At 41.1% G+C, this 102411-nt stretch overlaps 2 protein-coding genes and 2 pseudogenes across 2 annotated transcripts; 3 read left to right on the forward strand and 1 right to left on the reverse strand.

The window, feature by feature from the left end:
- Nucleotides 1–2657: 2657 nt before the first annotated feature.
- Nucleotides 2658–46619, forward strand: Slc22a16 (solute carrier family 22 member 16). Its single transcript, XM_071613796.1, has 8 exons — nucleotides 2658–2710; nucleotides 10697–11176; nucleotides 21522–21639; nucleotides 27723–28251; nucleotides 32699–32826; nucleotides 35670–35779; nucleotides 40180–40308; nucleotides 46448–46619. Exons 1-8 carry the CDS (start codon nucleotides 2658–2660, stop codon nucleotides 46617–46619), a joined length of 1719 nt encoding a protein of 572 aa, XP_071469897.1.
- Nucleotides 41044–41605, forward strand: LOC114086859 (large ribosomal subunit protein eL30 pseudogene; annotated as a pseudogene).
- A 1838-nt stretch (nucleotides 46620–48457) lies between the features above and the next one.
- LOC117794647 (LIM domain-binding protein 1 pseudogene) lies at nucleotides 48458–50277 on the reverse strand (annotated as a pseudogene).
- Nucleotides 50278–58611: 8334 nt separating this feature from the next.
- Nucleotides 58612–78063, forward strand: Ddo (D-aspartate oxidase). Its single transcript, XM_071613133.1, has 5 exons — nucleotides 58612–58698; nucleotides 60552–60727; nucleotides 64308–64416; nucleotides 67858–68034; nucleotides 76169–78063. The coding sequence occupies exons 2-5, from the start codon at nucleotides 60556–60558 to the stop codon at nucleotides 76734–76736; spliced, it is 1026 nt and encodes a 341-aa protein (XP_071469234.1). The 5' UTR covers nucleotides 58612–58698; nucleotides 60552–60555; the 3' UTR covers nucleotides 76737–78063.
- Nucleotides 78064–102411: the final 24348 nt, after the last annotated feature.

Below are 102411 nucleotides of genomic sequence, written 5' to 3' on the forward strand. Positions count from 1 at the left end.
ACAAACTAGACAAGAACAACTTTGAGGAGGAAAAGCTTATGTGGGGTCCATGGTTTCAGAGGTTCATGGTTGGTTGATTCTATTGTTCTGGGCTCAAGTGAGGGAGAACATCAGGTGGAAGGGTGTGGTGGAGAAGCACTACTTATCTCATGGAGGCCAAGAAGCACAGAAAGAGGGGACAAAGGGCAGCAGGGAAGGCACACCCCCAATGCACCTCCTTCAGCCATGTCCCACCTGCCTGCAATTACCATCTGGTTATTCTATTCAAACTAGGATGGACCATTATAGTTCTCATAATCTAATCATTTCACCTCTGAATATTCCTGCATTAATACAAAAAATTGGGGGGACATCTCATATCTAAACCATAACCTATAGAGGTATGATAATTATCACAAAGGTGTCACTAAAAGCTGGATGATGAAACTTGGGAGACATGGTCTCCTTCAATACTCACATCAAGGAGGCACTATCATTACCTTCAAGAGAACACTTGGAGAGTTAAATGACTCATATAAGATCACATACCCCATAGGTGGTAAGTGGAGGTTCTGACTCCAGAGCCCACTTTTTACACTGGGGAAAACAGTTGGAATTTCAATTAGTTGGCATCAGGGATCAAACATCAAATGAAAACTGACCAGGATCCTGTAGGATTAGTAGGACTTAACCAGAAGTACCATAGGGAGGGATTTCCAGGCTGAGATCATGATGTGGGCAAAGGTGTGGTGGTATGAGTGAGTGCCATCCTTCATGGAGACTGATGGGTCCTGCAATCTGGGGCAAAGGGGCTGCGTGGGAGCATGACCCAAGCTGAGACCTGAGAGTAAACAGTAATCCAGCCCCAGGAGGCCTTGGAGGACATGGTGAGGAGATGAAACTTCACTCTGAAAGCCAAGGATTTTAGAGAAAGCACTCTAGTAACCAGAGGCATGAACAAATGATGTCCAGTAAAGTTGGGAATAAAGGTCTAAGACAATGAGAGACGGGCAGGCTGGAGAGACCTATAGGTGTGTGTGGCAAGAACAGAAATCATCTACCTTCACTTGGTTGACTGTCTACCTTGACATCATTTTCCTATTCCAAGGTCTTCATTAATATGACTTTATTATTTCAGGGAATTCTTGCCCATGAAGAAGGAGGTTATAAATTCCTTGCTGTTCATTTCAGGAACATCCCCAAGTAATTTCAATGAACATCAAACGGCTCAACTTTTCAATGGAAAATGTGAAACCAGTTTACTCCCTGGGACCCTTGTAAACCCCTTCCTCAAAATCCACCCTTTGCTATGTCCTAAACAGTCCTAAGAGTCCTAAACTCTTAGATCATGATCCTTATTGAATCCCAATCAAGTCTCTCCATTGAATGACTTCTGAAACCAGGCTCATCTGTCTTTGCCCTCCCCTCTCTGAGCAGGGAACAGCTCTCTCTTCCTACACAGGGCTTAGCTTTATCAAGTATTTTTGCTGATATTTTCTGGTTTCTAGTCCAGGAGAATGAACATGTTCAGTTAAGACAGTGCATATAGGGGAAGAAGAGAAGAAGGCCCTGGATACAAAATGCTGGGGACATTATCATTTGAAGTCAGTGGAGAGGTATCTAGGTATTTTTCTATGGGTAATTAATACTAGCATAAATTCTATCCAGATTCTCTGGTCTTGGGAAGTAGGGCTTTGAGAGAGAAAAAGAAGGTTATTTGGAGCTGGAAGCGTTCAAGTGGGTAGGACACAGTGCTAGGTGTGTGTGTGTGTGTGTGTGTGTGTGTGTGTGTGGCAATTGCTTCAGCATGGAGGCAGGGGCATGATAGAGGGGATGGGACAGGAGGATCCTAGGGGGAGTAGAGTATACTAAAACACTTTACTCTAGAATTTCCCCAGGCAGGCTCTGATTGGGCTCTCCCGAGGAAGGTCTTAGACTTGATAACTGTAGCAGACACTCTGGCCCCAGGAAGAACAGAGTCCACGACAATCTCTATAGGACTCTTTCAGAAGGAACTTTGTCAGTGGCCATCCCTCTTCTACCACATCAGATCTCAACACCGGGTCTTTATGGTAACTTTGAAACAAATATTTATATTTTTAGATTTCTATTCTTTTGAAAAAATAGGTTAAGGATTAGTGATTAATATTAATGAAATTAATATTATTGATTATAAATTACACAATTAATATAATAAATTCTAGATTATTATTTTCAACCTATTTTAATGCACCTTTGTTAATTTCGCTGAAAAACTCACCGAATTGAAAACTTTGGATTTACTGGATTAAGCACGAAAGTTTGAGAGCCAAAGTTGTAAGGTGTGTCCTGCTGAGAACAGTTATGTTCTTGCAGTTCTAAGACCCACCCAGGGTCTCTGCATTCCCAGCCTGGGCGACAGGTCGGGTGACCTTTTGCTAGGCTCCCGAGCCTCCCTGGAGCGTAGAGGCCACGTGGATACTGAGTACCAAGGATCGCACGCGGCAGTGGGGAGGGCGTGGGAAGAGGAGGAGCTGGGTCGAGGGCAAGAGGGTGACCACAGGCTCGGTGGACCCAGGGCGCTGCTCAGGAGGCGGGGGTGGAGGGGAGAAGCCAGAGGTGCTCAGAGGGACCTGGCGTTTGAGCAACGCAGTGAGGACCAGAATCTGGCCCCACGCGAGTCCGGGAAAGGTTGCAACATGGGGGTCCTCAACTTGGAGCTGATTTTTGACCATATGGGGCACTTCGGCAGGTAGGGAGGAGGGGCTGGGGGAGCTGGAGCCACGTGGGTGGAGGCGCCGGTGGGGTCGGTTTCTTTCCGTTGCAGCTGCGTTCTCTGCTCACGTACCTAAAACTTCTCCACTCCCCTTTACCGCGGGGAAGTCCCAAGACCAGTGACCCTAAGCCTGGCCCAGAGCAGGGCTTGTCCCCTGGGTCTCTGGCGGCCTTACCTTCCTGTAGAGAACAAAGAAGCTTTGGGGCTCCCCTGGGCCTGGTGGGTGAGGGGCCCGCCAGGTGTGCCTGCTTGCCTGCTGTGGAACAGGTGGGACAGGTCTCAGCAGGCGAGGGGGGGGGGTCACAGAAGTAGTGCTTGTTCCAGGACGCACACGTCTCTAACTGGCCCAACCGGCTCCTCCATTTTCTCCTGTGACTGCCTTCCCCATTCTACTGGGTAGATTAGGGTCCCCTCTGTGCCTGGCAGGTAGATATTTCCCAGGAACATCCGTTATTCGTTGCCATTTGTAGAAACCTAACCTGTGCCAGGTGCAACGTGCAGGATACTTTTACAGACACTTCTTCATTTGATGCCTATAGGGACTCTGCACAAGAAATGTTGGGATCCTTATTTTACTGATTGTCAGACAGGCTGGTGGTGATCACATACTGCAGATATCGTGTGTTGGAACTTCAGTTTTAACTCTCACCTGTTCTCTTTTCATTTGTTAAGTTGATTTTTAAAAATTAAATATTTGTATGAATGTATGTATGCATTCACTTAAAGGAAAATGCTCCTCTTTGACCCAGAATGTTTTGAGAGGAGAGGCAGCTGGTGAAGGGCCCCATAACTTGATGGCTAAAGGTTTGGGGTTGACTCCAAAGCCTGGCCTGACACTTCGAATGTGATTTTGGGAACACTTTGTTTCTCCATTTCCTGTCTGTAAAGCTGGAATCATCTAATTCCTGATTTCCTTTCCTCTCAGGCTTTGTGAAAAGATGTGTGGGCTGTTCTTCAGGGTAGAAGGTTGCTGGGAGCCATTAGCCAAGTAGGTATGACAAACCTCACCCCCCCACTGGTGCATAGACCTATCCACAAGTATGGCTGTATGCTGGACCGGTAGTCAGTGACGGGTATGATTCAATTGCAGTGGTATCAACCTAAGACAGGAGGCTGACGCCTAAAGGTCAGTTTTCCGATGACGGGTAAGAACCATATGTTGAATTGGACAACCTACCAGGCACGGTCCATAAGCCACATTAACCTCACTCCCCCACTGGCACCAAGGCCAAATTTGGGGGCCAACAGAGGTGAGGCAAAGAACCTCACCCCCCCACTGGTGCATAGACCTATCCACAAGTATGGCTGTATGCTGGACCGGTAGTCAGTGACGGGTATGATTCAATTGCAGTGGTATCAACCTAAGACAGGAGGCTGACGCCTAAAGGTCAGTTTTCCGATGACGGGTAAGAACCATATGTTGAATTGGACAACCTACCAGGCACGGTCCTTAAGCCACATTGCTTGTTGTTTAATTAATCAGAAGGGGGGAGATGCTGGGAGCCATTAGCCAAGTAGGTATGACAATTTCCTTGCCAGCGTACCCCATGTTGCTGACATGTTGCAGCGACATTGAATGTAGGTGACCTTGCTCAAGGACCAAGGCAGATTAGGGTGTTCCCGGTTTTAAGATAATCGTGTTTAGGGCGTTCCCAGTTTAGGTTCCAGGTTTAAGGTTTAAGATTATTCCTCCTGGGAATAGGGCATATCCTGCTGCCTGAGTTCCCCTTGAGTTCTCACGGGATTCAGACAGTATATTTTGGAGATAGAAGCAAAGTGGAGGTGGATTTGGGCAGAGAACGTGGATTTCCCCAGAACGTGATTGTAGACGGCTGGTGTGAGTTCGGGAATAAAGAGTTGCTGTTTGAATCTACAAGCTGTGTGGTGGCTCGTGATTGTGTGCCCAGCCAGACTGCGGCATTTGTGCCCAGCCAGACTGTGGCAGAAGGTAGCCTAGAATTCTGCACAAAGGAAGCATGGGGGCAGAAGGAGGAGGCCCCAGTTCTTCCCTGCTCCCTCTTGATAGTTACCTTATTGAAGGCTTCTTCTTTAATCCTCACTACAGCCCTATGAGTTTGGCACACCCTAGTTTTAGAGATGGGAAAACTAGGGCTTCTGCCTCAGTCATCTAATAATTGCAGAGCAGAGTTGGAGGCTAGTCCATTGTCCTTCACAGCCCATAGTCTCAACCACAGTGCTATCCTGGGAATAGTATGGAGATGAAGACATTAGCTCTGAGGTTGAATGTCTGAGTTCCTATCCTGCCTGTAATCTACCATACATTAACTATATGGTCTTGAGCATTTTGTTGACCCCTTCCTCATCCATAAAATGAGGATAACAATAGTACCTGAAATGATTCCAAATAATAGTAGAAATGTTCATTGTGAGGATTCCACATGCAGCCTGTCATTCTCATGGTAACTCTATGAGGTAGGTGGTACTGATAATACCTTACTTTCCCTATGTATTCCAGGGATTTACTAAGTTGATCATATTAGTTTGTGTTTGGCTAAGGTTGCTGTATCAAAGAGATCCTTCAATTGAAAATTTGTTTCTCCTCAGTTACTGTCCAGGGTTGGATCTGTTCCACTGGATCACTCAGGGATTCACGCAGGGGGCAGCTCTGCTATCCACATCTTGGGGCTCCCTCTATGGACAGTGCTCCCATTGTCCTCACCCACAAAGTCAGGCATGGCTCAGTGGTGGTAGAAGAAGGGGTAAAATGGATTTGAGGAGACAGTTCTTAGTTGGCTGCAATAATGTATGGAAAAGTCTTATTCCCTTAGTTCCCAATAGGTTATGTCTGTTATTGTTCCCTGTGTCCCCATAATGGCGGGCAGAATTGACCTCGGAAAAGTGGCTTATAGGAGGGAAAGGATAACAAGCCAATGCTTACAGCAGACTGTGAAATTAGCGGTATCCAATTTTTCTCTATTTGCTCTAATTGGTCTTTCTATTGTTTTTAATTTAAATTTATTTTAATGGATACATAAATGCATAAAATTGTACAAATTTGTAGAGTACCATGTCTTTATTGTTGATAAGTAGGGAGGTTATTGTGTGTGAGCATTTAGTCTTCTCTTAGGGAAACCTAGGTGAAAGTGCCAAATGGAGAGCCCTACTACTTGCCTCTCATGTCTTAGTAGGTGTTTCTAAGAGCAGGAGGCACTGTCTTAATCCCCTTTAGGAGAGGAAAGCAGACTGTGAGCTTCTCAGCGTGGAGCCTCTCCAGGGGATGAGACTAGTTAAGTACAAAGCCAAATGCTTCGGGTCAAGCAATACATGCCTGCCATTTGCAGGTACTGAGTTGTATTATTTGCTGAATTGAAATTTGGAGAGGGGGCATTAAGGAATTATATGCATCATACATGATTTATGCTGCAGTTTCAGGTATATCCAAGTGAGAGTGATTATAGAATATCTCTTAGGCCTAAATAGGATTTTGTTTTAAGTGGGTCTGATGCCCGAGGCCTTTCTTGCCATGATGAGTAGCAGATAGATGCTGGTCTACCACCTTCAGTGATGATTGGCATCAGGGCTCTCAATATGTTTTAGATCCTAGCAATGAAGACTCCATGCCACTCTGGCATCTTCCAGGCTGTATACATGCTTTTACCACAATTTCTTTAACCAGTTTCCTGTGAATGGGCACTTAAGTTCCCAAAGTTTTGCAGTCACAACAGCATTAAAAATTAACTTACAAATTACATTTGGGAACATTGGTACTGACTACTGGTAACTTTTAGGGAATTCAAGTTTCACTAACTTCAAGGGCAGATGGTTCTGATATCTTGTAGCAAAGTAGTGACACTCAGGTGCTCTATTTACAAAAAGAAAAAAAAAACTATTGAAGTTCTGTTAAGTTAGATTAGCTTTCCATTTTACTTATAAGACTGATTAAGCAAAGATTGGTGAGTATATTTTGGCTGGCCTACAAACATTAAAATATGTTTATGATTAAATGAGATAACAACTGTGAAAATGCTTAAACTTTAAAACAACAACGTAAAGCATTAGTAGAATGTGTGAACTGGTGAGGAGTGGGAGATGACAGGCCCATCTAGAATCTTCCTGGTGGAAGCAGAGCTGTGTGGATGACTGCTTTGTGACTGACTGCAGTTTCTACCCTGATGGAATTTCACGTCAACCTTTTATGGGATTCTTTTGCTTTTTGGTTTGGTAGAGAAATAGGAAGCATTCACATGATATTTTTTAAAAAGTCAACTCCAGTTACACATTGTGGTTCTAGAAGAGAAGGAAACACAGGGAGAGGAAATGAGCAAATGAGAAAGGAAAAGTGAGGAGCGTAAAGGAAAGATAGGACTGAGAGAAGCAGGTGGTGAAAGATAAAGAGGTGCTGAAAGTAGGTGATGTGTGTGAAGGGAAAAAAGTGGAGAGAAAGGAGCACAGAACAGGCTAGAGGGCTGGGCATGTGGCTCAAGTGGTAACGTGCTCGCCTGGCATGCGCCGGGCGCTGGGTTCGATCCTCAGCACCACATAAAATAAAATAAATATGTTGTGTCCACCAAAAACTGAAAAATAAATATTAAAAAATTCTCTCTCTCTCCCTTAAAAAAAAAAAAAAAAAAGAACAGGCTAGATCAGCAGGTCTCTGAGGTCCATAGTCTTTTCCCAGTGATACCAAGACATGAGCTCCCTTCTTTGTTCTCATTCTTCTGTGAATGTACAGTAGTTTTCCATAAGTCAGTTGACATTCAGTAACACATCATATTGAATGTAGGTGCAGATAGAGAAACCAATTTCTTCTATTTTAATCTAGGGAGTTTCATTTTGTTTTGACAACTATAGCTATATGTTAGTTAATGTTACATGCAAAGAGTTTATTATTATTACATTTAAATGGATTAATAAATATTTTAAAATTTCTCGTGTTTTGTTTCTAATACACACCCGTCTTTTTGTGGTGCTGGGAATGGAACCTAGGGTCTCACACAGGCTAAGCAAGTGCTGTACCCACTGAGCCACATCCCCAGCCCTCTAATACGTAAATATTGGTAGATATGACCTGTGTTAAGATATGCCCCTTAGTGTCCTCAAAATTTCTAAAAATATAAAGCTTCCTCAGATAAAAAAAAAAAATAAATAGATTGGCAACTGTTGGGCTGAAGGATGCTCAAAAGAACCTTCCATTGAGAGGGAGCATTGAGATCTGGTGGAGTGGGCAGGTTTGCCGCATAGGAAGGGTGATACAGACCACATGTGTTAACTGTGCAGTTTTGCTTCAGTCTGATCTGACAGGAAGTATTTTCTACTTCCTGTTACAGTGGTTTTAAGATAATAGTGATCATTATCTGAAATGGTTCTGTTGTCTAGGAAATGAACCAAAGGCCTCTTCATGCAAGGCAAGCTGTTTACCACTGAGCTACATACCCAGCACGGTTTTCAATCTAATAATTCAGTTGTCTGCTCATAGGACTTGTCTGACTCAATTCCAGGGATTTGAGTTTTGTAGGACAATTCCAATTTTATATATTCTACCCTTCTGTCCTGTGGTCACAGTTGTCCTTGTGAGATAATTTTTATTTCAGAAAATATGTCATTATTGGATGGAGTCTGTAAATTTGGAGACTTTACATTGATTTAAAAAATTTTTAAAATCAACCTTTTATTTAAGATAATTTTAGACGTACAGAAATGTTGCAGAGATACTATGGAGAGTTCTTGTATGCCCCTCACCAAGTTTCTCTCATTATTAGCATCTTTACATAGTTGGCAATTTGTCAAACATATTTAACAGTTTACTATTAATGGCATACAAATTTTATCTGAATTTCACTAGTTTTTTCATGAATGTTCTCTTCCTGTTCCAGAATCTAGTCCAGAGTACCACTGCATGTGTGTTGCATTTAGTTGTCATTTTATCTTCATCTCTTGGGTCTTTGGAAGTTTCTTTGTATTTTTTTTTTAAATGATCTTGACAGTCTTTAGGCATATTGGCCAGGGAACCAATAGAATGACCTTCAATATGGGGTTGTTTTCTCATGATTAAACTAGGTTTACAGTTTTTGGAAAGAAAAGCACATAGTCTTTGGGGAGCCAGGGACCGTTCTATCCCCATAATGTCACTGGGATGTTAACTATAATCACTTAGTGAAGATCATGTTTTCCATGTAAAGCCACCGTTTCCTTCTTTTTCCTACTCTATTCTTTGGAAATGAATCACTATGTCTAGCACACCCTCAGGGAATACTTCCCAGAGAGGAGAAATATCTACAGATAATAATTGGAATTCTACTATAAGAAAGATTGGTCTCTTTTCCCATTTTATTTATCTCTTTAATCATTTCTTTATGCTACTGTGGTATATTTGTCAGGGTTATCCAGAGAAACAAAGCCAATGGGATATCTATATACAGATAATAGATATAGATAGATGGATAGATAGATAGGTAGCTCTATTTATGTATATTGTTGCTCAGTTTTCATGGGGGTTGGTTCCAGGAATTGCTGAGGATACAAAATCTGTGGATACTTAAGTCCCTTAAATAAAATAGTGTAGACTTTACATATAATCTACGTATAGCCTCCTATACTCTTTAAATCTTCTATACTTATTATACTTAATACTAAGCAAATAGTTGTTATTTAGGAATGATGCATTGTTTAGGAATAATGACAAAAAATATGTATATGTTGGATACAGATGCAGGTTTTTTCCCCTGAATATTATCAACCCACAGTTGAATGAATTCATGTGTAGCATCTATGGATATGGAGATAGTCTATCTATTGTCTGTCTATCATCTATCTGTCTATCCATCTGTCCATCCATCCATCTATCCATCCATCCATCTGCCTGTCTGCCTGCTGGCTTGCCTACCTGTTTATCTATCTACCTACCTACTTACCTACCAACCTACCAACATACCTACCTATCTATTTATATAACTATCTCTGGGGTTTATTATAGAAATTGGTTCACATGGTTATGGAGGCCAAAACTCCTAGGCTGTGGGCAAACTGGGGAACAATGGCAAGCTTGGAAAACCAATGCTGTAAATCAATTCCAGATCAAAGTTCTGAAAACATGTGGGCTGATGATATAAATCTGGGTTTGGGTTAAAAAACCCAAGAACTAGGAGTGCTGCTATCTCCGGGCAGGAGTAGATGAATGACCCAGGGAGAGTGAATTTGCCCTTTTTTTGTCTTGCTTGTTTGGTCTATTCAGGTCCTCAAGTGATGGGATTAAGTCCACCTTCATATTCACTCCACTGACTGAAATACTAATTCTTCTGGTAACGCCCTTATAGAGAGAGACATCTATCAGTAATGTTAAGGGCCTCCCTTAACCTTGATGACAAATAAAATTAGCTATCACAATATGGATTCATACATACTTATTTTTTACTTTGGTATATACTACCCTGTTTCTTTTGTTGCTCAGATTGTTTCAGCTTTGGTTGGCCCTTGAGAGTTTTCTTCAGGTTGGTTCCTTTGTCTCTTCCACATGTCCTCATCCTTTTGTTTTTTGAGTATTTATTTCATTATTTTCTGATAGTGTAAGATACTCTGGGCTTGTCCCCTGTCTTGGTCTTAGATCATCCTTTTTTTTATGGCTCCTTTCTTTGAAGAATGATATTTTGTTTCTGTTGGCTTGTCATTGCTTCTCTGCTTTCTCTGTAGACAGATCTAGGAAATATATTTACTGACCCATACATACAAACATACCTACAATTATTTCTATATTTGCCCATCTGTATATCTTAAGGTCAACCTGTTGGAGATCCTTCGTATTTTCTTGTATTCTTTTTTTAAAAAAATATATTTATTTTTTAGTTTTCTTTAGGTGGACACAACATCTTTATTTTTACGTGGTGCTGAGGATCGAAACCAGTGCCTCATGCATGCTAGGCGAGCGCTCTACCACTGAGCCACCACCCCAGCCCTGGCTTTCAGCCCTTAGGCAGACAGAATAACTAGCTTTTCTTCCCTTTACAGATTACAGATATTCCTGTATTTTATATGTGCCTACCAGAATGTCTCTTGTGGTATCCACTACGTGTCTACTATATTCATGTTGATTACCCCAGAGTATACCTGCAAGCCGCCAGGAGAAGTGAAACGGGCTGTATTTCAGAATGTCTCTCATTGGAGGTTGGAAGAAATCTTGACCCTGTTGTCCCCAGGGCAGAAAGATCACATTTCAGTGGAGCTGCAGGATGGTGAGATCTGGGAGCTCACAAGATGTAGCAGGATCTGGAGGGAGAACATGTCGCATTTGGACTATGAATACGATGGCTATGAGCATAACATTTCTTGCTCTGATGGCTACGTTTATGACCGGAGCAAGTGGGAAAACACTGCGGTGACCATGTGGGATCTGGTCTGTGACCAGAAATGGTATGCGGATATGATCCAGCCCTTCATTATGCTTGGAGTCCTGCTGGGAGCAATCATTTTTGCCTACCTTTCTGACAGGTAAATGGAAATACTTAAGATTTTTGCATCAGTGTGGGGTTTATTTTTTCTATGATTTTTTTAGGGGACTGGGAATTATTATGTTCAACACTTCAGTCATTTTCATACTTTCTCTCTAAATACTTTACTGATCCATTATTTACTGATTATTATGTATTTAGGGATACAGAATAATATAGTATTAAGGGTTCTGTAGATAGTATATATCATGGTTCTACTGCTTATTAACTGTGGCCCTAGAAAAATTGCCTTACTCATCAGTGTTTCAGAATTTTAGTGTATGTATAAGCTTGTGATGAAAAGAAAATCACTCACCTTAAAGGGTTATTGCAAAATTGATATAGAAGAAAGTTTCCTGGAACATATAATTACTTAATAGACACCAGTTGTTATTTTGAATTAATTTCTTTAAATAGACTTGTTTTTAAAGAAGAGTAGCCTGGTCCAAATAATATCTACAAAACTGAAGATATGATATATTATCTTATCTTAGTCTCTTTATGCTGCTATAACAAAATACTATAGACTAGGTAATTTATAAAAAATAGAAATTTATTGGGCTGGGGTTTTGGCTCAGTGGTAGAGCGCTTGCCTAGCATGTGTGGGGCCCTGAGTTTGATCCTCAGCACCACATGAAAATAAATAAATAAAATAAAGGTATTGTGTTCAACTACAACTAAAAAATAAATATTTTTTAAAAATATTTAAAAAAAATAGAAATTGATCTCTCGAAGTTCTAGATGCTAAGGAGTCCCAGATTAAGGTATCAGGAAGAGTGGTATCTGGTGAGTGCTGTTCTCTTCTTCCAAGATATCTTGTTGCTGTGCTTTCCAGAGGAGACAAATGCAGTGTCCTTATATGGCAGAAGCGATGGAAAGACAAGAGAGAGCTCCATTCAATTTTGAGCCCTTTAATAAGGATGCTAATTCTATCAATGAGAGGAGATCCCTCATGACTTACTCACCTCCCAAAGGCCATACCTCTGATTACTGTTACATTGGGGATTCTCCTCCATGAATTTTGGAGGAGACATCATCAGGCAAACCATATGACCATATTTTAAAAACATTCTCATTAAAATAAACATATAAATCTTAAAGCAAAGTTCATCTCTGTATACACATGGACCATACTTCAAGTATCTAAATTACTGAGATTAATCTATGTGGTCTCTACAGTTGTGAATTTTATAGACATGTGCTAGGCACTGGGGACCAAAAGACAATAGCTTAGGTCAGAAATTCTTGCCTTTGGGGTATACCAGTTTAATAAACATGTCCAGAGAAAAATTGTAGGCTTTGTTGTGATCAGAGCCGTGCATCTTATAGAATGCTCGTAGGTGTTATGCATTACTGTTTTCATTTTGTAGGCTACTGTACAAATAATTTCTTGGGGTTTTTCTGTTGAAATATGTTCAATGCCTAACACGTGAGACTAAAAAATATTTCAGACACATGTATTAAGTGTACTAAATAAATGTACATTTACTATATGACAAAAGTGGGACATATAGTCCTTAATTTTATTTAGAAGAAAAAGAGACCTAGAATAACCAATGCAATTCTGAGCAAAAAGAGTGATTTTGAAGACATCACATATCTGAACCTGAAGAATACTACAGTATTCTACTGTAGAAAAAACAGCATGGTATTGACATCAAAATAGACAAGAAGATCAATGGAGCAGAGTTGAACCCACACACTTAGAGCCATCTGATACTTGACAAAGGTGACAAAAATACATGTTGGAGAAAAGATAGCCTTTTTAACAAATGGTGCTGGGAAAACTGGATATCCCTATGATGTGTATAAGAATGAAATTAGATCCTGCACAAAATTCAAATCAAAATGAATCAAAGACTTAGGGGGGCTGGGGATGTGGCTCAAGCGGTAGCGCACTCTCCCGGCATGTGTGGGGCGCTGGGTTCGATCCTAAGCATCACATAAAAATAAAGATGTTGTGTCCCCCAAAAACTAAAAAATAGATATTAAAAAAAAGACTTAGGAATTAGACCAGAAACCTTGCAACTGCTAGAAGAAAACATAGGGTCAATACTCCATTATAGAGACACACAAATCAACTTTCCTAACAAGATCCCTAAAGTTCAAGAAATGAAACCAAAAATAAGTGGTATGCCATGAAATTAAAAGCTTCTGCTTAGAAAAGGAAACAATTAAGAATGTGAAGAGTGGGCTGGGATTGTGGCTTAGTGGTAGAGTGCTTGCCGAGCATGTGTGAGTCACTGGATTCGATTCTCAGCACCACATACCAAATAAATCAAATTTAAAAAATTATCAACAAGTAATAAAAATATTAAAATAAAAAAAAATGTAAAGAGAGCCTCCAGAATGGGTAAAAACTTTTTACCAGCTACTCCTCTGATAGAGGATTAATATCCAGAATATATAAAGAACTCAAAAAACTCAATGCCAAAAACCCAAATAACCCAGTCAATAAATGGATGAAAGAAACAAATGAATTTCTCAAAAGAAGAAACACAAATGGCCAACAAATATATGAAAAAATGCTCAGCGTCTTTTAGCAATCAGGGAAATGCAAATCAAAAGTACACTAATATTTCATCTTACTCCAGTCAGAATGGCAGTTATCAAGAACACTAATAATAATAAATTCTGAAGAGGATGTGGAGAAAAAGGTACATAGATACATTGTTGGTAGGACTGCAAATTAGTACAACCACTCTGGAAAGCAGTGTGGAGATTCCTCATAAAACTAGGAATTAAACCACCATAAGACCCAGCTCTCCCACCCCTTGATGTATGTCCAAAAGATCAAAAATCAGCACCTTCAGTGATGCAGCCATGTCAATATTTATAGCAGCACAATTCACAATAGCCAAATTATAGAATCAACTCAGGTGCCCATCAGTAGATGAATGGACCAAGAAAATGTGGCACATAAACATATTGGAGTTTTACTCAGTCATAAAAGAAGAATGAAATAATGGCATTTGTCAGCTAATGGATGGAAACGGAGAATACCACGCTAAGTGAAATAAGGCAGGCTCAGAAAATTAAGGGTCAAATGTTTTCTCTCTGTGTGGAAGCTAAAGCAAAATAAGGAAAAGAAGGCAGTGGGGGAGGATTGTATACACAAATACATTTGGAAGTAGAAGAAGTGATAGAAAAAGGAGAATGGGAGGGAGAGAGGAAGGAACGGAAATGGGAAGATGCCAATCTGACCCGCTGAACTAAGATCGCTCGCGTGAAATTGTGGTGACACAAATAAAACAGACACAATTTACCTTTACACAAGCTTCAGGACAGCTTCCCCCCACTCTCAGCCTCAGGCTCCCCCAAAGGGAGGGCAAGAGAAAGTCATGAGAGGCTGATGAGAGAGAGAGTATGTTTGGAAGTGAGCCTTTTTTCGGGGGTGCTGGGGGTTGCTGGGGGCGTGTGACACACTGTTCTTACTTAGAAAGTTCTATCCATAAAAGGGCAGAAGGGGTAAGATTACAAGGGACCAGGTGAGTGTAACTCAACCCCAGCAGGTACACCTATACGTGAAGACCCACCTTGCTATCTGAGCTGGGACAATGCCCAAGTCACCATGAATGTCGTGGTTGTTCAGAGCCTCGGGCTTCAGGACTGGAAGGCATGGTCATTCAGAGTGGCTCTCCACAGGAAGAAACATGGAATGAGATTAACAAAATCATGTTATATGCATATACAAATGTACCAAAGGGAATTTCACCTTTACATATATGTAGAAAGTATCAATCAAAAAATAAATAAAGGAGCAAAAGGAAGATCAGTAAAGGAGGGGAGGAAAAGTGGGTGGTGGGGGAAATGAGGGTTCTTTGCATGTTTGATTCTGTCAAAATGAACCCAACTACTATGTATAAACATAATTCTTTAATAAAAAGTGAGATATAACAAACTGTTTAAAAAAGAACTCAGGGCTGGGGTTGTGGCTCAGTGTTAGAGCACTTGCCTAGCACAGGTAAAGTCCTGATTCAATCCTCAGCACCACATAAAAATAAATAAATAAAATAAAGGTATTGTGTCCATCTACAACTAAATAAAAAAAAAAAAGAAATATGTTAACTGAAAGAAAATTGAGTTCCTTCATATTTAAACTTAGGATAGTTATAGAAACATGTTGAGTGCCTACTGTGCACCCGTTAACTTTGCTAGATGCAGGGCTTTATATTTTAAAAGTCCTTGAGAAGTTGTAACCACAAGTCAGTTCCCATTTGTTTGTGTAGCTCAAATTAACATCACTTGGGAACTCCAAAAAAACCTTCAAACTAAAAAAATCATTTAATGTGGTCCCAGATTGGCAGTGTCTTAAGACCTATGGAAGAAGGAAATTAATGTACTCCCAGGAAAACTTCTTGAGAGGGACATGCCGCAGTCTGGCTGGGCACAAAATCACGAGCCACCACACAGCTTGTAGATTCAAACAGCAACTCTTTATTCCCGAACTCACACCAGCCGTCTACAATCACGTTCTGGGGAAATCCACGTTCTCTGCCCAAATCCACCCCCACTGGGCTTCTGTCTCCCAAAAAATACTGTCTGAATCCGGTGAGAACTCAAGGGGAACTCAGGCAGCAGGATACGCCCTATTCCCAGCAGGAATAACCTTAAACCTTAAACCTGGAACCTAAACCGGGAAACCCGGATTATAAACCGGGAACACCCTAAACCCGATCCACCCTGGTCCTTGAGCAAGGTCACCTACATGCAATGTCACTGCAAAATGTCCTATTTCCACCAGTCCTTCCACTAAGCAACATGGGGTACGCTGGCAAGGAAATTGTCATACCTACTTGGCTAATGGTTCCCAGCAGGGACAGCCCCCCTCTGGCTTCTCCACTTCTATATCTTGCTGGGTATACCAAGACTGCAAGTCTATGACCACTCTTTTGCACAATCAATTCTTAGAGTTGTTCATGCAGTCGATAACCTTAAAATATGAGATTATGTTATCTCTGTCATAAAGACTAGGCTGCTAACTGCTTGCTGTAAAAGCAGTGAATTCCTCAAATCCAGTGTTCCTCTTTATTGCAACCTAATACATGTGTGAGAGGTGTGGGTGTCACCTCTGCATGGCTTATAGGTCAGGGGAACTGTTAGGAACATGCAAATGCTTGATTGCTTTCTGTGATGTTGTAAGCAATAAAGTCCTTTTTTTCTCTGACCCAGAGGTTTTCTGTCAGCTCCATTAAATAGCAAAAGGTTAACGTATTAACTTAGTAGAGCAAAATCAAATTTGAGACTCTTTGCTTATAAGTCCTCAGCCTGAGAGGATTCTTAGGAACTATTTTTCGTGGTATATAAATAGTTTAGTGTAAACCAGAACACGTAATTAAAGGTACTATGAGTAAGAATCAGCAGAAGCAATAGCTATCAGAAATGAACTTCTATACAAAGACTTTACTGGAATTATCATGCACAAATAATAAAACATATATTGAGCATCTTTAAAGAAATAAAAGATAAACTTGAAAATATCAATTAAAAACTGGAAGTTGTATTAAAAATGACATAAAATTGAAGAATACCCAGGATATCTAGAAATACAAAACAAGTGAATAACAAATCCTCTGTATAATTTTAACTATCTACTATACACAGCTAAAGAAAGTATTCATGAAATGGAAGATAGCTTACAGAAAAAATATCAATAATAAAACTCAGACAAAGAGATAGAAAATAAGAGAAATTAAAGTTCATACACGCAGAGAGAAAAAGCCTGAAACATTTAATATTAGAAATTAATCAATGGAATGTACCGCATTAACAGATTAGAGAACAAAATTTATGTGATTAATTCAATAAATGCAGAAAAACATTTGATAAATTTCAAAATCCTCTCATGATAAAAACTAAAAAGAATACTGTTAACCTCATAAAAGTTACCATAATAAGATTTAGCATGAATATATGTGTCAGTCAGCATTCTGTTACTGTAGAAGAAGAAACCTGAGATAATAGAGGCTCATTTTGGCTTACCGTGTCAAAGGTTTCAGTCCATTCACTTGGCCGCATTGCTTTGGGCCTGCGGCAGCATAGTACACTACAGTGGAATTGCTTACCTGGTAGTGGTCAAGAATCAGAAAGAGAGGAAGGGGCTGGGGTACCAGTATCCTTTTTAAGGGCATCCCCCCAGTGATCTAACTTCCTTCCTTCAGGCTACACCTCCTAAGGGTTCTACCACCTTCCAATAGTGCCACAGGTTGGGGACTTCTTCACACATGGGCTTTTGGGGGATACTTCCAAAGTATAGCAACATTTTTTTCTTTTTCTTCTTTTCCCAGTCTTTCCATTCCCTTCCCCCTTTCCTGTCGCTTATCCCCCCTTTCCTTACCTTCCCTCCCTCCCTCCCTCCCTTCCTTCCTTCCTTCCTTCCTTCCTCCTTCCTTCTCTCTTCTTCCTCCTTCTCCCCCTCTCCTATTCCTTCTCCTCTTCTTCCTCCTTTCTTTTTGAGACAGGCTCTTGCTATGTTGCCCAGGCTGACCTCAAACTCCTGCATCAGCATCTCAAGTACCTGAGACTACAGCTATGCTCCACCGTGCCTAGCAACATCTTAATTGTGAAATGTTAAAAACTTTTCCAGAAAAAAACCAGGATGTGTAAAATGCTACCTCTACTTAGCATTGTGCTGGAGGTTCTAGTCAGTGGTTTAAGAATGAGGGGTGGAGGGGAGAAACGGAAGAGAAAGGAGGATAGAAGAGTATAATGATTGGAAAGGAAGAATAAGTCATTATTTACATCTGTACAATTATATATGAAAATTCACAGGTGAACTCTTAGAATTAATGAGCATTTAATAAGGTTGGACATATTATCAACATGTCAAGATTTGTTGTGTTTTTATATACTGAAAACAAAAAATCTTTGAATTGCAAAAGTCTAAAAATATGAAATATATGGATAAAGCTAACAAAAAGTAATTCCTCTATGGAGAAAATTACAGGATTTAAGAATCAAATTGTTGAGGTATATAGATACATTATCAAACAAACAGGTGGGTGATCTCTTGCATTATAAGCATTGAGTATGGTACAAATAAGACATTGTATATTTGTGGGAAAAGTATCAGTCAGCGGTGCTGGGACAGCTCTCTAGCTACAAAGAAGAAAAACACAGTTGAATTGCCTTCTTCACCCTTGGAAAAATGACTTACAGAGGGATTAAAGATTCATATGTGAAAGGCAAAACTATTGGACTTCAGGAAGATAATATAGAGAATATTTTCAGAAACTAAGGGAATGGAAGGGCAATCATTAAAACAAACAGGCCTAACTATGAAGAAAAAGGTGGATAGATTTGACTTCCTTAGAAGAATTTATACCCATCAAAAGACACCAATGAAGGGCATGTGTGTACACACACATGCACACACACACATATAGTTTTAAACTTTCTATAACAGAATAATACCATATGTAATATATATATATTTATAGAGAGAGAGAGAGAGAGAGAGAGAGAGAGAGAGAGAGAGAGGAATATTTGCTTTACAAAAGAATTATTGTCTAGAATAGTCAAAGGACTCTACCAATAGAAAAACTACAACCCACTAGAAAAATGGAGAAAAGATTTGAATTTGCTCTATAGAAGAGAAAATCCAAATGACTAATGAAAAGATAAAAAAAAGAGTATCAATGATATATAACCACACCATTTATTTTCAACCAGTTGCTTAAAGTAAAGAGTTCTTGTAATATTAAGAGTTGGTGAGGACATGGAGTACTAGAATCTCCTGTCCTGATGGTTTGAATGCAAATCAAGAATGCAAATTGGCAAAATTTTGAAGAACGATTTGGCATTATGTGGAGAAGTTAGTAATGTGCATAGTTCACTTACTTTAGTATGAGTACCTTGGACATGCTCTTGTGTATGTCCACATGGGTACATGCATAAGAATGCTCCCATGGTATTGTTCCTAACAGTCCTGCACTGTGAAGAACTCAAATAAATGTCTTCTAACTGTGTCATGATGCCTGCATTGTAGTGTATTCTTAGAGTAGGAAGAATATGTGCCCTGAAAATGAATGAACCACAGCTACATTAAACAACATAGATGAATTACTCAAACATAATTTGAGCGAAAGAAGCAAATCATAAATTAATACACAAGGTATTATTTTGCTATAGAAAGTTTAGAACCATACAGCAAAACTAACCTATATTGTTATAAACAATCATTTAGTGTTGCATATAAAAGTGGTTCGATGGAATGAAAATCAAGGAATTGATTATCATTGAAGTTAAGTTAATGGATCCTGCTGGAATTGGGCAGGAGGTTTGTGATCACAGAGGATGGTGCAGGAAGTTATTGAGTGACTGGCAATGATCTCCTACTTGTCTTGGGTAGTGATTTCCTGGTGTTCGGTTCTTTGCTATTTCCTATACTGTATATATATTATGCATGCATTATATATTATTATGCATAAAGGAAAGAAATAAGATCTTATATCATTCTTATGGAGCTAACAATAGAAAAGACAAGACTTTTAAATGGGTAATTTTAATGAAATATGTTAAATACTTTAAAAATAATAACAACAATTTACATTTATGGATAATTAAGTACTATCTACTATTCTAAATATCTTGTGTAATATTATTAAATATTATTAATATTATTAGTAATATTATTAATATTATTAAAGAAGTCTGTGAGGTATAGGCAGTATTTTTTTTTTTTGCTTATGAGGAAAAGAAAGCATAGAAAATTCATTTCGCTTGGGAAGGGGTGGGGGGTGGAGCTGGGATTTGAGCCCAGGCCAGTGTGCATAACTACTGCACAATCTGCGTCTTAATTTCTGCCAAGAACCCCCAGGGGATGAAGAGGAAAGACTTCCTATTTGATTTGAGTTTGCAAAGCTCCATGAAAGTTGTCAGATGGAGATGACTTTTTAAAGGTGAAGGGGCAACTCTCTTGAGAGAGCTTGGCACCCTTCAGGCAAAGAAAAACAAACAAACAAACAAACAACTCAGCCCAACCAACAGGTTTTCTTGGTGCAGCAGAGGAAATGCAAGTACATAGAAGCCTGGCGGGGCAGGGCAGGGTAGGGTGGCAGAAGTGTAGGATGGATAAAGGAAATGACAAGAGACAAAGCCATGACAAGGATACTTCATTTCTAGGAAGTGTGGGGAGGTTCATTGGTGGGAGGTTGGAAAAACTGGTATAAGACCATGGAAGAAATGGTGAAGGCTAGAGCCAAAGCCGGAAAAGTAGGGAGAGAAAGACAAAGACCTATATGGGAAGTATTTCTGATGTGACCAATATGCAAGGGAGTGAGTGGCCGTCAGGAGAGGTATATAATAAGGCTAAGGATGGCAGGGAGAGAGAAGCTCCAGAAGAGAGTGGAGCATGTCTGGATATTTTTCAGTAAGTTTGTACTCTCTATGGATCATGGGGGGAAAAGAAGAGATATATTCAAATTAATACCAACCACAACATCAAGGAAAGATGGCGGCTCTGCAGGACATTAGAGAGTTAATAATAGCACATGCTCAGGAATCCAAGCAGGGGAAGTAGGTGAAACCACAAGAGCAGTGTGGCCAGTAGAGGACCTTAGGAGAGGTTGGCCTTGAGACAGGGGCCATCAGAGAGAGATAAGCACAATTGGGAGTGATGTTCTGTAAGCCATGGGACAGCAGAGCCCTGATGAGTAGGCAGGGTCGGTGCCACCCGAAATGACAGGCAGAAGAGGACCAAGGTGGGCAATTTGGAGTCTCTGGTAACAGCAAAGTAGGCGCAGGAAAGTGGGTTGCCCTTGGCCACCATCAGCTGAGGAAGAATAGAAATTGAGGAAGTAGGTATTTCCTTCTGATGAGTCTACCAGGAGGAAATGTGAGGTGGCTAAAGGAGCCATGGGGTGATCTTTTGGGTGAAAGAGACTTAAACTGAAAAGAAGGAGTTTTAGAGGAAAGGGAAAGATAGAGGGAAAAGAAATAATGCGTCAATTAAGGTCTCAGAGGAGGCGGGAAGAGGCATGATCTGAGAGCCTGACAGAGCCAAGAAAACCAGGCTGCCTCCATTTTGCAAAATGGTGTTTTGGAAGGAAAGGAGTTTGTACCTCCAGAGAGGCGTGAAGCAGAGAGGCTGAATGCAGACGAGATTGTGTGAGATGACCCAGAGGTGACTGTGTGTGCACTAGCAGCTTAGCTTGAGGCTTCCTCACTGAAATGCTGGTCTCTTGAATCAATCATGTGTTAATTCATGATTTGCCCAAAATAAACGTAGGAATAACTGCACTAAGCTATTAAAAACATTGGTAACTCGTCTCTCATGAACTGGAATGGATGCTTAAACTGTTACAAGCCGACTTTCCTTCTTCCACTGTTTGATTCTTATTTTGCAGACTAGGAAGGCGAATGGTCCTGTGGTGCACAAGCACTGGCATATTTTTGTTTGGAATAATGTCAGTATTTACGTTTGATTATTATAGCTTCGTGATTGCATGCTTTCTTCTTGCTGTGGTGAGTTGTTTTCTCTTACCACTTTAGTTCTGCTACGATATTTTCATTTTTACCTTAATTCTTTTTAGTTTTGCTCATTTAGAATCTGGTGAGAGACATCAAGGACTGGCTATAACTTAAAGCCTGTTGACCAACCCTTTCCCATCTCCACTTCCCCCTTACCCTCTTTAGCTTCTGTGGCATATTAATGACTTATGTTTAGAATGGAACTCATTTACATGAAAAATTGCCTCTTACTGGGCAGAAATTTTTTTTTGCTCGACTATGCTCCCACCCTAAAATGACAAAGGCATTGTTTTATTTCTGAGCAATTATTCTGGTCTAGTCAGGACCTGTATACCCAAACCAAACCGACAAAAGGTATTGTCAAAGTGGTTTGTATAATGTAAAGAAGAATATAAATGACTCTTTTGAATCTTTTTTAAAAAATATTTTTGAAGTTGTCGATGGGCCTTAATTTTATTATTTTTATTTATTTATTTATAGTGCTGAGAATCCAACCCAGTGCCTCACACTCAATGCGAGGCAAGGGCTCTGCCACTGAGCCACAACCGCAGCCTGAGGCATTGAATCTTTATGTTATGAGGATTGGGGGAGTCCAGTGGACAGATCAGGAATTTGAAAACCATTTTTGTCATATATTGACAGCCATATGACCTTACACAAATATGCTATTCTCTTAGAGCTGTGATTTCTATTCTATAAACTATAGAAAGTAATACCTGTTTCCTGGGTTGTTATCAGGATTCAGTGAGACTCAATGTAAACACCCATGTTGCAACCCCTGGCACAGAGCAGGCACATCTGACAATGGCAACTGTTACAGGAAGTGGGCAGCAGGCAAGAAGCTGTTTCCAGGATCAATGAAGCTTTCCAGACAAGCTTCTAAACTATTAAACAATAGTGATTTTTTTTTTTTTTGATTAGAGGTTGTTGATCAAGACTAATGGAGTAAAGTTTGTATCTGGGGGGAAGAATTTGTGATCTTAATAAAATCAGAGCAGGGTATGCATAAAAACCCCACCTGGGGGGCAGGGTGGATGATGAGGGTCCAGAGTCAAGACAGGGACTTCAAGCTCAGAAGAGATCCCCAGGACCCTTCGGGAACAAGGTGGTATGTTTGGTTTTGGTGGATGCAAAGGGATGGTCAAAGTTGAAGAGATATTTTTTTTAAAACAATCTTTGTAGTTGTAGATGGACAGAATGCCTTTATTTTATTTATTTATTTTTATGTGGTGTTGAGGATCAAACCCAGTGCTTCACAAATGCTAGGCGAGCACTCTGCCACTGAGCTACAGCCCCAGCCCTGAAGAGAGATGTTTTAAAGTATAGAAAATTAAAGGTGTTGGGCTGGAGTTGTGGCTCAGCAGGAGAGGGCTTGCCTAGTGTGAGCGAGGTCCTGGGTTCGATCCTCAGCACCACATAAAAATAAATGTATTGTGTCCAACTACAACTAACTAAATAAAATATTTTAAAGAAAGAAAATTAAAGGTGTTGCACCCGAAATAAAAGTAAACACACATATTTAGAAATGTAAAGAGTCTGTTCATATGAAAGATAGAAACCAGTAGTTCTGTTTCAACTGAAGACATGGCTCCATAATTCTAGGGTCAGATTTGTTGAGAGAGACCTTTTGGAGGGCTCCATAGAGGCATATGTACCGAGAAAGTCTGAAGGTCCCTTTTGGAAGACTTATAAGGATAATACTAAAGTTATCTGTTTCAGTCTTGCAAAATACCCTGAATTTGTTCACAGAGCCAAGAACATGAGGCTGTACCTGTTGAACACATCTGAGAAATGTGGTCTTTAATTTTTGGAACTCTTTTCTTTGATTTTTCAAGGGAAATAAATTTGTGGTAGAATTCCAAGTATGGGAGATGCAGACAGATTCATTTACTCAGATATTTATTGATCTGTCTGTAGAGTGCAGTGCTAAATAAACCAGACCCGACTGTTTCAATCATTCTACAGTCTAGAGGAAAACAAGGATGTTGATCATCCATCTTTAAAATACAGAAATCCTATCATACGTGACAACATGGATGGAACATCATTATGTTAAGTGAAATAAACCAGGCACAGAAAGACAAGAACCACACAACCTCATTCATGTGTGGAATCTAAAACAGTAGATCCCATAGAAGTTGAGAATAGAATGGTGGTTACCAGAAGCTAAAGAGGGTAACGGGGAAGTGGAGATGGGAAAGGGTTGGTCAACAGGCTTTAAGTTATAGTTAAAAATGAGAGGTTCTGGTGTGCTGTTGCACAGTCAGTTGACAATAGATGGTCATAATGTCTAGATAGCAATAATGTCTTGAATACTTCAAAAAAGCTGGAAGGGATTTTGAATGTTTTCACCACAAAGAGATGATAAAAGTTAGTCGGGAGCAATGGCACATGTCTATAATCCTAGCAGCTTGGGAGGCTGAGACAAGAGGATCCTGAGTTCAAAGCCAGCCTCAGCAAAAGTGAGACTTTAGACCTGGCACTTGAGCTTAGCATGCAGAGTGAATGTCTGTCACGAGCCTGTCATGATTAAGAGTGTTTACAGTGTTTAGAATTAATCTGCATGCTAAGCTCAAGTGCCATGTCTAAAATCTCAAGCCTTAGGCTCTAAGTCTGGCAGATGCACAGTCACACAGACCTCAGTGGTCAGATCAGGGACCGAGGTAGGCTTCTCCTGGGGTGGAGCTGACGGCCGGTTGAAGAGAGGGTCATAGGGAGAAGTTGCAGTTCTCATCAGGGCCAAGAGTTTGTAGCTGTAGAGTTTGAGAGCTGTGAGGAAGATGCAGAGGATCAGGCAAACGATGAGAAGAGTTGGGATGTTAGTCCAGGTCCTCATCAGGCTCTCCTGCATGAGGGCATCAGTGTCGGATGGCTGAATGTCTGTTCATTTGCTCCATCATTTATACTAAATTTTGGGGCTTCTGACCACTCTTTGAATCCCTATCAGCTGCCACTGGATTTCTCAGTGACATCATTTGCCCTGGGGTTAAAGCATCTGGTCTGGTGGTCCCCACCCTGATTTTCTGGCCTTTTTCCCTTATCTGAGGACGGCAACTTGACAGAGACTTCACTCTGAGCTTGTCAGGGTGGGGATAAGTGATCTGATTATGTCAGGGCTATGCCTGATGATCATATTGGAGGGCTCCGTATGCCATGCCTGGTGAGACTGCAGGTTTCAAGTGGAGTTTTAAAAATGGAGTTGCTTAGGCTAAGGCCTAAGGCCATCCTTACACAATGGCAAACTGCCTGAACCTATGCCCAAACCTTGCCCAAATTCTGGATCTGGCAGAGAGAGACCAGTTAACATGGTTTCTCTTCAAAAGTAAACACCTGTGAAGATAATGACATAATGAGTCTTAAAAAAGTGTGATTTAAGTATCAGAGGATTAAAGGAGGTCTTTGGGCATATCAATGGTACTCTAGGATAATTTTGCAAAAAAACAGAAGACAAAAACAAAATAAAAAACCCTGTGATTTGTGCAGTGAAAGTCAAATGTGAAATGATTTTGTAGGAAAAATTTCAATCCCTTTAACCTTGCCTCCCCCCAAATACCTATTTTTGATTTGTTCTTTGTTTATCCCAAGAGGGATCAGATATGGTTATTACAATTGAAATTTTACTAAAGATCTTTCTATCTATCTATCTATCTCTCTCTCAGGGATTGAACTTCATTAACCACTGAACCACATCCCCAGCTCCCCCTCCTTTAAAAGAAAAAGATAACAACATTTTTTTATATCTTTATTTTATTTATTCATTTTTATGTGGTGCTGAGGATCAAACCCAGTGCCTTGCACATGCTAGATAAGCACTCTACCACTGAGCCACAACCACAGCAACCCCCCACCTTTTTTAAATATTTTATTTTGAGACAAGATCTTGCTAAATTGCTGAGGCTGGCTTTGAACCTGTGATCCTCCTGTCTCAGACTCCCAAGGTGCTGGGATTATAGGCATGCATCTGGCATGATAGGCATTTTTAAAAAAATAATTTTAGTTGTAAATGGACACAATGCCTTTATTTTATTCATTTATTTTTAATGTGGTGCCAAGGATCGAACCCAGTGCCTCTCACGTGCTAGGCAAGCACTCTACCACCCAGCTATAGCCCCAACCCGATAAGCATATTTTTAAACTACAAGTTTCCCCTTGATTTTTTTTTGTTGTTGAGGTAAAATACACATAACATAAAATTTACCGTCTTAACCATTTAAAATGTACTGTTTAGTGATATTAAATATGTTCCTTTTGCTTTACAGCCATTACTGTTGTGCATCTTCAGAACTCTTTGTTTTGCAAAGGTGAAACTCTGTGTCCATTAAACAACAACTCCCCATTCCTCCTCTCCCCAGTTCCTCATAACCACCATCTACTTTCTGTCTTTATTATTTTGACTACTCTAGGTACCACATTTAAGTGGAACTATGATACAGTATTTGTCCTTTTGTGCCTGGCTTGTTTCACTTGGTGTACTGTCCTTCAGGTTTATCCATGTTGTAGTATCCGAATTCCTTTCATTTTCAAGACTGAACAGCCAGTCTTATCTAATGGTGTGTGTGTATACACACACACACACACACACACATATATATGTGTGTGTGTGTTTGTGTGTGCATTTTCCTTATGCATTCATCTGGGTTTTAAAAATTTTTATTCTAATTTGTTATATATGACAGCAGAATGCATTACAATTCATATTACATATATACAGCACAATTTTTCATCTCTCTGCTTGTACACAAAGCATATTCACACCATTCGTGTCTTCTTCATACATGTATTTAGGGTAGTGATGTCCATCTCATTCCACCATCTTTTTTTACCACCTTGCCCCCTTCCTCCCCATGGCTCCCCTTTGCCCTATCTACAGTTTGTCTAATCTTCCCATGCTCCCCCTCCCAAACCTACTATGAATCAGCCTCCTTATATCAGAGAAAATATTTGGTATTTAGTTTTGGGGGATTAGCTAACTTCATTTAGCATTATATTCTGCATTCATCTGTTGATAGACACTTGGGTTATTTCCACATTTTAGCTATTATTAATAAACTGCTATAGAAATGGCTATACAAATGCGTCTTTGAGACTGCCCTTTGCTTTCAATTCCTGTGGGTTTATTCCCAGAAGTGGAATTGCTGAATCATATGGTAACATTATTTTTAATTTCTTGAGGAATTGCTGTATTGTTTTCCATATGAGCTATACCTTTTTACATTCCATTTATTACTGTTCACAAAGAGTGCATAGGGTTCTAATTTCTCTACATCCAGCCAAAACTTCTTTTCTTTTCTTTCCTCTTCATCCTCCTCCTCCAACTCCTCCTCCTCTTCTTTTGATAGTACCTGTCTTAATGATTGTGGAGCGGTATCTCCAGGTTTTGATTTGCATTTCCCTAATAATGATGTTTCATGTGCTTATTGGCTACTTGTGTATTTTCTTTGGTGAAATGTCTGCTCAAGTCTTTTGCCCTTGTTCGAACTGAATAATTTGTTTTGTGTTGTTGAGTTCTCTGTATATTCCCTTATCAAATATATGATTTGCAAATGTTTTCTCTGTTCTGTAGGTTGCCTTTTCATTCTGTTGATAGTATCCTTTGACGTGCAGAAGTTTTAATTTTCATGAAGTCCAATTTGTCAATCTTTTGTTGTTGTTGCCTGTTGAAATAAAGTTTTAACCAAATCTGTTTTTCTTCCCACTAGTTACCATAAATTTTTGTCCCTATTTAACAATTAGAATTTAGCAATGAAGACTTTATGTTTATAGATAAACATATCCGTGCATCTAGAAGGAACATTATAATGGACTATTTAAATGAAACAAGAAGCAGTGTTAGCAGTGATATCATAAATACTGTCTGAAGTGTGCTATTTGGGGTGGGAAGGGTGGGGAAAGATAAAAGGAGCCATTTAAAGAAGAAATATGATCAGATTGAATGCCATTTTACAAATGTGAAATGGTTTACAGAAAGCCATTGTCATTTTCTTTCTTACCTAAATGTGATTTACATAGAGATGGGACCTCTCAGTGGATGGAAATGTGACCTTAACTATGGAACCCCTCCATTCTTTGTCTTTCAGACTGCAAGTGGCTATCATGTGGTAGTGTTCACCTATGTCATGGAATTCATTGGTATGAAGTTTCGAACGTGTATGTCCATCCATTTACATACCTTCTTTGCAATTGGGATAATAACAGTGGCTTTGATGAGCCAAATAGTCAAAACCATGTGGATTTACCAAATGATTCTTTCCACTGTGACTGTCCCCTTTATCCTTTGCTGTTGGATGCTCCCAGAGACACCTTTTTGGCTTGTCTCAAAAGGAAAATACAAAGAAGCACAAGTTCTAGTTGATATTATAGCTGAGGGTAATCATGGTACGCCCTGTGACCTGTCCGAACTTTTTTCACTGGATCTAAATGGTCCTGTCAATAATACTTCTGTAGCTAATAAGCACAACGTAACAGAGCTGTTTCTTGACTGGAACATTGCATCAAGGATATTTATGCTTTGGATCATTTGGCTTACATGTTCTTTGGGATTCTCCTTTTTCAACATGGATAGATTTAATGTAATAAATGATGAATACTTACGGCTCATCCTAGTGGGTAAGTAATTAAAATATATTTAAATGTGGCAGTGAAATTTCTGCCAAGTTTTTTAGTGTGTTTTTATTGTCTTTTTATACCAGGAACAATATTGCTAGACATATTATTATGATATCTTTCAGTATCTCTCTCTCTCTCTCACACACACACACACACACAAATACATACATACATACACACACACACATCATTTTGAGGAAAAGGCCAAGAGTTAGAAGAATTAGTTTCTTCCCTTATCTCTTCTCTCCTTGCTTCCTTCCTACCCTAGAATCCTTCCCAGGGATAACTTCTAGAATGTTTGGCTTATACCCTTTCAACTCTCTTTCGATGCATTTCATATATTTGGCATATTAATTGTTCTGTATTTTAGCATGAATGAGCTCATTCACTACATATTGTTCTTTGTAAGTTGCTTTTCTTTTACAATTTAATATGTTTTGGAGGTCTGCAATCTTTTTACCTTCAAATTTCCTTAATTTAAAAATTTTGAGTGGTAAAATAGCTTCAATACAAGCAACTATAATTTATGCTGACACACTTCTTTAATTTTAGGAGCAGGTTAAAGTGGCTTTAGATAGCTTAAACTATAACTTACCGTGTGAGCCAAATGTGAACTAAACCTAAAAGAAGTGTTAGAAATCTGCATTTGTCCACCTGTCTGAACTCCTGGTAAATTTTGTGTAGGCTGCCTATATTTCATATTATGCTCAAAAATCTTGCTTTTATATTTTGTACATACACCTCATCCCTTCTTATCAAAGTGTTCAGATGACATGTCTATTTTTATTTATTATAGCTCAGGAAGAATAATGGGAAAAGTTGTTTTAAGAAAAAAAAAAAAAAAAACCTCTTTTCCGGAGTAAAATAACATATAGAAAGAGCCCGTCTTAACTTCAAATATCTTCTATGTATCAGTTTGAGAAATGATGCAGATTTCCTAGAATAGAGCAGCAAATGGTAGGAGAAGCAAGTGGAATGGAGTGTGTATGGGGAAGCTTAGGAAAGCCGGAGGTCTAGATCTTTGTGGTACATTTTGATGGCTTTAGATAGCTTAAACTATAATGGCGTGTAAGTCAGCTTTCTATCACTATAACAAAATACTTGAAATAGTCAACTTATAAAGAGAAAATATTTATTCTGGTTCACAGTTTTGGAGGTTTTAGTCCTTGATCTGTTGGCTTCATTGCTTTGGGCCTATGACAAAGCAGAGCATGGTGGGAGGGTGGAGTAGAACAAAACCACTTACTTCATGGCCAGGAAGCAAAGAAGAGAGAGTCAAGGGGCTGGAAATCCACAGTCTTCTTCAAGGGCACACCCCTAACACACCTAACTTTCTCCTAGGAGGCCCTACCTTCTAAAGGTTCCAGCACCATGCAGCAGCACCAGCCTGGGGATCAAGCCTTTGGGGGACATTTAACCTTGAAGCTATAGCTTGGAGATTTAATTTCTTGGAAATTTAAATTCTCAAGAAACTGAGCTGGGCACGCACTGTGGTACATGCCTGTAGTTCCAGCTCCTTGGGAGGCTGAGGACCATTTGGTTTACAAGTTTTAGACTGTCCTGGACAATGTAGTGAGACCCTGTCTTAAAACAAAACAAAATTTAACCACCAACTAACTGGAGGATCTCATAAGTGTAGAAATGTTTCCAAAGACAAAATCTACATCTTTTACATTATCTACTGCTTTCAGTTTTTCATATCATTACCCTCCGTGTTAGTACTCTTGCTAACAGGTTCTTATAGTTAATATTTCTCTGCTGTGAATTTTTTTGAACAAGTTTCCATCTTCTGAGATAGATTGGGACTGGTGGAAATTTCAGCTGTGGCTATTCTGCCATTTGCAGGTGATCAGTAGCTTCAAGACATATTTTTGGGATTGTGTGGTGAGAAGGGCAGTAGAATGGGGCCTAAGTTATACACGATATATCGTAAAATGCAGGAAGTAATGGCACACTGTCTCAATTCCAGAAGAGTTGGGCCTCCTTGTTTGCACCATTTATATCCAGGTATATTCAAGCTAAATATGGATATAGTATCGGTTGGTATAGAAACACCAAATCAAGAAAACCAGTGTAGTACACTTTAAATGTCTCAGATTGTGGCCCAGCTTTGCAAGACTCTAGGAAGTTGATTGATGGCCCTGTACACAGTCTTGTTTGAGGAAAAGCCTGGAGCCAGACATGGAGGGAACTGCACTTGGACACCCAAAGACCTCACTTCCAGACCCCAAGCTGTCATTACTCATGTGGCTCAAATCATTTATTCTTAGTTGTATTGAGAAAGTTCTTTTGAAGACAACTATATTTTTTAATCTTGAAAAAATGCTTGATAAACTCTTTGAAAAGTAGAGTAAAATGGATGTACATTCTGTCTTGGACTGCAAGTCTAGGCATGGCAGCAGGACCTATGATAGGGAGATATTTCCTCCAGAGTTAGTTTTTCTGTTAATCAAGAGCAGGAGAGACCTTCTTTCAAATTGGGGTTCCTAGTGTTAATTCTTGCCTTTTCCTAAGCTATTTTTATTGAGTTGTTTACTCAGAAAAATATGTCTACCCTCCTATGATCTGTTCCAGAAGCTGTGAGATACATATATATCGCCCGACCTGTCTCTCTTGAGCTTATAACATTACAGAACTGTGAATGGTGGCCAATATCTGCATTGGAAAATAGTGAAAATTTCCCAAAGGAGATTGCTGGTTTTGCTCAGTGATGCTGGAAGATCTTCCAGCTTGTTCCCTATTTGGTTCTGGTTGATAGCTATAAGATCTTTTTGTTCTAGATCTAAGAGTCAAACTTTGATTCTACAAGGGAAGGCTTTTTATGTTAGTGGATTTACAGATTTATGAATTCAGCTCCTTTTTTTCTTCTTTTGGAGGAGCTAAAAAGAGGTTCAAGACAAAGTCCCTGTTCTAGGGAATTTGAATTAGATTTAAAAATTGTTATGGGTCAGGTTGCTCAGAAAACATACCAAGACCCAGTTTTGTCCAAATTGAAGAGTCTGTATTTAGCCAGCTGGCTGGCAACTTCTCCTCACAGGACCCATCACTGTCTCTGCAAGGAACAGCTTTGAGCTTTAACATTTTAGGGTATTTAAAGGAAAAAACCACATCTGAGTTGACGTAGCTGCAAGCAAGCAGGTACAGAAGCTGAACTGGGCAGTTAGCAAGACAATGTGATGTATACATTGGTATTTCCCATGGAACTTTCCAGGTTGGCATAGCAGCAAGCAAGCTTGAGGGAGTGGGTCAAAATGACTCTAGTTGAGTGCAAGTTAGAGAATGGTTAGTAACATCTAAACAACCAATCTCTGCCAGGGTACATTGCCCAAGAAAAATGGGAACCAAAGAGAACAATTTTACATTGTGTAAGAATTGCTATTTTGTGTTGCCGAGTATGTTCTGCTAGGTAACTATTAATGCATACAGAGGTGGGGCTTTCTCATGGGAGAAGCATTTCTTACATGATATGGAGTCTCAGGGTAAAATGGAGTCTGTTTGGTCATTGCCCATATAGCCTGGCTCATAACAAAATGTTTTACTTTAGTCCTACAGTCTATTAAGTAGTTATCACTAGTTAATGTGCCTAATTGATATGGAACTTTCTACATTAGTTTTCTACATTTCTACGTTTTTCTACTTTTCTACATTTCAGTTTTGTCAAAAATGAAATGATATCAAATTTTAAAAAATTTACAGCTTATTGTGCATATAAAAGGACAGTTCATGAACTGGAAGACCTCAGAACAAGTGGTCAGAAACTCACCTTGCAGCATCATTTATAAAGCATAAAAGAGGAAGCATCTCAACCTTTTTTGTGATTGGCTGTTAAATACCAACCTTCTTTTTAGGGCAAGCAGAGCTATTTAAGTCTGATTTGTCTTTAGCTGATTGGTTTAATTTTACTGAATCATGCTAACAAAAATTTAAGTAAAGCTGTCCTTTTGTGTTTCATTTATGATTGGAGATAGACCAGGGAAATCAGGATGGCTTAAGCTTTGGTGACTTAGTTATGGATGGTTGGCCTTGTAGGGCATTGTCTACTTAACTGTGGTCTCCATTTTTATGGGTCTTGACCAGTTTCTAAGTTCAAAGTTTTGGATACCCAAATTTCCCCTAGTTCTACCAAGCATAAGAAATCAAAAATCATAAATAATGTTCTCTCTTAGTTTTCTTATTTATACATTCTCGAGGCCTGTCTGGGGAGAGCCGCTCCTAAGACAGGTGCAAGGGCCCATTATGTAAACTGTAGTGTATTTCACAGGAAAGGTTTGTCCTCACTCCAGTAAAAAATGGTAGGGATCACTGCCTCTCAGGCAGTCTTTAGACAGCATTTTACAGCCCCTAGAAGCATGGAGAGAGATGATCATTCCTTTTGGATTTGGGTTTAAAAGTAGGGCCTGTGCAATTAGGCACAAGCCTCAGGGAGGGCCCCTTTACTCACTGACAGGTTCATTGGAAATTGCTGCCAGCTCCTTTTTGTCCATTGTGCTAGACAGAGTGGGGAGAAGAAAAGTTCTAATCTGTTCCCTTCTCTGCACTATGCTGATCTGCGGTACGTTGATGGTGATCCCCCAGGTGAGTTATTTTTATGTTATATTTAGGGAATAGCTAGTTATACCATAGCAGTTTGACAGGAAGACTTTATGCCACTTACAGTAAGTATGAAGACCAATTAGGATGTATGGATAAAGTACATAGGTAATATTTTAAAACATGTTTTCTTAAAAAAATCATTTCTCTATTGTGTAAGCAATGCATCTTCTTTGTAGAAAAGTTAAGAAAAAAGTGTAAAAGAGAGAGAGAGAGAGAGAGAGAGAGAGAGAGAGAGAGAGAGAGAGACAAGAGACAGAGACCATAATTCTACTTCCTAAAAATGGTCTTGTCCTATTTTGTAAACACAGTAATCTTGTGTGAGGGAAATTGGTCACACCTTCCAGTGATTATCGTCTTACTGAACATTCACTCATTCATGGATTCATTCAACAAGGATATATCTACATCTGTTATGTGCCATGTGTTGAAGACACACAGAGCATCAAGTTTCTATAAGCATAAGGAAGAAAAACAAAGCAGGATAAGGAAGGGAGATGACTTTGGTATGTGGGTGGAGGGTATGAACTAGAAAGAGTGGGATTTCTTGTGTACTGTTTCATTTTGTATGGTCAAAGATGATGTGCCTCTCAGAGAAGGAGACAGCACCAGAAGATGGATGAGGGAGGGAGCCATGGGGCATCTGAAGTCATGAGTCAAATATTCAGTTTGTTTCAACTTAGATACTTGCTTTTCCTTACTGTTGATTATTAGTTTCTGGACCTAGTATACATAAATCCCCCAAGGGGCTTGTTTTTTTTTTTAAATGCAGTTTCTTAGAAACATTATAGTGAATACTGAAGAGACGTTTCCATTCCTACATTTTGGCAAACTACACCACCCAGAACAATGGAAGTACTTTCTCTCTTCTGGAAAAAAAAATGTTAGCAGAGGCTGTGTTTTAATTTTCAATTTGAAAAATGTAGTTTATACTTTAAAATATCCTATGTGATTTTCTCCAGGGACTGTATAGTTATTAAGCAAGAGTGGATCAATGTTTAGAGCAAAACATTTTAAGTTTTGCAGATTGTTCAAAATTTAATTTATGCTAATAAGTGACATTATTTTATAGTCACACTTCACTTAAGTATCAAGGGTTGGTGAACCAAATGTTTTATGTCACTGAAATTTCCAGGTGATCCATATAAAACTAGTATGTATAAAACTACTCAGGACTCGGACTACGTCAATTTGACATACTCTGCCAATTTGAAAGGACTGCATCCATTCCTTTATTAGTTTGCAAAAGAAAGGGGTGTGTGTGTGGGTGTCTTATGAAGGGAGATGAGTAGAGTAGGGGAAAGGGGAGAGAGAAAGGGGAAACGCTTGGGAAGATGTTGGCCATTAATGCAGTTTCTTAGAACATGGTAGTGAATATGAATACTGAAGCGACTTTTCTGTCCCTACATTTTGGCAAACTACACCACCCAGAAGTACTTTCTCTCTTCGGGAAAAAAATTGTTATGTTGTGTGTGTGTATGAATATACAACAATGAATCTCACCATTATGTACAACTATAATGCACCAATAAGAAATACGGATAAACAATATCACAGTTAAAAAACAAGACAGACAGGTAGTTTGCAGTTATATTAGTTGACTCAACGGCAGCTGTCTTTGAGATTTAGGGGAACCCTAGAACCTTCACATTTCACATAATGGGGAAGACAGGAGAATGGCTGATAGAGAGTTCTATTCTATTCCATTCTATTCTAGAAATAGAGCACTAACTTACAGCCGAAAGTCTCTCTTCTCTAATGATAATGTCAACAAAATACAAATTTGTGTTTTTTTTTTTTTAAATCACAGTAATTGGTACTGGGGGTGTAGCTCAGTGATAGAGCACTTGCCTAGCATGTGTGAGGCCGTAGCTTTGACCTCAGTAGTGCAAACAACAAACAGCTCAACAAAACAACAGCAACAAGCACACACTAATTCATGCAACAAATATTGTCTGCAATAGCAAATAAGGTGACAGGCTTAGTAGAGGCACCCCGATGTCTTGGTAACTTAACGGACATTTATTTCTTGCTCATAGAATGTTCTTGTGGATGGAGCTGGTTGACTGTAGTGAGGGTGGTAAGGGGGTGTCTGGCCCCATGGAGTTACCCAGGGCTGCAGGCTGACCAAGCACTATCTTCTTAACCCATGAACCCCTAGTTCAGGGTTTGTGCATTCAGCTGGCAGATGTGGGAGGAGAGGGAAAATTTCAGAATATGGAAGGTCTTTATTTGTCACTGCTGGAAGTGAGAGACGGCAGAAACTGAATTGGAGAAACTGTGAGGTTCCGAGGTTGAGGAAAGTATCTGCAAAAAAACCACCACCAACAACAAAACAAACAAACAAACACTCTACTGTTAGTTCAATTATCTCTTTCAAATTATTTTCTGAAGATAATTTATAAGCCAGGGATTACTGCCATTATAGGCACATTTGTTTTATGGCTCTTTGCTTCACACTTGCTGGATCTATTCCAGAAGGAGCGGATCAGTTACGGATGCAGCAGCACTGTCCTGGTGAAAGTCTCTTTCCAAAGTCCTCTCCCCAATGGGCTTTTCTTATTCCACAGTTCAAACCCTCCCGGTGGGTGGGAGACACAAGAAAATTTCCCCTTAAATTTCATGAAGATGGAAAGCTTCTGTAGACCTGAGTAGTCTGCAAACTAAACTCAAACATAGAAATAAAAGTCTTCATTGTTTTGAAAAATACTGAAGGAATTAGAAAGTTTTAAATAACAACCTTAATGACTTTATATTTTCCTTTAAAAATATTACTTATATGGTTTATTTTACTGTTTTCCTCCCACCCCCTTCCCCAGAAAAGCCAGGATGCCACTATCTGGAAAATAGTGATAGTTATTATCGGAAAACTTGCAATAGGGTCAGCATTTGGCCTCATTTACATTTATACAGCAGAGCTGTATCCAACCTTTATAAGGTAAGGGTTAATATTTTTTCTGTTGTTTTCTTGTTATTGTCACTTTCATGTCAGTATATTATATTTGACCTCTAAATACAAATACTTTCTTCCCATAGAAGTTATCTGGATCTTTGAGATATGGGAAAATTGACTAATGATGCTGATTCTGAGTCTGAGGCTTTCTTTCTATCTCCTTAGCAAGGATATTAAAGAAATGATTTTGAAATAACACCCTATTATCCTAACACCATTTAAAATCTCAAATACAATAGACTTCCACTGGCTTTTTGTATGATTCAAGGCTAATTTTCTCAGAAGGTGTCTTTTAATGCTCTGAGGTCACCTACATGCATTTCCTAGGGCTGGTGTTATAAAAGAATACAGACTGGGTGGCTTAAACAATAGAAATTTGCCAGCTGAGGTGGTGCACATCTGTAATCCCAGTGGCTTGGAACTACAGCCTCAGCAATTTAGTGAGACCCTAAGCAACTTGGTGGGACTCTATCTCAAACTGAAAAACAAAACGGGGTGGGCATGTAACTCAGTGGTAGAGTGCCTCTGGGAGGGGGGGAACTCACAGTTTTGGAGGCTAGAAGTCCCAGATCAAAGGATCAATAGGTTTGGTTTCTCTGGAGGCCTCCCTCTTTAGCTTGCAGATGGAGTCTTCAGGCTGTGCCCTTTTAGGTCTGTGTGCTTCCCTGGTGTTTCTCCTTATGAGGACACAAGTCCTATTGGATTAGGGCCTCTCATTAATAGCCTCATTTTAACTAAATGACCTCTTTAAAGACTATAACTTCAAATGCTGTTCCATTCTAAGATATTGGGGGTAGGAACTACAACACCCACATTTTGAGGGCACACAATTAAGCCCATGACATCAGTAGTCATTAACTCTCTGAGAAGCTCACCTCATCCAGAGGTCCCAGAGCTGGAAGCTCCTCAGAATCCCTGAGGCATGTGGTACAGAATAACAGTCTCCCTTTCCCCCGGCAGACCTGGTGGGTCACTCTAAGAACGAGGGTCAGGATTTTTAACACATGATTCTGAGTTGCCACCTGCCATCTTTGGGAATGTCTAATGTGAATCTCACTGATCTGGGAGCTTCAAGCTTTTTAAAAGCCTTTTCAAACATATTTCACTTGAAAATCCTTTATGTGGTGAAGAGGACAGAAGTATTTTGGAAACTCTGTTAAGAGATCTGGAGTTTCCCCTTCTCCTTATCACCACAGCAGAACCTCCAGGCCCAGAAGAGCATCCTTTGAAACTGCATTTCTCTCTGCAGCCCCTCATGTGTGGACAATATTGCGGGAACCAGGGAGATCAAGCACTCAGTACAAGATGCACTGCTGGGACCCCATGGATAAGAGGGGTTCTTTTTCCCATGTTATGTCCAACTTTTTAGCTCTTTGTTTGCAAAATGACCTTATATTTTAAAGTTTAAATAGTGATTAGCGTCACACTAGTGCTGTTAGACCAGGACGCAAGAAAAGACCACTGACTCCAATTAAAATCAAATTAAAGCAAGCTTATTATTTCGACCGGTTGGGCTGCCTCTCCCACCCAAAACCGCTGGAACAAGACAGCAACCGCATCTTTCCTGCAGCCCAGCTTTATAGCCCAGAAAGTTACACAAAGGGGGGTTACAGTTAACAGAACTCTGACGAGCATAACACAAATGGTAGTTTAAATTTTTGCTGGCCCCAACATCAGAATTTATGAAGGTCATTAGAATCTCAGAGAGGGTTATTATTTGGCTAGGGAAGGCCAAGATTTGTGAGGCGTCACTAAAGTTTCAGAGAGGACTGCTATCTGGTCAGAGAGCCAGGCATGGGTGAGTTCAAGGCACGGGCAGGCATTCCAAGCAGGTTCAGAATTTGCAGTAATTTATAGTAAAACTGAAATTATCTTTTCATGGCTTTGTGGTGAGATGGCTCCCAATTTTAAGAAAATATCAGGTTGGGTCTATCAGTGCCACAAATATTTTGTGTCCCAGATTTCCCTTTGTGAAGTTCTATAATAGTTTCCTCTTGACAGCCCCCCTCCCCAAATCCTCCAAGTTGTCCTTTCCTACTACCTACTTAATCCAATAGCAGTTCTTATTCTCTAAAGAGAAAAAATTTTAGTTAGTGAGGTTGAATAATTTCTTAGCCTATGAAAGAGCCAATCTTGATGGCAACAAATAAATAAGAACCTGGTATCAAGCCTTTTGCACAAGAGCTGTTTTTTTTTTTTTTTGTACTGGGGATTGAACTTTGGGGCACTCAACCATGGAGCCACATCCCTAGTCCTATTTTGTATTTTTTTTAGAGACAGGATCTCACTGAGTTGCTTAGCACCTTGCCATTGCTGAGGCTGACTTTGAACTCATGATCCTCCTGCCTCAGCCTCCTGAGTTGCTGGGAATATAGGCGTATGCCACCACACCCAGCAAGAGCTGGTTTTTAAATACCTAATTGCTCATCTAGTGGTGTACACCATTTAAGGAGTATGTTATTTGTTATCTGTTACAGATGTGAAAAGCAAATAACTTTCTGTAGAGATAAGTCCATATAACACCAGCCCATAGTTGTTTCTTCTTGTCTCTATAAACAGTATGGATATAGGGCTGGGAAAATCCATTAGTCAAGTGAAAGCTTAAGACTTTTTCTAGGAATTGGCAATGCCCACACACCTGCCTGGGCAGAGTAGCCCTGTGCCTCAAGGATGGGTAAATACTCTTGTGTGAGCTGTAGATAGATAGATGGCTAGCTGCCTGGATAGGCAGGTAAGATAGACAGGGAGGGAGGTAGATAGATAGATGGATAGATAGATGGATGGATAGATAGATGGATGAAGACAGAAAGAAATCTAAGAAAAATGTACCAGATTAGTGTGTGCCCAGGAATATAAAATAGCAGAACTGATGATATCTGCCCATGTCATTGTCAGCCCAATTGTCTGGGGGTACAAGTGGATTTTTCTCTTTTCCCTATTTCTCCTCCAGGTCACCCAGAGTGCTTGGAAGGGAGAGTAGTCTAATAATAAACATATCTTCCTTAATCACCAAAACAGTTCTGTTGAGATTATTGCAGATTGTTATCTGAGTCTCTGATAGAATTAGGGTCTTGGCCAAAGGCACATGGTTAGTCAGTGTCAGATCAGAACTCAGATCCACGTTTTGGCCCTTTCTTTCATTCAGTGAAATACGCACAGATTTTCATGGAGACAGTGCTTAACACCAGCAAGAGATGAGTTACTAGGAGTAGAGCTTTAGGAGTAGAAGAGGTATTTTGGATGAGGGGTGTTTGGACTCATACCGTGAAAGTGGCAGCCTTGTGCAAATGTACACTAGCAGGCAGCACTTAAAGTGTGACAACAGGGGAGACTAGATTAGCACATCAGTGTGGGAGTTGTATATTTGCCAATTCAGGCTGTGGCTCTGGGCTCTCTTGTTAATACCCAGGCAAGAAACATCCTGTAAATCAGGACAAATGGCTTTTCCATAGCTGGTGGGACCCTGCTGGGCTCTTAGGTGGATTTGTGCTCAGTCTGGAGAAGCTGCAGGTTTCTCAATGCCTGGGACATATTAGATTTAACACATAGATGCTGACTCCATCAATGTATGTTGTATGCAAAAAGGTGGCAACCCAACGAAATAATGTCAATGTGCGTTGTAATTATGGATATGATGGAATTTTTAAGGACATTTTTGTTTGTTTGGTGTTTGGTTCTTGATTTATAATCACAGATATATGTCTTCAAAAAATCCAACATACAAATATTTAACAAAGTCTATGGTTTTCCTGGACAACATAGTGACATTGCACAGAAAACTTTGCAACATGTAACTTCTTTCTCAAAAGAATGTCATACATTTTGTCAGTTTCCTATAAATGTATTTGACCCAGAAAAAAATGAGGCCCCATTGAGTTACAGAGGTGCGTACTAATAGCAGTCTTCCCTTACTAATAAGCACACTTGAAGTAGTCTTCAAATAACCTTTAAAGAAAAATACATGAAGACATTGGCTGACTTTTAAAAAATTGACATAGTGCACAAATATGCAAATATTTTGTTCTCTCAACATCCCACTCCCAACCCTAAACAAATTCCTGGTCTAGGAGACTCAGCTTATCCTCAATGTTAAGTTGGATCAGGAGGTACTTGGCTTCACCTACCTACTGAAAGAAAAATGGTTTATACCCCCCCACACACACATTTTTGTCTGGATTTATCTCTGCATGCTTGTATACACCACTGTTTCACACACTATAGATATAAATCATGGGCGATTCTTGAAAAATTAACATTAGTTCTGCCATTAAGTTTTATCATTCGTCCTCGTTCTGGGAAGGCCGAAAGGGGGCGCTAGAGAGTAGCTCCATCACCCTCTGCAGGCTCCTGTTCTTGCTGCTGTCTTACCCTCTTGGTGTTTCCAGGTCGACAGCGGTGGGCAGTGGCAGCATGGCGGGCCGCGTGGTAAGCATCGTGTCTCCGCTCACCAAGGAAATCGCCAAAACTTGGATCGTCGTACCACAGGTCTTCAATCAGTTCATAGAACTTACTGGGCTATCAGAGAGGCAGGGTAGCCAACCGCCTTCTCGATATTTATTTGTTGGAGGCCAGTTTGCCATTTAATAGAGGGGGTTTAGAGAAACAAGCGCTCACCAGTCAGCAGGTGGGGTGAAGGCAACTGTTTATCCCCCCCTTGCCCCTTGCCTTCCATCACTGCTGAGTTCATTTTGATCCTTGCTGCCAGAACAGGGCCTCTCCCACCCTTAGCACACCCCTTCCATGCCTCTGCCTAAATAGCTGCTCCCAAAGATAATTCTCATTTCTCCCACCTCCCCGGCCAAACTGCCCCTTATCTTCCTACTGTCCTCCTTCTAAGAAGTCCCCTAGGATCCCATGACACAACCTCTCCATTCCCCATGCGCATCTGCGCAGCATTTAGCATGCATCTCTTTCAAGGGACAACACAATCTGGCTTTATTATTTGCATGTTTCTTTGTCTCCACTGTGGAGTTGTTGTGGGATAGGACATGCCCTCATTTTGTGTGGCATTCACACTCTTGTTTTCTTAGTATCTTAAATCAGTCAGGTTGGTCTTTTGAAATTAGCTTTGTCCTAAAGGATAGCATCAGTGAATTTGTGAGTGTATTTGTATATTTTTGTAAAATACACTATTATAACCTCACAGAGAAGGAAACAAAGCATTTGGTCCCAGCTTAAGTCATCTTGTTCCACACAAGTGGCGTGCAAATTGCTCTTGGAGATCACTGTCCTAGCAGAGTGGCTGCCACATGGCCAGTAGCAGGTGCTTAGCAAAGTCTTCTTCTTTGTGGCATTAGGGCCTCAGCCTCTTTCACAGGCTGACTCAAGTTGAGAACATTATTGGTCTATGTAGCTTGTCTCCCTCTCTAGCATCTTGGCAGCTGCTCCTGATTGGAGGCCATCCTGTGTCTGAGGCAGGAAGAGGGTTGTGGTCACCAAGAAGATGGAGAAGGTGTCACAGTCAGTCTATTCTAGGCTCCAACTTGTTATTAAAGGTGGAAAGTACATGTTAGTGTTCAAAATAGACTCTGGAGAAAATCAGATGAGGCAAAATGAAATTGGTCATCCTTGCTAGTAACTGCCCAGCCTTTGAGGATGTTTGGAATAGACTACTGTGCCATTTTGGCCAAAGCTGGTGTCCATCATGACAATGGCAATAATATTGAATTGGGCACAGTGTGCAGAAAATACTATGGAGTATATACCCTGGCTGCTACTAAACCAGTTGATTCTTAAATTATTAGAAGTAGGCCAGAGCAGACTGGAGAAAAAGTAAGCCATGCAATATTTTTCTCCAGTCAGACTTTCTAGAGCTTGTTTTAAAAAGGTGTGTGTGTTGGGGGGGAGGGTCAGGGAGTGGGGGTGGGGGAGTAATATGGGCTGTCTGGTCTATACAGAAGGTGTTTGGGGAAAGTCTATCACCCTTTTTAGGGCATGGGATTTTCTAGAAGCATCTCTCTCGTGCTCTAGAACTTTGTGTTTCTCATAAAAAATAAAAAAGGCTACAAATAGACGGATGTTCTTTAAAACAAGAAACTGACACTCACTAAAAGAAAACAGATGTACCCATAAAAAGCAAACTGCTATAAATTGACTAAAATCAACTTTTTTTCTTTTTTGTGGTGCTGGGGATCAAACGCAGGGCCTTGTGCAAAGCCAAATTTAAAAACAAAACAAAACATGTTTTAAAGAGTATCTGTAAGGGCCCACTAAGCACTATGGAATGAAAAGAGATCATTTATTTTATTTAACAGATACTTCAATAGGCTCTATTTTAAGTGCTTTGCAGAAATTAGTTTTCATGTAATGCAGACACTATTGCTTCCCCCACTTATGGATGAGGAGACAAATGTACAGAAAGTAATTATTAGCCCAAGATCTTGCAACTTAAAGATGACAGAGCTCCTTTTATACAAGGTTAAGCAGATAAAGCTGGACAGTGCTGTAGGGAATGCAGAGCAGTCAGCTCCTCCTCTCTGCCCACAGTGGTCCAGGCCCCGACTCCAGGACAACCTCCAGCCCCAGGGTCTTGCGTATATTTGCAGAAATAGTCTGTGAATGTACTTCCTTTGGAGGCAACTGATGTTCCTTGTCGTCTTTAATGAAAAAAAATAATTAAGCAAAGATTAATTTTCCCATACAGTTTGTATGTGGATGCCAAAGTACCCAAGGAACCAATGTTTTCATTTTGAGGGATGGAAACATAATCTAGAATTTTCTATCTTCTTTTTTTGAAAAGAAGCCCATGAAAATCGCTTGTTCTGATGCTTTCATTATCAAACCATTATTATAATCTAAATAAAAAAAAGGTAGACAAGAATTCATTTTTCTGTGTTCATGAACTCATTTGGCAAAGATTTTTAAAAATTTATTTTGAAGTGCTGGGGAGGAACTTGGAGCCTTCAGCATGCTAGGCAAGTGCTCTACCATTGAGCTACATCCCCAGCCCAGCAAAGATTTTTGAGTGTTGATTTTGAACTAACCCCTTTGCTAGTGCTAAGGAACTCAGATGAAAGGAACAGCTTCCGTCCTGAGAGACGACTCGTTCTGGAGGGGCAGCCAGAGGAGCAAACATCACAAGCCCTGGATAGGACTGGGGTTATGAGACTCAGGAGAGGGCTACTTACCCAGACTCGGTTCAGAGGGCAGCTTTCTGGAGGAGGGAGCCCTTCCTCTGTATCTGGGGACCAGTCAGAGCTGAGTGGGGAAGGAGAGAAGAGAACTCCAGGAAGAAGGCAAGGAACTTCAGGCAGAAAAGCAAAGGTTCCAAGGGGGAAAGACCATGTCTAGCTAGGCCTTGTTGGCAGTATGGCTGACATTCCTTGTGGGGAGTCTGGAGAGATGGGCAAGGATCGGAGGAGGTCAAGATAGAAGAATGAACAAGATACAGGTGGGCTGGAGAGGACAGGATGGGGAAGTCACATTCACAGGCCCTGGTTGACCTGTTAGGTGTGGCACAGAGGGGAGAGTCATTCTGGGGGGCAAAGGGGATCCTAGGAGGAAGAACAGGCTGGAGGAGAGAGGAAGGTTGGCATCTGGGCGGTGAGGGATGAGTGGGAGGTGGCCGCTGGACAGATTCGATGGATAGAGGAGGGAGTACTCCCCCAGGTCTGGACTCAGTGCAGCGGGGCCAGGAGGTGCAGATCTGGGAGACTGAGGAACGGAACCCTAGAGCAATGGCAGTAAGGTGTGGTGGAGGGAGGAGGAGTCTTTGCAGAGACTTAGGAGCAGCCAGGGAGATGGATGACCAGGACCCTCAGGGAGGAGAAGAGGTGAAGAAGGCAGGAGAGGACAGTGGCCAGGAAAGAGCAGGACAGGAAACTGTCCTTTGACGGGAGATCTGTGCCTAGGAGAGCAGTTTCTGCCGAGGTAAGAGAGGGGGGTCAAGCTGAAGAAGGGCAGCCAGAGAGATTTGAAAATGGGGACCCAGGGAAAGTTGGGGACAGGTGGGTAGGGAGGTTCAAGCATCATGTTTTAAAAAATCAAACAGCACAGCAGTAATGGTAGAATATTAAAAGCATCTTGCTTTTTAAGGTAAGTTAGCAATCATGATAGCTAGTGTTTATTGGTTACTTACCATAGGGTAGGCACTGTTCTAAGCTTAAAACTATTATTTAATTTCAGCTTCTTAATAGTCCTTTGAGGCAGATGCCAGAAATTTCCACTGAGTTGAGATGTTAAGTAACTTGCCTGAGGTCACCCAGGTAGCAAGTGGCAACAACCCAGGCAGAATGGTTCTGGAGATTATCTGAGCTCAATATTTATTTATTTTTTTTTAGTTGTAGTTGGACGCAATAGCTTTATTTTATTTATTTTTATGTGGTGCTAAGGATAAAACTCTGGGCCTCACACATGCTAGGCATGCATTCTACCACTAAGCCACACCCCCAGCCCAAGAACTTTTGTTTTTATTGAAGGGAAGTATCCATCAGAAAGGAAAAGTTCAAGAGTCTGTGAGAAGGAGGGAGACCTTTGGTGGAAGGAGGCAGGGAGAGCTCTGAGGAGTGGGTGAGAGGCCTTGGGATCTGGCCAAATGAAGGGATCAGCCTGGCTAGGAGGGCTGAGAGGTGGGGGAGGGTGGGGCCTGTTGGGATATTTGGTTTGGGGAGCTAGCCAGGATAGCAGGGTTAAGTAGGAGCCGGGAGTCTTAGGCTTGTATACTGCTTGGCTATTCTTACTACCAAGCCAAGGAGAAAAATTCAGTTCATCTTGAATCTTCCATTTGACTCCATTTTGCATTTAGACATATTCACAGTGTTTTTCAAACCCTTATGTAAGACAATTCTAGATCAATGAATATACCTCCTACGTCTTGAGACACCAGCAAAAGCCTTTAAAAATCTTTTGGAATGTCACTTTAAATTCTGCTCTTGCTCCTAGATGAAGCTTTCTCATGTATTTCTAAGAATTAGGCCATCAATGTTCTGCAAAATAAAATAAGAAACTGCCTTCCCAGGTCTTATCTGTTATGGATGAGGTCTTGCACCACTTCACAGTTGCACTATGTATCTTATGATTTTCATTCCCAGAACTCTAAAAATACCACATATGTAGATTTATCAGAAAATCCATGCCGTAATTTATTTTTATGGGGTCTTTACAGCAAGTTTTTCTTTTTTCTAAAGGAGTTTAAATTGTGTAAGGAAGAACCATATTTTATACAGGCTACATATACAAGTTTAGTTCTTAAAACCCACCCAACATCTTCATATTGATTGACAGAATAGTTATGCAGACTTTAATTTTCAATGTGATTTGAATTTCAGCCTTGACATAGGCTGAAAGCTTGCCTTTTATGTGTCAAAAATCTACAAAGAAATCATACTGAACTCTTATAGGAAATCAAATGAACACCCCCAATACTTCCTACCCCTGTGCCAAGTAGCTTTAGTTTCTATTACTTTTGTTTTGTTTCTCCATAAATTCTGTAGGTTCTGATTCACTGAAACTTGTATTTACTTATTTGTTTATTCATTTGTTCTCCATCATTTACTGAATGCTGGTAGTATATCATTTATCGGGGCAGGGATACAGTTGACTAAGACAATCCCCGATTGCCAGGTTCCAGCTCAGGGGTCAGTTCCGAAGATTCTAGAATGATGGTGCAGGTCTCCCCATTGTAAGAGTGCCTACAATAATATAAGAGTAGCTGGCATTTGTTGAGTAGATGGCCTGCAGTTGTTCATGAATGAATGAGTGACTAAATTAAACCTAGTTGATGAGTTAAAGAACTCCCAGTCTAGCACAAGTAACCCAAGGTCTTGCCAGGGAATAAGAATATCTTTTCTGTGAAATTTAATTCTATTGCCTTTTGAAAAGTTTCAGAAATTATTATTCTCTTAAGGGCACATTTATTTTTTTTAAATTTGTTCTAATTTATTATACATGAAAATAGAATGCATGTTGACACATCATACATAAATGGAGTACAACTTCTCACTCTCCTAGTTGTACACGATGTAGAATCACACTGGTCATGTTATCACATATGCACATAGGGTAACATTGGATTCATTCTACTATCCCCATATCCCCTCCCCTCTCTTCACTCCCTTCTGCCTAATCCAAAGTTAACTCTCTTCTTCCCTAGCCATGGCCCTTATTGTGAATTAGCATATGCATATCAGAGAAAATATTCAGCCTTTGGTATTTTGGGGATTGGCTTATTTCACTTAGCGTGAAAACTCTCCAACGTCACCCATTTACTTGCAAATGCCATAATTTCATTCCTTTAAGACTGAGTAATATTCCATTGTATATAGACCACAGTTTATTCATCTGTTGAAGGGCATCTAGTTGGGTTCCATAGTTTAGCTATTGTAAATTGAGCTGCTATAAACATTGATATGGCTGCATCACTGCAGTAGGCTGATTTTAAGTCCTTTTGGTTTAAACTGAGGAGTGGGATAGCTGGGTCAGATGGTGGTTCCATTCCAAGTTTTCTGAGGAATCGCTATACTGCTTTCCATAGTGGTTGCACCAATTTGCAGTCTCACCAGCAATATATGAGTGTACCTTTTCCCCACATCTTCGCCAACATTTATTATTGCTTGTATTTTTTATAATTGTGAAGGGCATATTTCTTTCTTGGCATGTCACTTAATATAATTATTTTTAATTCCGAAGTTATCCCTTGCGATTTTGGCCCTTGAGTGTACTACTATCCATACAGCTTCCAGAAACCACTGGGAAGCCATTGGCAACTACTTGGGAGGAATTTGCACAACTGGAGGCAAAAGAGAAATCATATCACAAAACTAAAGGAAAAGAGCTGGAAAAAAAGGAAGCAATTGACCTTGAGGGTTCTGCTGCTGCTGCTGAATAAATGTGCCCTCTGTGCTATGTAGCACCTGACACGTTTTTTATGTGAATGCCTTTGTATTATAGGACGATTGTTCTCGTCTCCTGCATGTTATTTATGTGTCTTTCTAAAAATTTTGTAAGAAAGATTTAAACAATTGTTTTGTAAAAGTAAATGGAATAAAAACCAAGATGAGAATTCTCATTTAAAAAAACTGTTTTCTTTCTTTCTTTCTTTTTTGGTAATGGAGATTTTGAGACAGGGTCTCACTGAGTTGCCAAGTGCCTTGCTAAGTTACAGAGGCTAGCCTTGAACCTGTGATCCTCTTGTCTTGGCCTTCCTAGTTGCTAGGATTACAGGCATCACCACTGAGCCCAGATAAAAACTGCTTTCTTTTTTTTTTTCTCAAACCAAAAAAGTCAGTTTATTGATTGATACCATACATGACTCAAATGGCAACCCCTCAAAAGGCATTACAGTTGGGGTGGGACACCCACCTTCCTCACCCCTTCCCTCAGCTCCTGACAGCACCCTCCCCGAAGTGGCAGTTGGAGTGGAGAAACAGGGCATGAAAACTCCCTAATCCAGAGGGAAGAGTGAGGGGAGAGGTGGCCCTGAAACTTCCTGGGACTGGCCACAGGAAAAGGCAGCAAAGCCAGGAGCTGGGTCTAGCCTCATGGGACCCTTGCCCTAATCCTCCACATGTCCCAGTGTGAACTGGAGCTGAGGATCCTGGCTGCCCCCTCCTCCCTTCTGTGAGGAAAGAGGGGGAGGAAGAGGTGTTGGGAGATGAAGACCCTCTACCCCAGCTGGTGGACAGAGGCCTATTTCTCCTTAGTGGGCTAGAGCTGAGATAGTCTTAATGGCTCCTTCCCCTCTGAGGGGAGGCTAGTCTAAAGGATCACAGGAAGAGAAGAGGGTTCTGGTAGAGAGTGGATGAGCCCCTCTCCCATCCCACGCCTGCCCAACAGAAACCAAAACAAACAAACAAACAAAATACAGTGACAAAGAGCCTCCATACTCCCTGAGGGAGGGAGCTTCCCCTCCCCCCATCAAAATCAGCTGCTTTAGTGAAGGACTGGTAAAGAACATACCCACCATGGGATGAGGGTGGGGTGGGATAGAGGTAGTCACCTTCACTGTAGGGCAGGCTAGAGTCCTGGAGGATGGGGACACAGAGACAACAGAGGGGATTGTCACAAAAGATGTGGCTATCAATACCCCACCCCCCCATGGCGTGCCTTCCCCAACTCCAGTCACCCAGAGGAAGAGGGAAGAGAGATGGCAAAGTGTCTCCTTGGTCTGAAGCTCTGTAGAAAAGTGGTATGCATACCTCCACCCCTACTCTCACCTCCACTGAGGCCTTAGGCTCTCCCATGTACCAATAGGAGGGAGGTCACTGGACTTTAATAAGGGGAAGAGGGGGAACATGGGTGATTAAAAAAAAAAAACTTGCATTTTTAATAATATTATGTTTAAAAAACCTTGGAGCTGGGATAAGTGGCAGAAGGGACAAGAAGCCCAGAGCTTTACCCTTCTAATACCAGCCACTTAGGGGAAGGGGTGTTCAACCAAGCCCCATGACCTTAACCCTTAAGGGCTGTGGGTAGGCTTGAAGGAGATAAGCCAGGAGAATGGGGAACCCACAACTGGGGGTGAAGATGGAGGCAAATGCCCTCCGGGGATGGTCAAAACAGTTCTCAGAGGTCCAGGGTCCACATAGGCACCACATGAGTAACCCCTTCCCCCAAGAAGCTCTTCAGGGGCCAGGCCCAGCCCAGGGCCACTGGGGGGCACATCCTGGCACCTTCCCCCAGCAAGTCCAGTTCCTCCATGAAGTGGGTGGATGAAGGCTGCCCATTTTAGATGCTCAGTCTCTTGTGCCTTCTGCTCCCTGGGGCTACAAGGGGCTGGGCAGGCAGGCCGGCAGAGCACTGGGTGGCCCTGGCAGGGCCTTTACTGGGAAACCTGGGTGAGGAAGTCTTGCTGTTCCAAGGGCTGTTGGCGCCCAGGGCAGGAGAGTTATTAAAGCTGACCTGATCAGGTGCTTTTTTTTTTTTTTTTGCCGTTGGCCGCGTCACACTAGGTGTTCTCCAGCTGGGTGTTGAGTCCTTGTCCCCGAACTCCCTGCCCATCAGAGTGGGTTCCCCCATCACCATCACATCCTGGCTGGAGAGGGCGAAGTTGCTGGCTGGGCTCTTCTCACTGTTGCTGCTGTTGGTGTTGCCACCCCCACCCGAACTCACGGTGCTGTCCCCTGACATCTTCCGTTTCCGCCCATTTGCTGGCTGCTGCCCTGCAGGCTCCGCGGGGGTGCTACCAAGCGCTGCCACTTCTGCCACTGCAGGTCTTGAGGCAGTGTCGGGAGCTGAGGCTGTATATCTTGTGGCACGACCTGAGCTCCTGCATGAGCTCAAGTGTCACACATCCTACGCCGGGTGATATTTTTAGAGAGCTGATCCAACCTCTCGGGTCCTGGGCATGCATGGCAAGGATGCTTCGGGGGATGAGCTCTCGGTGCTGCCAGATGTTGAAGTGCCATGTCTTTATCCGCGTCATGTCACCAAACATGAATTCCAGGTACCACCGGCTCCCCACACCCACTGTATCTCTTTGGTCCACCCTCCAGGCAGAAAGTGATGGTCAACATGGCACCATCCTCAAAGAACTCGGTTGAGAAAGAATCCCACCAGAGGGCGGGATGAGCATCACACTCCTCTGTCCAGATCTGAAGCTGTTGGTGAAGCTCGAATATTCTGTAGTCAGTTTGGTAACCAGATGGTGCCTGCCTCCCAATCCCAGGCTGCAGGTACGTAGGTGGGTCCGTGGGAGCTGGGTCCACATCCCGATCCAGCACCGGCCTGGATGAAAGGGAGCAACCAGAACAGCCACAGCCCACTGACTCTTCACATTGCCGGGTGCTGGGGGCCCAGCTGAGTCACGGTGCCCGCCCCTCGCAGGGACAGGCCAGCCATCGCGCGCGGCCCCCACTGCCCTCGCAGCCGGCCCTGCCTGGCCTCTGCCCTGTCAGGCGCTGAGCAGACCCGAAGGAAGCCAGACAAGAAAGCGAGCTGCCTCTGCGTGTGTGCGTGCCCGGTGCGTGTCCTTGTAAAACTGCTTTCTTAATGCTGCAAATATTTTTCCCATATTTGTTTTTCTGTGTCATTGGTTCTCACCCCCCATGCCATGCCCCCATGCAAGCCGGAAAGATATCACATATTCATATTCCCATTGGCACTAGTGCCCCCTCCTCCCCATCTTCCCAGGGACTGTCATTTGGGAAGGGGATGTGGGAGAGTGTTTCTTTTTCCAAAGCCCTTTGAAGTTTCTATTTCTGATAATAATCTTTTCCCTCTTTTGAGGTCCATAACCCTAAACACAAGTCTTTATAGGGGGCCATGGCCAGCATCTCACTTGGGGGTTCTTCTTCCTGCAGAGGGTGGTTTAAGCTACCTGAGAACTTAAAGTCTAAGATAATTTAGTGAAGAACAAAAGACAAAGAGTCAGAAATATATTTATGAAAGTGGAGACCGGATACATCCAGTCCACACAAGAGCTGGAACTAGTCAAAGGAAAGATGGCTCCAGTGGTTTATTTAAAGGGGTACATCAAAGGCAGGGATAAAGTTTCAAGGGTGGAGTCTTGCTTCCTGATGTCTTACAGTCAACAGGTTAATTGGCATCTTGACAGGTCACACCCATCTCAGGTGCTCTGCAGCTACTAGGCCACCCATCTGTGGGGGATCTTTGGCAGAGTTGAGAGGGAAGTTCAGGCAGTCTATTCCTGTGGGGATGCCACCAGCCGTTCCCAGTGCCAGACGTATCCCCTTACTACGCTAAGATGCGCAACACAGTTCACACACAGCCCACAGATGACTCTCAACAAGTCCTATTTAGAAAAGCCCTGTCAAAAGATGTTTATCTTCATGATTAACCCTAAAAACTAGAGCTATGAAAAAGATGTCTTGCTTTCCAGCCCCCTGAGCCAAGAGGTGAGAAGTGCAGACCAGTGTGCTAGTCTTTGGCTCAGTTAATGGACACACACCTGCCAGGGGCCAGGGGTTAGTTTTTTAGTCTGACCTTCTTATTTTTTCCAAATTTACTCAATTCTGTCTATAAGCCTCCTTCAGACAGAGAACCTGAGGGATTTTAGTGCATTGTAAACTTTCCCAGTTAGCAGTTACTGACTTGAAATTCTGTCTGGATCTGTTGCCGATCTCAAATGTGTAGTCAGGATTCTTGTCTTTTTAAAATAATTTTGTTTTCCCAACTTCATTTAAAACCACAGTCTCTCCAAAACAGTTTAATATCTCAGTTATTTCAACTGCAAATTGTGTCTATTAGAAGCATGTGTTTCAGATTTACAAGTTTCCTGTAGGCATTGGGTTTTTCCTTACTTTTGTTTTAAGTCCATGTTTTTTTTTCCTCCTTTGCTCTTGAAATTTTGCTCTTAGATATTATCTTGTGTCTTGTGCTGATGAAGTATATGTGCAGAGGCAAGTATAAGAGGGCAATTATATAGATGTTGTGAATTTAAAAAGCATTGCTAAGAGAAATAAATGAGGCATTTGATCTGAATTATTTAGACTGTTTATATTAATTCTATTCCCTGGGTAATTGCTCTAGTTCTTTACTTGGTCTCTCCATTTCAAAATAATAAAAAACAAAAAACCTTTTCTCTTTTTGTAAAACAAAACAAACCAAAAAGGAGGATGTGAGAAGAGAGTAGGACAACATTTCTCTAGCCTTTCTCGTCTCTTATTTTTGTCTCATTTTCTTTTTTTTTCCTTCTTTCTCAGCCTATTTTTCTAATGTCATTTAATTGTTTTCCTCAAATATTTGTTATTTTCTTGAACCTGTTTTTTTTTTTTTTCCATTTGTTTTCCAGTGCTCTCACAGTAAAAATACTACAGCCTGGGTGGCTTAAACAGAAATTTATTTCCACACAGTTCTGGAGGATGGAGAGGATAAAAGTCCAAGGTCAAGGTGCCTGTGGGGTTGGATTCCTCTGAGGCCTCTCTTTGGTTGTAGGTGGCCACCCTATTGCTGCCTCTTCTCATGACTGGCCTTCAACGCCTGCACATCCCCAGAGTCTCTCCCTCTTCTAACAAGGACACCAGTCTTATTGGATTATGATATCACCTTAATGGCTACATTTTTACTTTAATCACCTCTTTAAAGATCTCATCTCCATTCAAAGAGTTGGAATTTTAGTATATGGATTTTGGGGCATTTCTTTATATTTTGCTGTGCATTGTCTTATTCTGCCATACAGAATATCATAAGTGGTTTAAAAACAGACATTTATTTCTGTTGTGGAGGGTATAGAAGTACAAGATCAAGGTACAGTAAGGTAGGTTTCATCATGAGACCCCTTCTCTTTTTTTTATAGGTGGCTTCCACCTCACTGTGCATTCACATGGACCCTTCTTTGTGTGCATGGGAGTGGGGGGTGGGGAGGGGGGGAGAAGAAAGAACAAGTGCAAGTTCTTTGGTGTTTCTTTTTTATAAGGACACTCATCCCATCAGGACACCCCATTCTTTTTTTTTAACATTTTTTAAGTTATATATGGGCATAATATCTTTATTTAGTTTATTTATTTTTATGTGGTGCTGAAGATCGAACCCAGGGTCTCATAAGTGTGAGGCGAGCACTCTACCACTGAGCCATAATCCCAGCCCCCATGAGCTCTCTCATCATTTCATCTAACCTCAGTTATCTCTGAAAGGCCCCACCTTCAAATACATATGGTTGGGGGGTAAGGCTTTAACATGTATTTTTGAGGGGGAGGTAAACATTCAGACCTTATCACCTACTTAGGTATCTCTGTATCAGTCATTGTTCAGTCAGAAAAATAGGAATCATCTGAACATTTCAGGTATAGAGGAAGTTTATATAGGAGTCAGTTACAAAAGTATAGAGAGGTCTGGGGGCACAGAATGAGCAGGAGAAGTTGCCCAGAGTTCAGGAAGCTGCTACCACAGCTGGTCCTCAAGCTTGTACTTTTTGCTTCCACTGTCCATGCTGAAACCACATTTCTGCTGTTGACCAGCAACCCCGGAGCCCACTCACCCACTGATGGGTGGCTACTGAAACTCATCAAGTCATGCTTTCAGCCTGAATTGAGTTTTTTGATTAACTTAGGGAAAATTTACCCTTTATTCTGCTATTGACTCTTCTATCTACAATTATGGTTTATCTTTGTTCACTTGGGTCATCTTTAATATGTTTTTTATTTGTTGTCTTTAGATATGCTTGACAGTAGAATTTTTTGCCATATTATACATATATGAAGTATAATTTATTCTAATCAGGATCCTATTCTTGTGATTGTACATTATGTGGCATCACCCTGGTGGTGTACTCAAATACAAGGATAGGAAAGTTATGTCCGATTCATTCTATTGTCCTTCCTATTTCCCTCCCCACTCCCTTCCCTTGGTTCCCCTTTGTCTAATCCAGTAGACTTCTATTCTTCCCCTCCCGACCCTCCCTTGTTGTGAGTTAGTATCCACATATCAGAACATTCACCCTTTGTTTTTTTGGGATTGGCTCATTTCGCTTATCATGATAGTCTCCAGTTCCATCCATTGACTGGCAAATGCCATAATTTCATTCTTCTTTATGGCTGAGTAGTATATATGATATTTTCTTAATCCATTCATCTGTTGAAGGACACCTATATTGGTTCCATAGCTTGGTTATTGTGTATTTTAATATGTTTTAATGATTATATAAAACATAATAATAATATGTTTTAATATGTTTCCACAAAGGTCAGGCATATTTTTGGTTGGATTTATTCCTAGGTATAAACTTCCTCAACAGGTGCCAAACTTTTAATAACAACATTTTCTAAATACATATGGTTAACATAAAGAAATTTGTTTCATTTTTGTATGTTAATCTTATATCTAGCAACTTGATAAGTGTTTTTAATTGAAAAATATTTTTTCTTTAATGTCTTTTCATTTTAACAGTGAGCAAATATTCATTATGCAGAAGCCAAACATAATTTTCTGCTTGAGCATTTCTTAGTATGTGCAGCCTTTTGACTTTATACTTGGAAAACTTAGTGATGCTATAATCTGTAATAGCTGGAACTTAGCCATAGCACATCAGGTGTGTCTCTGTAAATATTTGAAGGAGTACTTTGCTCCAGCATTGGAAATTTCAGAGACTAGACCACAAAAAGTAGATAAACTTCAGGTTGACAACCTTGTTACTCAGACCTATTTAACTGAGGTTAACTAACTTGACCTTGACAAGCAGTGAAGTATGTGAAGCAGTGAAGGCCTGGGATTTAAAAAGTCTGCCTTTAATCCTCTACAAAAGTAAATCAACCTCTCTTTACCTCTAGTCTTTTTATTTGAAAATTTAGGATCCTAATAAAATGTCTTTCCTGGGAATGTGAAGATTACATGAAATAACATATTTACATCACTACATGCCTCTGCACAGAGCTGATATTCTCCATACTCTGTACACTATTCCACCACTTGATCAGTGAGAGTATGATAGGTGTCCTCTGTCTAGTCTTGATCTTGGCCAATGAGCATTTGGAGCCCAGTCTGCTCAGCGTTCCACCATACAGTCACTCTCCTGCGTTGATTTTGCCCTTTATGTACATTGATTCCTCCTTTGTGGACTTTGCAATTTATATATGCACTGATGGTTACTTTGGGCCCATGAAAGCTGCAGGGAAGACTAACCATGAGGCTAATGAAGCATAAACTTCAGTTCCCCTCATTTGCACTGGCTTTTATGAGGGACCTTAGTAGTGGGTTCATTTGGGCATAAGTTTTTATAAAATTTTACAAAAGTAAGGCATATTCATTGCAATCAGCTAAACCACTGTCTTTGCCCATCTCTCTTTTTTTCTATCACATTTCCCCACCACTCAGATGGCATCCAAGTGGCTTTAGGCATTTTTTTCCTTTTCTTGATTCTAAATATGCATATATTTTGAAACTGTATAAATGTCATACCTCACAAATGCTGACTTTGCTTCCCTGAATAACTGTTAAAAAGGCATACTGTTCATATTCAATATATGTTCAGATTACATTCAATTCAATGATGAGTTTAGAGGGGGTTACTTGTCTTTTTTTGTTCCTATCAAAGACCATTCTAAAGGAAAAAGGTTCATTCTGTAAAATGATATATGTCAAGGTAAACTTAATAAATTCTTGTATATGGCAAAGAGGTATATTTTATTATATAAGATTACAAAAACTGAACATGGAAGCCAAAGTCTTTGCAAACTTCCCTCAGTGGAGTGTCTGGGAATTGTGGGTGTTTGTTATCTTATTTGAATTTGCCAGTAATCAAGTAATGGCTGTTATTTTTATCTCCAAAATCCACAATGCAACACTATTTTACAAGGAATGTCCAGTTATCTGAGTCAATTAGTTGTTAACACTCATTTCCTCCTCTCTCTGAGCTCACCCACCCTGACAGGTACCAATCATAGAGGTTTTCATGGATGTCCCAATAAGTAAGTCCTGAAAGTCTTAGTTCACAAAGAAGAAAGGGCTCAGTTATAGGTTCTGCCCTTGAGTCTGGAATAAGGGCTACTAACCAACAAATCAGTGTGAGCTGTCCTGAGCTCACTCCTTTCTGCCTCTTCCCAAACTCCTCCCCAACCTATTTCTGAGGCAAGGTCCCTGAACCTTGCTTCTTCAATAGCTTTCTGAAGAGTACAAGTCCCATTGGTTGGAGACCTTTCATTCACCGGCAATGGACATATCGGGAAGGCCTACACATCACATTAACACTCCTGGGGAGCAGAGAAGAGGTTGGGCAGGTGGAAGGCCCTACCTACACTGCAGGGGTGAGGCTTTGGGGGTCTCTGCAGGCCAAGGTCAAAAATCTTCTGAAAAAGTGTTGGAGAAGAATACGAAGCTGAGCTCCCCTGCAGTCTCAAGCAGAATATTTCAACTCTTTGGACCTCAGCCACTCACTTATTAAAAAAAAATTAGATCCCTCTGTATAGCCTCTAAAGTCCCTTTTATAGCTCTTATCCTCAATGATACTTAAGTTGGTTCCCCCATCAGTTTACTGAATGACCTGCCATTCAAGTTACATTGCTATTGCTCTGTAGTGATGAACAAAAATAGAAGACCCATTAGTCTTATACCACTTTCTTTCTGGTTTTCATTTCTAACTAAATGGTTCCTCCTTTTCTTGATTTTAAGAGGAAAGTAGAGCACTGACCTGCAGGAGGAAGGCGGGACCCTCTAGTTATCTTCCATGGCTCCCACTCCTTTCCAAATGCAGTCCTCCATCCAGCCAGAGTGCCCGCACTTCCACACACTGCCCCTGCACACACCACCTCCCCAGGTGCCTCCCACCATTTCCTCAACTTACTTTGCTCTTCTGGCCTGTGGATTTGTTCACACTATCCCCCCAACTGGAGTGAGGGAACTTAGGCAACCAGGGCAGGATGGCCATTGAGGGGGTCAGGGGCAAGGCCAGAACAAAGAAGCATAGAGAGGGTCTTCTTATGAGGTCAACTTCCTACTTGACGAAAGTGCTCCTGGACCCACGTGGGAGACCCAATCAGACAGACACTTCCGTACTCACGTTCCTAAGTGGGAGATCCAATAGAAAAACTAAAAAATATGTGGACAGAAGGGGCACCAATCAATAATAGTGAGGAGTGTGTGGACAGGGGAAGAGATAAGGAGAGGAAGACATTCCAGAGACCATAAAAAGAACACGCCAAAATCTCCCTATTGGATTCCCAGCTTTGGGGCCCCTTCTCTTACAAGCCTCTCTCTGTATCTCTGTTGCCTTTGCAATAAATCTATTTTTTGCTTGCCATCTCTGTGTCCTGTTCTTCAATTCTTTGCTGAATGAATACCCTCAGATGTAACAGGAGATCTTTTCCCTCCTCTTCTTTGTCCCTCCAAGCCACTAATTCTTTGGGACCTTCCAACTTCCCATCCTCCCCCCTGGATGGCTCCTGTCCCTTGTGAGAGCACAGCTCAGCTATTAATTAGAGGGTTGTCTTGCTCTGCCTTGTACTGGAGGGAGAAAATACCATCTTAGAAAACCCTAAATCTCTAACAGCTCTTGAAGTGCACCTTGGGCGGAGGGACTGCTCTGTATATTTTCTTGATTGATTTGGTAGTAGTGCTCAATAAAATAAGGACACTGCATGTGATACTGTGAAATATATATTTGGTCTTTATCCTAGACGCACAGATCCTAAAACCCTTGCAATCCCTGCAGTGATAAGAGTGTCTTTTGTATGCTAATGAGCTGATAGGTGGACAAAGGTGCCTAGGTAGCTTTAGGTTGGGGGCTGGTTACAGAAAAACCAACACATGATTAGGGGTCTACCCTTTAAGCCCCAACCCTCAACCTCCACAGAGGGGAGAGGGGCCAAAGGTTGAGCTGATAGCCAATGGTTATCCATGAATGGTGATCAACCATGTCTATGTAAAGATGCCTTCATAAAACCCCCAAAGGACAGTGTGGTGAAGTTTCTAGATAGCTGAACACATGGGTTCCTGGAGGATGCTGTGCTCAGAAAGGCCAAGAGACTCTTTAAACCTTTCCCCGTGTATCTCTACCACCTGGCTGTTCATCTACATCCTTTGTAATGAACTAGTCAACCCAAATAGTGCTTCCCTGAGTCTTTGAACATCTCGAGCAAATTATTTGAACTTGAGGAGGGCATTGTGGGAACCCTAATAAATGGTCAGAGGGTCATAGGGCAACCCTTGAAATTTGCAATTGGCATCTGAAGTGTGTGTGTGTGTGTGTGATGGGGGGCTTGTCCTGGGGACTGAGCCCTCAACCTGTGAAATCTGAGGCTATCTCCAGGTAGAAAGTATCCAAATTGAATTGAATTGAATTAGGGAACAACCCAGCTGGTGTCTGCTGGAGAATCTGCAGAATTGATTGCGTGGTATGTGGAGAAACCACCCCACACATCTGATCACAGCAATGTTCTGTATTGAGTGACTGTGTGAAAGTATTGAGAGTGAAAGAATATAAACTGCTTTCCCCCTCTATCTTTAAGACCATCTTATAAAGAATTTTACATAGCTTAACTCATCAGATGCTCTTGCAAGGGAAATCTTAGTTTAATTCCAATTATCAGAGGGGAAAACAAATTCTTAAATTAGGTGACTCATTTAAGGTAAGACAGACAGGACTCCTGACACCAAAGTGCATGCACTGATGAAGAGCTTGGACCTTGGAATCTGATACTTGGAATGGAATTTACTACCTAAGAGACCCTGGGCCCTTTCTTTTTGTCTTGGACCCTCAATATACTTGTCTGTGGAGTGGAGAGAGTAATAATAGTTCCTACCGCACAGGAAGTTATTTTATATACAGTCTAGTGCAAGGCAATGTTTAATATTCTATATTAGTTAAAACATTATTATCCAATTTTTGATTCATCAAATTACCTCCCTGGAAGTAAACCTGACTGCAGAGTTCCCAGTGCCTAGCACACAGTGTACACTGGCTCGCTTTTTTAAATATTTGAGTTCTGTCCAAGGTGCTTTTCGGAATCAGTTTTCTAGCTGCCACCGGATTGTCTGGCATCTTAGTGATCACACACACCATTGTACTCCCCTCACTCCCTTCTCCCAGCACCCTCCACGGCTGACTAGCGGAGCCAGGCACCCCTTGGGAGATGGTGGCTACTTCTGGGCAGCCCAGTGAGATAACGGGTGTTTGCTTCTGGCTGGAACTTGCTGGAGGCTGCACAGGCCACCGTTATTTACCGCACACATCAGTCATTTGGCAAAATCTCAGGCCGGCAGTGAGACGGAGAGCTTGTGAACCAAACAGGGAGGGCTGCTGAGGGCGCACCATCCCCCTGGAGTCTTGGCAGAGACCCAGCTCTGCAGAGCTTGCAAGATGAGGTCACCTGCTCTTTTCTCCTGGGTGGGGAATCAGTAACACACAGTTACATGGACCAATGGCAAGTAAGATTAGAAGGAATGTCCTTAATAATTCCCCAATGAGAAGCAGTTTTACTTTCTCTCGGTGTCTCAGGGCACTAGACCAAGCAGTCACTGGAAAACAAGTTTTGGTGTCAGAGCCTTCAGTGGGCTGAAAGGCTGCTTTTCAGAGACAGGTACTTGAATCTCCCTTCTTCTGGCTCAGGGGTCGGTTCTGTCCACACCCTGGGAATTTGGGGCTGCGTTTTAGCGGGGGTCAGGGGACAGGGATTGAAGGGTGACTATACAGGACATGCTGTATCTTGCTGGCTCACTCCTCTTCCCTCTGACAGCTGGTTATCCTTAGCCACTGATGACTTTTCCCTCTTAATATGTTGGAGCTATTTTGAGAAAGTTGCTGGATAGGGGGTGCCAGTGTGAAATAGCAAAGCTAGTAAGGGCATTGGCGACTGCCTTCTTTCTCCAAGCCGGGCGACGTGCACAGGGCTACATTCCTCAGCCTTTCCTACTGCACTGCCTAGACCACTCCACCGTTCCTAGCAGTACTGCTCCTTCTTGGACAGCCCACACATGAAGTTGACTGATGACCTTGGACATGTGTAGACACATAATTAACCTCACTGACTTTAAATTAACCTCACTGGAGGGCTTTAAAGGGTCATAATGTGAAAAACCTTCAGAGCCAGGAAATTCAGCAGAGACCACTGACAGCAGGGTCCCACAAAGATTGCTCTGCCCACAGCCCCTCCTGAGCAAAGGTGAACCTCTATCTGAGGTAGCCATGGTTTGTGCCATGTGACGGATATCCTGGCCATTTCTCTTTGGACAAGAAAAGTGATTATGTCAAGGGAAAATTTAGCCTGATTTAGCCTGATCAGCTTGCTTGGTGCCAGAACGTTGCCAACAGGGGTGGCAATGATCATCTGGAACAATTGTTTTTTTCTCTTTCTGGAGTTTGAACTTGAGCCTGACATAGAGAGTTAGACAGCAGAAGCAGACGTGGGTAGAAGAACAGGGAAGCCAAGGTGGGCAGGGAGGCTGATAGGGGAGCATGGTGCTATGGGATCCTGCTGCCCAGAGCCAGGGGTGAGAAGGCGCTGGACCCTCAGCCACTCTTAGCTCCAGCTTCAGGATGCCCAGCTCAGGCTGTGGGATGTGGGCCTCCTGTGTTTCCATGCGTATCCTCCCAAAAGCCCCTTTGGAAGACAGCCTTGGTGGGCCTCTCATATTCACCACCTGAGGGAACCAATGAGAATTTGATCTATTTTATAGATAAGGGAGTTGAGGCCACAGGCCACTACCCAGGTTCTAGGACCAGCCCAGGACCAAGTCCAGACAGGAACCCAGGTTCCCTTATCTTGAAAGCATATTGTCCAAGGAGGTGATTCAGGCCCAGGGGTGAGGGCCAAGCTGGAGTAGGGAGTAGGCAGGACACTGGCAGTGAAGGGCGAGGGAGGGTGGGCTTCTAGGAGAAATGAAGACGGGAGAGGAAGTAATGAGCTCAGTGCTCAAACTCCCTGCAATGTTGTTTTTGTTCAAAACATATCTGCAAAGAACAGAAGTTAAGTTCTAAATTGCTTTGGAGTCTTGCCCTCTCGTGACTGCTCCTGGGGATGAGATGGGATTCAGGAGCAAAGACTGAAGCCCTGTTGCTTTTCTTGCCTCGCTGACCTCACCAACCTTTCCTGGTCTTCCCCATAGGGGACCATGGTTCACGAAAGGGCAGAATGAGCAGAAATTTCCCCCAAGACACAGCTTAATTTACTGTTGGTGTGTGCTAAAGGCTAGCCCAGGCTGATTTTACACTAGTATCTGAATGCCCAAGGAGACCTTGTTGTCCAGACCCCATTATTTAATGGAAAGAGAGTTTACAAGTATTTTCACTTTATCCCACAAGAAACACAATTTATTGTGTTTATTGGTCTTATTCTGAGAGACTACTGAACTAGGAAAAGAACCTAGGATCAAACTTCATCTAGAGAGAATAATCTACCAAATAGGTGTGCAGCCCACATTTCCCTCCTCACAGGCCCATGGACACAGCACGGATTGCAGTCGTTGGAGCAGGTGTGATAGGGCTTTCCACTGCCGTATGCATTTCCAAACTGGTTCCTGGATGCTCCATCACCATCATCTCAGACAAATTTACTCCAGATACCACCAGTGATGTGGCCGCCGGGATGCTTATTCCTCATATTTATCCAGGTGAGAGAGGGACTTGAGCTCCTCTTTCAGATATGAAGGAGGTTAATGGAATTCTGTCCACCAAGAAGGCTAGCTGTGTGTGTCAGCGTCACGTGCAATTTTAATGTCCTATATGTTCATCTTTTGGGAAGGGCTCAGTTATGGGCAGAACAAAACAATCTCTGAATCTCAGCAGCTCACACTGAACCTCCATTGAGCCGCAGTAAGGGTTCAGTTTATCCCAGGGACCTAAACTGATAACCTAGGGCAACACTCTGATTATCCTAGGACTTGGAGGCAAGAGAGCTCCAGAGGGTCTTACCTCTGTGATCAAACACTAGCCAGGAAGTGACTTTCAGTTCTGATGGCAGCTCATTGGCAGAGCTATTCACATGACCTCACCCCTCTGCAGGAGACCAGGAGATGGAATTCTACAAGGTTCCCAGAAGACGGAGAGCAGAAGTAAATGAATAGCACTAAAAACTGCATAATTGATGACTCTAAGTCTTGACACTGATACCAGTAATAGCCATCAATTCAGAATCTACTTGTAACAGGACTCAAATTCTCCTACCTTCTAAGCCAGTATAAAAGCAACCAGTCCGTATGGATTTAGGCTTGAAGATGCATTAATTTTTGCACATGTTCATGCTTCCTTTCCATTTTGTTTTCTTCGTGTGAAATGGGAGGAGGGGGCTATTATCATTAGAAACCCAAATTCCTTTGCAGCTAATGAGGTTCATACTCAGTTTCCTTTTCCTCACTTCTCGGTCCCAGGACAGCAGGCTCTATTCCTTGGGTCTCCATGTGAGGCACAACAACATGGAGGAAGAAGGTGGCAGAGGGAAGCCACTCACATGATGATCAGGAAGGAGCAGGGGCAGAGAGAGAGAAGTGTTTATCTCCACTTGCCAAATACAAATATATACCTGAAAGCCATGTCCCAAAGTCTCACCTCCTCTATCCACCTGCCTTCAATTATCACTCAATCCCATCATTTGATTAATTAAGGGTATTAAAACTCAGTCATTTCTCCTCTAAACTTTCTTGCATTGTCTTATACATGAGCATTTGGGGGACACCTCACACATAAGCCATAACAATTATAAAACCCATCAATTTGGAATATGAAAATCTCCCTGTCCTTTTAATCCTGAAGCTTATATTTTTCAGTCTACATTTTGAGTTACTCAGTTGTTAGTTTCCTTCCCTTTGATGACTTTACCTCTCTTTTTGGAATTGCTATTAGGGAGCCTCTTGCTCTTGGTCTCCAGATCTTTTATTCCCCCCATCCCTGTTTCTATGTTCCTTTCTTTTTATTTTACTCATTTTCTAGAAGATTTTCTCAATTTTGCCTTACTATTGAAATTTTTATTTCTATTATAACATGGCTGGGTGTCTGAGTATCTGTACTCGGGTCTCTTTCTAGTGCTGCTACATAAAAACTTTGATCTTCTCTTTGGGATTCTTCCCATGATTCACATCAGCCCCAGTAGTAAATGTCAATACCATATGGGGACCATACCTATCCTGTAGTGTTATTATGAGAAATGAGTGAGTGTGTAGGTAAAGCATTCAGAAAAGAGTCTGGCCCACAGTCAGGATTCTATCAGCATTTGCTGTTATTCCTGCCATTCCAGCTACAGTTTTGTTTTACTAGCACTTGAATTTGAGTCAGATTATCAGATTTGCTTAACTCCTGTTCATTTAGAATTATCTGTTCTTTTGGGATAACTTCTGCAGCATGTGAATCTCAGTCGCTATTTTGTTTTTTAAGGTTTGGGATGGGAATGGGAGATTCATTTCAACAGAAGCCCTCTATATTGACATAGATCATTGGGGATACTTCAGCGGAGGTCAGTATTAGTAAGATTTCCATCACTGTGACAAAAATATCTGACATAATCAACTTAAATGTGGAAAGTTTTATTTTAGGTCATGGTTTCAGTTGCTTGGCCCCATCACTTTGGGCCTGTGACAAAGCAAAAAGTATCTTGGCAGGGAGCCACATGATAGAGCTGCTCACCTCATGGAGGACAGAAAGAAGAGAGAACTTGCTTTTATAACAAAGCCTCTCCCACCAAACCCATTACTATGAATCCATAAATGGATTAATTCGTTTATGAGGTCAGGACTCCCATGATCCAATCACCCACAAAGACTTTCACAAATGAGCCTTTGGGGGACATTTAAGATCCAAATCATAACAAGGTCCCCCATAGCTCTCTCTGCAGCTTATCATTTATTTATTTGCTATTTTTATTTTTTTAAATATATTTATTTTTTAGTTGTAGATGGACAATACCTTTATTTGTTTATCTTTATGTGGTGCTGAGGCTCGAACTCAGTGCCTCACATATGCTAGGCGAGTGCTGTACCACTGAACCACAGTCCCAGCCCCCTTTGCTATTTTTAAATCAGCAACCCTCGCCTGCAATCTTAGAATACAGTGTTGAGTTGGCACAGGCACATGTTTAATGAAGACACTGTAGATCTACTATTAAAGAAATATCTATTGGCTCTATAACAAGTGAATTATTTAAAAATCCTGTGGCTGATTTGCTCTCCGTGACCTTTTATTGAGGAGCATGATGTCTCCAAGGGCCTTTCCATCTATTCTGTGATTTCCAGGGATCCTTCTTTAAGCAGAGCCCACCCAATATTCTGTTTGCCTCAGTTTCCACATGTCCTCTGTGGCTATTGGTAGTGGCCCTTTGCAATTACTGTTCCCTGGTCTCTGGCCTGATCCTGAACATTCCCTCATGACCTTCCACAGGAATCAAATGTCCTGACACTCCACCCCAGTTAAGGTTTCTGTCCTCTGGATTGTGCTGGCTCTCTGTACCTACACTGGACACCGTCTTTGTTGCCCTCAAACCATGCCTCTTGTTTCTTTTATGATAGGCCTGGCACTGTTCCAGAAGCTGGACCCAGATGCAACCTCCTGTGCTCTAGCAGGGATGTCTGGGGGATGGTGTGGTCCCCCTCACCCTGCTGACCTTGGGAATGCTAACCTGAGCTGGTCCATGACTCCATGGTGTGGAGGTTAACTGGCAGAGAAATCTGGCCTGAGGAGCTCACCACCGTGAGGCAGGCCTTTGGGACTTTCCATTGTCATGTAGTCCGTTTTCTGTCCTGTTTGACCTGGGCCCCACAGACACGCCCAGTTATCCATCTTATTTTTAGCCTTCAGGAAGGAGACCCTCAGTCCTTTCTCCTATTGTCTCCACTCTTTGGCCAGCTGGATTCCTCAGCTATTAACTCATTTTAGCTCAGTCTGGCTATGGACACTTCAATGACCTTGGAAATATACCTTGTGCCCAAGGTATATTCCAGCTGGCTCTCATGTCTCTAAGCTTTGGCTGATTGGCTTGTTCCTCCTCCGATGATTAATCATTATGTGAGCAGGTTTGGATAGCATGTGTCAGCATCCAAAACTCTGGTCACTGACCCATCCTCCACCACCATGGGGTACTTTAACTAATGCTCCTTCCTGGCTCCCTGTTCCCCCTCCCCCAGTTTCTAGAAAGGAGCTTATCAGAACAATGCTGCTATCATCATTTTCTTTTCTGTTCCTCATTGCTTTTCTCTATGGCTACAGACACACCCATCCATACACTGAAGCGGTGGTTTAAAGACACCTTTGATCACCTGTATGCAATTGCCTGTTCTGCGGAAGCTGCAGATGCTGGTGTTCATCTGGTGTCAGGGTAAGAGAAAGAATGTGAAGTTATTTTAGAAATGAGAATAATCTGGGCAGATACTAGAGTTCAACATAAAATATTTATTGAATCTTTGCTGTGAGCAGAGTGCTGAGGATTTAGAAAGAGTGGGAGGATTTAGAAAGAACATTCTTTCTAAAGAAGAACATTCTTCACTCAAAGGAATGCAAGAAAGACAAGTTATAGTATTAGTTTTTTTTTTAAACTATAAGTGACTATTAACAGTTTCTCATTACAAAAGCTTTTTTGAGTTTTCTCAGGGAATATGCAATGATTTGGAAATATGCCCTCCCCACACCTTTAATGTGACATCACATCATCGTAAGGTTTCTACAAGCCCCCCAAACAACCAAGCCCCCAAACCAGAAACAAAACCAGAAAGTCTGCATAGCAGGTAACCCCAAATTTGGGTTATGTGGGGATGGTATGGCTGCTGGAAAGCCAACAAGTGTGACACTGTGTGTAGAAGCAAAACATAGAGGGACATCTTATTTACTTGGTGTCCTTGGAGAATGAGATGTTCCAAAGGAGCAAGTTTTGCAATCACTGAAATTTTCTTTCCAAGTACCATTTGGGAGAAGAAAAAAGCATTTCTGAAATAGTCAGCACACCTTTATTTGATTTTGAATATCTAATTTTAGAAGGCATGCATACTTAAATGAAAGTTTAAAAATGAATCCTATTTAACATTTCTAACACAAACTAAGCATTGTAAATATGACAATAACTTTCAATATCCTCCTAAATGAAGGTCACAAAGCATTCTCTCCATTTTAATTTGTCTTGATGTCATTGTGTGACAGAAGACATGTTGCCTGTGTTGTCCTGTGGGACAGACACAGTTCATGCCCTACAGCCTAGCCTACAGAAGGGCTAAGACCTTTTACCTATTCTCAAAACCTTTGCATCTTTGTACCATTATGACTGTTGAAAAAAATTGCCCATCTCTCTTATGTCAGGTTTCTTGCTGACATTTTCTCCTGTGTAGACTCCTCTATCTGGATGATTTCTATCCTTTTCTTCTTCTTGCCTTCTCTCACCATAGAAACCTTACGATGATGTCAACATTACTAATTTTCCAAAAGCTCCTACCCAAAGTAGCAGCTTTCGCTTCTCTGTCAAGCTATGGATTGTTTCTTCTCCATCTCCAGGACCAGTCAATGAACTGCATAGAAAAATTAGTCTCATGAGTTATGGTCTTACTTTATTTTTGTCCAAAACTAATATGAACCAGCCCAATTCACGAACTCTGGCTCTCAGTACTTTTTGGAAACAGCCACGACCACAATTCTTATGTCCTTTCAAGGGTAAGACTTTACAAATGTCCTGTGCATCTTTGGTATAAGTATATAACTTTATTCTTTTCTTCATAATGACTCATTCAGCAATCACCAAGTGCTTTCCTAGGAATCGGGGACATAGTAATAAACAATTTGGTAATTCTTCTTGGCATATCATAGATGCATAATAAATAGGTGTTAAGTAGATTTTTAAGGATGACAGATACAGTTCTGCCCTTATGGTCAGCAGGGAATATACTAAATCTAATAAGTTACAAATGAGACCTGAGTGGGCAAGGTAAGAGTACAAGTCTTTGGGAAAGTATAAGAAACAATGCAAAAAGAAAGTGTTCTGTCTGAGATCCTCAGGATGAGTGTTAAATTAGTCTTGTGATATTTAGAGGTGAATGAGGCAGAGACAAGATGGGAGACAGAGACAATATTCCAAGTAAAGGGAACAGCCCACAGACCTGAGTCCTGGGCAATTCTGGTTTATTGGAGGGACTAAAGAAAGTCCAGGGCCATGGGGAGTCACTGAGGGATTTTACACATTGAAGTAACCGATCATATTTGCATTTCAAAAGTATTTTATCTGGCCAGGCATGGTGGTGCATGCCTCTAATCCCAGTGGCTCAGGAGGCTGGGGCAGGATGATTGCAAGTTCAAAGCCAGCCAGCCTCAACAACTTAGTGAGGCCCTAAGAAACTTAGTGAGATCCTGTCTAAAAAAAAAAGAGCTAGGGATGTGGGATGGCTCAGAGTGCTCCTGGGTTCAATCCCTGGTATCAAAAAAAAAAAAAAAGTATTTTATCTGTAGTATGGATAAAAGATTTGTGGGAAGGTAGATAGATGATGGTTGGATAGATTAGGTTTGATAACAGGGACAGAGAGTAGATGGATTTTAGAAATACTTTGGGAGATATGGTGGGATTTGATGGTTGATGGCATGTGGTAGGTTAGGGGAGAAAGAAAATCAAGGATGATTCTGGGTTTCTGGCATAAACGTCTGTGTAGATAGGTGCCATTTTCTGAGTTGGGAAGCAATAGGGAAAGAGTGTGGGGCGGGTGGGAGAGAAGGAGAGAGAGAGAGAGAGAGAGATCTAGTAGATTAACATAGCGAGGAGTAAGCGACACGAACATGGGTCTGCATCTGTTTTGGGAGCTTGGGAGAGAGAGAGCAAGGTTAGAGGCATAGCCCTCTGAGTGTTTGGCCTGCAGATGGTGGTGGAGCTGTGGTCTCTTTCCAGTCCAGAGGGAGCATACAGAATGACCACTGTAGGCCATGCAGTAAGCCTCGTTCATATACTCCCTTGGGAGCTGCTTTGAATTATTTACAGATAGAAATTCTGGTACATTAATGACCACATCATTAGCTCTAAACTTATATTTCTTTGCTGTTTTAGAGCAATGATGGTTGTATTTACTGATGGAAACAACCCAATATTTATAAATGTAAACGTTTATGCAACAGCTATTGGTAGCACTATTTCAAGCTTCTTGTTAGCAACAAATATCATTCCAGGCTTATCAGCCCCAACCACTCTGTGACCCACCAGGACTCCTAATCAGGACCCTAGATTTCTCTCTAGTCCTAGAGCTAAACTTGATGACCTAAAACTTAATTCATGATTTTATACAGTGTGCCAGAAGCAAGGGTGCAAATTATTGCAATTCAGATATTTTTTTCAAAACCACGGCTAGCCTTGAAACTTTTGACATTTTGCTTACTATATTTATGTAAAGCATTGTGCACAACAGAAAAATCTTTCTTCAAAAAATCATGATATAAGAAGACAGAAAATCTGGGCTTAAAAGCATTTTAGAAAAAATGAATTGAATTCAATCTTCAAAGGATACTTTTTTATTGTTGATTTATTTGCGGAGCTAGGGATTGAACCCAGGACCTCTGCCACTAAGCTAAACTCTTGGCCCAGAAGGTTACTTCTAAAATGTCTTATTCTTCCAACCATGAACATTTGAAATTTAGTTATTTAGTTATCTGAACCCAAGAGAATGGAAGAATAGATCTTTTCTCTTTGTGTTTACAGAAAGAAAATGGTTTAAGTGCTTTAGAGAATGTCACATGGAGTTTACTGGAAATAAATTATTTTGCAAAATTTCAGGAAAAATTTCGGTTTACTATGTTTGAGTTGGCAGATATTTCAGAGCATTCCTGCGGAAGAAGTGCCATTCTGGGCTGATGTGGTTCTGGGATTTCGAAAGATGACAGAGGCCGAGCTGAAGAAATTCCCTCAACATGTGTTTGGTCAGGCTTTTACAACCCTGAAATGTGAAACCTCTGCTTACCTCTCCTGGTTGGAGAAAAGGTGGGTTGAAATGGCTCTTGTAAGATTTCTTCCTTCCTCTGTCACAGCCATAAGTAAATTCATAGCTATCCAGCAAACATACATTGGAAATTCTCTGGGCCCTCTCGGACTCTTTTACATTGTGTCTTGCCACTCACCAATGTCTGGAGTTTTGTAAAACAGTCTGAAGACTGTGTTTCAGTCACAAGGACCAAGTTGTGCACACCATGCACACAGTAACTAATGTGTTTTATGGGGTTACAGCATGCACTGTGATGCTCATGCCCAATATGTCCCCTGTTCTTCTGACTCCCAGTAAAACCCACTTTACTGAAGTAGTATCTTAGTTTCCTGTGCTGTAAAATGGAGAAATTTGGAGACTACTTTTCAGTTATAAAGTAATATGATTTACTTTAGTTTTTTGGATGAGAATATCTTATGCTTATTAGAACTTATTTTTGAATTTTTCTCATTTGCAGTAAAAAAATAGGCTTCATTATTTTCTTTTGTTATGAGTAAAAACTCTAAAATTGAGGGTTTATCCAATTATGTAATTGCTTACTGACTAAGTTCAGCCCGTAATACCTTGAACTTGCATTTTGGCCTGGTTTTCAGGAGTTCTTGTTTCCAGTTAGAAAATACATCAAGGATGTATTTTTTTAAAAATACATTAATAAATCTCTTTTTCATTCATTCTGAAAATTACAGACACATTAATTGTTGTGAAAAATAGGTTCTTTTGGTTCCCAAGTCTGTGTACAGGTTGAATATCCCTTATCTGAAATTTTGGGGGCCAGAAGCATTTTGAATTTTGGATTTTTTTTTCTGGATTTTGGAATGTGTACATGCCTGGCATTTGGCCAGACCAGATGGCCAACGTGGTGGAGGAAGAAGGCTACATGTCCCATTTGCTCCCAGGGGAGCCTTTGCAGGGAAGGGACTCTCAGGCCAAGATAAGCATTTTATGGTGAGGATTTTAGCCTGGGAGGCAGGGCAGGTGGTGGTGAGGGGGTGGGCGCCTGGGGCTCACTCTGTGGGCTGCCACCCACATGCCTCCCGGGGGCAGACCCAGATGGGCAGCCACACAATCCCTGCCTATTCTTCACACTCAGAGTGTATTTTGTTGCCTCCTACGCCTCTTCCACACAATGTAAGTGCTTAGCTTTCAGTGTTCTAACTCAAAAATGAGCATTTCACTTGGCAAGCCCTACAGCAACGGTTTCTACCTCAGCACCATCCTCCTGAAATTACATCTGCTCCCAGGAAACGTATATTATTTTATTACTACTTAGATATTGAGTGTTTTTCAAAGAACAGAAGAGATCATCGGCTGCTCAAACAATGCCCTTTAATTTCCAGAACAAACCAACAAACAAAATATCCTCAGAGGTTTAGTCCTCCATGCAGGTCATATTTTATATCTTTGGACAGTGGCATTCAATTCTGCTGTTTTTTACTTGCTCTGTCCAGGAAATGAATCATAGCAGCAGTAAGTCTTCCACTAGGCAGCCAACCTAAATCAATTATCCTGCAAGGACCAGAGTCATCCTGCCTTTGATGACAACCAGAAATCAGGGTGGCCCTTTCCTGGGAGCTTGCCACTTGGCAGGCTGCCTTCTAAGGCCTGTGCTGACCACAGCACTGACCAGGCTGAACTCCCCCACACCTCCCTCCTACTCTCTGATAAGGCCTCTCTCTGGGAGGATGCTCTGTCTCCCATCTTTTTCTTCTGTACTCTGTGCTCTCCCATCCACCCTGATTCCTGTGACTTCCTCCACAGCTATATAGACGTATGTACCTGTACTGTACATCAGCACTGAGATAGGTTGTGCCAGTCTTGCACATCTGACTAGCAAAAGTCTCTTTCAGTGCATATCACCTGTTTTCCTCCTGCTCAATATAAACCAGGTGGTCAGAGCACAGCCTATTCCAGTGCCCCTATGCATTTTTCCCCCTAGGAATTTCCTTCCTCTTCTCCCCGTCTCCTCTGCCCCCTCTCCCCCACTATCCCTGAGTGGAATTGGAGGCAAAAGGCCCCAGACACAGGGTGGAACCGGAGCAGTCCCCTTTGTCCCTGATTAGCTAAGGCTGGGTTGAGAGGGCATTATGCAAGAAGGTGGAAAAAAGATAATGCTTATTTTTTTCTCATGATGGCCATGAGGTTCCTAGGGAATGGATGGAGGCTGTGTGAGGTGCAGTAACCCTTGGGCCTTCCACTAGGGCTTAGGTAGCTAACCCAACCTATGCAGCTGCAGAGGTGAATTTCTTCCCACAGCCTCACCAGCTAGATGGACCAGGGGGTGCATGGCCACTCCCCTCTAGGACCAACCTGGCTGTAAAAGCCCTGGTCTCAGTCATGTTCCCTTCCTTGAAGGCGCTAGAGGTTGTTCTGTGCCTGAATGGGATTTCAAAGTGTTTAATATGAGTGCAGAGTTGACAAGGCCAGGGTGTGTATTCAGAGAAGTGTGAAATTAAATACGATTTATTTTGTTGGAGAAGTCATAGCAGAGGACCAGTGAAGACTATGGTCATTAGATGAGGTAAGCTGGTCAGGTCAAAATGACACCATGCACATTTAGTTGCACTGGGAAATTAAAAAACATTTTAAAACTCTAACTACGGTAAGTTATCTTGAGCATAGCTACATTAAGTGTTGCCTTAAAGAAACAGGGTCTGTTTCCTCTGTAAGTCTATATGCATAGTATTGTTTGCAAACTGAGATCTTAAATTAGTTTTCTTGGTTTTGGACCAATAGACTTAGACTTAACATTTTTAGTCTTCTGATCACTATTCATAAGGTGTTATTCTTTAGGTGGAAAGCAAGGAATAATTTTAAAAATTCACTACATCTAATTATACATGTCCAATGCATGCCACCTGGCTACATTTAATACAGTTGTCACATGTCACTGATTCACAGTCAGCCCTGCCCTTCCCATCCTCCATCTAGGTCCTTGATCCTGGTACCAGCCATCTTTGCATTTTTCTGTGTCTTCAGCAGTGGCTTCCAAGTCCCTCAGTGGTTCTCACCTCCCCTCTGCAACCCATCTTCACACAGTGACTTGAAACCTTGCTCTTTTTCTCATTTCAACTAACTTGAGGATCTAGAGGCACCTTGGTAGGGGCTAGTCCTTCCTGGGGTCAGAGTGGAGCTGGCTTCACGTGCTATTGGAGAGGAATGTCTCTCTCCAGCTCTAAAGCCCTGGCTCCAAGCAGTCCTGCTGGGGCCTCACCAGTTCTCTAAGCACTGGAGCCCTCAACCTCTAAGGGAGGATGCTGAGCGGGCCTGGGAGGCCAGCGGGGGAAGGGCATGATGCCACCTTCCTTCCTCCTGGGCTGAGCCACATGGCAGAGTTTTCCAAGCCTTTGGTCTCCAGAGGAGCAAACTTCTCTCCCCAACTTGGGCTTAGATCCAAAGGAGGAACTTTTTACTTTATATTTGCATAAGCCTGAGGCCTATGTGGATAATATTCTCAAAACCGGGTGCAGTCTGTCTCAAAGTAGAGTTAAAATATCTACCTTTGGCCAAATTAGAAGCCATTCAGAAATCTTAAGTGACAAAACCAATTTTTGTCCACTTTCTATTCATTTAGTTACAAAACAATTGGGTTCTAAGTTTCAGCCAGTGGGTCCTAGCCTGTGCATTCCAGGTCACTGTGTTGTCTCTGCTGGTTTAGCTCTGCCTAGGCTGTGACTCCTGGTCCCCACTGTCCTCAAGGCTGCCTCTACAGCAGAGCCCCACCTCCTGCTTAGTGCCCCCCCCCACCCGTTCCCTTGTCATCATAACAAGGAATGGAAGGTGGAAGGTGGGGATTGCCTCTAGTTCCAATAGTACAGAGAGGATGGAGGTGGGAGGTGGGAGGTGGGGGAAGGGAGGTAGAAGTACTGAGCAAGCCCATCATGGTCAGCCATACCCAACACAGTCTCCCGCTTTTCTGAAACTTTCAGAGAGTGAAGGGAAGAGTCCTTGCCTGTCACCTCCCATATCATGATCAGGCTGATGCTATGCTGACTGTTAGGCTTGGCAAAAACGTGCACTTTTATGTTTGAGGGTAAAGACCAAAGGACATTGGGTTGGGGCTATTTAGCAAGCTGAGCTCCTATTTCCTTGTGGGAGGTTGGGACAATAGTATTCCTTCTTTCTCTAGGATAAGATCTTGCTTAGTTGCAGGACACCCCAAGAGGAAAGTCATCTAGTTTCTTATACCCCCAACCATGTCATATCAAATAACTACCTCACCTGGTCATGGAAGTCACTTTTTAGATACCTGGTCAGCTAAGTCAGCATTGAGCTTCAAAGATGGTTTCCTCCTATGTACTGGTGGGATGTGTAATTATGACTGGTCATTGCTGGGTGGTCACTTTGCAACCGTGTAAAGATGACCAGTCTCTATGCATATTCAGGAGGTTTCCTGAGATACAAGGAGGGGACTCCGCACATAAAGCTTGACAGGGCCTTCCAATAGCCCATCCATCTGACCATACAGGGAATCTCCAGTTAGGGACTGGTCTTTCATCAGCAGCTTCCTGCAGGGGACTATTGAAATAGAAGAGAAAGACATTTGCATTTGTTGAATTCTTATATAACATATCAACTCTGTGAACAATGTACTCTTACCCCTAGTTTATCGCTAAGAAAACAAATCCAGTGACTTTAAGAAATTTGCTTCAGTCTCAAGACTGATAAGGTCTCTTATTTCCCGAAATTAGGATAATAATTCTGAATTCTAACCAGGGTGACTGGAGCACAGAACATCGTGTCCAAACATTAACACATGGAACCTATAATCTATTAAAATAAGAGCAAAACTAAGATAACATTTAAAAAGTGATCAGATGATGATTCAGATAACATTCAAATAATGATAAAACTTTTTTTTTAATGTGATGCCATAATTAAACCTAAATGCTGTATAGTTGCGAAGGGCCAATATCCTCAAAGATGGCACAGCAGGTCCTATATTTTACAGTGGCAAAACAAAGCCCTAAGCCCTTTATTTTTCTTATAAAAAAATCTTTATTGAACAACTGCAATGTGTTGAGCATTGTGTCAGGCCTTCACCAGATGGTGTCTCATTTAATTTTCACAATGAGCCTCTGAAGTATTATTATTCCCACATTATGGGGGAAGGATTACAGTTTAGAGAATTTGATAAGCTAAAGGGTAGAGCTCCTCCACACTCTTCCTTAAAGATTTTTCTTGGTATTTGCTTTATAAAGACTTATAAACACATGGCAATGTGTTGCTCAGTATCGTCACAAAAATCCCAGTTTAATTTTCTTTCTATCTTATTGATAGAGGTGAAAAGCTTTACAGAGTGACTTCACCTTTGAAAATACTCACGTCTCATTAAACACTTAAAAAACAATCGAAGCCCCCAAACTGTTCCACTGAGATAACTAAAAACTTGTGCCCATAAAATTTGCTGCATTAAATACTTTTTATCTATGAGATTTTTTTTTTTACTAAAACAATATAAAACTAAACTAAAAACTAAAAGATTTTTAAAAGTCCTGGACTCATTCTCTCACTTTTAACCACTTTAGTCACATCAAAGGTTTTATTCGTTCTCTGTGGCTGTGAAGTGTGGGTTTTGGCCAGATTCTTTCCTTTGGCTTTCTCAGATGGCTTTCTCAGGTTAAGGACATACTGTGTCACAGATTTTTCAGAATAACAAATGAGGATGCATAGGGTAAAAATGCCAGTGACTAGAACTGGAGTGCTCTGTAAATATTTGTTGAATAATAAACAAACCTAATCCAGAGTTTTCAAATGGTTCCGTGGAGACACTTCAGTGGTCTCTGTGAGGGAGGGAGTGTGGGGACCGAGGGGATGGAGACAGGTCTCTGCAGATAAGTTGGAACCCACTGACATAAGATGCTGTTTTACAGATTAGGAAGCTGAGCTGTTGGGGTCAGGGTCTGTGGGGCACTTGTGCAGCAATGTGCCACCCTCATCAATTTGCCGCATTTTCTGGAAACGGGAACCAGTGTCAGAGGGCCAATTTTCTACAGATCTTGGTACAAGTTTCAGCTGAACTTTCCAACCAGGAGGTGGGGACAGAACACTAGACTTTTAAAGAGTCCCTTCTGGCTCAGTTAAAACCAGTGGCCAAATGATGCCATGATTCACCATGGTTTCACCCACATCTTCTTTGTGCTCTGGAAGTCTCTGTCTTTTCTTATGCTGTCCATCTCATGAAACCTGTTTATCTGACTTTGAAGGCAGAAATGCCGGCATGGCCACTTCTGCTCTCTCAGGAGCAGGAGGAGAGAATAAGCACTGGCCCTTCGTTGCTGGTGGCATCTCTTTTCAGATTCTCCCTGGAATGTGCTGGAATTGTAGCAGTTGTAGAGAGAGGATGCCTTTGTGGTACCCTATCACCTTGTATTTGTTAGGATTCTCCAGTGAAAGAGAACCAATGGGGAGGTGTGTGTGTGTGTGTGTGTGTGTGTGTGTGTGTGTTTAGAACTTTCTTCTGCCAGTTATTTACACTGTCAGCCTTTGAGGAAGGACACCGTGCCTCACCCGCCTTTTGTCCCTCTTAGCATTGCCTCGCTTCTAGATATTCAACCTGAATCTGTTGAACAGAACTGCTGAGTCTTTTATATTAAATCTTCTATATTCTACAAGTGACCTATGAATAAGATTATAGGATTATGAGGGATTAAGATTAAGATGACAAGATTATAGGGAGTTATTGCTTAATGGCTACAGAGTTTCCGTTCTGCAGAGTGAACAGAGTTCTGTTATGGATGGTGGTGGTAGGAGCACAGCAAGGTGCATGTGCTTAATGCCACTGAATTGTGCACTTAAAAATGGTCAATTTTATGTTCTATGTATGTTACCACAATTTAAAAATTATCATTAGAACCTAGATAAACCATTTCTTTTCATTATTGATATGATTGCTCAAAAAAATTACTGACCACAATTGTAATTAAGTCCATCAGCTGCAAATTTTTTGTGTTCCTCTTGTGCTGACATCCCTGTAGGCATAAAAGTGGAGAGGAGAGAGTATATGTGACCCCAGGACCAACCATGTAATGAAGGAGGACAGACTGATACCAAGGGACATGCAAGGGTTAACAATATGAGATATAATGTTTAAGACAGTAAATTTAGGCATTAGAGCAGATTATGCTAAGTGAAGCTAGCCAATCCCTAAAAAACAAATGCCAAATGTCTTCTTTGATATAAGGAGAGTAACTAAGAACAGAGTAGGGACGAAGAGCATGAGAAGAAGATTAACATTAAACTGGGATGAGAGGTGGGAGGGAAAGGGAGAGAGAAGGGAAATTGCATGGAAATGGAAGGAGACCCTCATTGGTATACAAAATTACATACAAGAGGAAGTGAGGGGAAAGGGTAAAAAAAAAACAAAGGAGAGAAATGAATTACAGTAGATGGGGTAGAGAGAGAAGATGGGAGGGGAGGGGAGGGGAGGGGGATAGTAGAGGATAGGAAAGGCAGCAGAATACAACATACACTACTAGTATGGCAGTATGTAAAAACATGGATGTGTAACCGATGTGATTCTGCATCTGTATACGGGGTAAAAATGAGAGTTCATAACCCACTTGAATCAAATGTATGAAATATGATATGTCAAGAACTATGTAATGTTTTGAACAACTAATAATAAAAAAAGACAGTAAATTTAGGTGTTAAATGAATGGTATAAACAACAAATGGGTATGTAAAATACCAGATCAGCTTGGTATTTATTTTGCATCTGGAATGACATAGGAACTCTACAAAATATAAAAATGGCAAGGCACATCATTTCCTTTGTTGTGCTTTTGTGTGGTGTGTGTGTGTGTGTGTGTGTGTGTGTGTGTGTGTGTGTGTGTAGGGTGCTGGGGATTGAACCCAGGGCCTTGTGCATGTCAGGCAAGCACTCTATCAACTAAACTACATCTCCAACCCTGTGGTGCATTCTTTGAAATAGGTTTTCACTTAAAAAAAAAAAAACCTTGGGAATCCCTGGTTTCCAAGATGCAACGCATCTCTCTGTGGATGGCTAAAAATTGAAGTTGTTGTGTTTGTCCATCAGATCACCACATCTCTTTTGTTCCTGTGTCTCTGTCCACTTCCTGGAAGTGATTGAGCAGGGTGGCTGCTGAGGCTCACTCCATGGTCTCTTCTCCCTAGGATAAAAGAAAGTGGAGGCCTGCTACTCACCAGATGCCTGGGAAACCTGTGGGAGCTTCAGCCGTCCTTTGACATCGTGGTCAACTGCACAGGCCTGGGAAGCCGACAGCTTGCAGGAGACCCAACGATTTCCCCTGTAAGGGGCCAAGTGCTCCAAGTTCAGGCCCCCTGGGTGAAGCATTTTATCCGAGATGGGAGTGGGCTGACATATATTTACCCTGGTGCCTCCCATGTAACCCTGGGTGGAACTAGGCAGAAAGGAGACTGGAATTTGTCCCCAGATGCACAGATTAGCAGAGATATTTTTTCCCGGTGTTGTGTGCTGGAGCCCTCCCTCCACAGAGCCTGTATCACAAAGGAGAAGGTGGGCTTGAGGCCCGTCAGGCCAGGCGTGCGGCTGCAGAAAGAGCTCCTAGCCCACGGGGGACAGAGGTTGCCTGTGGTCCACCACTATGGCCACGGGAGTGGGGGCATCTCAGTGCACTGGGGTTCTGCTATGGAGGCCGCCAGACTGGTCAGCGAGTGTGTCCAGGCCCGCAGGACCCCGTCTCCTACATCAAAGCTATAGATGACATGAAAAGACAGCAAATAACCCCAGAGACTATTGATCAAAGCACAATTTAAGCTCCAGAACAGGTTCAAATAACTTTTCCATTTCATGAAAGCTTAATTAGACAGTCTTTGTTTTCAAAATTAGAAAAGATGCAGCATGTATCCATACACTTAGGAAGTCTAGTGCTAACAACACAGGGCACAGAACTATTTCAGTTTTTTTAAAAAAAATACTTGTTTTGTAGGCTAAGATCATTTTGGGATCTAATATTCAAGGATCTATACTAATTTATATGAAAGCCAGAAGTTGCAGGTATTTTGATATCTTTTGGCTCATAAATCCACAAGAGGAGATAATGTACGGAAAAAAGTCCTTGTCGATTGCAGAGTTGCTCACGATCCTCCAAGGTTATAGCCAAGTGAACATTATAATTCCTCTAAATAAAATGACATGGTGATCATCCGCTGCAGACTTGGTACATTTTACTGAAGACAAAGCATGATTTCTTGTTAGGACTTGGCAACCTCTCCTTCCCCTCTGCTGGTAATGGTGGTGGAAGACAGATGAGGTTGCCTATGGATGTGGCATCAATTCCGTAGCTGCCTGGGGCCCATCACCCAAGGGTTGTGTGCTTCATTACCACACATGATTGGCAGCCAGCCTGAATGGTTCACTTTGCCTCAGCATTTTTGAATATTGAATGATATATGCATCCAAAGAGCTAATTTGCTAATTGAGATAGACTAATCATTCTGAATGAAATAAAGCCCCAAAGTATTTTTCAGTCTTTAAAAAGTAAGGAGGAAGAGGGGAATATGTGTCATAAAATGAGTTTTGGAATTTCTGAGTTAAATAAATTTAACCTGGCTTTTGGACTCAGGTATATTCAGATCCTTTAATGTGTCTGTGTGTATTATGAATCTTCAGGAGGATTTTTGGCTTGGGTGGATGGAAAAGAAGGTGCTAGTCATCAAGGTGAGGAAGATTAAGAAGAAGAAATAAATTTTCTTTTAACTTTGGGGGCAATGTCTTATATTAAGTGATAATAAATTCTATTTTAGATATCCTGGGGGAGACATGGAGTTGGCCATGAGAATGTGGGAAAGAGAAAGCTCCAAGCATTTTTCCGATTTGACTTTCTTTGCTCATTGAGCTTTTGCATCTGACTTTGTTTGAAAAGAACATTTTGCTGGAGGCGCAGAGGTGCCCATGTATTCAATAATCTATTTTTTTCCTTAATTTTATTTTCAGCAAGGTCATTAGTGGCATATAGAAATTGTACTAAGTTTTTGTAAGTTGATTTTGTACCCTATAGATTAATAAATTCATTTATTAGTTTTAACTGTTTTGGTAAGTTGTTTTGCGTTTTCTGCATATAATAGGCCATGGATAAGCAGGGATAATTTAACTCTTTTATTTCCCATTTGGATACCTTGTATTATATTTATGAGTTATTCCCCAAAAGTTCATGTGTGAGACAATGAAGAATATGCAGAAGTGAAATGATTAGAATATGAAAGCTGTAACATACTTGGTGGATTAACCCACTCATAGGGATTAACTAGGTGGTAACTGTAGGCTGGGAGGGTGTGATTGGAGGAATATTCAACATCTCAAGCAAAATAACAAATAACCCTGTCAATAAATGGGCCAAGGAACTGAACAGGCACTTCTCAGGAGGTGATATACAATCAATCACCAAATATGAAAAAATGTTCAACATCTCTAGCTATTAGAGAAATGCAAATCAAAACTACTCTATGATTTCATCTCATTCCAGTCAGAATGGTAGCTATCATGAAGACAAACAACAATAAGTGGTGGCCAGGAGGTGGGGAAAAGGCACACTCATGCATTGCTGCAAATTGGTGCAGCCAATATGGAAAGCGGTATGGAGATTCCTTGGAAATCTGGGAATGGAACCATCATTTGACCCAGCTATCCCTCTCCTTGGTCTATACTCAAAAGACTTAAAAAACAGCATACTATAGGGACACAGCCACATCAATGTTTATAGCAGTACAATTCACAATAGTTAAACTGTGGAACCAACCTATATGCCCTTTAGTAGATGAATGGATAAAGAAAATGTGGTATATATACACAATGGAATATTATTCAGCATTAAAAGAGAATAAAATCATGGCATTTGCAGGTAAATGGATGAAGCTGTTGAATATAATGCTAAGTGAAATTAGCCAATACCCAAAACAAACAAACAAACAAATGCTGAATGCTTTCTCTGATTTAAGGATGCTGATTCATAATATGCTGGGGGGATGGGTGGGAGGATTAAATGAACTCTAGATAGGGCAAAGGGGAAAAGGGGAGGGAGGGGAAGAGAGGGGGTATGGGGGAGGAAAGATGGTGGAATGTGATGGTCATCATTACTCTAAGTACATGTAAGGAGACACGAAGGATGTGACTCTATTTTGTGTACAACCAGAGATATGAAAAACAGCGCTCTATATGTGTAATATGAATTGTAACGCATTCTGTTGTCAGTAATCTTTTTTAAAATTTTCCAATCAAATATGAGAACTTTTCTATAGATGTCCACCAGGGGGTGGTGTTGCATTAAGTTCAGATAAACTGGTACATAGGAAATTTTATAAACAACTAGAAATAAAAAATAGATACAAAGTGTGGGGAGTGTATGTGCAACTTTTTGATGTTTTAGAGTTTATACAGTCAAAATTAGATTATTCTGTTTAAACTATGTGGGAAATCTCTGAGTTTTCATAGATTGAAAACGTGTACATATCATGTATGATAAGCGAAAAATAATGTTATAGTAAATTGGCATCTTAAAGGAGGCTTTTTTTTTTTAATTAATGCTTAAAAATAAAAATAAAAGCTACTGCTCAGGAGAGGTAGCACCTCAGCTGATACATAGCAGTTTTAGAACTGCTCATTTGTTCCTCCTGCTGGAGGTTTCAATGCTGCAGCATTCTCCTTGGGTGAAGGCAGGGACACAAGCTGTGACCTTTGCCTGTTTGCTCCTCTGGATTAGCTTCAGTCTGCATTTCATATTTCTAAAGCTCAACATCACAAGACTGAAAGATGGGAGGCTTCCTGGCTGCATGCCCTGATTTCATTCTCACTAATTGCTAAACATTTGCTCCAAGTGTCTCTCAAAGGTTATTCATTTTGATCATTAGCTGTCAATTTGGGATGCACCTTAGAATCACCTGGGAAGTTTGAAGGGATGCTGACGCCCAACCCTGCTTTATTAAATCAGCATCTTTTTGTGTGTTGGGGGAGCTGCAGCTGCTGTATTTGTTCAGAGCTGTCCACGGGGCTCTGACAGCCTGGGTGAGAACCACTGAGCACCGCTTTCCCCCCTTCTCACAGAGCTCCATTGCTCTGCTCTCCTTCCTTCCTCGCCATCTGGGCACATTGAGCTAAGAGAGATGTTCTCGCTTAAGCAGGTGCGTCCTTTGACACTCAGGCAAGGTGGCGTATAGGAATGAGCTGTCTCCTAAAGTGGCTCTCTAGAAATGGTGGGGATCACCTTGATGGCTATAGATCAGCTGCCCAGAGACAGCTGTCTGTCTGTCTGAAAGGTGAGAGACTGATTATACAAACAGAAAACGCTACCCTATGTATAAAAATAGAGATCTAACCACAGCTTGCAGCATTCTGCCCAGGAAACCCATCCCCTTACCTACAGTAAACAATACAGGAAGTCAGACTTGTAGGAAGCTGAATTGCTGTCTCTAGCAACGATTCAGAAAGCTAAACAATAACTTATGTAATGATTGGCACCACATGGCCAGAACATGATTAATATCCAATAACTTCCCTAACTTTTGTCCACGTAGGACCAACCAGAGAGAGCAAAATATGCACCTCTTGTTGGAATGCCCTGCCTACAGCTTCCCCATGCCAGAAATTTCCCATCAGAACATTTTAGAAGCCATCTCTCTTTTCTCCTATAAAACTGTCCCACTCCTCCGCCTGTCTTCAAGTTGCTGCCAAATGCAAGCAATGTGGCTAATGGCCCTGCTATATCGGGCTCTAAACAAATAGGCTTTGCTTTTCTAATTTGGCTCGTGTTTTAGTCATGGTTCTCCAGAGAAACAAAACTAATAGGATATAGGAGGTATATATATATATAACAAGATTTATCATGAGTGTTGGCTTACATGATGACGGAGGCCGAGGAGTCGGTGATCTACCAACTACAAGATGGAGGTTGAGGAGAGCCAGGGTATGCCTCTAGTCCAACCCTGCAGGCCCAAGAGCCAGGGGTGTAAGTTCCAGTGTGAGTGCAAAGGTCAAGGATGTCTGGGGAGAGAGGCAATAGATACCCCAGGTCAAGCAGAGAGCAAATCTGCCCTACCTCACCTTTTTGTTCCATTCAGGCCTTCATAGATTAGCTGTTGTCCCCCACATTGATGAGGACAATCTTCTGTACCCGGTCTACTTATCTCTTTTAGAGACATCCTCACAGACACACCCAGAAATAACATGTCAGCAGCTATCTGGGCACCCCTTAGCCCAGTCAAGTTGATACATAAAATTAGCCATCACACCTAGTTTTCCACAAAGATTCCATGTTTACTTAACTCAAGGTCTTCCTTGGTGATCTATGCTACTGCCCAAGAATGGGGTGCTTTAAAAATATTCTTTCCTATTTTCTATTTCAGAACATCTTTTATTTTTTCTTGAACATGGAAAACAACTGATCTCCTTCTTAAACCCCCGCTTTCAAGTGTGTGGTCTCTGTGGTTAAGTTTGCTCCTGCTGCGCTTGTGATGCGGGGGAAGAGTCTGCTTTGAGGCACTGTCATTGCCAGCATGGTGCTTCTTCAGCAGACAAAGGCTATGCACAGATTTTTAGGATTTCCCCCCCCCCTTGGGAAGAAAAGAAGCTGAACAGAAAGGCCATAGCACAGTTGGACATGGTCATTCAGAAGAAAAGCTATTTTTAAAAATGACACATATTCTTCCTCGAAATGCAATAGATGCATTCAAATCAACTGATATTTGAACCAATTTTTCTCCATCAACGAAGAACTTTTACAGAGAGGGAAGAAAAGGACAGTGGGACCCACATCTGCTGGAAGTTGTAGTTCCAGAACTCTCACAACTTGTCAAATATTTGAAATGAGCAGAGCCCTGATGATTTTTTTTTCTTTATTCCTCTCATCTTTCTTCCTGAGGGTGTGAGGAATGCAGACACATTTGAAATCTGTTTCCTTAGGATATAATTCACTTGAGAAAAGCTGATTGAGATGTCTAAATGGTGCCTTTCGTCTTGAAAAATCCCAGCAGCTTGCCACCAGGCCTGGGGGCTTTATTATCCTAAGTGACTTTGCAGTCTATAAATCACATCCCTAAGTGGCCAAAGGGAATGAGTTAACCAGACCCCTTAAAAATATAACCAATGTTTCTTCAATTATTAGTAGGACAATTGCTCAGGGGACCTGCTGACTTGGCCTGCATCCATGGTACTCACAAGGCCACCTCCCAGAGCCTGTTCCACTTGAATTATATATATATAAACCGTGGTGCATGTTGTAGTGGGGGAAGTTCATTTTATGGGCAATATCTCCTAAGCCAGGTCATTTTGGACAGAGACAACCACCAGTTACGTTTAGATTCCAGTTGTAAGTAATAGAAACCCTCCAAATATTTGCTTAATTAAGACAGGCATGTGTTTCTCCCCCACATAAGAGAAGCCTGGATATAGGCAATCTAGTATTAGTGTGGGGACTTCATGGTCATCAGTGACCCAGGCTCCTTCCTGCTCATATTCTGCTATTTTAAGAGTGTGCCCCTTGGTGCTCATGGTTCAAAATTGCAGTATGAGCTCCAGCCATCACATCCACTACTCCCCCATGAAGAAGTATCCCAGAAGACTCATGTTAATATTTTTGCCAATATAGGATTTCATCTCAAGATTACACTGGGATTTAAGGGAAGCTAGAAATGTAGTCTTTTGGCTTGGTGGCAATGTAAAGGTCAAGCTTTTAGCTCTGCTAAAAGAATCGCACTATAAAGTGAGTTAAGTCAGATTAAGAATCTGTACTATAATTCTATAATGATTCAATATGAATCCTATAATGATCTTGGCTCAGGATTCTATAATGAACTCTTGGCTCCAGAAACAGGTAGACTGAAGCTCATAGTCCAATTTGTTAGGTTTATACAGATGAAGCCAGGTGACAGACAGGAAGCCCAATAAGGGGTCATATATGTGGGAGGAGGTATCAAGAATGGCCTTAAGTTCTGGTTCCATTCTATTTTTCACGAGGTCTGACTGGACAGTCAATTGTGCATTCTTCAGAAACTTCACATTAAAAATCTTTCAAGAAGGGAGAAGGATTGAGAGCTAGAGAATTTTATATTCTCCTTCAAAGAAGCTGTTTTTCCTGAATAATTTAAATAATAAATATTTTTATGGGATTGAAAATTACAGGTGGTCATTATTTGGGACTAAGCTCCTGCCTTAGACCCCATCAGATGACCCTAAAATCTGAATGGAGTCACTTACACTAAAGTTCCGGGTCACTGAGCTGAAACCCAACTATTAATTTGACCTTCAAAGAAATCGGGTTTAGAAAAACAACAGCCCAAATTTCCTAACAGGTCAGTTTCAACTGATAATGATAATCACGACAATGAAGTCGAAGTTCCTACTTCTTTAATCTTCACTCAAAATGAGTACTCTAAAGCAGACTAATGTCAACCAATAAGTCTGTCAGAAATCAGAAGGATTCCGATGGTTCTGTCTCGCTGGCCTCACCTAACAAGGAAAGTAACTTTGAAATGATCAATCTGTTTTGAATTCTTTTGTTTCCATTCTCTTCAGCTTTTCTCGTCTATAAAACCAAACTTTTCTGCTCAGCCCATTGGAATACTTATTCCATTTCATGGAATGATGTGTTGTCTGATTCTAGAATGGAAAATAAGGCTAATTAAGGTCATTAAATTAAATTGTTGTAATTTTGTCCTTCGGCGGTAGCTAACGAGTAAAATCTGAACATCACAGAGCAAATCCACCAATTGGTGACTTTGACTTTGGCCTAAAAACTTATTATTCCTTGTCTTCCTATAACCAAAGTGGGATGGTTTTACATATCCTTATACTCTTATCTCATTTGTAACTGTTATCACCCGTTGGTAGGATAAATCAGGTCACATCTATCCAGATGAAGTCCTTGTACAGCTCAGGCAAACTGTTTTCTTATATGGTGTTAGCGCATGAGAACATTATTAATTCCTTGTCAAGGTCTTGTTGTTATAAGGAATGATGACCTTAGTAATGCAGATTTTGTTATTTCACAGAATTGCATACTTGAGGAGTAAAACCTGTATTTAATTTCCTATCCATGGATTATAGTCATTTGGGGGAGAGTACCAGGGGTTGAACCCATGGGGACTCTGCCACTGAGCCACATCCCCAGTCCTATTTTGTATTTTTTTTTTAGAGACAGGGTCTCACTGACTTCCTTAGCACCTCATTTTTGCTGAGGCTGGCTTTGAACTCATGATCCTCCTGTCTCAGCCTCCAGAGCCTCTGGGATTACAGGTGTGTGCTACCGTGCCCAGCCATGGAGTCTATGAAGAAATATTTTATCTTCATTACCCTTCTCCTTGAGCCCATTGAAATGGATTCTCTGTTTTCAACCAAAAACCTGTGTCCAAGTCAGCTTGTTAAAAAAACAAATGATCACTGTGATGGAAAACAGAGTTCAATTTTCCATTAGACCCAGGGTTGACAAATTACTCAGCAAATAATTAAGACTTGGTATGTCTTACAGTCTGTTACAACCACTCGACTCCTCAATTCTGCCAGGTAGCCTAAGAGCAGTCATAGATAATGTATGAACAAATAGTCGTGGTTGTGTTCCAGAAAAACTTTATTCACAAAAACACACAGAGGGCCATGACTGGCTTGAGGGCTAATTTTCCTATGTTAGACTACAACTTTTATGTGGGCAGGGATGTGTCTGATTTGTTTAACACTTAGTGCAGGAAGCACAAAGCCTGGCATTTTTGGTAACATTTGATAAATGACCAAGTGAGCAACTATTAATGCAATATCAATGGACAGATTATCTGAGTTTAAATTAAAAAATAAAAAAAGTCATAAGCTCCATTCAACAAGATCCCTTGTTGGCCTTCTGAATGATTTTCCTTAAAAACTGTAAACATCTACCTACTACTAAAATCTCACAGATTGATTATACCACAGAAAATAATACCTTCATGGCCTAGACTCAGGCAACTGAATTATCTGACGAAGTAGAAGCAACAGGCCAGCAAAGACTTCCTTGGGAGCAAAGCCACCATGTCCCTGCCCCACCCAGGGCTGTGTATCTCACTGGGGCTAGTTTATCAAGTCAGGGTCATAGAGTATGAGGACAGCTGTCTTCTGGCACAAGGGCAGCATAAAGCTATGCCTCTTTCCTGCTTTTTCGTCCTCTGTAGCCTCCAGACCTGTTGTGCCTCGTATTTGATTCTTCTACCTGGGGAATAAGATTAAAGGTAAACACATCGGACCTGTATCAGGAAACTGCTTTGGTTAGAAAGTCTCCAGGTGAGGCTGATGTTCTGAGTCCAGCTCTTCCTACATTGACCCTGGGTCCTGCTATCCACCTGGCCCACCAGTACAGCACTTTCCATTAGTGTAATGAGTAATTAGTAGTAGTGACTGGTCTCCCCCGACTGTGCATTAGAATCAGCCAGGGAGCTAAAAGCAAAACCAAAAACTGATATCTAGGACCAGCCCCAGACCAATAGGACTAGAATCTTATGGATGGGGATGACAGGTATCAGTATTTTTAAAACCCTTTCTTACCCCACCTTTATGATTTTAATATCCCTCCAGAATTGAGAACAACAGATCTATATTTCTAGGTGGTGGAGCTCTTTCCTAGCATGCACTAGGTCCTGGATTCCATTCTCAGTGCGCAGACACACACACACACACACACACACACACAGATGCTGAGCCCTCATAAGTCAAAATCTCATAGGGTGTGGGACCTAGGAATGAGTATTTTTCTCTGGGAGCTTTCTGATGAACAGCCAGGGCTGGATACCAGATTCTAAGCTATGCCAGAAACATACTGTGGTAACTTGAACTTGGGCATAAGCATTGCTAGAACCTGAACCACCTGAGCCCATAAGAAGGGAAGAAAACATGGACCTTATTAAAAGTGGGTGTTCAACTCTGCCTTGCCCATGTTGCTATCCAGCCCACCCAGCTTGGTCCCAGAGACCTCTGACCTGGATGCTCAGCCTTAGTCTCAGCCTTAGTCTTGCCCAAATCTGATGGTGTGGGAGAGGCTCATCCCTGTCCATGCCTGGAACATTGAGCTAGTCTGTGCCATGAGTCTGGTGTGTGGGAGGCCTGAGTCCCTGCCAGCCAGCAGGGCTGAGGCACAATCTGTAGCTGTGGCTCCTCTTCTGCCTGGGTTCTGTGCAGAACTAGGAGCCCGTGTTAAACCCCAGCTTGTTTCCTTCCTGATTAGGTCTTGTCAACTCAGACTCCCTTCATGTATCAGAGAAGCACCAGAGGAAATTTTAGAAATATATATTCTAGGTCACACCACCTGAAATTCTGATTATTGGGTCTGAAACAGGGCTCACAAATTGGTATGTTGAAAAAGCTCCCAATGATTCTGATGAAAAAAAGCAGGGTGGGGGGGTGCTTGGAAATCCTGCCTCAATCTGTTTGGATCCAGCCCCCTCTCCCACCCCTCCCTCCCTCCCCATCCAAACACCCAGAGCCCCTTTGCCATATAGCCACCGGTTAGACTGCTCATCTGAACTGCCAGCACAACAGATATCCAACCTCAATTAATCACACCCCTTTCCACCGGGGTTTGCCCACAGTCTCTAAGAGGTGATGCCATAGAATTTATCTACTTATTTATTTTTTAACCTCCCTCCATCACCCTTACCTTCTTAGGTTGATGAAACATTTTTTTTTTTAGTTCTTTTTATCCCTCCGCTATATAGGAAGGTTTCCTTATATTGTAGAAAAACTTCCTTCCTTCTCTCCTTCTCTCCTTCCCTCATTTCTTCCTTTTTAAAGGAGTTAATGTAAAATCTTTTGCATGCATACTTGACTTAAAAACTATAAAATTAACCTCATCATTTTCTCCCAATCAATACAAGAATTAGAATATTATAATTCCAAGTGCCTCTCCTATCTAAATAAAATATTACTAACATTTTATTTCAACTTGTTTTTAAGGTCCACCAAATTTGTGGTTCTTATTAATTTTAAAAATCAGTAACTATTAAGATGTAATTATATATTCACTTATATACACATGTATAAGCATATATATGTTTAAAATACATACTACATATGTTTAAATGTATATGTGATATTCATTGCTTCTTTTATCCAACTTCTACCTTCAAGTTAAATGTCCTTCATGAAGTGTATCCTCCTTTCTTCAGGGGTATATGACTGTTAAACTCTCTTGATCATTGAAAATTCTTTGTTTTGCTCCCATTCCTAATGATAGATTAGTAGTGTAATGAATTTGAAGTTACTTTCCTCAGCATCTTGAAGATATTATTCCATTATGTTTTAGCTCCCATTATTGCTGTGGAGAAGTGTGCTGTCAGTCTAATTGTTATCTTTTTTGTAGGTAATGGGCTTTTCTATTCTGGTTGGTTTTTAAATATTTTCTCTTTGTCTTTGAAGTTCTCATATCTAATGTGTCTAGGTGTGGATTCATCTTTTTTTTCTATCTTGATTCTTCAATCTAAGGTTTTTATATCACTATTACTCTAAAAGCTTTTCTGTCACTGTTCATCAAAAAAATTTCCTCTCTTCCATTCTATTTTCTCCTCGAATATCCACAAAATGTAAACCATAATTGTTTTAGGGAAGAATTGTGGAGTGTGCTTTTTTTTTCCTACTGTGTACAGACTTATAATGACTACATTTTATATTATAATATAATTATATAACTTGAAAAGAATAATATAAAATAGAAAAGGATTCATTATTTTTGATATTTAGGAGAACTTTGGGGACTTTGCCAAGAGCAATTTTGGTGGGGGATTACAAGTGAGAATCAAAATGAAGTGACTGAGGAGTGAATACGTTGTGTGGAAATGGAGACGACAAATGAAGACAACTTTTTCAAGAAGCTAGTCTCCTAGTCTGCAAGGAAGAGGACAGCATTTAAAATGAGAGAGGCCTGAAATGCTCAATTGCTGAACAATAGGCCTTTAAATGGGGAAAGTTGGAGATTCAAGCCACAGAATGTTGACTGATATACAAGGTCTCTGCAAAGGCAGGGGAGGAAATGGTAGAGAGGTCTCCAGTGAGACAGCTGCTAAAGGGGGCAGCAGGTGCGTGCACATTATAGGTGTTGGAAGGACTCTGATGAGCTTGATTGTTCCCTATAGAATGGGCAGCAAAGTCTTTTGCTGATAACGAGTGAGAAATTGTAGGACAGAGAAGCAGCTTGAAGAGAGAGGTCAGTTTTAGAAGAGGTGGCTGAAAGAGATCAGACCAGAGGTACATGAAATAGATTGCTAAGATTGCCTAGAGTTTAGCAACTTTAAATTGCTGGCACCTTAAATCTGCAAATATAATTAATTAATTAATTAAGGCATATTTATTAAGCTCCAGTGGTGTGCCAGACAATGTTCCCAAAGCAGGGAAAGAGTGGTGAGCAAACCTTGTCTTCATGGAGCTTACATTCAATCGAGGGAGATACAATGTGCAAGCCCATACTCTAATGTTTGATGGAGTTATATGAAGAAGAAAACACTTTGTTTTAAATGAGGGGGATGAAAGGCTATTTTTTTTTTATAGAGTACTTGTGTTAGGTCTTGGAGCAGGTGGCATTTGAACAGAAGCCTGAATGAAGTGAGAAAATGAGGATCCACATGAACATCTGGGGGATGAAGATTTCAGGTAGAAAGAACAGCAGGTACAAAGGCCCTAAGAGGGAGTGACATGCAGTAAGTATAAGAAAGAGCAAGGAGGTCAATGTGACTAAGGGCAAAGTGCAAGAAGAAAGTGGGAGAAGATCAAGTCATAAACGTAGACTCTGGTCAGATCATGGTAGGATTTGGGGCTGTGGTAGGCATTTTGGATTGTGTATGAAGGGCTACTAGAGAGTTGAGAACAGAGGAATGGCAGGGTCTGATATTACTCTGTTGCTTATGGAGAACAAACTGAAGAGGGGGCAGAAAGCAAAAGGAGAGATAACAATAAAGAGGTCATTGCAATGATCTAGTGGAAAAGGTGATAAGAAGTGGCCACATTCTGAAATTTATTATTATTATTTTTTGGTACCCAGGATTGAACCCAGGGGTGCTTAACCACTCAGCCAAATTCCCAGCCCTTTTATTTTATTTTGGACAGGGTCTTGCTAAGTTGACTAGGACCTTGCTAAGTTGCTGTGGCTGACTTTGAACTTAATGCTCCTCCTACCCCAGCCTCCTGAGCTGATGGGATTGCAGGCGTGTGCCATCGCACTCAGAACTATAGGATTTGCTAATGGATAAGATGTGGGGTGTGAAATTAAAGAGGAGGTAATATGACTTCATGGGTTTTGATCTGGATATCTGAATGAATGAGGCTGTTTTGTTCTGGAATGGAGAACCCTGAAGGAGGAGAAAGCTTAGTTGTGAGGTGGGAGGTATGAATAATCAGAAGTTTGATGCTAAATTTGAAACATCTATTAGAGACCCACATAGATATGCTGAGTGTGCAGATGGGTCTGGAATTCCGTGACAGCTCCAGACTAGAGGTCCATTTGGGAGTTATCAGCATATTTGAAGTTACAGGACTTGGTAAAATTACCAGGGAGGTGCTATGGTTTGGCTCAAGTGATGCAGGCTTGGTCCCCAGCTGGTGGGGATATTGGAGGTGGTAGAACTTTGCTAATGGAAAGTTCTCTCTCCCCTTCTCCCTCTCCCCCTCTCCCCCTCTCCCCCTCTCCCCCCTCCCCCTCTCCCCCTCTTCCTCTCTCCCTCTCTCCCCCTCTCTCCCTCTCCCTCTCCCTCTCCCCCTCTCCCTCTCTCCCTCTCTCCCCCTCTCCCTCTCTCCCCCTCTCTCCCTCTCCCTCTCCCCCTCTCCCTCTCCTCCTTTCCTCCTCTCTCCCCCTCTCCCTCTCCCCCTCTCTCTCCCTCCCTCTCTTTCCCTCCCTCCCTCCCTCTCTCCCTCTCTTTCTCTACCTCTCTTTGCTTTCTGGCCTCTATCAGGTGAGCAGTCTTTCTTTGTCATGTTTGTTTGCCATGCTGTTCTGCCTTACCATAGGCCCAGAAACAACAGAGACAAGTGACAAGGGACTGAAATCTGTGAAGCCATGAAACAAATAAACCTTTCCTCCTATTAAGTTGATTTTCTCAGGTATTTTGTCCCAGTAACAGGAAACTGACCAACACAGGTAGTGACTCTAAAAGAGAAAAGAAGATGCCTGAGAATGGAGCCCAGAGGCCAGTCAGCATTTACAGTGAGAAGATGAGGAAACAGAAAAGGAAGCTCCAATGAGATAGAAGGAAAGTCTGAAGAGTGAGCTATCTTAGGAGCTGAATGAAGATAGTCTATCAGAAAAAAGGGACTCATCACCTGTGTGCAATGTTGCTGAAAGGCAAGACCTGGAAATTGACCCTGGGCTTTGGCAAAGTAGAAATCGCTGGTGGCCTTGAGAAGAGCAGGTTTCTGAATTTAATGGGGAGAAGGTCTGATTGGAGTGGGTTCAAGAAACAGTGAGAGGAGAAGATATATAAATTCTGACTATGCGACAACACCTTAAAGGAGTTTTGCAATGAAGGGGAACAGAGAGAAAGGCAGTAGCTGGAAAAGGTAGCTCTCAAGAGATTTGGTGAGTTGTTCTCTGAAAGTGTAGAAGATGGTGGGTGACTAGACCCATTCAGGGCTGGGGACAGCAACATGGGTTCAGTAAGGGAACTGGAGGAAAAACCATTAAGGGTCCCACTCAGGAAGGCCAAATTCAGGCCCCTATGACTAGGATGGATGGCCAAGGAGGAGAAACCAAGATCCTAGGGAAGAAAGAGGTGAATAAACACAGGGAAAGGACATTGTGGTGATAGAGGAGTATATGGAAATTTGGGACTAACAAGGTAAAGCAGTTGATGTCAAAGTTTTTACTGTAGCATTGAAAATGGATTTCCTAAATGGAGTGTGAGTCTTAGAGAATGAAGAAGAGCCAGAATATGGTGGTGCAAGCCTGTAATCCCAGGTACTTGTGAGGCTGAAGAAGGAGGATCACAAGTTCAAAACCAGCCTGGGCAACTTAGCAAGACCCTGTATCAAAATAAAATTTTAAAAAGGGCTTGGAACGTAGCACTGAAAATAAATAAATAAATAAATAGTGACTGAGGAGGATCAACCAAGAAGTTTAGAAGGAAAAAATCCCCGGGGGGAGGAGGACTAATACCTTTTGAACACCTATGAGGACCTAGGTGCTTTTACACGTACGATCTCTTTCAAGTGTAAAGTATTACAAATTCCCATTTCTCACCTGCAGATATTGCAATTCAGACGTTGATTACTTACTTGCCCAAGATCACACAGCTGGCAAATCAGAACAGAACCGGTTCTGCCTGGCTCTGAAGTCCATGCACTTTCATTATCTTCCCTCCCCCTCCCTTCCTCTCTTCCTTACTTTCTGAGGTGAAATTTATATATAGTAAATTGTACAAATCATAAATATACCTCTTATGAACCACACTCAAAAACACACACAATTTCACACAGATCAAAATGTAGAATATTTATAATACCATAGAAAACTGTCATGCCCCTTCCATTTCATATCCTTCCAAAGGAAACCACTATTTTAATATCTACCATATACACTAATTTTGCCTGTTTGGGCCAAATAGATTTATATAGTTTGTATCTTTTTTGAAGAGGGGGATTCTTGGCTTCAGGAACAAATATGTCTGTGAACTTCACTTATGTTTTTGGGGTAGCAAGAGTTAATTATTTTTTCATTATGGTGTCATGTTCCATTATGTAACTATATCTCAATCTTAGTCATTCTACTGTTAATAAACATTTGTATTGTATTCAGTTTAGAGCTATTATGAATAATGCTGAATATTACAAATATTTCTCATAGAAGCATTTTGAAAGCATAAACATTCATTTCTCTTGAGTATCTATAACTCAGGAATAGAGCTGTGGCCATAGGATACATGTATGTTTAACCTTAGCAGCTACCAACAGTTTTCCATTTGCATTTCCATCCAGCAATGTATAAACATGGTGGTCGATCCACATTCTCATAAGCATTTGGTATCTTTAGACTTTTTGATTTTAGCCCTTCTGTTGGGAATGTACTTGTGTCTCATATGGTTTAAATGTGAATTTCCTTAACGAGTAATGGTGCTGATTAGATTTTTTCAATGCTCATTGTTCTTTTCATATTACATTTTTTTGTATGTAACATCTTTTATTTACATACTTATGTTCATTTAAAAAAAACTTAGGTTGGTCAAGTTTTTTCTAAGTTGTTTGTAGGAGTTCTTTATACATTATTTTATTTCATTTTTTTCTCTTAGCTGTAATTATTTTATTAATTATTTTGATGCTAGGGACTGAACACAGGGTTTCATGCATGCTAAGTACATGCAGCTTTTTAATTCTTGTGTAATTCTTTTTACTGGTTGCCTGAGATTTACTTTGTGGTTCCCTGTATTATCAAAACACACCTTAATTTAGTATTTTTATCAAATAACACAGTAACTTTACAACACTTTTACTCGATATACCCTCTCCATCCTCTGGAATATTATAGCTATATATTTAACTTCTCTATGTGTTACAAACCTCTCAACTCATTATTATTGCTGTTGGCTTACACAGTCGATATGCTGTTTTATTTCCCTTCCTGGTGCTATTTCTTCCTTCAGCTGTATGCTTCCATATTGAATAATTCCTTCAGCCAGAATGAGTCCCTTTAGCATTTACTATGCTACAGTCTGTTGGAAACATATTCTCTCAGCTTTGGTTTGTGTGAAAATATCTTCATCTCATCTTCAGTTTTAAAGGATATTTTAGTTGGTTGTAGACTGTGAGGGATATGTTTGTGTCAGGACTTTAAAAAGTATCATTGCTTTCCAGCTTTCATAGTTTCAGCTGAAAAGTTGGGTGTCTTATCATTGCTCCTTTCAAAGTAATATATCTTCTTTGTCTCAAGATTTTTTTTCCTCTGCTAAAGTTTTTTAAAAGCATGATGTGTCTAAGGATGATTTTGTCTTTATTCTGCTTATTGTTTGTGTAACTTCTTGAATCTATGGATTGATGTTTTTCTTGGAATTTTGGGAGATCCTTTGTCATAATCTCTTCAAATATTGCTTTTGGCCCATACTCTCATTTCTTTTCTCCAGTTGCACATATCTTTTGACTATGTCTCACATTTCTCTCATATTTTGTTTTGTTATTTCATTCTTTTTCTTTCTCTCTGCTTTAATTTGGCTATTTTTATTTAAAATTGTAGTTTGGATTGTCTTTACGTTTGCTAGTTCTGTGTTTTTCTATGTCCAATATTATATTTACTTGGTTATTTTTATAAATTATGTTTTTTAGTTCTAGATTGTATATTGGATTCCTTTTGTAGATTCTAATTTTCTATTGAAAATCCTTATCCATCTATTTTGTTAATTTTTTCTATTTTATTTAATATATTATAATTACTTTAAATTTCCTGTTTGTACTCCACATCTACATGATCTGTAGGACTATTTATTTTGTGTGTTTTGCTCTTAGTTATTAGGTCATTTCCCTGCATCTTTTTTTTAAAAAATATTTTATTTTTTAGTTATAGTTGGATACAATATCTTTATTTTATTTATTTATTTTTATGTGGTGCTAAGGTTCGAACCCAGGGCCTTGCATGTGCTAGGCAAGCATTGTACTGCTAAGCCACAACCACAACCCCTTCCCTGCCACTTATATCAGATAGTGTTTAATCATACCACTATCTGTATAAAGAACCACAGAGACTCCAAATGATATTGTCTACTAGAGAAGGCTTTCCTCTTTCTTCAGTAGGCCATACAAAGTGAAAGGCTGATTATTCCAAGCCAATTAGGGGTTGTGATGAATTGGGATTGTATTTCAGTTTTAGTAAAACTCAAGACTATCTCTGTTGTTTTAAATATATTTTTAGATGTTGATGGACCTTTATTTTATTCATTTATTTATATGCAGTGCTGAGGATCGAACCCAGTGCCTCACACTTGCTAGGCAAGTATTCTGCAACTGAGCCACAACCCCCAGCCCCTATCTCTGGTTTTTGGTTGTTTTTTGGGTGTAGGCATCTTGAACTTTTGATTGAAAGCCTGGTATTCACTATCTTCAAACCCTGAAGCATATGGGAGATTCTGCCCTTTGGAGCTGTTGGCTGTGGGAGATTTAGAAAGTTCTGGGCTCACATATTCATTCTGATGTCCCTACTGTTTAAAAACCTGGAAAATATCTCACAGGAGAGTTTGCCTACTTGGGGAGACACCATTTCTCTACTAAGACTTCGATGTCAAACATCACAAGATTGCAAGAAATTTCACATTGGCTTTTCAAACTTCTCAGTCTAGCTTTCCAGCCTCCTGTGCACAACCCCAGGACTCAGCAAAGTTCTCCTGGGAAAAGTCAGCAGCACTTGAGGCATACATTAATTAGTTATATCAGCCTCACAGGACCACCAAAAACTTCAGTTATTTCCCCCTATTAAAGTCTCTCTCTGCCTTAACCCATGCACCAAATCAACAAATGCTTACAAAATAAGCCCACAGGAGTTCTCTCTTTTCTGGAATCCAACAGACCTCATCTGATGTCTTTAGAAATAGAACTTTTGTAATTATCTAGCTTTTTCTTTTTTCTAGTTGTTGGAAGAGGGATTTTGGCAACCATATACGTCTATGGCCCATGCGCAGGGAATGAATAAAGTAGAAGGCAAAAACAGAATATACCTGAACAGAAAGAGAGCAATAGATAGCTGCAGGAACATAAGAATAACTCTATTTTACTGTATTCTAGGTTTTACTGCAGTGTGGTATAGAAGCTGTTTTACTATGGATCTTTCAAGGAGGGCATTGGTATCAGTGCTTCTCATTATGTGGAAGGATGATGTGCATCTTTGATAACCATAGTATAATGTACCTGATGGGGCAGGACTGTTCCCCTGAGCTGGGGAATGATAACTCATTTATTAAATGACTCATCGACTTTCTGATATGCTATAGAAAGTAGAAATAAATGAGGGGCCCTGGGTCGAAATTTTGAATGAGAAAATTAGTTGATATTTTATAAAGAATAATTTTTGTATTTTCTAATGGGTCAGATATGAATTTCTGAGAGTCTAAAAGACAGCTGATACCCATAATGTTCTTGGTTGAGGAGGAAAAACTGAACTGGGAGAGAAAGAGGAAAGAAGAAAGAGAATGTGGCTGTAATGTTTTCTCCCCTGAGACCAGAATGTAATTTTCTTGGATTAAGAGTATTGGAAACCCAGAAAGCTTCTTACCTTTACTATATTTTAGGACCAGACTTCGGTAATTTGGAAAAAAGACTACTTTTGTACTATTTGTTTTTAGTCTGCCTCAGCTTTTAGTAAGTGATTATGGAAATAACATTTTATGAAAGCTCTTATGGTTTGGATGTGAGGTGTCCCCCAAAAGCTCATGCGTGAGGCAATGCAAGAAGATTTGAAGGAGAAATGATTGGGTTATAAGAGCCTTAACCCAATCAGTGAATTAATCCCCTGATGGGAATTAACCGAGTATTAACTGAAGGTGGGTAGGGTATGGCTGGAGGAGGTGGGTCATTGGGGGGTCATTGAGGAGGTGCCTTTGGGGTATATATTTTGTATCTGGTGAGTGGAGTCTCTCTCTGCTTTCTGATCATCGTGTGAGCTACTTCCCTCTGCCACTCTCTTCCACCATGATGTTCTGCCATAGCTCGAGCCCAGAGAAATGGAGCCTACTGTCTATGAACTGAGACCTCTGAAACTGTGAGCCCCTAAATAAAGTTTTCCTCCCCTAAAATTGTTCTTGTCGGGTCTTTTAGTCATAGCCATAAAAAAAGCTGATGAAAACACAAGCTTTTCTAATAAGATCCAAAGAAAGAGAATTGAGTTCATGCTCAGGCCTCAGAAAAAAATGGTAGAAGCACTGGGAAATGAGAGGAGAGGATCTGAGAGCAGTGGGAAGACAAAGGATGGAGGCGCAAACCACTGGTACAGCCTTCCTTCCCGTCTGAAGAATCTCCTCCAGAGTTCTCTAACTTTGGAGGAGTGCATTTTCATTATCTTTTTAATAAGGAAAGCTTAATGCACAGCTGGCCTACAGTCCTCAGAGAAACATTGGAGAATCAAGAAAGCTATGAGGAAAGAGAAAGTAAAGCAAACAGCCCTCTGAGGGTGCTCAGTTCAGGGAAAACTATCCTGTGTTTTCAGTAGTAGTTATTGAGGGCATTGCAATTTTGCAGCACAGTAAAATTGGGAATGTTTATGGTTATGGTTTTGGGTGATTGAGAAAAGAATAAATTATATTTAGTATTTTTTTAAAAATGGAGTCTTGGAAAAGTAGAAAGCACTTGAGAATATTTCACAGCTAAAGCATACTTTGATTAGACTTCCGTTGTGCTAAAACTTCACTAATTACAAACAAGATATAGTAGATTTTGTAAATTGCTCATCACTTATTTTAACCTCATTATCTTGAGCCTTTTTATACTATAGTCTTGAAAGTTAAACCTACATTTCCTAGGCTCTCTCATGGCTGGGTTCCATTTGTGAATTATGTTCCTTTGGACTGATACCTGTGCATGAAACTTGGATTTGGAACTGAATGAAGTAGGGAAGAGCAAGACTGGAAGTGTCCACTGGGCTGGTACAGGAGGTGGCAGATGCATTGCTGTGCAACATCAACCCTTCCTGCATCTGTTGCTCCTGGAGGCCATGGAAGAACTTTCTCAGCCTGGTAGAGGCAGTTGGTGGAGGAAGTAGCTCAGTTAGCACCTCTCCCCCCACCGCTGCATGATTTAATAAGCCACAGAATGCTTGGCAATAAGTACCCTTGTGCTTAATTAACTTGAGCTTCTGTTGTCTGCTGTAGAACATCATGCACCATCCATACCAAGTGCCTAAGGAACCATTGTCCTCATCTCCACCACTCAGTTCTTAAAGCCTGGTACCACGGAATCCTGTTACCAGGGTTAGGTTAGCTACAGGTAGATTAGATAGCACCCAAGTTCTTGACTCTACTGCCCCCAAACTTCTCCTCAAATTCCACTCTTTGATACCATTTAAGACCCTTTTTTCCTTCCCTCAAATTCCTAAGTGTAATATACAACTGATGGTCCATCTTTTATTGTATATAGGGGACATTTAACAGGAAGAGAACTTCCTGTTGTGCTAATTGGGAGTATGTCCTGGGAGAAAATATGCCTGAAAGGTGTTATGGTTTAGACATGGTGTCGCCCAAAAGCTCACGTGTAAGACAGGGCAAGAAGGTTTGGAGGAGAAATTATTTGGGTATAGTCTTAACTCAATCAGTGAATTAGTCCCTGATGGGATTAATTGAGTGGTAACTGGAGGCAGGTGGATTGTGGCTGGAGGAAGTGGTTCATTGGGGGCATAGCTATGGGGTATATATTTTTTATCTGGAGAGTAGAATCTCTCTCTCTCTCTGCTTCCTGATCATCATGTGAGCTGCTTCCCTCTGCCACACTCTTCTGCCATGATGTTCTGCCTCACCTTGAGCTCTGAGGAATGGAGCCAGCCTTCTACAGACTAAGACCTCTGAAACCATGAGCCCTCAAATAAACTTTTCCTCCTCTACAATTGTGCTTCTCAGGTCTTTTAAGACACAGTGGCCAAAAAGCTGACTAGAACAAAGGGGTTGAGTGAGGAGGAAGGCATATTATGGATGTATAGAAAGGAAACATACAGGAAGTAAAATTATTTTAGAAGACATAACAGCAGACACTAACTACAATTTACAACTTAATATGAATGTGTTTCAGGTCTCAGTTAAGAGATAATTTTGGTAACATAGATTTGAGGGTGGGGAGGGCTGAGGAGTAAAAGGTGCTAATGTTTGGGAAATCCACATATTTTGGATCTGATAGAGTCAAAGCATTTGTTGCCAAGGGTGATGGTGCTTAGCACATGGAGTATGTGAAGACGAGTTTTGCAGAAGGTGGGTTGTACCTTTCCCCATTAAAGCTAAAGTGACTGAGTAGGAAAAACTGAATGTAGAGATGTGAAGAGAATATAGGGACAGTGGGCAATGCATTTGCCAGTTATTATATTGGAAGGAGACAAAGGAAAACGTGTTTAAAGGACAGAAAGTGAGGAGGTCATAGGGGAAAAATTCTACGTGTAGTCAAGGCAGAGCTGATGGAATTTCTCTTCTGACTAATCCAGGAAGGGTTTCGAAGGCTGCTACAATTTTTTTTTTCTTTTTGTCAGTCATGTATTAAATACTTTTGAGCTATGGGTGAAATGATTTTAAAGAGCTATTTGGAGACAAGCAAAATAACTTCTCGGTCAGCAGAATCCTGGGTTTTTAATGGGAGAGGGCTAAGATGGGATCGTTATAATTATTTTAAGGTGACAATAAATAAGTTTATCCACAAAGCCTCTCTCCAGTCTTCCCTAAAAGACTTAGAAACAATTTCACAAGTATCTAATTTTAATCTTTCCAACAATCTTGTGAGGCAGGTAAGAAAGAAAATTCTTACACTTTTTTTTTTAACAGATCATAAAATTTCATGACAAGTATTTTCCAAAGAAAGCACGTGGGGCCAAAGTGTGAAGCCAGCCAGAGAAGTCTGTCTTCTGAGAGCAAAGCTGTTATTCTTGTTGCTGAAGATTTTGTTTAGTCTGCGCTTTCTTCCTTCCATTCTGATCCGGTGGCTATTGATGTTCAACGTAGTGATGTTGGGCTTAGCAATGACCTATAATGGATCTGCAAGAGCATTAATTATGAAGGCTTTTGTATGGTTTTGACTGTGGACTGTGCATAAAGTATGCTTTTTTTTTTTTTTGGCTAGGTTTCAGAGTTGCTGAAAATTTCTCTGATACATGAGGCTGTGGAACCTTAAACACGGCCTTTTTTTCTTTTTATATATATATTTTTTTCTTTTTGGCAACTCGAAGGGCTTTTCTGGAACACGAATGGCTAGTGAAAAGCAGAATTTTTTCTTAATTCAGTGCTAGTCATTATCTTCATACCTCCTATTGTTTGAGGAGAGAAATAATTGTATTGATCTGCCCAGCTAAGTTTTGCCCTTGTCAGTAACAGAGGCTTAATTTCTAACAATGACAATGAATAATAGACAAAAACACAGCCATTTGATCATGGATTGGTAAAGCCCGAAAGATAATGGAACTTTCCCCTTTGTTTAAGGTGGGATTTAAAACAGACTACATAGAAATAATTGTGTTTCACTAAAGTATGGTGGTCAACAAGATAAAGGCCTTTGTGTTAAAGAGGGTTTCTCTGTTTTCAAAGCGTCTGATGGTGACAGCTTGTGGATTCAGCTTTGATTTTTATTACAAATTAATGAATGCTTAATTTATCTCCTCTTCATATTTAATTTTTACAGTAAGCTTAGGGCTGAGTTCCCTTGTGAAGTCGATACTGTTTTGATTTTAAGCTAGAATGAAGCAAAATGAAAGATTTAACTGGTCACTAATAGTGCCCAATGTGCTCGAGATTTTCTCTTATGCTGAAATCGAATACTGGAAAATGACAAAGTGGCTTGTGAACCATTATCATCGTTGTCCACCAAAAGCGAGGCTCTAATCTCATCTGATATATATATATATATATATATATATATATATATATATATATATATATATATATATAAACCAAGATTCCCTTAAAATTTCATCAGTGTAGTTTTTAAGGTCTTCAAGAGGGACACTTTAGATGTACTGGAGCATTGCTATGAAGTTATTCTTGGTATTTTCTCTGCGGTTGAAGCAAAAGTGAGAGGATTTATTCTGAAATAAAATTATGCTACACCATTATCTAATTTTGTCATGAACAGTTGGACAGTTACCACTCTATTTTGCTTAGCTAGGTTCAAACCTTATATATTTTGGGAAGAACGATCTACAGTAAAGAAAGGGGATCATTTCAGTCTTTGGTGGTAAAGAGAAATAGAGAAATACCTGGAAAATAATTATTTTTGACATTCAAAACTTTACATTCAGAAGATCTAAAATCAAGCCTTTTCAATGTCAAGCAGGGCTTTGGGAGTACCACAACCTGCCTTCTCCAGGTCTACGAAGGTCTTAGGCCCTATTCCAAACAATGTCATTTCTGTCTGCTCAAAAACCATCAATGATTCCCCATTGCCCATTTTGTAAAATCCAAACTCCTTGGCCTACTGTTTTTCAACCTTACTCAGGATTGTCCTAGCTCCATGACAGGCAGGGAGAATGACAAAACCAAAGTTCTAGAGGCAGGAAAGCACAGTGGGTTTTTAGGGGCAGTGAATGAGGGCACCTGAAGATTGGTCCATACACACCACTTCTCACGTTGCGCACATTTTACTGAACTCTTCTCTGTGCCAGAGACTAGCTAGCAGTAGGGAGGCAAAAAATGAATAATTCACCATCCACATCCCCAGCCCTGCATCTGCTGTGGGACTCAGGGCTGAGAAACAATCACTGCAGAGGCAGTTAACCGCTTTGATACCTGGTTGGGTCACAGTTATGGCAATAATGGGAATTTGTTTCCTGATTTTTTATATACAGTTTCCTCACATTACAACAGAACTTGAAAAAAAAAAAACCACAAAGTCATTAAAATACGATCTGCTGCTATTAAAACCTACCCAGTGATCTCATACTTAGTAGTTGAAACAGCTAATGTGCACACACTGGCAGCACGTGGAAACTTTACCCCCTCCTCTTTGTTGTCCAGCTGAGGGTGGCTTTTCTCCTGGCTACCCTTTGTGACAGGGAACTATTTCTCCTTCTTTCTCTCCTAGCAACAGCAGCATTCTTTCAGATGGCATTTATCTCCTTCTCTGAGTAACCGCCTAAGTCCCTGGGGAAGGTGGAGGAGGACGGGGGCAGGGGAGTTCCAGGCCTTCTGCTCCCTCTGGGAGGAAGCTGCTTTCAGTTTTCAGCCCTTGGAAAATTCCAGAGAGAGGGCCTGGGGATGTGTGCTCTGTGATTGGGTTTCATCTGATACTGACAGTGCAAACACACAGTGTCAAAGGACAGGGCTGAGGCCATTCTGAGGAGCAGGTGGAGTGGATGTAGAAGTGACAAAGGTGGAAGAATAGGAAGAGCAAGCTTTAAGGAGGAATGAAGTGCAAAATGAGCACGGAAAAAAAAGAGAGAAAAATGGTGTTGGTTATGTGGCACCCAAAAATCTAGAGAAATAAGAATAATAATAAGAAAACTGTTTTATAATAGTGCAGGTGGATGGGGACAAGAAAGGATTCAGTAGTTAAATTGAATCACTGTTTCCCCAGAAATGACAGGAACCTTAGAGAGATACTCCTTGGCATGCGATGACATCGAGGTCTGCAGTGACATCAGAGCCACTTGGCATTTCTCATTTTAGTCCAGTCAAGACCCAGTAGGCCCCAGCCCAAGTTCTGAACAATTCAACCTGCAGGCAAGGGAAAGAGCGAATGAGCTGCTGTTGGAAAATGAAAAATGTCCTTTCTGATTTAACAGTGAGCAACAGCAGTAATCATTTACACACGAAAGCACTATAGGCCAGGCACACGACTCTGAGTTCTTCAAATATATTCATTCCATCATCAGAACAACCACATGAGGAAGTTATGATTATTGCACCCATTTTAAAGATAAGGGCACTGAGGCACCAAGAGTGAGAGTAAGGTAACTTATGAGCTGATGGTCACTGCATCTCAGCCAGGGTGCTGGCTGATCTCCTGTGCTACTCTCTAATCCAGAGAAATCAAGGAGCAGGCTCTTGCACAAGATGCCTGTGGGTAACCACAATTTTTCCTTCCATTCCACAGCTCTGGAAAATTCTCAGAGCAAATTAGGGAAAGAAGGAAGGGAAGAAAGGAGGGAAAGAAAGGGCTGCTGAGGGTACTCCTGAGCTTTTGAGCAGGAAGACTCCTTGAATGTTTTAACAACCCAGAGGATTGAGGGAGAAAATTGGTACCCACCGATACAAGGATACCTTGTAATAACCACTTCCTACCTCCGACCCCCAACCATCACTACTGTGGGAAGCCATGGTGCCAAAGCTTCTGTGAGCTTGAGGGTGGACCACTTGGAGCTTGTTTAAATAATGATTTTGGGGAACAGTCTCTAGAGGTGGGGCTTTTGTAGCTGCAGTTGAACAACTCCCCAGGGTGATTCTCATGCACACTTACGTTGAGAGCCTCTTTATTCTGATCTGAGAATAATATAGTTCTTTTGCTTTCCCCTAGGGCTACAGCAGTAATGTGATGAGAAAGGAAAATGGCTTTTGACCTCAGGATTTTTAATATATTCACAAGCTGACTTAAAATGACAGAGCCCGGAGATTTTTGCCTTTGGGCATGCTGTGCCTCACTTTATCCTGTCAGTTCCCTGGTGATCTTTTCTGACCTTAAAAGGGTTTTTTTGTTTAAAGCCCTTGACTTTGGAAAAGTTTAAATCAGGAATGTTTTTGACTTCAAAGTGATCTGTAGCTGGGAGATTATTTCTGGCATGTGTCATAATGATAAATCT

Source organism: Marmota flaviventris, chromosome 6 (assembly GCF_047511675.1).
Source record: "Marmota flaviventris isolate mMarFla1 chromosome 6, mMarFla1.hap1, whole genome shotgun sequence".
Lineage (NCBI taxonomy): Eukaryota > Metazoa > Chordata > Mammalia > Rodentia > Sciuridae > Marmota > Marmota flaviventris.

Coding starts and splice junctions, on each gene's coding strand:
- Slc22a16 (XM_071613796.1), top strand. CDS start 2,658: ATGGGGGTCCTCAACTTGGAGCTGATTTTTGACCATATGGGGCACTTC. Junction 11,177..21,521: donor TTTGCCTACCTTTCTGACAG/GTAAATGGAAAT, acceptor CTTATTTTGCAG/ACTAGGAAGGCGAATGGTCC. Junction 21,640..27,722: donor CATGCTTTCTTCTTGCTGTG/GTGAGTTGTTTT, acceptor TTTGTCTTTCAG/ACTGCAAGTGGCTATCATGT.
- Ddo (XM_071613133.1), top strand. CDS start 60,556: ATGGACACAGCACGGATTGCAGTCGTTGGAGCAGGTGTGATAGGGCTT. Junction 60,728..64,307: donor TATTCCTCATATTTATCCAG/GTGAGAGAGGGA, acceptor CTATGGCTACAG/ACACACCCATCCATACACTG. Junction 68,035..76,168: donor CTCTCCTGGTTGGAGAAAAG/GTGGGTTGAAAT, acceptor TCTTCTCCCTAG/GATAAAAGAAAGTGGAGGCC.